The 132,160-nt window shown below is 41.7% G+C and overlaps 2 protein-coding genes across 2 annotated transcripts; both read right to left on the reverse strand.

The window, feature by feature from the left end:
• Positions 1-1,602: 1,602 nt before the first annotated feature.
• On the reverse strand, positions 1,603-64,827 carry CHRNA9 (cholinergic receptor nicotinic alpha 9 subunit). Its single transcript, XM_059924135.1, has 6 exons — positions 64,641-64,827; positions 16,358-16,477; positions 15,926-16,071; positions 14,510-14,664; positions 5,666-6,198; positions 1,603-2,144 (listed from the first exon to the last, which is right to left on the reverse strand). Exons 2-6 carry the CDS (start codon positions 16,419-16,421, stop codon positions 1,603-1,605), a joined length of 1,440 nt encoding a protein of 479 aa, XP_059780118.1. The 5' UTR covers positions 16,422-16,477; positions 64,641-64,827.
• An 18,253-nt stretch (positions 64,828-83,080) lies between these two features.
• Positions 83,081-83,889, reverse strand: RHOH (ras homolog family member H). The gene has a single exon (XM_059924136.1). It carries the CDS (start codon positions 83,840-83,842, stop codon positions 83,267-83,269), a length of 576 nt encoding a protein of 191 aa, XP_059780119.1. The 5' UTR covers positions 83,843-83,889; the 3' UTR covers positions 83,081-83,266.
• Positions 83,890-132,160: the final 48,271 nt, after the last annotated feature.

The following is a 132,160-nucleotide window of genomic DNA, read 5'->3' on the forward strand; positions in this document are numbered from 1 at the left end:
GTCTAGCAAACACCTACTCATCCTTCAAAGCCCAGCTCAGATGTTACACCTGTACAAAGTCTTTCCCAAGCTTTCCCTCAAACAGATTAATCATCATTGTTCCTGTGGCATTTTGTCCATGCTTCTATGATAGCACTTTTACGCTATATTCTTCTATTTTCTTGACTGTCTCCTCTACTGAACTACATATGAGTACCATATGAGAAACCAGAGGGTTGAAAGCATGTTTTGTATTTGTTTCCTTCAAGGCTGACTTAGCACTCAGTATTTAGTAGTACACAATAAATATTTTATGAATAAGTAGACAAAAGAATAAAAAACAATGTCTATATGTTTAAACCAAATATCATCCTCTCTTTTCTAGGTTAACGCTTGTCTTCTCTCCACTTCTGTTCACTTGTTTATTTGTTTATTTGTTTTAATTGGTAAAAGAATAGTTGAGGAGTTGGAAGTTAGGGAATGGGTAGTAGTACTCAGATCATTTTAATCAAGATGGGAGTAAGGGAATTTGAAGACATTTGACTGAAAGTAAGAAAAAAGTGGAGAAGCACAGGAAGAAATTTAGGGCAGAAATTCAGAATTAAGAATGAGAATCCCTCAGTCACAACTATCCTAAATCATGATTTGTCATGGCCAAAAGCAGTGTGGTTTTAGCAGACGTGGCCTGAACTCACAGTGCTAAGGGTTTATTCCCAGCTCTATACGCCGCTTAGTTGGATGTGGAGGTAGGTCACTTACACCCACCTTCCTCTGACACAGCTTCTTCCTCTGAGAAGGATGTGCCCACCTAACAGAATTGTAGTGAAGATCAAAAAGGGTCAGACTTATGCATAAGATTTGCTATGACACCCATTGCAGATGTGAATCATGCAGCTTTATTATATGTAGGAGAAAATAAATGTTTGGTGAGTAATTGAATGAATGAATAAATAAGCCCAGTTTGCTGATGATCTTATTTAAATCCAAGAGTAAATGCCGGCATGACTTCATCTTTAAGGTTTATATAAAATATAACTGACATATATGACATCATCATTACAAAGAAAACTCTCTTCCCCATTAAGTCACCGATCCTTAGACCTTTATATGGGACAAAATTTTTTATTCCATCATTTGAGATATGGCTTGAAATGCACCAAGCCTGAGAAAGGTAACAGTGAGACTTAAATTACCCTAAGGAATATATCACTATTTTCCTTTTTTAAAAAGCATGTTCTAATAGGGAGTAAAGGGAAAATGAGTTTCTTTTGTTTTGCTTTGAATTTTAAATGGAATGTCGTGTGCTTTTTTATCTGTACTGCTAAAGGAGAGAATAATTGTGTGATCTAGAAGCCAGACACCTACCACTCTGGTAGGTTATAAAAGGGGTCCTTCTCTATTTCCTCCGTTTTCCTGCCCTTGAAATTTTGGACCTCCTGCTTGATTTAACCTGACAGATAGCTATAATATTGATCTGAAGTTGAAAACAAAAAGTAAAGACAACATAAATCCTAATTTATATATATTTGTGTATATATAGATATAAGTATTTCTAATTTGGAAGAACATTAGAGTAGATCACAGGGGAATTTTATTGATTTATCCCCACACACCAAATGCTCACTAATCTGCTCTTGCTATGATCAAAATAGTCATCACAAACACCATAATAAAAAAAATCCACATGAAGAATCGGTCTATGACTTTTGCAACCTTTTTCCATTCGCTGCCCTTGGTATTGGTGGCCCTATGGTCTTTGAGGCATTTGGCAATGTATTCGATATTCCTCGTCAGCACTTTGTACTGTGCACAGTCACTGTCAACGTCCTGCGGGTTTTCACCCTGGTACCTCAAGTCATCCTTTAAGAGTTTGTTCATTTCCTTCTTTCTGGGAAGGTCTTTATTTCTGGTCGTCTTCAGATTAGCCTCTGGAAGGTTGCCGTAAACCTTCGTGAGGTGGTCCTGCTCCCTGTCTTGGCGGGGGCTAAGGCAGCTCTCACCCACATCGTAGACAAACAAGATCCTAGACATGTATTTCAGGATGACTACCCTGGCCCAGTGTGGCACTGGCCGGGCCTCAGCCCCGCAGAAGTGGATATTCATCACCATGATGGTCAAGGCAGTGGAGGCTGTGATCAAGGCCATTGTGGCTATGTAGTATTTGCCTGGAAAATAACAACAACCAAGTTAGCGTAAAACTGTCCTTGTGTTTAGCTCAAAAAGAAACAAACACCTTTTCTAAGGAAGCTGTATACACTAATGGTTGCTATTATAGACTTTTGAATAAAACTGGTTTCAAATACCAGCTCTGTCACTCACTAGACTTGTGACCTAGAGCAAGTTATATAATTCTGGTAAGCCTCAGCTTCCTTCTTAATAAAATGACTATAATATTAGTATCTAACTCATAGGATTATGATGAGGCTTAACTAAGAAAATACAGGAAAAGTTTTCAGGACTGTCCCTTGCCCTGAGTTAAAAGGTTTGTAAATTTTTGCTGAGGTCATGTTGTGAAAAACTTCCACTTTCAGCAAACAAATAAATAAACAATGAATGATCTTGGTCAGTTCTCAGAATTGTCTTTGGACCTTGTTAATATGAAAGCTCATTACCACTGGGGAAGAAAGGAGACACTGTGTCACTATCAGTCTTTAACATGTGATTGCATAAAGCAAATATTCATGAAAAAGGAAAATTAAGGAAGGAAACAATAAAGATGAGGGCACAAATTTCTGAAATGTAGAACAAAGAACCTAGAAGATGAACAAAACCAAAAGCAAGCTTTTTGAAAAGTGTAATAAAATTGATAAACCTTTGATGAGGCCACTTATGGAATAGAGGTGGGAGAAAGAAAGAAAAAGGGACGCAAAAGAAAAAAATAAGAGAATAGAAATTTAGAAAACAATAACATAATATTACAAATAGCTGTATGATAATACATTTGAAAACCTAGATGAAATTTCTACGAATATATAAGATGTCAAATTTAGTGTAAGAAGAAAGAACACTTGAATAGAAATAGGAATTAACCAAATACCTCTACCCACCCACCTTCCAAAAAGCTCTAGAGCCAAAAGGTTTTACAGGTGAGTTTCACCGTATTTTTAAGGAACAGATAACTCATATCTTATACAAGTTGTTCCAAAAATAGAAAAGAGGGAAAACTGCCTAGAAAATCTCATTTTATGAAGTAAATTCAGGCTTGGTTCCAAAAGTAGCAAGAAAGGAAATATTAAGGCCATTTCACTTATAGACACATTTGAGAAAGTCATATAAAAATCATTGGCTAACTAAATCCTATGGTGTCTTTAATTGATAATTCATCATGATAAAGAAGAGTTTAGTTCAACATCAGAAAACTGTAATATAATTCACTAACTTAATGGGGGAAAAGAAAAAACTCACACGATCATCTTAACAGTTGAAGGCAATGCATTTGATAATGATTATCATCTGTTTATTATTTGTTAAAAGCTTTGAGTAAACTAAAAATAAATGGACTCTTTCTTAACATTGTCAAGGCCGTGGGCCAAAAGCCTGGATCAAATGTTACACTTGATGCAGGAAACTTAAACACACTTCTATGAGATTGGAACTCTATTTCATAGGTGCTACAAATAACAAACTGTGACTATTAATAAAGTTCTCAAGATCTTTGTGCACCCTTCTGAAAAGGATACATTTCATATTATCACAGAAACAGAAAAAGTAATGCTTGTAAAATTCTTGAGACATGTTCTGAGACATCTTTCTTCAGAAATTGATCCAGCTTGCTTTTGAATCTTACTGCTAAAGAAGAGAGAGGGATCTGTCAATTGATCTTGCCTCAAACAGGGTTATTATTCGATGTTGTCACTGTCAATCATTTCTGCCTCAGAAGAGGTGATAAAAGTACCAATACACGTCTTCCTCCTTATTAGTGGTGGTGAGAAAGGAGAGAACCTTCTGTGTCTATTTATCAAAAAGGTGTACATGAGTGTGTGTGTGTGGGGGGGGGCGGGGGAGGTGTTGCTTGGAGAGACGTAACAAGGAAGAGATCTCCAAACAGAGAAACCAATGTAGTAACGTCTAAATACTGGGTAATACTGGATACAGGAGAGGGTAAAAGGGCAGTACAATATCCCTTTTATATTGCTTTCTAAGTCTCCTGGTGTTCTGAAATTTCTCCTCATTGATTACATTAAAGAACTAAAAATTAGGTCTAGTTTCTGATTCTCATAAGCGTCTATTACAACAGCAAGTCATTGAGATAGACGTATTGATGTGGGTGTTATCCTTGGTGGCAGGAAGTAGGTATTAAAGGTGTTAGGAGGGATCTCAGAGCGAGGGAGGTAAAGGAAAGGGGAAGCAGCGATGGCAGCCACAGTCTACACTCCTTCCCGTAGAGGGAAATTTCATTATTGCAAACTTTTGAAAATGTGTTCTACTGAGAATCACATCAGATTCCCAAATCTTTCCCAAGATTGCTTAAAAAGAAAAACAACCTCTTTGGGTGTAGGAACCTGCATTTTTAACAAGCTCTCCCACGCCTACTCTACCCAGTAAAGGTTGAGAATTATTCTATCAGGGGTAGACGGCAGGCTTAAAAATCCAGCTCATCATTTCCATCATGTTTATCACTCTTCCCAAGAAGAAATCCCTTGTGATGTGATAATAATAGTCACTTTTCTCTCAGTCCTCACCATATGCCAGGCTCTGTGTTAAGCAGTGGCACAATGAGGTAGCAATTACACAAATTTTGCAGATGAAGAAGTAGAGATTCAAAGATTAAGTAACTCGCTTAAGGCTGATCAAAGAATGAGTGAAGTCAGAGTTCAAACGCAGATTTCTTTGACTTCAAAATCAGGGTCTTAATCTATAAGCCAGTGGTTTTTAGACTTAAACAAAAAGCTCATCGAAATCACCTAGAAAGCTTTTTTTTTTTTTTTTTTTTTTGTGGGTATGTTTTTTTTTTTTTTTTTTTTTTTAAACAATGGTTTCATGAGCAGTGATGGGGGGCCTCTGTGTTTTGGTTTGTTTCTTTTTTTAAATTTATTTATTTTTATTTATTTATGGCTGTGTTGGGTTTTCGTTTCTGTGCGAGGGCTTTCTCTAGTTGTGGCAAGCAGGGGCCACTCTTCATCGCGGTGCGCGGGCCTCTCACTATCGCAGCCCCTCCCGTTGCGGAGCACAGGCTCCAGACGCGCAGGCTCAGTAGTTGTGGCTCACGGGCCCAGTTGCTCCGCGGCATGTGGGATCTTCCCAGACCAGGGCTCGAACCCGTGTCCCCTGCATTGGCAGGCAGATTCTCAACCACTGCGCCACCAGGGAAGCCCTAGAAAGCTTTTAAAAACAGTTTGCCAGGCTTTACCCCCAGAGTTTCTAATTAAGTAGGTCTAGGGTGGGCCCTGAGAATTTGCATTTCTAAAATGATGCTAATGCCGTGGGTCCAGAGACCATACTGTGAGAACCACTGCTCTAAACCATATTGCTCTCATTCCTCTTTTGGGTAAACCTGGAGACAGCAAGACCAGCTTTGTTTCCAACAGCCACGTCTCTTTTCAGAGATGCCAACTGAAGACACCAAATGAAGTATGTGACAGCCTGTGCTGAGTCTGAAGTTGACGTCATTGTTAGGAGTTTAAAGATACAGATACAACCCCAGTTACCACAGTGCTGACTCAAAGTGTAAGACACTTGAACTCACCTATCAGAGGGACATTTTCTGAGGCTGGCATGATCTCTGCCACCATGAGCTGAAATACAGTCATGGCCAACAGTATGGTCACTCCCAGGGAGACCTTTTCCCCAGAGGCTGCTGGGAGATAAAAACTCAAGGGAGCCAGAAAAGATATGAGGACACATGGGATGAGGAGGTTGACGATATAGAAAGAGGACCGCCTCTTCAGAAGGAGAGTGAATGTCACATCCGGGTAAGGCTCAGGGCAGCAGCCATAGGAGATCACATTCTTCACAGCAGGCATGCCATGCACCTCCCACTCCACATCTTCGATGAAGTCGGAGAGGTCTCCGCTGTCCAGGGCATTGAATATGTCCACCTGATTGCCATTGTAGGTCCAGGAACCAAAGGTCAGGTTGCACTGCTGATTATCAAAGGGGAAGTAGGTGACATCCACCACACAGGAGCTTTTGGTGATGGCTGGTGCATCCCAGGTGATGAGCCCGTCATACCGCAGGACCACGTTGGTGTTCACAGGCTCAGAAGATTCATCATCAGCCCTGCAGGTCAGAGGAGGAAAATGAGAGCTGCTCGCCAGGACAACTCACCAAACTCCTTACCCCCGATAGCTCACCGCCCTGTGCCCATCACTTCAGTGTCTGGGCAATGGATCACCATTCCTGTTACCCTGGCTTGAAAGTCTGGAATCAACTCTAATTTGCTCTTCTTCTCCATTTCCTGTGAATAGTTAGGGCCGAGTTCTCTTGGATTCTTTCTTTAAAGCATCTCTGCTTTATGCCCCTTCCTCTCCATTCCCAGTGCCACTCTCTTGGTCCAGGTATAATGATTCAAACATCCAGACAAAAAGTAAACGAGGCTAAAATCTAACAAGGGGGGCTCTGCTTACCTGATTTTGTTAACTGTGGGCACAAGAATATTAAAGTAACTTTTTGTTGCTGTTGAAAGAGTTGTACATGTTTACTGTAGAACATTTGAAAAACACAGAGAAAAAATTATTCACCCATAATCTAAGAGATAATAATTTATTCTAGATATAACTTCTTTTTGCTTTATCAACATTTATGCCTGACATCTTGGGGGTACAGAATTTCTATTTCACTTTGGGGAACGACTCTTTCTCCATGACCATTGTAAAGCAGATGAAACAATGATCAAGGTTCCTCAGCCACCCTTGGCCAGGGGCTGGCTGTGTGACCCGAGCTAGATCCAAGTGATTCACTACCCCTGCAATTTAGATCTTAAGCAGAGTGACCCAAAGACCAAAAAGAGTCACACTGGTGATGGCTCCCTATAAAAGTCAATTAAATTTTTTTTTTTTTAAAAAAGCTCAATATTCCCCACTGTCTTGAACTGTAGAGTAGTCCTGGTTTGTCCTTTCCAAGGCCTGGTCATTGATTTTTTTCCCTTTAATTCAGTGAGCTGTACGATATCCTTCCAACAAATTCCTTTTGTCACAAGGTAGACAAAGTCAGTTTCTAATGCTTACAACCTTAACTGATATGTTTCTGTTAATATTTTAACGCACATTTTTCCAAGTGTTCCTTACAATTTTTTCCCTACAAAATATATTATGGCTAAATGTAATGTGGTTTGCTGAATTAGATTCTGGAACAGAAAAAGTACATTAGTGGAAAAACTGGTGAAGTCCAAATAAAGTCTGTAGTTTAGTTAATAGTATTGTATTAGTCTTGACAAATGTACTATGGTTACATAAGATGTAACATTAAGGGAAACTGGGTGAAGAATAAACAAGAACTCTGTACCATCTTTGCAACTTTTCTGTAAAATTATCTCAAAATAAAAAAGTTAATTTACAAAAAAAAATTGAGACAGTTTAAAAACATATATGATCATCTGTTCATATTCTTTTGCAACTTTATTTTTGTGGCTAAATGGTATTCAGTTACATTCCATTATAGAGATGTGCCATAGTTATTTAACCAATTCACCTATTTTCAACATTATGGTTGTTTCCAGTTTTTACATTTACAAACAATGCCACAGTGAACATCTCTGCAGTCAAATTGTCGCGTTTATCCACTGACTCTTTCTTTAGGTTAAATTGCTAGAAGAGGGTGTGTTAGATAGAAGAACTGGCATGTTTTAAAAGTTTTTTTCCTACTTATTAAAATTTAGGTACCACAATGTTAACTGTAATGGTCTGATTAGGTCCACTCTAATCAGAGCATTACAGCTGAATTGTGGCACTCGATTTTTAATGGAGGTCTAGAGAGGGGATCTTTAACGTGGTCTTGTGAAGAGAACAAAATGAATATTTTGAAAATGCCTGAACCCACCCTCTGTAACAATGAGAAATATATATAGTTAGCTATACGAGAAGTGAGAACTGGAGGATGGGAACTCACCCATCCTATCTTCCTTGGTGTAAGAGATCTCGGGGTCAGAGAATCTATCTGGAGCTAGAACAATTGTATTAGTCATGGTCCCTGCAGAAAGTGGATGGCCCACTCAAATTAGATAATTTGAGGAGTGTTTAATGCAGGGACTATTTACAAAGGTATGGATAAGGTGTAGGGCAACCACTCCAGGGCTAGCAACAGCAGAGCTATTACCATTCCTGGGCCCGAAAAGGTGAAGGGAAGGTGCAATTACCAAGACCTGGAAGGAAAGACTTGCATAAGAGGGTCACCTTGATAGGAGTTATACCTTTCTGTCAAGGGACACAGAAAGCCAAAGAAAATAACTCTATAGGAAGAGAGCAAGGGAATACATGCCCTAACCTCACTCCCTTTTCTCCTTCCAATTGCTCACTTGTGCTTCTCATTGGCCCAACCCAACCAGAAGCCAGAGGGCAAAGGAGCCCACTGTCTGAAAACATCACCCCAGCTACTCAGGAGGAGTTTAAAGACATTACTATTTAATTACTTCATGACCAATATCTTGTTTTATCTTCCTGGTTTCTCTGATCACATCTTTTTACAGCTCAGCTCTTGCACTGGTTTCCTATGGCCGACCAAATACTTCCAAACCTCCTAAGCTCAGTGTCCTAGATGTTCCATGATCTACTCCCATCCCACTTTGTAGCCTCCTACTGGTCTCTGATGTCTCCCACTGGTCTCCTTCACTCGCACACCACAAATCAAGGTTGAAACCCTAACAGATCCTGTGAATGTCTCTCCTTTACTCAAACTCTTTCTTCTATCTATAATACCCGCCCCACTTTCTGCAAGTATAAATCTAATACATCCTTCAAGACAGCTCAGATGCCCACACCTCTGAGAAGCCCCGCCTGCCCCTCCAGTCTGATGAAATCCCTTCACCTTTGAAGGGCTCTGGCACTTTATTTCTGTGTTATGAGGGGCTTACATTTTACATTCATTCCTTATTGGACTGTTCATTGAGGTCAGAGACTGAGTCTTAAAATCCTAACCCCTCAACACATGACTGAATGCCTTGCACAGAAGAAGGATTTAACAAAGAAAGGTAAGTGGGTAGGTAAGTGGGTTGATTGAATCAGTATGGCTCATTCTCCTTTAGAAAGTAGCAATGACATCACAGAAATATCACAGAGAGATTTGGGTTAAAATCTTGGTCAGGTTTTGTAACCTTGAGCAAGTAACATTTCTATCACCCACCTGTAAAAGTAGAGGTTATAATACCTTAAAGTTTCTTTTTAAATGTTATATTAAGGAAATAATTAATCTATTAATTTCTTATTGCTGCTGTAAAAAATTACCATAAACCAAGTGTCCTAAAATAATACAAATTTAGCATCTCTACAGTTTTAGAGATCAAAAATCTGAAAATGAAGGTTTAGGCAGGGCTGCATTCTTTCCAGAGGCTCTAAAGGAGAGTCCATTTCCTTGCCTTTTCCAGCTTCTAGAGGCTGCCTGCGTTCTTTGGTTTAGGGCTCCTTCCTTCCATCACTCTGATCTCTGCTTCCTTTGTGGCATCTGACCCTCCCATCTCTCTCTCTTATAAGGACTTGTAAGATTGTTTCCATTGGCCCCAGCAGGGTAATCTCCTCTCAGATCCTTAACTTAATCACACCTGCAAAGTCCCTTTTGCCATGTAAGGTGACATACTCACAGACTTCAGGGATTGGGATGGGGACACTCTGAGGGCAATTATTTTGTCTACCACACTATGTAGAGCCCCAATTCACTGCCTGACACATAGTAAGTGTCTAATACATATGAGTTTCTTCTCTTTCCCTTCCCTCTGTTTCTAACTGGGTTCCATTTTCCCAACTAGAAAATGAAAAAAATTACAGGGACAAAATTTCAAAACGGAGGTCGAGAGGGCAGCGTTCAATAATATGACCCTAAGAGATTATTTAAATTGTTTTCCTCTTATCTTCCCTTTCCTCCAACACTTAGTGCCCTTCAGGCAGTCCCTTCTCCCCTGATCAAAGACTGAGCTGACTTCAGCTTCGCACTTGAGCAGAAAGACCTTTCCCAGCAGGGGCTGTAAGAAGCCAGATCCCCAGAACTGGAGAAGTGTGGGCTGGTGAAGGAGAGAACAGTGAGAATCAGCCAGTTTTTCTGGTACCAGACAGTGCCTGGAACCTCGACATAGGCTTGTCTCTTTACTCAGTCCCACAATCCACCCCTTTTCCCATCTCCAATGTCTCCGTCTTTCATGTGTCCCCCTTATCTTCCCTTCCACGTCAAAAAGAAGTCCCTCTCGGGCTTCCCTGGTGGCGCAGTGGTTAAGAATCCACCTGCCAATGCAGGGGACACGGGTTCGAGCCCTGGTCCAGGAAGATCCCACATGCCACGGAGCAACTAAGCCCGGGCACCACAACTACTGAGCCTGCTCTCTAGAGCCTGTGAGCCACAACTGCTGAGCCCGCATGCCACAACTACTGAAGCCTGTGCGCCTACAGCCCGTGCTCTGCAACAAGAGAAGCCACCGCAATGAAAAGCCCACGCACCACAATGAAGACCCAACGCAGCCAAAAATAAATAAATAAATAAATTTATTAAAAAAAATAAATAAAAGAAGTCTCTCTCTTTCTTTTCAAGGCTAACTTCTCTTCTTGTACTGTGACTTCTTTCCTTCCAAGTCTCTTTCAGGATTTCACCTCTCTTGGTCTCTCTTATTCTCTCTGGCTCCTCTAATCCCTTCCCAACTCTGTTCCCAAGTCTCCCTACCAACTTCCCTTCCTCCCAGGCCCCTCCCACCTCTCTCCTCTCTTTCTGCACACGCTCTCAAGAGTAATTGATGCATGCTGCTTTCACTTCACCATCTTGCTTGTATTCTTGCAATTTGGCTTCTTCCCAACTTTCAAAGTGTGCTCTTTCAAAGGTCACTCATAACTTGCAAATGGGCAAATCTAAAGACTCTTCTAAGAGTCTGTCAACCCTTCCCAAGCACTTCACGCTGTGAGTTGTTCCTAGACATCCTTTCTTCCCTTGGTTTCTATGAGGCAATTCTCTCAGTTCTCCTTCTACCCCTTTAACCATTTCTTCTGAATGTTCTCCGTAAATTTCTTCAATGAAGAAATTCTCCAACTTTATCCTCAGCTATTTTCTTTCCCTCCTTGAGCAGTTCTATAAGGGCTTAAAGGGCTTTTGATAGCTCTAGCCATGACCTTCTTTCCAGGCTTAAAACTTGCCTTTGCAATCTCTTTGTTGTTTGTCTCCTCTGTTCCTTTGGTCTCCCAAACTGAACAGGTCTCACACCAAGCTCATCATCTTTTTCTCCAAACCTGTTCCTCTTCTGCCTCCTTTATATCCAATCTCATCTTTTTTTTTTCTTTTTAAGGAGCTTTATTGATGTATGATTGGCATACAATAAATTACATACATTTAAAGTATACAATTTGATAAAATTTGACATATGTATATCCAATCTCATCTTACAATTTTTCCATCCTTTCAATTCTCTAAGCTACTTAAGCAGAACTTAAAGCTAAATTGTAGACAAATCTTTCTGAGTACAACAGGGTACCCAATTTCTCACTAGGTCTAAAATCCAAGTATTAAACCGGTCCATTAAAATCCAACCATTAAAACTCTCTCATAATCAACACACTTCTGAAATTTCTGTAATCCACTCTTTACCTAATCTAAAAATGTCAGGAATCCTTGCACCCTCTTATACTAACCATTATATTGGCCATATACCTATACTAAACAACCTCACCAGAACTTTGAGCCCCAATTTACTTATTCCTTTACTGACTTGGTAACAGCCAATATCTGCTTGAGTCATTATATTGTTAAAGAGCTCACTACCTCTTGGGAAAATTCATTATTCAAATTATTAGTTATTTTTTTAAAATTGCATTAAAATGCAATTTAAAAACCCTTTAACTTCTACTCATTGTTTTGGGTTTTGTCCTCTGGAGGAATTTTCTCTTTTTTCTCTACCTTATTTTTCCTATGATTGCCTATGACAGCCATCAAGTCTTCCTAAGGACCTCTCTCTTCCAAACTAAGCATCAATAAATTTGACTGCTCCTCCTATGAAATAGCTTCCAGCCCCAGGACCATCCTGATCACTCCTCAGCAAGTCTAACCCATGGATTCAGGCACCAATGGTGAATCTAGATGTTAAGCATCTTCCTGCCCAAACTATCTTTGTCACACATGACTGGATCACCTGCCTTATACCCCTCTTTATTCTCCCTACCACCACTCAGGAAGCCCATTTTGTGGTCTACAAGTTTCTGTACCAGTTTCTGAGAAGTATTTATATTATATCAGGGAGCAGAAGATTCTGCAGGTCCAGGGATTCAGTTAGAAGGACCAGGGTCAGGGTCCTTCCTGGGGACCCCAAAGGACTGGGGTCCCTCCTTTGCCTGATCCTCTAACTCTCTTCTATTCTCATTTCAGTTGTTTAAAGGAATGCAAATGACATCCAACCATAAGTACATTTAGGGTTTCCTCTGAATAGTAAAACTCTGATGTTACTGAGAAGGAGAACACACAGGAAAATAGAGGATCCAAAACAGAACTGTCCATGATAGGAGGGGAAAAAAGACTAAAGAGTCAATCCAGAGGAAAAGAAAAGAGTTGATGAATCAGTGTGGTGAAAAGGGTCTGTGTGTGTAAGAAAAGGGGACCAGAACTCACACTTCTCAAAGCCAGCGATCTGGGGGGGAAAGGACGGAGAACGGGGACAAAATTTACCAAAGCCACAGCAGGTTTGTGTGAGCTCATGAGTGCATAACTGGCTTCTCTGATAAAGCGGGACTGGGGTAGGCTTAACTTAGGTCATGCCAGCTCGGAAAGAAGTGTTTCAGTAAGAGCTGGGCACTGCTTCAGTCAATCAAAGCAGGAGGAAAAGGAGAACCAGCATTCTGTTTTTCTCCATGGAGAATTTTGAATTTATAGAACGCTGTAATTGTTCTATGTAAAGTGTATCCTCTGATTACTCTCCTGCACCCTGTGCGTGGGACAAGGTAACGGACATCCTGGCTCATTCTCTTGCCTGCTATGTACGTGTATGTGTGCGTCTGTGTGTTGAGGGGGGTGTGAACCAGAGGAATAAAGCACCAGCACTTGGATGTGATCTTGCTTGGGAAGGGGTATGGAAGAGTCGCCATTCCAGAGTGGGGAGTGCACAGAAGCATCAGGGCTATGATTCATGAGGTCATGACCCTTGGACAAGCTCTCTGAGACTAAACTCCAGGCTGCAAACTACCAGTTGCTTCTTGAAGGGAAACTCACGTCCAATAGAAGGCTGAGCCCTCAGGAGAGTCCCCCCTGAGCTGCTCCTCATTCATATTGCTCTGCTCAAAGAGGAACCTTTCCCAACCCTGAGAAACTTGAGTTCCAGAATAAGAAGAGAGAGAGGAGCCCCTTTGACAACAGGTGGAGCGCCTGGACCTGAGTTGAGACAGCTATCTGGCTCCTTCTCAAAGTAGGATCCGTGGAACAGCAGCATTACCATCTGGAGCTTATAGAAATGCAGAACGTCAAACGCTACCCCACACCTCCTGAATCAGAATCTGTACTTTAGCAAGTTCCTCAGATGATTCGTGTACACTTTGCAGTTTGAGAAACTTAAACCTTACCTACCCACTCACCAAGGCCCCTTGCTCTCGGACCAGGAAAAGGCCAGCTGGTGATCTTATGATCTAGTTCATCTTCCACTCCATACAAAGTCCAAATTCCATAGGCCAGCTTCTAGCAGGCCCATTCTGATTTAATCTTAATAGTATCATGTATTTTTGATACATGATCTTAGACAAGGGAGCACCACTGTTAAAGGGTGAATTGCATCTGTGAAAATGTCGTATGTTGAAATCCTAGCCCCTGGCACTTCAGAATGTGACCTAATTTGGAACAGGGTCATTGCAGATGTAATTAGTTTAGAAGAGGTCATACTGGTGTGGTGTAAACACCTAATTCAACAAGACTGGTGTCCTTATACAAGGGAAAATATGGACACAGACAACACACAGGGAGAACACCATGTGAAGAAGAAGGCAGAGATTGTGTGATGCTTCTACAAGTCAAGAAACTGAACATTGCCAGCAACCACCCGAGAAGCTAGGGGAGAGACAGGGAACAGTCTTCCTCACAGCCCTCAGAAGGAACCAACCTTACCAGTACCTTTACCTTGCACTTCTAACCTCCAGAACTGTGAGACAATAAATTTCTGTCGTTTAAGCCACCCAGTATGTGCTACTTTGTTACAGTAGCCCTAGAAAACTAACACGGCTTCTAATACAGTTTCTCATCTGAAAAGGGGGCCGTAACTCTAAGATTTTATGACCTATTGTTTTATTATCTGAGGTTTTATGACCTTCACTTCAGGGACTAGGAACATGAATAGACTTAACTTCATGCATGTTTTAAACATTCCTTTTCCATTATGTTTACTTTCTGTTACATCAATAAATTCATTCCTGAGAAACTACTGACTTGCACTTACTTGTTATACAGGACAATATCCGGCCTCCACACCAGGTCGCTGGGGATCCTGATGGAGTCCAGTCCATCATACTGGTCTCGATCCCACGTGAGATATGCATCGTGCCAGATTTGGCGGATCCACAAATAGGCAGTCAGAATTTGATTTCTTTCATCCTGCACAATGAACCCAGATATAACGTTATCCCATCAACACCTCAACCGAATGCACTTATCTCTAGAACACTCATCTTCAAAACAGGAATTCCAAGAGCACTAGTCTATTTCCAATAAGTGAGTGAGAATTTTTCCAGTCTATCCCCTTGATTGACTGCCAGGGTCATGTTTTTTTCTGTGATTTAGTGTTCGGAATGTAAAGTGGACAAATATTTAAATCATCAGATCTCTGCATGGATCAACTGCCCAAATTTCTCTGAAAATGGATCAACCGATGATTCTTTTGAATGAAAAAGTCGGCAAACATCGATAATGTACCAAAGAAAAGTCTTTCAAGTTTCATAACTTCGTGTAATTAAACACATATAAGCATTATATAAGGTAAGTCTCTTAAAACACCAGCTTTTGGGCTCCCCTGGTGGCGCAGTGGTTAAGAATCTGCCTGCCAATGCAGGGGACATGGGTTCGAGCCCTGGCCCGGGAAGGTCCCACATGCCATGGAGCAACTAAGCCCGTGCGCCACAACTACTGAGCCTGCGCTCTAGAGCCCACGAGCCACAACTACTGAAGCCCGCGCGCCTAGAGCCCATGCTCCGCAACAAGAGAAGCCACCGCAATGAGAAGCCTGTGCCCCCGAAAGAAGAGTAGCCCCCGCTCGCGGCAACTAGAGAAAACCCACGCTCAGCAACGAAGACCCAATGCAGCCAAAAATAAATTAATTAATTTTTTTAAAAAACACCACCTTTTAAAAAATGGGGATAAAATTCACATTACATGAAACTCACCACTTTAACCATTTTAAAGTGTATAGTTCAGCGACTTTCAGTTTATTCACAATGTTGTGGAACCATCACCATTCTCTACTTCCAGAACATTTTGTCACCCCGAAAGAGAAAGCCTATGACCGTCAAGCAGTCTATCACTATTCCCCCATCATTCCCACAGCCCCTGGCAATTACTACTCTGCTTTCTGTCTCTATGTTTTTGCTGATTTTGCACATTTCATAGAGATGGAACATGTAATGTGTAACCAACTTTCTTTAGATGATCTAAGACTGTTAGTGTTAATGGCCAGGATTAGGTAATTTAGTGAAATTAATTTTGTAGAAAGCTTTCTTCCCCTGGAGTTCCCTTCTCCCATCAGCTTGCACACAGAGCTCTCTGTTCTCACTTTCTCTCAAATTCCCAGTTCAGACATTCCCTTTGGAAAGCACTGTTAGTTTCATTCTAAACATTTCAGAGTTACCACTATGTTACTCACCATATCCTTAATCTGAGAAAGTGTAATCTGGAGCGTGACATTCAGGACTTTATCTGTATCCTCTACTGGACGCAGAGCATTGGAATAATCTTCAAAAATGTCATTAAACAACTTCTGAGCATATTTTCCATCTGCTGTTTCTCCAGCTGCTCAAAAGAGGGACCTGATCAACCTTCAGTGTCGTGTATATTTCAAGGCAAAGAACAGCAGTCCAAGGACTAGCATTGGGGATAATCTAGCATCAGCTAGGGACAAGCTCTAGGTCAATGGGAGTTATTTTTCTGGCACACCCTACAGGATTAGTATGAGTCAGTAAGAAGACGAAGTACTTCCTTGCAGTTAGAACATTTGTTCTTTTCCCTGGCCCACCCTAAAACCCAAAGAAGTGGCCCCAGATGAGCGACAATGGTTACACGCCCACCAGCCTCTTACCTCTCAGTCTGGAGGCAGCAAAGTAAATCCAGCAAAAGGAGATGCAGAAGTGGGGCCAGTTCATCTTTTTCCTAAGCCTCTGTAAATTCCCAGTCAGGCAGTGAAGTCTTCCAGCTCTCTCTGTGAATGGGAAGGGTCTGGTCACAAAGCACCCACTCTGCCGCTGTCTCTGCACAGCAGAGAGCCCAGGCTTGCAGTGCACGGAGGGCCCTAGGTCCTGAGATCCCTCCCCATTGGTAATCTGAGACTGGCAGCTCCAGTAGCTGAGAAGTCAGGAGCCCCAGGTGGGTTAGGTCAGGCAGTGCTGTTCTGGGGGCGCCACGCTGGTTGAGCATCCCTAGCTACCTTCAGCAGGAATATCCAGACCAAACTTTCAGGGGAAGAGAGGTAGGAGTCCGACACTCCCTGAGATTCCACCTAAGCAGACAGGACACTTTCTACACCTGCAGCAAGAAGATTCAGCTGGGGACTAAGGAAAGCTGAACTGACCCAGCCATGGGACAGCCATCTGGAAAGGCCCTATGCACTTTGAGTGGCTTTTGAAGAGGGAAAGAGAAGCAGTTCCACAGTCTCCAGAATAAACTGGCATTTGGGTTTCTTCTCTGCTTCTCACCACTCATTCAGTTGTCCCACTGAGCACAGATCTTGTACAGGAAGGGGTGTGTGTGTGTGTGTGTGTGTGTGTGTGTGTGTGTATGCCGGTGGATGGGGGGCAGAAGAGCATTCACTTGCTTCAGAAGCAGCAGCACTATGATTTGGATTAGGAGTGGAAGACCTAGGTTTGACTGCCAGCCCAAACCCTCCCTCATAATACAGAGCTTTCCTGAACTAGAAACTGAGAAAATAATATTCCCTGTCTCCCAGAGCTACTGGGATACTGTATAGAGAAGCACTTTGTAAATTGTAAAGCACGATGTAAATGTTAGTAATTTTCACCTCTGATCAGCTTTGCAGATACAGAATTTCTATATTTACCAAGTCACCCAGTGTTTACTAGCTCTTAAAAAAAAAAAAAAAAAAGGTCCAAAGGCTAACCAAATCAGCACGAAAATGATTCATAACTAATGATGATATTACTAAGGATGCTTTGCATTTGAATGCTACTTCTTATAATTTCAGTCATTTCTCATACGTGATCTAATTTTGCTCACACAAAAGAATGTCAGTTTCCAGTTGCCACAGCCTGTCCCTTCTCTTGCCTGGGGAAACTGCCTTGGGAAACCAAATTAAGATCATTCAGTTGCCTGGAATAGGAGCAAGGAAATTGGAGAGCTGTACTTCATCAAGTTACAGCCCTCTGATGAGTCACCATCTCCCTCTTCAGGAATATATCCTCCGAATGGAACAGACACTCAAGCCGTCAGCTAAGTGCGTTTCCTAATCACCTATGCCCTTGTGTTGATTGTGAAGACGTTATTTTTCTGACGCCCTGAGTCTGACTCACTCATCAAATGACACAGTTCCCAGTGCCCACGCACAGGCCTCCCTCCTCCAAAAAGCCATCGGCTCTGGAATCTCAGAGGCTGAAGGTCCTTTTGAAATTGAGTTGAAGGCCTCATTTTCTCCCGAGGAAACTGAAGTCTAGAGATTCGAATGGCTTCCTTCCAGCAGCACTTGGCTGGAGACAGACTCCAAGCCACCCCACCCCAGCCCAGTGTGCTCCCCACGCTAACCCAGCCTCTCCTCCTGCTCATGGTGAGAGACGCTCTGTCTTATGTGTCTTTGATGCCTCATATCACTGAGAACAGCCCCTGGGAATAAGTGCTCAGTGAACACGTGGTGTTAGCTACTGCAGCTGCTGCTTGAAACCTGCCTCGAAAGTAATCATCTCTGGTAGTCTGATTGCTTTTGATTAACTCAGTTCATTCAGTTGGTCACTTGAAATTTAAATAAAAAATGGTAACACTTGATGCTCACCTGTCAATGTTAACACAAACCAAATTAAACCAATACTTTTGAGGGGGATATTCTGCCTTTTAGGGCAAAGATGTTAATGACTAGAAAGCAAACTCCTCTCAAATTCATTCTAAAAACAACCACTAGGTGTTTTCCCTGGGACCTGTGCACTTTTACCCAATCACTGTTTCCCTTAGCTCCAAAACACACCAAAAAACAAAAACAAAAACAAAAACAGAGAGAGAGAGACCTTTAACATAGTGGTCCTGTAGCTTGTAGGAAACTAATGGAAGAAGTAATCCGTTGAGTTCACCACTTAGAGTTCAATAAGGCTAAAAAACAGGCAGATATGCTTTAGACTGATTTTCTAAAATATGGGTTCAGACAATGAAAATAATCTGAATAAACCTCAGCCATCTAGAAATTTGGAACCTCCAGAGTACACCCTATTTCCTGAGAGCCCATTAACAGGAATGGTCATATCTGTTGGCATATTAATTCAGGTTCACAGAGCCCTAAACTATTTAAGTTGGGAAGTTCATGATATTCATGCCAGCAGCTACCTTTCCCCAGCTCGTGGGTAGAAATTCTGAGCAGCATTTCACCACAGTTTGTGTAGTGTCACCATCTGAGGGAATATACTCTGGCCAGAAAAAAGGGACCCACAATTCAGAAAATTTCTAGAGAGCACAATAACCCTTTCAATGTCTGCACCTTTTGAGAAGCAGCCTTCCTTGCCACAATAAAAGATTCCAGCCATTTCAGAGTCGCTGGGAGCCAAATCCTCCTCTGTGGACCAATCTTGAGGGACTTGTCTATTCCCAAAATATAATATTAGGCTATTAGAGACATTCTGTAAGATCTTAATATTTTTTAAACACAATTTTTATTGTATAAGAAATACATGTTTAGTGTAGCAAGATTAGAAAGTATAGAAAAGCACAATGAAGGAAAAGAAAGGTCACCCAGAAGAATCCAACCAGGCAGAGACAGACAGTGTTCATGCGGCAGCCGCCTTTTTCAACGGTCACGGAACTGTGTTGTCATGTCCTGTGAGATCTGGAGGGACCCAGGTCAGTAGCAGAACGCTGCCTCACTCCATGCAGATGATGAGTACAAAGAAGCGCAGAGGGTGCTTCTAAATACTCCTTTCCTGTTCTCATGGTGTTGCATTGTAGTTCACACAGGATCTACCTTGAATGGTCTCCCATGCTTTCCTACCTTCTCCCTCCCTCAGGGTCCCAGCTCAACCCTTTTTGGCTGAAGCTGCTGAGAACCCTTTGCCCATTGAGGTCATGCCTTCTGGGGGCAGCCCTGGCTCCATTCCAGGAGAAGGATGGCAGTGCTTCTGCTGTTTGGAATAGAGCTCCTGCCTGACAGAGAATCCTAGTGAAATTTTTGCCAAAAGACCCTCTCCCCTGGGGCTTCCCTGGTGGCGCAGTGTTTGAGAATCTGCCTGCTAATGCAGGGGACACGGGTTCAAGCCCTGGGCTGGGAGGATCCCACATGCCGCGGAGCAACTGGGCCCATGAGCCACAACTACTGAGCCTGCGCGTCTGGAGCCTGTGCTCCGCAGCAAGAGAGACCGCGATAGTGAGAGGCCCGCGCACCGCGATGAAGAGTGGCCCCCACTTGCCGCAACTGGAGAAAGCCCTCGCACAGAAACGAAGACCCAACACAGCCAAAAATAAATAAATTAAAAAAAAAAAAAAAAAAAGACCCTCTCCCCAGTAGCAGAGGGGGAGGGAGGGGGAAAGACAAAGGAGTGAAGAGCACACATACCTTCATTCTGTTACATGTATTTTTTAGCAAAAGTCAAACATAATGCTTTGTAAAGGATTTCCCCCCTACAAATTAATATGGCATGGATATTTTCTCCATTTCATTAAGTCTAGAATCAGAATATTTTTAACCCTTGAAAAGCTCATGGAGACCATCTAGCTGATCTCCCTCGTTTTACAGATGAAAAGTCTGAGGTCCACCCAGAGAGGGGGTAGACAGGACAGGATGACAACTCCACTGAGAGCCAAGCCAGAGACCCTCAGCCTCCCTAGGAGCCCAAGCTCTTAGCAGAGGAGAGCTGTCCTGGGTGCTCAGAGCTGGGGCACCTGCTAACCAATGCCTCCCAACTCACTGAAATCTCAGGAGGTTCCCCGATGGGCCTCTGAGGCCCTATTTCACGTTACTTTCTAATGGACTCATCCTGGGCATGTGTCTCGAAATTAAAAAATCAGAGCTTTTTTAAAGGAGTAATCTCCAAATTCTTTTACCATGCACCCAGGTTTGGGATAAGGGTTGGTAGCTAAGATGTCAAATCATGCCAGAAGGGCTACTACCCACTGAGGCTATACTCTCTGAACATTTTCCAGTTTGTTTTGTCTTTGTTTTCATAATCAAGAAAAGCAGTATAAAGTAGAATTTAAGAACATAAACTCTGGAGTCAAACTGCTTGGATTCAAGCCTTCCTGCCACTTCCTAGCTGTGTAACTCTGGACAGATTACTTAACCTCTCTGTGCCTCTGTTTCTCCATCTATAAAATGGGAACAATTATAATAGTATCTGCCTCTTAGGGTTGTTTTGAGAACTAAATGAGTTAACATACGTGAAACCCTTGAAACCAAGCGGTACTTTTCAGGGCCTGCCCAGGGATAGACGCTCCCCTGCTATGTCCCTGCCTCTTGTTTGTAGAAAAGCTATAGCCTCCTAGGCCTTCCATGAGTTCCAAAGAGCAAATTTAATGAGAGAAGTGAGAAAATGAGGAAAAAAAGGAAAGAAATCAAGCAAGACAAAGTTTAGCCATAAAACAAAGTCAAGGATCTTTAGTTCCTCCTCAAGGGCTATAGGTAACATCCTGAGCCATATCTCTGAGTTGTTTTGCAGGTACTAAAACCTCTACCAGGAGGAAGACATTAACTGCATGCTGACCACCAGCACATAGACCCCAGACTGGTTGGAAACAGAAGGCTGATGATGTTGACTTCTGAAATACCACCCAGTTACCTCACCACCAACCAATCAGAAAACTGTCCATGAGCTGATTAGGCATCCCACAACCCTCACCCTTCATGCTGCTCTTAAAAACCTTTCCCTGAAAGCCATTGGGGAGTTTAGGTCTTTTGAGCATCAGTTGCCCATTTTCCTTGTTTGACACCTTGCAATAAACGTTATACATTTCTTCAGCACGACCTTGTGTCAGTAGATTGGCTCTGCTTTGAGTTAGGTAAGCAGATACAAACTGGGCTTGGTAACACCCTAAGAACAGTGTTTGACCATAAAAAGTGCTAAACAAGTTGATGATTAAAGGGGGAAAATGCAACCCCAGCATTAAAACTTGAGCATGTAACCTGTAGCCACAATTTACCTATCTATCTATCCATTTCTCTCTCCTACCCCTGCCCCCTGCCCTTCTCTCTCTCTCTCCACCAACTTCTTGACAGAACTGATTAGAGGATATTATTTTATCTGACAAGCAGTTTGTACTATGAGTGGGAGAACATCAGTCCTGCCATTGTCTTGTTGTCTTCTTTTTCACTGCAATATTAATATTATTGTCAATCCGCTGTGGATTTAATTATTTACATATTTTTGTAGCAGTCTTTTAAAATCTTCTCTTCTGCTTTGTGAGAGCTGGCAGATCTAAATCTATTACAGAGGTTGGCAAACTCTTTAGGTAAAAGGCCAGATAGTAAATATTTTCAGCTTTGCAGGCCAAATGGTCTCTGTAGCAACCACTTTTCTGTGCTGTTGTGTTGTGAAAGCAGCCAAAGGCAATATGTGAATGAATAGGCATGGCTGTGTTCCAATAAAACTTTCTTTATAAAACTAGGTGGCTGGCCAGAGTTTGCTGACCCTTGATATATGTCATCAAACCCTTAAATCCACTTAACCAGGCTCAAGCACTGCAATAGGGGTCAGCATCCCAGATGAAGACAGAGCACAGCCTGAAGGGAGAAGAGAGTCACGATGCAAAAGCTTGATGTGGGCAGATGCGTGGGGAGGCCAGGGCCAACACTGAGTGCAGCTCAGCTGGTTCCATTAAATCTCACCTGTCTTCCAGTGCAGGATCCCAGGAACCCCGTACAGATTCCCAGAGAGGGAGCTCTCTCACATAAAAGGAGACTTTCCACTGAAGAACCAGAAACACGTGGGAACTGGAGAGTCCACAGGAGCCCTGTTTGACACCTGGAGGCTGGACAGGTCTCCTCACTTCCACATAGTGACCATTAGAGGACCCTGGGCAGGGGATCAGAGTCCCCAGATAGGGGTGACATATGCAGTGGTGATAGAACCTGTGGCCAATAGCCAGGCTAGGAACTGAGAGCAGTGAACAGCAGGGCAATGTTTCAGAAGTACACGTGAGACCCCCTTGGGTCCCCAGGACTGAGACGGAGAGACCCTGGAGGCAGGGCTCCAGCAACATCACGAAGTAGAGACCCAGAGCCCTGCTCTGCTTCTAGGATGGTGCCCCCATCCCTCAACTGTACCCAACTCCACTTGGCTTGGGGAAATGCAGGTGAAATCAGAACAAAAAGGATTCCAGAAGGGAAGGAAGGAGGACCTCCTGGGAAACAGGAAGAGTGGGTTACATATCTCCATGTGGTGCTGGAGCCACACCCCAGGTGACCATCTTGAATCACATGTCTGACCATGTCACCCCTTTGCTCAGTCCTCTCCACTCCGTAAAAGGAGTCTTTCCATTGAAGAGCCAGAAGCATATGGGAACTGGGGAGTCCACAGCAGCCCTGCTTGATGTCTGGAGGCTGGACAAGTCTCCTCACTTCCCCGTAGTGACAATTAGAGTAAAAGCCCAAATCCTTACCAGCTTTCCATCTCTAACCCTCTCCCCTCACTTACTGCACTCCGGTCAGGCTGGCCTCTGCCATCCCACAAACACGACGCCACTCCTGCTCAGGGCCTTTGTTCCTTCTGTTCCTTCTGCCTGCGGTGCCCTTGGCCATATCCTCTCGGCTCCCTCTCTCTCTTCCTTCTTGGTTCAGTTCAAATGCCGCCTTATCAGAAGTCCCTTGCCAGACAACCCTACATAAAACAACACTCCACTCCAATCTACCCATCTTCCCTGCTTTACTGTCTCATCCCACTATGACCAGCTGAAGTATGTGCATGTCTGTGTGCACTTGCTTGTTTATTGTCTGTCTTCCTACTAGAAATTAAGCTCCCTGAGAGCAGGGACTTGGTCTTGTTCTATGCTGTACTCCTAGACCCAGAGAAGACATTTTTTGATTGAATAAATGAGTAATCTAGAATGAGAAAAGAAATCCAAGGAATTAGAAAGCAGGGAAAACGTCAGCTTTCAGACAAAGGATGGTGGATATATTTCCTATGATTTATAAGCTTACAAGAATCTTTTTAGCACTTGTGTTATTCACAGCCTTACATTGCTAGTCTACTGCTGTATTATATTTTAACCCATGTCAAAGCAAACTCCTTGAGAACATGGATCATAACTTCTTTATATGTAGGCTGTGCCTCGTACCTAATCCTAGATCAGAGGGAACAGCCACCAAGATCATTAGCAGCATCTGCCATGGATGCAGGAGGAGGGCAGGCAGGCATCTCCCCCATGTCTCTGCTGACCTAATGCAACAGAAAGAACATAAAGACACAGAAGGAGTCCTGTGGCCCAGGTTCAAATCTTGGGACCACCACTCACTATTTATGTGAGCTTGAGCAAGTCACAGAATTTCTTTGAGTCTCAGTTTTCTCATTTGTAAAAATGATAATTATAATATTTACTTAAAAGGTTTATTGTGAGGATTAAAGAGAAAACAGATAAAGTGCCAAACACATACTTGGTGTATAGCAGGGTCTTGATAAATGTCAATATGATTCCCCTGCTGAACCACATGGGCTCCAGCAGTCAGCAAAACCTCTACTGGTAAAAAAAAGAGACCCATTACGTTGCCAGCAGAGGAGCCAAGTTCACGAAAAGCCACAAGCAGGTGATAAGGGATGTGCAGTTTTCTGGGTCAGGAGAACAGCTGATACTTGATCTAGGGTATCCGATGTGTCCCGGTGAATGATCTGGGGACTGGGGCTGGCTCTGGTGTCTGTGCTCTGTCAGAGGGCGCATGCTCTTCTCCCTGAAATCCCCCAGGGGGGTATATTTGAAAGCCATAACACTTTACACAATTGTATAAGGTGAGTACCTTCTGGCTTCCTCTTATTTTGGGGGTTCATCTTCACTGTGTGCTGAGGAGCCCCATCCATGAGACCCTTTGAGCCTCCTTGTCAAGGCCACTTGCTTCTCAGAGCTTTTTTGAAGTTCTTCTTTGTTCTTGAGTTTCTGATCCTTTTTCACCCCAATATGTTCTCAGCCCACTGGCTTTATTTCCTCTTTTCACAGCGGCTTGTGTGTTTCCAGTTGCACAATCTTTTCCTGCTATTTGCAGTCACCGTCTATCTGATGACCACGCAGAGTTACGTGAAAGACAAGCGGGGAGGATGCAGGAGGGGGACTCTCTCCTAGCTACCAACATCTCCCACAGACGTGCACCCCTGAGAAGCAACATGGCCCCGAGGTCCCAGATCCTCAACAACCCCACCCCCATGTCCTGCCCTGGTCCTGGTGCATGGGATCTGGTGGGGGCGTGTTAAACCCAAAAAGAGGTGAGAGGGGCTTTCTCACCAGTGCAATGTCCTCCTTCATCTCCATTCCCACCTGCCCTCAGTGTCTGAGTCTCATCGGCTCAGGCCCGCTTAGCAGAGAGCCGCTAGGCGTGAATGAGTAATTTAGGCCCTGTTCCTGAGAAGCAGGTTTTGGAAGAAGCAGATGAAGGAGGGTGCTGAAAAGGAAAACAGGAGAAATGGAAGAGTCCATTCCCAATTTGTTTCCCCAGGGCCACATTTAAGTTTTCTATTCTCTGGTTTTTCTTCTTCTCCATCATTGCCCTTGACCTAGGCTCCTTATCCTTGACCAGGATGAGAGGAGACAGGGAGAGACCCAGGAAGGACAGGGAAACCATGGGTCGGGGTGGGAGTGGTGGCCGTGCATTCATTAAACATGTGTGAGCCCTGTCAGGGGCTAGGCCATCGAGTTCATTGCCTCTTTTCAGGGCCTTTTGGAGCCATACTGGGGCATGGGATCAAAAGGGAAAATCAATAATACTGATCCTGTATTTACGATTTTGATATTTTTGTTTATAATGAATTTTTGGCATTAATTTTGACCTTTTAAATTATTGCATTAGAATGTGATCTATACTCATTACTGACGTTTTTACCACCTCCTTAAATTTGCATCACCCTAGTCCTGGCCTTGGGTAGATCTAGACCAGCTGATGGTACTGGTCAGTTCACCTGGTTGATGGTTTCTTTAGGAAAGAAAGGCTGGAGGCTATAAAAATAATCTAAAAGAATCAAAGTCCATTTTTTAAATATGTAACTGCAATCCTACAAAAAGAATTGGAACCATGAATGAAATTCTCTACCACAAAAATAAACCAAATTTTAGACACAATTTATCCTTTATCCTTTTCTAACAAAGCCAGGGTACTTCACCTTTCCAGCCACCAGGTGTCGCTGTAAACTCCCCGCATGTCCGGACACAGGCCTTGAAGATGACGTCATAAACGAAATCTGGTTTTTAACCAGCTTTAAAGAGATGGCACAAAAAAACAGCTTGAAATGTAAGTGTCAAATGCCAAATCTTTAGCGATCCATCCGTTTATCTAGGATTTCTGACTAATAGCTAAATGCTTATGATAATACACCCTACCAACAGATTTAAGATATGAAATAGATTATTAGAGTTAGTGTGTCCTAATCAATATACTTTCTAGAATGTTCCTGCGTTATTCTGTCCTCATCTCTTAGCCAGATCAATTTCTAACAGAGCACAATCAGGTCTCAGAGGAACCAACTCTTCACGGGGTTTGTAGGACCAGATATCTCACTTCTTTTGGGCAGGGAATTTTGAAAACAGTATTCAAACCATTTGCTTATGTTTTTAAAAAATGCATGAAATGCTATGATCAAGGTCCAGAAAACAAAGTGGTGGAAAAGTCATGCCATTCGTTAAAAATCAGTTTACTTAGAGGTGTTATCATTCTCTCCCTTCACACCACTCACCCTGCCCTCAGAAAGAAATGTAAACACTCCAGTGAACAGACTATTTCCTCCGACCTTAATTTCTTTCTGCGTTTATTCTACAAATCAGCCCTTCTTCATTCAACAGCCTAGAGGGACCATAGATCCTTCCTCAAAGGGTCCAGAAATATTGCTCTTATGGGAAATCTCGGTGATGATGCTTCTTGGTTTTCCCCAGCTTGTCCAACGTAGCCTCTGTTCTTCATTTTTTAATTACTACTACTAATAATCACAACAGGAACAATGTCTGATGTTTATGGAGGGCTTACTATGTGCTCGTCAGTGTGATAAGAGAACCTGACAAATATTATGACCTTGAAAGGCCTTTTCCATGACTCTGTTGGTTTTTTTCCCTAGATTTCTGGGCAACTTGTCCTCATCTCCCCGCTCCTTCAATATTGGATTCCTCAGATTCAGTCCCAGGCCCACTTCTCTTGGTCAATGTAGTAGAAAATCTTAGCAGTTAAAATAAAGTCTCAAACTGTAAGAAAAGAGGGGGAGCAATAGTGGGTTTCAGGAAGATAAATGAATTGCATGACCCAAAGAGGAGTGCCAACTGCAGACTTGATCCATCATCTCCAGGTAGATGAATTCTTTATATTAGGGCTTCTCAATGTTAAAGTGCAACCAAATCACAAGGTAGAAGGAGGTCTTGTTAAAATGCAGATTCTAAGCCTGCTGGTCTGAAGTGAGATTCTTTGTCCACATGATGCTGATGCTGCTGGGCCATGGACCACACTTAAAATAGCAAAAGGTTCTAGATGACGCTATCATTATAATGAGCATCATTATAATGCACATGCTTTAGATATAAAACATGTCTAAGTTGCCAATTACAGCAACAGACCAGATCAATATATTATAATGTCTGAATAATGGGATGGGGAATATTGATTGTGAACATTTTAAAGAATGCCTGCTTCTGGTCTCCAAAACTCAGAATCTCTTTGAACTTAAAAGGGACTTAAAAGTTCTATGACATCAGAAATGAGACTTGATTGTCTTTAAAAGGCTCAACCTAAAGACTAATTGTGAGGGTTTGAATTGAGTCCAGTTTCCTCACTAAGAATCGATCATGTGATAACTCAGAATCTGCAACTTTGGCTCGTCTGAATTTTTTTGGTATTGGTAGGGGAGGGGTGATGTGTATGATTATTGCCACCATAAATTGGTATAGAAATAGAAATTCCAGGAAGGTATAAAATAAAAATAAGAATTAAAATATGGCTAACAATGGAGATGAGAACAAACAACCTTAAATCCTTAATAGTAGCAATTTTTAAATAAATTGTACATGATTATTTCTGTAGCCATTACAATACTTAGTGTGTGTTTTGTCAGTTTTTTAAGGCGTTTCATACATTTATGAAAATCCAGTGTGTCATGTTGTGATTTTAATTAAATGGATGAAAGAATTTAATTTAGGCTTGGAATCATGCTTAAATGTTTAGGGAAAATTATTTTCTTAAAATCATAAGTTTTGCTTTGTTAGTTATATACGTCTTATAGAGAGAGAAATACTGACTGTTGAAGAATTAAAAGAATGCTAATTGCTTAATAAATTTACGAGACAGTCTCATTGATTCGTTCTTTTTTTTTTTTTTCCTCTGGCTGCGTTGGATCTTCGTTGCTGCGCGCAGGCTTTCTCTAGTTGTGGCGAGCGGGGGCTACACTTCGTTGCCGTGCGCGGCCTTCTCATTGCAGTGGCTTCTCTTGTTGCAGAGCACGGGCTCTAGGCATGCGGGGTCAGTAGCTGTGGGGCAAGGGCTTAGTTGCTCCGTGGCATGTGGGATCTTCCTGGACCAGGTATCAAACCTGTGTCCCCTGCATTGGCAGGTGGATTCTTAACCACTGTGCAAGCAGGGAAGTCCCCTTGCTGATTCTTTTAGTGTATCAGCCACTCCAAGTTCCCTGTCAAAGCAAGACTTCTGCAGTTCCTTTTTCCTATAATGTGTGCTTCCCCCATTTCACATGTCTATTTGTGTCTTAGAGCACTTAATGACTCTTACCCTAGATAGGGATCTCCTTACCACACTGTCTGTAATCCTCATAGCCCTACGGAGTTATTAGTATTATCCCATGAACAGACGAGGAAGCAGGCTTGGAGAGTTTTAAGTAACACACCCAAGTGGCAGAGCTGGGATGGCACCAAAGTGTCTCTGACTCGAGAGCCCATGGCCATTATGATTACGTTGAATTTAATAGACAGCGGTCTCTACTGCTGAATGGTAATGCTGCTCAGGGAGCCTGCTGTGGTCTGCAAACACAAAGTCACACAATGACAGGAACCCCTAGAGCTTTCTCTGAAAAGAAGATCTGGGACAAATCATTGAACACTGCTTCCTTGAAGGAACAATTATGGGAGAACACAATGAAAACATTTACCTATGATTTAGGCCTTAATGTAAATTATGCAACTTGCCCTTTACAAAATCCATGCAGTGATAAGAAACTGAAAGCTCTGCAAAGCTCTTTTTTACATGGCAAGGCAGCATAACACAGTAGTTAATTGCCTCTGAAAGGACTCTGGCCCCAGACTGTCTGGGTTCAAATCTTGGAAATGCCACTTTTTAGCTGAGTGGCCTTGGGTAAGTCACTTAAACTCTCTGCGTTCAGTTTACTCATTCCCGAAAGAAACCTAATAAAGGACCTACCATGAGGCTGTTATGAGATTTGAAGGAGCTTAAAACTGTGACTGTATCTCTAAAAGCAGTTAGTAAACATCTACTGCACATCTGATAATTACAGACACCTAACCAGTTAGTTGAGGAATCAGTACTTGAACCTAGGATATTAGACTCTAAGCTCTTTGGCACCAGATCAGATCCCTGCCTTATCCACTGTGGCTGGACCTTGCTAACATGTGTACCCAGTAGGCACGAGATGCTGTCTCTCTGCCCCTCTTTCTCGCTTCCACTGCTGCATTTCTTTTCACTGTGGAATTGAAAACCCCAACTGCAGAAGAAGGTCTATTTATAGCTGGAAAAAATTAGTGTTATTTAGCCTGAGCTTTTCTGCAACCACCCGTCCATTACTGTAAGAGCATCCACATTTACATTGCAACATCGTTCTGTTTTCCCAGTGCCCTGTAATCATTAATTAGTTTCTCAAAACAATGTTTACTGAATGTCTGCAGAGAGAGAAGCCTGATCCAGCCTTCTTCCGTCAGAAACCAGCGTCTTCCTGGAGCTCAGACTCCCACATACCAACCACTTACTAGGCAGCTCTGCTTGGACGTGCCACATGCAATTTTAGACGTGGCCAAAATGTAACTCACCCGCTCCCCTGATCTTCTTCTCCGACCCCAGCCGTGTGTTCCTGATTTTGGTGAATGGGGCCACCATTCCCATCTGCCCATGCCAAAACTGGGAGTGTCCTAGACTCCCCCCCAGCAAACCACCACAGCCCATCTGTCACCAGGCTTCATCAGCCCCATTAGCTAAGGCCACATCGCCTCTCTTATCTCTCCTGGCACAGACAGGGTAGTATGGCCTGGGTTTCTGTGATTGTCAGCCTCGCGCTGGTCCCTCTACTTCAGGCTCTGCCTCCTCTAGTCCTGCCCTCACATTATGTAGATATTTAGAAATCTGTGTTATACCCCCTGTGGTTTGAAATCCTTCCAGGTTCCCCCGTCATCCATAGGACGGAGCCAGAGCCCCACCCTAAGTAGATGAGAACCTTCATATTCTCAGCGCCTTCCCCACCAGACTCATCTCGGGCCATCTCCGTGTAGCGTTCATAATGAGGTGGATTTCCTACACTCCTTCTGCCTCCGTGCTCTTGTACATGCTGTTCCCTGGGCCTGGAACACTCATCCTGTCTTTGCCAACCAGTGAACAGCTTCTCTTTCAAGACATTTTGAGAGTCACCTAATCAATGAAGATTTTTCCAACCTCCTGGGGCAGAATTCTGTACTATTTCCTCTGTGTTCTTGAGGTTTCTCGTAAGCACTTCTATTCTAATATGTATCCAATTGTTTGTTTACATGTTTGTCCCTGCAACCAGACTGAGCACCTCTAAAGTGCCCTATTTGTCACCATATCCCCAGTGTCTGGCATAAAAGAGGTGCCCAGGGCTTCCCTGGTGGCGCAGTGGTTAAGAATCTGCCTGCCAATGCAGGGGACATGGGTTCGAGCCCTGGTCTGGGAAGATCCCACATGCCACGAAGCAACTAAGCCCGTGAGCCACAACTGCTGAGCCTGTGCGTCTGGAGCCTGTGCTCCACAACGGGAGAGGCCGCAACAGTGAGAGGCCCACGCACCGCGATGAAGGGTGGCCCCCGCTCGCCACAGCTGGAGAAAGCCCTCGCACAGCAACGAAGACCCCACACAGACAAAAATAAATAAATAAATAAATTAATTAATTAATTAAAAAAAAAAAAAAGAGGTGCCCAATAAATGTTCATGAAATATATGACAGTTGACATCCTCCCACATCACACTTGCCCCTGGCAGTCTTGGCCTGCTTCCCCTGAGGACTGGCATGGTCTGATGTCACCTGTGGGAGGACAGTGGGAGCTGAGTGCTTTGGGTCTTAATCTTACTGTGCATGTACCTGTACCAGGCATGACTCCCTGGAGGGCAGCCATAGGAGGAAGATGAAACAAAGCTGGGTATATTGCAGTACATAATGCGATAAATACATCTGGCAGGGAAGCCAGCTACTTGTTCCCAGGTCCGTCAGAGTCCCAGCTTGTCAGAGCAGGACCCTGTATTTGTCCTGGGAACCAAAAGATTCCAGTTAGAACAGAAGAGTCTAAGTGAATTTAGATTCCACCTTTGACCCAAATCCAATGTTATAACAGCCCAGCTATGTATGTGCTCAAGATTCTAAGCTCCTAGAGAAAGAGATCTGCATTTAGTTTATCTTAGGTTGCAAGCCCCTCAGTGGGGGGTAAAAAGTCACTTAATTAGGTGTTTTTGATGAGAATAAATGTTTTCAGATAAAAATTTAAATTTTTTGCTAGTTTCCTAGTACAAACAGGCCCTAGGAGGTATATTTTGACCAACACTCTGCTGTTAAATTCACTCTTCCTGCAAACATTTACTGAATGCAGGGCAGAGAGTCTACAGAAAAATTAATATGTTACCCCGTCCTTCAAGATGCTTATGGACTGTTTGGAGAAAAAAGCAAACTTCTAAGGAAAGTTGAATAATAGTAAGAGAGTTAAAGGGGTGACTCACTGACAAATGAGAAGTTCAGAGAAGAAGGAAGACATTGGCCCCCCAGGGTGGACTGACTCAAAGGACAGAGACAGTGGGGCTTTCACCTGACAGGTTGGACCAGCAAGACAGAGGGCATGAGGTGGCAGGAGGGGGCATCTTGGTAGAAAGAAAAGAGCAGATCCCTAGGAACTTGGGGTTTGAGTTTCTATTCTGCCATTTATTAGATAGATATCTTGGGCATATTTGAACCTCTCTGCACTTTAGTTTCCTGATTGGAAAAACAGGGGTAGTATTATCTACCTCATGGGCTACATATAGCATTCAAGACCACAAACATTTCACAAAAATACATGTGCTAAATCCTGGAGTACAAAGACAGAAAGAAAAGGGTCTTGCCCTCAAGGGCTACCACATGAGGAAGGGTAGGTAAATATTAGTCCCCCTCTTCCTTTACCCTCCAGGTATCTGTCACTTTAAAGGAGAGGTGGCCAGACCCAGTGGACCACAACTAGGTGGATTTCAGGACGTGGGTTCACAAGTTTGGAGACAAAATACGCTCTTAACATCCACTGCGGAGGCTTCCTGCCCTCTGGGCCCACCTTCTATTAGGAAGTGGATCTGTACCTCCTGAGGCCAGAGCTTCCGCCTTGAGCTTTGATGAAGTCTAGAGGGAGCCAAGGGCAAAGGCACTAACCCTTAGTCAACTGCTATCATTACCCCAAATGCCTGCTATTTACTTCCTCACTTAATTTTTGTAATTACAAAAGGCAACCACTAGGGGGTGTAGGAGCAAGAAACTGAGCTCTGATCCCATTTAGCAGGCAGAATGCCTTTTGTTTTCTTGCTGAAAAATGTGGTTGAGGTCCACAAAGCATACACTGTGGGCTGAGAACAGTACCTTCTGCATCTTGTACAAACTCTTTGTAAAGAACACAGCTCCCTTAAAGCTAAAAAATCATTCTTGACTCAGCCCATCCTCCATGGCCCATCAGACTGGGCCAAGGGTTTCTTAGCTCTGGTTCCATTTTTCAGTGTTTCCTCCTGATTAAAAGCCCTTTGGCTCAGCAGGATTGTCTATAATGACGGTAAATGGCTCACCGGATGACGAGGCAATCTTTTCACATCTTGCGCTGCAATCCATCTTGTAAAGCCTCACCACTGTCTGAATCCACAGCCCTGGATTCTTAGGAAAGCCATCTACCTGAGGTATTGCTTTGGGCTCCTGTTCCCCACCCCCATCCCCTACCCCAATTTCCCACACCATTTGCAGAGGCTTGAATAGCTATCCTACTCTACCTACCTATGGCAATCCTCATTAAAATCAAGCACTCATTCGTCAGAAAAAAACCCAAAAATATCTCGGGTCCCTATGTGTCTCTGGGGTCACAATAACTCAAGTCTCCATGACAAAGCTTGTTTTTCCTTGCAGGAGACTGCTTTCGCAAGGGTTCATCTCTTACATTTTCTTTGAGACACTCATGCACACTCCAGCAACAATGGAAAGGAACATGATTTCCCAAGCAGGTTGCCTAGAAACCACTCCTGTGTTTCTGAAACTAATTTAAACATGAAAATTCAGCTCCTGACTCATGCCAGGAATGCATGTAATGGTTTTCTCAGTATTTTACTTTCTTTTTCTCTCACATTACAAAATAATGCCTGCTCATTGCACAAAAATTGAAAAGAATATGAAAATATAAAGGTCCAGAAAGAGAAAAATCTCCCATAATCTTACTATCAGAGGCAATCACTATTGTCATTTGGGAATATTTTCTTCCAGGCTATTTTTTTCCTATGCATTTGTAACGTCATTGATACAATACTGAATTTACACAGAGCTTGCTTTTTTCCACTTAACATAGTGTCAGCATTTCCCCATCTGGCTAAAATTTTCAGAAAATTTATTTTTTAAATGACTGCATTATATTACAGTCCATTTTCCATTATTTACTTAACCATTCTCTTCATACTAGACATCTAGGTTATTTCCGGTCTTACACCATTAAAATAAATGTTGTCATGATCACCTTGGTATAAAATATTTACTGTATATTTCCTTAGGATAAAATCATAAAAGGAGTTTCAAGAAGCCTGATCATTTTAAAACCTTTTTTAAAAATGTTGAACCTAAAAAAAAAAATTGAACCTTTTATGGTTATTTATTTATTTATTTATTTTTATAAATTTATTTATTTATTTTTGGCTGCGTTGGGTCTTCGTTGCTGCGTGAGGGCTTTCTCTAGTTGCGGCGAGCGGAGGCTGCTCTTCGTTGTGGTGCGCCGGCTTCTCATTGCGGTGGTTTCTCTTGTTGTGGAGCATGGGCTCTAGGGCACGCGGGGCTTCAGCAGTTGCGTGCTCCGTGGCATGTGGGATCTTCCCAGACCAGGGCTCGAACCTGTGTCTCCTGCATTGGCAGGTGGATTCTTAACCACTGCACCACCAGGGAAGCCCTATTTATTTATTTATTTATTTATTTATTTATTTATTTATTTATTTATTTATTTATTTATTTATTTATTTATTTATTTATTTATTTATTTATTTATTTATTTATTTATTTATTTATTTATTTATTTATTTATTTATTCTCCGCTGTGTGGCCTGCAGGATCCCAGCTCCCCGGACCAGGGATCGAACCCGGACCCTCAGCCATGAAAGTCCCAACCACTGGACCGCCAGGCAGCTCACTATTTATGATTTTTTAAAAAACATTTAAACAGTACATTAAAACATAAATTTCCGTCTCTCTTCTGTCTAGTACCACTTCTAGAGGTAACCGCTGCTACCAGAAATTTTCTATGAATATAGAAGAACATACATATTGTTTGTTTATTTGACACTATACATGGTTCTACCACTTGCTTTTTTCACTTATTGTATCTTGGACATCTTTCTACATCAACCTAAATTGATCTGTTCTTTTTAGGAGTTGATAATATTCCACTAGATGACGTACTATCACTTATTTCTTGCGGACAGAACTTCTTATATATTCAGTGAGCTGGGCTCCCAGTGGTGGGTCTGAATCTACACTGCTGCACTCACAACATACCTTTGCTGGCAGAGGGAACAGATGGTGACAAAAATAACAGCTTTACCCCTGGAATTAGTATTATGGTCTACGGAGATCTCCAGAATTTCTGTTTTTGCTCTTTTTTTTTTTTTAAACCTAAAGTTGCTACTCTTTTACTAATCCCTCCCCTATTTCCCCTACTCCCCAGGCCCTGGCAACCACAATTCTACTCTCTGTTTCTGAGACCTTATTTATTTATTTATTTGATTCCATATATAAGTGATACCATGTTGTCTCTGTCTGGCTTATTTCACTTAGCATAATACCTGGGATGAATCTGGAAATAGCAGAATTTCCTTTTTTTTAAAGGTTGAATAATATTCAATAATAATAATAATAATAATCCATATATATATATACGTATATATCACATTTTCTTTATCCACTCATCCATCAACAGACACTTAGGTTGTTTCCATAACTTGGCTATTGTGAATAATACTGCAATGAACATGGGAGTTCAGATATCTCTTTGAGATAATGATTTCATTTCCTTTGGATATATACCCAGGAGTGGGATTGCTGAATCATATAGTAGTTCTATTTTGAATTTCTTGAGGAACCTCCATGCTGTTTTCCATAGTGGCTGCACCAGTTTATATTCCCACCAACAGTGCCCAAGCGTTCCTTTTTCTCCACATCCACTCCAGCATTTGTTATCTATTGTCTTTTTGAAATAACATCCTAACAGGTGTGAAGTGACATGTCATTGTGGGTTTTTTGTTGTTGTTTATTGTTTGTTTGTTTTTATTTTGGCTGTGCTGGGTCTTTGCTTCGTTGCAGCACACGTGCTCTTTGTTGTGGCACATGGGCTTCTCTAGTAGTGGCGGGCGGGCTTAGTTGCCCCGCGGCATGTGAGATCTTAGTTCCCCGACCAAGGATCAAACCTGCGTGCCCTGCATTGGAAGGTGGATTCTTACCCACTGGACCACCAGGGAAGTCCCTCATTGTGGTTTTGATTTGCATTTCCCTGATGGTTAGTGATGTTGAGCACATTTTCATGTAGCTGTTGGTCATTTGTATGTCTTCTTCGGAAAAATGTCTAGTCTTTTGCCCATTTTTTAACTGGATTCTTTGGTTTTTTGCTGTTGAGTTGTATGAGTTTTTTGTATATTTTGGATGTTAACCTCTTATCAGATACGTGGTTTGCAAATATTTTTTCGCATTCCAAAATTTGCCTTTTAATTTTATTGATGGTTTCCTTTGCTGTGCAGAAGCTTCTTAGTTTGATGCAGTCCCACTTGTTTATTTTTGCTTTTATGTCTCCAACTTTTCTGATCTCTACACATGTTGATTAAAATTTTGAACATGTATCCTCGTCCATTTATGTATATTTGTTTATTTCTAGTTACATACATGTATACTTTATTAATATATTATTATTTACATGATAGAACATACACTAAATATGGACATTTTAATGAGCTAAGTTAAATTTATTTATTTATTTCTATAATAAAATTATATATAATAAATAATAATAAAAGCATTTTACTCTTTTGATAAGAGCAACAAAACATTGCTATGCTTGCAAAATGTTGCTATGCAACATTGACTATGCTTCATTATATTTAAAAATATTAGCTTAACATCTTCTATTACAGTTATTCTGGGGTTCAGCTTATTTCAATGGTTGATTTTAAGGGTTGTCATTGCAGGAAGAGACCCTTCACAAAGATATGTAGATCCAAATGGAAGAGAAGTGTTGCTGGCCCCTCTTCGAGTCCTGCTCACCAAAAATGCAAAGTTGTCTTCCTGACCCTGAGTCTTCATCCTAGTCAAAAGGAAGATGTGATTCCAGATGCTACATGTGGGAGTGCCCGTCCTCCTCATGAGACAGGCCAGTCTCTGGGGAGTTTCTCTCAAGGCAGGAGAAAGGCTCCCTGGGGTTGAGGGCCCAACAGGCATGTAGACTGGTGCCTCATTTCCTGGCTGGATCTCCAATTTTGTCCTCTTCCTGTCACTATGTATAGCTCATCCACTATGTCACATAGAGCTAGAAAAGTAATATCTCATAGCCCTGGTGACCAACCAGTGAACTGGTCCACTTTCTGGCCCCAAGAAGCAGACAACGCGGCATTTTTGTTTGCAGATTAGCCATGTATTAAGGCACAGATGCTAGTGTTGGTTGGTTATGTGTAAGGAAGTTAAGCAATGGCAGCTTATGTTTTTCTCCATCCGGGTGGCGGAGGAGGTGTTTTTTCAAACATAGCATGTCTTAGCAACTGAAAGGAACACTAAAAGGGCCCCTTTCTGGTCTGTGGCTAATCCAGGTGCCTTGAGATCCCCATTTCCTCAAGATCAGCGTGCTTTCAGCAGATACCCTCTTTATCAATTGGCTGCATATGTTTCCTGTCCCAGCGGTTTGAGATGGGCAATTGCAGCCACTACTACCGGATATAAACAGAAACTTTACAACCATGAGTTTCCTTGTCGGTGGCTTTAGCCCTCCAGCTTCCAAAGCTCAATGGAAAATAAAGTGGGTCTCCTGGCCAGCAACTCCATCTCAAGCCAGTTCCTGCAGGAAGGAGTCTTGTGGAAGGATGACAAGTTTAAAAGGATATCTGGGGGCCAACAATTGGTAATCTATCCTTAATTACCCACAGCATTTAATGATCACAGACGAAAGAAAAAAGCATATGTTATTTTCTATTTAACTGCTTGATTACAGACATCAAGACACTGTTACATGAAGTCATAATATTAGAGCAGGAAGGGACCCCGGAGATCAAATTATGTAACCTGATTTTAGAGAAACTGAGGCCCTGGAATGTTAGACTTCTCTCTCAAGGCCATGACATTGGCTAGCAGCAGAGCCGGAACTAGACCCTCAGTGACCTGGCTGTGGTCTAAAGCATTGTCCCTTGCACCAGTGGCATTTTCACAATGGCAGAAGAGAAATATGAGAGCCTAATTTTAGTCCTGGGATCCGTTCCTACTTGGGTCTGAACATTTCTCACAACCCTAGGAATAGGCTTATGGAAGAGATGTTAATTGCCTCCAAAACCCAGTCTCCCATTCTTCAGTAATAAAATACCAAATGTTAGCAGGGCATAGGCTGCTCAGGAAAAAATGTCACATTTACTAGTATGCTTTACAATGAATTCACTTCCAAGTCCTGGCCAGCAAGATGTAAAGGAAGGTGGTGAGTGCTTTAAAGGACTAGAGGGTACACTTCTCTGGACCGTCCTTCCTGACCAGTGACTGGAATGCCGACCCAAGCTCTGGAGCTGGAGCAGCCATCTTGGGCCACAAGGTGGAAGCCACCCACTGAAGAGGGTGAAAAAACAAAACAGAAGGAACCTGGTGTTCAGGGACCCACCATACCAGCCCTGGGTTGCCTCTATTTACATGAGAGAGAAATATTTTAAAATCTTTTTTAAACCAGTGTTATTTTGGGTTGTTAGTCTCAAGCAAAATAATGTAACTTTTACACCAGCAGTAAAACTACTTTGAAAGCTTGTTGTAGAATTTCTTGGAAAGAAATGAAAGGATTTCATTTCCTGGATCTAGATGCCTACTTAAAGAGAAGGGTATGTTTCATAAAGAAAGGTGAGAGCCAAAGAAGGATCCCCATCCCAAAAATACAGCCACTGCACTTCTTGTCAATTTGACTTCATTTAGTCTAAACCAGTTCCTCTTTTAAAACAAATGTCCCCTGGGAAAGCTAAGCTCATTGGTGGTTCACACCTGAGAATCAGAAGGTCCTCTGCTGATTTGTAACGAGTCTGGGGAAGGGCAGTTGTTGTGACTAGCTGGGGGAGACAGTGACACTGAGGAGGGTAGGCCAAGGTGGGGTGGGACTGATGGGGGTGGGGGAGTTCCAGAAGCAGTGTGAGAAGAGGTGAGAAAGGGGCCAGAAAGGGCAGTGCATGGGTGCTGGGTGCTAGATCGCCCTGGGTCAACTTTGACTTGTACTCAGGACACTGGAGCCAGCCCACGACCAAGAGAGGGCAGCAGTAGGAGGTGAAATTCCAGGGACTCCACAGGGCAGCTAACTCCAGGGCCCCAGAGTAACCCAGTCCTCCCATTCAACCTGGGTCTCCCAGGTTTTCTTTGTCCAAAGTAGCCCTCCTTAACCAGGAGGAGTGGGGAAGGAGTCACTTCCCAGCAGCTTTCATACTGGCCCAGGGTTCCCTCCCTACCACGTCTTGCAATCTCCACATCACACATTTAATATTTTATCAAAATAGACTTAAATTGGATTGCTTTTTTTTTTTAACTTAGCCTTGCCCTAAGCAATATGACCTGTGAAATGACATGTTTGGCGTGATAGTTATCTATATGTGGCTTAATTAGTACATTAAAAAATGTATCACCAGAAAAACCATATGCATATCGTGCTTAGAGAAATATTGCATTCAGTCTCCCCAATGACCCAACAAAGAAGATACAAATATTAGCCCATTTTATTTTATTTTGTTTTAAAGTTTATTTATTTATTTATTTTTGGCTGCGTTGGGTCTTTGTTACTGTGTGCAGGTTTTCGTTGCGTCTTTGTTGCTGTGTGTGGGCTTTCTCCAGTTGCGGCGAGTGGGGGCTATTCTTCGCTGTGGTGCGTGGCCTTCTCATTGTGGTGGCTTCTCTTGTTGCAGAGCACAGGCTCTAGGCGCGCGGGCTTTCGTAGTTGTGGCTCGCGGGCTCTAGAGCGCAGGCTCAGCAGTTGTGGCACATGGGCTTAGTTGCTCCGTGGCATGTGGGATCTTCCCAGTCCAGGGCTCAAACCCATGTCCCCTGCACTGGCAGACAGATCCTTAACCACTGAGCCACGAGGGAAGTCCCTAGCCCATTTTATAGATGAGAAAACTGAGGTTAAATAGATTCCTCAAGAGTTTTCACCAGAGCTGAGATTTGAACTGTTAAGAAACAAAATTCAACTGAGTAAATTTGAAGATCAAATAAGCTTTATTCAACAATTCATGAATCAGACAGCATCCCAGCTAGCAAATAAAAAGCGGCTCCAAGGAGCTGTACAAAATGGAAGACTTTTTTTTTTTTTTTAATAAATTTATTTATTTATTTATTTATTTTTGGCTGTGTTGGGTCTTCGTTTCTGTGCAAGGGCTTTCTCTAGTTGCGGCGAGCGGGGCCACTCTTCATCGCGGTGCACAGGCCTCTCACTGTCATGGCCTCTCGTTGAGGAGGACAGGCTCCAGACCCACAGGCTCAGTAGTTGTGGCTCACGGGCCCAGTTGCTCCACGGCATGTGGGATCCTCCCAGACCAGGGCTCGAACCCATGTCCCCTGCATTGGCAGGCAGATTCTCAACCACTGCGCCACCAGGGAAGCCCCAAAATGGAAGACTTTTACAGGCAGGACGGGGAAGGGATAAGGAAAGAGCAATTACCTCATCTTCCTTTGGGGGATGAAAAAGGGTCTACTTGTCAGATTACTTCATTGGTGCTGACCAGAAAATCCCAAACTGGAATTGAGATGACATTCCTGGGGGATATTGAAACTGCAATTCGGTTAGGTATTAAGTTTCGGTTGGGTGACGTGTGCTTAGCACAAGTGATTCCATTTGGGGCCTGTTGTCTCTTTTTTAACAGAACCAAGGTCTGTTTGACTTAAAAGGCAGTGGTCCTTGCTTTCTCCCAGGAGAAGGAAGGCAGAGACCCCCTAAAGCTAAGGAGGAGCAGGAAGAAGAGCCAAGACTCCCGGCCCTACGTGAATATCCTCCCTTCAGCTCTCCCCCACTTCCTCCCTTTTCTTCTTCGTCTTCAATTTCTAAGAATGTCTCCTCACCAAAACAGAACATTCCAATGCATCCCTTATGAATAAAGGCTGCCAACTCCACGTCAGGAATAAAATTCCCTTTGGGAATTTTTATCATATCTAAAGTAATGATAAAGAAATTCAGCTGTCTGTAGTTCTGCCTGCACCAGGAGAGAGGAGGGACTGAAGTTTCCGGGAAGCCTCACAACACACCTGTGGGAAGCAGAGTAACATGTGCTTATCACGTTGAGCCCAGAGGACTGCTGGGAATAGAAACCTTCACACGAAGCAGCTGCTCATACCTGAGAATTATGGTGACAGGTGTGGTAGAAAGAGTAAACCCCAGACTCTGCCACTGACCAGCTTAGTGACTGAGGGCAAACCACTTACCCGCTCTGAGCTTCAATTTCCCCATCCATAAGAGAGGATAACAATCCCCGTTTCAGAGGGTTATCACAGCATTAAATGAGGAACCTATAACCTAGTGCTAAAATGCACTACCATTATTATTATTTTAAATTACTGCCAGAGTAAAGAGGGCCTTCACGTTCAGAACCCAATCAGCATAAAGTAAACTGTAACATTTGGTAAATATTGCCTTTTCTACTTGGAAACTTCACTTTAAAAAAGAAAAGAAAAGGTGAGGTGAAAGAGCAAAAGGAAATGTTTATATTTGAACGATCCCTGACCCCAAAGTCTCTCTTTAGACACTGTTTCCTCTTTCCCTAGTATTCTAGCCCAACATGCAAAACGCTTTGTTTCTACCCCGGGGCCACACAGGAAGAACGGACAGGACAGACAGGACATGTCTTTGCCCAAATTAGTTTCACTTCCTCTCCACTAGGCCAGGGTCACGGTGATGGAGAACTGTTGTCCATGGCCCTGAGGGTTGCATTTCTGTTTTTATCAGTACAAGGCAGGCAAGAGACTTAAGTCAGAGAGCTTGGTGAGGCAATGTATTTTCCAGTTCCCAACTACATACAGTCCCGGACTTACGATGGTTCAAGTTATGATTTTTCAACTTTACGATGTTGCAAAAGTGATACACATCCAGTAGAAACTGTAACTTCAAATTTTGAATTTTGATATTTTCCAGGCTAGCATTATCCTCTTGTGATGCTGGGCATGGGCAGTGAGCCTCAGCTCCCATCAGCCCCTCGATCTCACGGGTAAACAACCGATGCACTTACAACCATTCTGTATCCAGACAGCCATTCTGTTTTTCACTTTCAGTACAGTATTCAATAAATTACATGAGTTATTTAACACTTCATTATCAAATAGGCTTTATGTTAGATGATTTTGCCCAACTGTAGGCTAAAAAAAGTGTTCTGAGCACATTTAAGTTAGGCTAGGCTAAGCTAGGAAGTTCAGTAGGTTAGGTGTATTAAATGCATTTTTCATTTCAATGTTTCTATTTATATCCTTCCCTGCTCCTGTCTGTAGAATGGTATTCGGTCACTTGAGACTCATTCTGTAGAAAGAGCTTGATTGACACAGGGGAGAGGACACCATTCTCCTTACAGCCTGAATGGGACCCCAGGCTGGGACCCCACCACCACTGAAATGTAAACAGCTACACCTTAGACAACTTCTCCATTTCTGAGGATTTTGTCCATCTAACTAATTGACTTAATATTGAGGGAGTTTGGAGCTGTCAGACACCCGTCAGTGGCCTAGAGAGAAGGAAATACATTAGTTTGTTAGTAGTTACTTTGTGCCAAACAGAATTGGCATGTGTCTTATGTCTAAAAAGCTGGTCATTGACTTTGAATGGGGTTTTGCTGATACTGTTAGAAAATATTTTACCACTAAATGTGAATAGAGATGAACCGTTTCTCTGAAGAGGCAGAAGGTAAGAGATCCTTAAACAAAAAGGAAAAATGATACAATTTTGCTTCACGTTTGATGGCACTACTTGTCCCAGAACACTGCTTTGGGAATTATTTCCCCCTTCGACCTTGCAGAACAGTGTGAATGGACACAGAGGCATCCATATAAAAGAATAACCAGGATACATACGTCAAAACAAAAGAATCTGCCAGGTGTGGGAAAAGCATAGTTATTTAAATAAGTAGAAACTTTAACTCCTCTGTCTGGCTAACTATTGAGTTGTAATTCCTTTGCTACTCCATATCATACCAACCAATTAGTCAGCAATATCCTTCAATGTAAAGAGCGTAGTAAAATTTTTTTTTCAGATTTTTCTCATCTTGCTGCCAGGTAATCCCTCCCCATGTATATCTGCCACCTTCCTCTTGCAGAATCCCTCCTCCCTCAGGGACCAGAGAGTTGCACCCATCCTGATCTTCTGTACAGCATGGGGGCCTTAGGATGATCTGATGCAGGTATATAGTCTTTTCAACATGTCTCTCTCCTACTTTCTTATCTTGTTTTCCTGCCTCCATTACAGGCTACCCTCCTTACCCAGATACTTCCATCCCCAGCAGTTTGGTCCATGATCTCGCTTGTCTCCTCCTTTTGATCAGGCCAGCCTTAGAGCATCATAAGGCTGCATGATATGGAATGAACATAGGTCACCAGAGTGTCAAAACTCTGGCTTTTTACTTCCTAACTGTGTGATCTTTGTCAAGTTAACTTTTCTTAGCATTTCTGCTTTAAGAAAAAAAAAATAGTTCTACTACCTCATAGGATTTTTCAGATAATTAAATGAGAAAATGTACATAACATTTATGGCACATTAAGTGCTCATTAATCAGTAGTTTTTTCTTCTCCTGTTCTGTTCCCCAAAATAGTCCCAGTTTGGAGACCTCTGTCACAGGCAAACTAAATAGTTTGGCATTATTATTACCCAAATTTCATTCAGTACTTTCATTCATCATTCTAAAGGACACAATAACATGCCATTTTTGGCACCTGCCTCTGGGGAGTAGTAAGTTCTTTTTTTGTCATACGTCATTTTCATAAGCAGCCCTTTACCCTCACATAATACAGCAGGGTCTGCTCAGATCGAAACTGTGAGGATCCTCGGTGGTTTCACACTTAGCACTAGAAGCCTCTCTTGGACCCCTGGAAGCCAGAACAGTACCAACCAAGAAGTTTCTACTTCTCTTTCACTCAGAGGGCAGTGCCTAGAAAAGGTGGGAGGGCTGCCTGCTCAAGTGTGGCCTTCAAAGACAAGGTGGAGGTGAAGAAGAGATGAGAATGTAGCCTGTGGACCTGAGACATGTAGCTGTGGATATAGTAGCCCCTGAGGAGCCATGTGGACAAATCATCCACAGCCAGAAAATGGCACCACCTGCAAACAGAGCCTGTGAGACATGGCCAGGGCTTTCTAATATTGCTTTAACCATAAAAAAAATTATGTCTCATCTCAGCTGTCAGTGAAATTTGATTTGCAATTAAATGCTGGCCACATAGGTCCCATTTACAAGGAAAAACAACCTGCAGAATCATACATTTTCTTATCCTTTATACCTCAATTCCAATTAAGCCAAGTGCTACAGACTCAATTGCAAACAGGGTTGTATTAGTTAAGATACAGTTGAGGCTGCTGTGAAAAAGAGACATAAGAATGGAAGTTCATTTTCCTGATGTAACAGTCTGAGCATAGGTTTTCCAAAGCTGGTATGTAACTCCTTGATGTTGGAGACCCAGTTTCCTCCTATTTGCTCTGCTTTTCTCAATACGTAGCTTCCATCTTGTGATATCAGATGGATGCTCCAGCTCCCACCATCACGTCCACTTTGCAGCTGGTAAGAAAAAGAAAAGGGGCAAGAGAGAGCATCCTGCTTTTCTTTAAAGGCAGTCTGGAGTTCCAAACATCCATTTCATTTTCATAGTATTGGCCAGAACTTAGTCACATGACCACACCTAACTGCAAGGGAGGCTGGGAAATGTAGTCCTAGATGGGCAGTCATGAGTACAGCTGGAACATCACTATAGAAGAAGGGGAGACTATAATATTGAGGCACAGTTAGCATTCTCTGCACAAAGGATCAGACAGGACCATAAATCAGCGAAGCCTGCTGGGTATAAGGGCATATGCATATTTTATGTGGGTGGTAGGTCCTGAAACAAATAGGAGAGCCCCACTTTGAGGGGCAGCCACTTTCACCCTAGTTAATACTGTCATGCAGAAATTCAGGCTCAGTGTTCCAGATCTGTGGTTTTCAAGAGAAGAAATCAAAGTCAACATTTAAAAACAAATGTATCTCCCAATTTTAAAATGTTGACCCCCAAAATTTTTTTTAAACACTGTGTGAGCCAAACATATCTGTGGACTGACATCTGAGGCCCTTTGTTAGATTCAATTTGCATGAAAGTGTCAATTGTGCTTCGCTCTCTGCCTGAAATGCAAAACTTTTGAAATCCAAAATTAGAGCTAAAAGACAAAACAGTTAATAAAGTTGTGATCAAGATAAACTCTTTAAAGTAAGTAATGTGTTTGGCTTGTTAGTTGAGCATTGAGACAAGAAAATCATTAGTTAGCCAAGTATTATATTTCAGTTTTGGGTGTGAAATAATTTTAATCTCTCTCTGGGTTGCAATGACCGGGTGTTAGTTAACCGGATAAATGAATTGGAGAAAACACTCAGGCTCCTTTTTTATGAGTAAGATGGAGGCGATCTGAACAGCAGTCACAAAATGTGCTGCTCAGATCTCCTGCTACGGGGGGCATAAGTGACCCAGATGCTGCCCTCTGGATTCGCCACCATGTTCACATCAAGACCATACTTCCATGAGCTGCTCCCAGCCAGTGACTGAGCACAGAAGGGGGACTTCTCCAGGGGTCGACTTTGACTCCAGGACTCCTCATCCACCTGGCCAAAGCTTTCTTGTAACTGCACTGAGGTCTGAGACACCTTCAACCCAAGCCACCTTCCTTTCACAGGTGTCAGAACTTCTCTCCACTTTCTCCTGCTCCCTCCTCCTTTATCCTGCACAGACCTTCCCCCTCATAAATCCCTTGCACATCTAATCCCATGTGGACACCTGCTTCAGAGCAGACACAAACTAACACATGATGCTAATGATAAAAACAGCAATTATAGGAGCAGTTACACTTTACTGTGTGCTATGTACCAGGCACTGTGCTTACATAAGCACAGTTTCCTGGCAATAATAATAATAATAATAATAATAATAATAATAAAAATATATATAATGGCTAATTTTCTTGAGTATGTTCCAGGACCATGCATTACAGCCTCTCATTCATTGTCTTCACAAAACCTAAAGTGAATAATGAACTGACATTCTCATGATTTTACAGATGTGGAACTAGATTAAATAGCTGCTCAAGGTCATGCATCTAGTAGGTGGTAGACAGTGATTCAAACCCAAGTTTATCCGACTCCAAAGCCTAGTTGCTCATATGTCAAATATTTGTGTACTCCCTTCCCAATTTCTATCACACCCAAATATCACCACATACTAACCCCATGACTTACACTATTTATGAATAGCACCTGTACAATTATTTACTTAATATTTTTCTTTAAATTAACTGATTTTTAAAACTCGAATACATTTATTTTAAAAAGAAACATAATATGCCTAAGATAAATGGTAAACTGCTATCCCTTACCATAAATTAAAGATAATCCTAAAAATAATCACAATAAAAACAAAAAAATTATCAAATTTTATCTAGGCAATATTATAGCATTTAAGAAGATATAACATCTAACTGAAGACTCCAAATCTGAGGTCTATACTCATTTGGTGTATGTGTGCTTTTAAAGGGAGATTAACAAGTGTTAGATGTTAAAAAAAGAAAGAAAAATATGAGCTTCAAACGATAATTTTTTTTCCTGACAAAACCAGAAAGATTGAAAAAAATTTAAAAAGGGAGTAAGTTTCTCAGTCTGTGACTCAATGCTCTTTAATGCTGTGTCCACGTATCCCTAAAATCCTCCTGGTGGTACGCTTTGAGAAATAATGACTAACAGGAAAGTGAAGAGTGCTCATTTGGATAGAAAAACAATTTTATACAATTGTCCCTTGCCCCCCAAGGAAAGAAAATCAATTTCATTCCTTTTCAGCCTCCACAGGTTCTCAGTGCACACAACTGTACCCTCTGGTTTATCTGGAGGGTGCAATCTTTCAAACAAACCAGAACCTGCAGCATGAGGAAGCGCTGCGTTTTGGGCAGGTGTATCCGGTAGAGAAACAAAACACTTCTCTCTGTGGTTAGGCCGCCTAGTACACTAGAGTTCAGCACATTCACAAATCAACCTGCCTGGGAGGGGGCTGTACCATACACGTCAACAGCTTGGAGCCTGTGTAAAAACTTCCCAGCCTCTTCGGGTTGGGAAGGCAGCGCTGATCGGGAGCTGAGACACACTGATGGGAGAGAGAGGGCCACACCACCCTCCGGGCTCTGCATTGGGCCCTTTCCAGCCAGAGCCTCCAAGTTACTCATAGAGACAGTGGAAGAAATCCTGCTGCAACAGATCTCACAGCTTTCCAACACATTTTAGGAAGTCATAGCCCCACTCTCCAGAGCTTAACCCAAAAAAGAAGAGACCAGAATCTGGCCACTAGGGATTGGAAAGTGCTTGAAACCCAGCAAGGAGGTGGAGAGGGCTTGTCACCAGCCCTCCTTTCTGACTCTGAGTTCCTGAATCAATTTCCATTATGTATGTTTGTATTTGGTTTGGCAAGTGGTTTGCAAACTTAGTTGGACCTGGAAATAGAGAATGGCTTGGGATGCCATAGTGGAGAAACTTGGGATGCCTCCATTTATCATCACAAAGTCTCAGTCTTGTGCCCACTTTGCAGATGGGAACATAGAGTCACAACTGAAATTTCACAACTGAAATGAGGTCTGACAATGGGTCTATGGCTGATTCCTCATTTTGTACTTCCTTAGACCTCTGGATCTTTAGTATATTATCCTTTTGAATGAATCACCATCCTAGCAGATGTAAGTAGTAGAGGAGAAGGGGGACTAGTTAACATTTGTTGAGTGCCAAACACCTTAAATACCTCATCCCATTTAATGTTAAAACCTCAGTGGGGTATATATATCATCCCCTCTCTGCCAATGAGAAAATTGAAATACAAAGAGGTTAATTGTCAAAGATCACCCAAAGTGAGGTTTCAAGCCCAAGCATTAGGGTTCTGACCCCTGGGGTCACACTGATAACCACTATTCTGCCTTTTGAGTCAGACATACCTGAGTTCAAATACAGGCTCTATCTGCTAGTAGCTGTGCAGCTTTGGGCGAGTCACTCAACCACTGTGACAAATGTTTTCTGTAAAGTGAAAATAAAAATAGTGCCTATCACTTAACGCTGGTAAGAAGAGTTGTTAAATGACGTAATGCAGGCAACACACTTTGCACGGAGCCCAGCATACAAGAAAAGCTCAATAAATGCTGAGTATTATTAACAACCTAATCATGGCCCAAAAGACTGATCCACTTCCTCTTTGCTTCTCTGATGGCTGTCCTCCTTATAGTTACTACCTGTTGTTGACTTAAGTAGAGCCTTCCGTTTTACCTCAGTCACCCCATGCAGCTGATCTGGGGAGGGAAAGCCCACAAGACAGAGGAAAACGCATCCAGCCTCCTCATACAGCCTTTCCCACTTGGAGTTGCATGCAGAGAATCATGGCGGACCCCACAAAGCACTTTCAGAACCATCATGTGTTTTTAAAGGCAGTGACAAAATCCAGGAGATAGATGGCATTGTAGAGCTGTTTGTCCTAAAAGGTAATGCACCTAATACGGGGACCTCTGAGAACAAGTCGAAATGTGCTGAAGCTCTACGTGTGCCCCAGCACGTTTCAGAGAATGAGCCCACTGTAAGAGAGAACAGAGGAATGACCATTCTCTGATGAGAACCATAAAGTTTGAAGAGTTTCTATGTATGATGGTTTTAAAACATGTCTGTGAATTCTTTGACGCTCCTCGCATCAAGAGGTAGAATCTAATTCCCTTACCCATGAATATGGGCTGGATTTAAGGACACTGTGTGACTTCTGAGGCTATGTTATAAAAGATGTTTTAGACTGGTTCTCTCTCGGGTTTTTACTCTTCAAACCCAGCTGCCCCGGTATGAGGAAGCCCAAATGGCAATGGAGATGCCAATATATAGATGTTCCAGTTCTCACCTCCAGTCAAAGTCCTAGAGAACAGACAGCCTTCGAGATGTGTCCAGTCCCAGTCACCATCTGCCTGCAACCTCATGAGGGACTCCAAGTGAAAACCACCTCCTGAGCCAGTTAACAATAAATGACTCCTGCATTATCCTGCAGTAAATAATTGGAACGCTACAATATATTTCAGAAAGCTTTGCCTGTGGGTCACTGTTAACTACCATGAGCTTTACTTTTTATTTCTTAGAAACTATTAGTTTAGCACTTATTCTCATGATGCATAATAATTAATTTTTGTTAGGTATTTATCGAATATTTTTATGATCCACAGTAATCATTTTTATCAATTTTAAAAAATACAACTGTAAGAAGAACTGGATACATGTCACTTTATATGAGTTCTCCTGAGGGAAAAGCAACTATTTAGGCTTTCCTTGGAATAAACCTGAGAAGTATTCTTTTTTTTTTTTTTTTTTAAATCTATATGTAGAATTTCATAGTCACTTGAATCTACTGTTTTGTTTTTTTTTAATTTTATAGCTACTTTATTTATTTATTTATTTTTGGCTGTGTTGGGTCTTCGGTTTGTGCGAGGGCTTTCTCTAGTTGCAGCAAGCGGGGGCCACTCTTCATCGCGGTGCGGGGACCGCTCTTCATCGCGGTGCGCGGGCCTTTCACTATCGCGGCCCCTCCCGTTGCGGGGCGCAGGCTCAGTAGTTGTGGCTCACGGGCCCAGCTGCTCCGTGGCATGTGGGATCTTCCCAGACCAGGGCTCGAACCCGTGTCCCCTGCATTAGCAGGCAGATTCTCAACCACTGCGCCACCAGGGAAGCCCGAGAAGTATTCTTTAGCTGCCTAAGCCATCAAAAATGGAGAAGCTTTAGCCTGAATTGACCCTTGAAGTCTTCTTTGAAGCAGGACTGGAGCCAACAGACAAGCAGAGCCTTGATCCTTAGGTAGTACCAGCATGTCAGGCTGTGAAATAATAATGCAGAGGTTGTCTGCAAACCATCAGCCAACTGCTGAGTGTTTTCTAGGAGCTAACTTTTTCATCAACACTTGTGAATGTAAAACTTGCAACCCTTAGCAGCTTCCCCCAAAATGGGTATATATATATAAACATTAATACATATATATACACACACACAAATGTACACACACACACACACACACACACACACAGGGATCCACTATCTTACCTATTGTGTGTCTTGAACAAATTACTTAATCTCTCTGTGTCTCAGGATTTTTGTCTCTAAAATAGAGATAATAAATATTTTCCTCACTGGATTATTGAAAAGTAAATGAGCTTATACTACTTAGAGCCCTGGAGTAGACCATGTTGAATGAATATTAGTTATTATAATAATCCATACATATACATACACACTTAGAAAAGAGACTGGAAGAAATTGCACCAAAGAGTTACTGTGGTTGCCTCTGGGTGATGGGATAACGGATGCTTTTTATTTTCTTCTTTATACTCTTCTATGTTTCCAAAACATTCTATAATGAACCTGTATTTCTTTCATTTATTTTTTAAAAGACATTATTTCAATAGAAACTCTTTAAAAACCTTAAATGGAGGTGTTTACTGCAAAGATGATAGGATTATGGATAACTCTTTTAATGTTTTGAATTTATTTTTTCAGTGCTCTGATTTTCTTAAATTGATCTTATTAGTGGAATTTTTATGTCTAGGAAAATGGAGATGGAGGATGAATTCATATTCAGCCATGTGGTACAGATTCATGATGTCATAGAGTCTCATTAGATGGTTAGATACAGATCACTGAGGACTGTAGCAATCATGGTGGGCTTCTCAGAGGTGGTGGGGCTTAAGGTAGACATGGGAGGATGGGGACCTTTTCCAGAAGACTGGTTTCATTCATGTCTCATACACACACACACACACACACACACACACACACACACACACTATTTTGAGCTCCAACTATACCAGGTGCTGAGGGAATAAAGAAATAATCCCTGTTTTCAAAAGTTTACTGCCTAATGGGGGAAATATACACATAAACAAGTAAGCTTTCAATTTAATGAAGTAAAAAAACATAGCTACATGCACAGGTTTCAGTGGGAACACAGGCAAAACACATTAGCCCACCCTGGGGTTTAGATCAGATTCTTGGAAGTGGAGTTTCTTGAGCTAAGGCTTGAGTAATGTCTTAGTTAGCTCAGGCTGCTATAACAAAATACCATAGATTGGGTGGCTTAAACAACAGAATTTTATGTCTCACCGTTCTGTAAACTGGGAAGTTGAAGATGAAGGTGCCAGCAGATTCAGTGTCCAGTGAGACCCCCTCTTCCTGGCTTGCCCAAGGCTGCCTTCTCAGGGTATCCTCACATGGTGGAGAGAGAGAAGGGGCTCTGGTCTGTTCCACTTCTTATAAGAGCACTAATCCCCTCAACGGGGGCAACACTCCCATGACCTCATCTAAACCTAATTACTTCCCAAAGGCCCCACTTCCAAATACCATCACACTGGGGATTGTGGCCTCGGTATATGGATTTAGGGGAACACAAACGTTCTGTCCACAGTAAAGGAAGAGTCGGTCCCAGGCTTAGAAAAATGGGCATTCCCAGGGTCAGGAGCAGCATAAACAAAGAAGCAGAAGTAGGAAATGGCATGGAGCATGCAGTAAGCGATGAGCAGCTTGGTGTTATCAAACGAGTACTCTTCAAGCTCCCCCTCCCCCACTACACACGCGGACTCCTTTCTCCAAACAAAAACTTTTATGTGGGAACCCAGTAGACAAAATAGATACAAGTAGGGGCTGTAGGGGATACCACTCCCCAGAGGTGGCTGATGGGGCATGTCCTCACAAGGCCTAAGGCTCCAAAGGCAGGGTCGGGGGGTGGCTAGGACTAGAGATCCTAGAGCACTGAGGCCAGGTCTTGGATGGCCTAATGTACTCAGCCTTGTGGGAATGCAATGGAGCACCACTGAGGGGGTTTCATCTAAGGAGCTCAGATCTGTGCTTGGGAAAAGGGAGTGGCAGCACGAGAAAGAAGTGCCTGAACCTAGAGAAAAGGTCATAAAGGCTTGAACTAGGGCAGAGGCCGTAGCAAGAGGGTAGGTCATTGGAGCACTTCACAGATACTACTCAGAAGACGATTTTCCACTAGTAGATTTTGTAGAGGGAGGCCTGGCTGCCTGTATGGTGGATGTCAGCCGCTACAGCCATCCCACAGCCCATCATTCCTACCAACCTCTTTCCATCTGCCATTTACCCATGCAATCCCAATAGCAGAGCTGAATCGATGCCTATTTTAAAGATAAGGGCTAAGATAAGGGTCTGTGGGTGTGGTGCTGAATTTTACATGTCAACTTGGCCAGGCCAGTATCTAGTGGTACCCAGATATTTGGTCAAACACTGGTCTGATGTTGTTATGAAGGTATTTTTAGGGTAGATTAACATTTAAGGGACTTCCCTGGTGGCGCAGTGGTTAAGAATCCGCCTGCCAACGCAGGGGTCACAGGTTCGATCCCTGGTCAAGGAAGATTCCCCATGCTGTGGAGCAGCTAAGCCCGTGCGCCACAACTACTGAGCCCACGTGCCACAACTACTGAAGCCTGTGCGCCTAGAGCCCATGCCCTGCGACAAGAGAAGCCACCGCAATGAGAAGCTCGCGCACTGCAACAAAGAGTAGCCCCCACTCGCCGCAACTAAAGAAAGCCCGCAAACAGCAATGAAGACCCAACGCAGCCAAAAATAAATAAATTATTAAAAAAAAATTAAACCAGTGGACTTGAGTAAAGCAGATTACCCTCCACAATGTGGTGGGCCTCATACAATCAGTTGAAGGCCTTAGAGAAAAAGAAAAAGAATGACTTCCCTGGGGAAGAGAGAATTCTCCTTGCAGTCTGCCCCTCTTCCCTTGGTCTCCAGCCTGCCAGTCTATGCTCCAGATATTAGACTGTGAGTCTCCAAATTGCATGAGCCAATTCCTTAAAATCTATATCTCTCTTTCCATTCTCCATATATATGTATACTACTATTACTCCTATTATCATATATACTATTGGTTTCTCAGGAGAACCCTGACAAATACAGTGGCTTAACCCATTGTCCAGTTACCCTATTGTCCAGATAGAGGCAGGAATAAAATGCCAGTTTGTAACAACTAATTAATTCAACTTCACCGCACCTCCTTCCACAATGGTGAGTTCAGAAGGGGGAGCAGGTCATTCTTTTAATTGGCATTCCTAAGGCATGGCTCTGATAACATCACCAGCCTGCTTAAAATCTTCAGTGATTCTCTGTAGCCTTTCAATAAAGCCCCAATTACATGGTCTAACATTCAGCAGTCTCCGTGCCCAGAATTCAATCTCCATTCCCAATCCTACCTCTTATGACCTGATAAATGGATTATTGTGCACCAGTATCCACGCCCTCCCCCTAAAAAGACTGTCCATCCACATCCTTTGCCTTGCGATCTGTAGTCTCCCTGTGGGAAGAGTGATAGATTCCTGCTCCATTGATTTGGGGCTTGTCCTCATAACTTGCTTTGCCCAGTGAAATGTAGTCAAACATGATATATACCAGTCCTAGCAGAAACTTTAAATGCTTGCGTAGTTTGGCAGAACTGAGGGCAGGTGGCCTCTAGGAAGGTGGGGAAGGAGAGTGTAAAACTCTCTCACAAAGATCATTTTACTTTTCAAGTAACAAGAGTAACAGGTGCCCCTCATGCAACTTTTTCTTGGAAGTCCAGATATTCCGCTCTGTTATAGGGTGAAATTGTTTCCTTTTAAGCAGTGAGCAGCCTCTTCTTCTTGAGGGTTTGTTCAGTCACTTAGGATTTGGGATGTTTACATGACAGGCCAATGGATTTCTTTGGATCTTAACTCAGTGTTTTGGAGGGAAACGTCTTAAAATGGTGCCTTGTTTTATTTTTACCATGTACCAGGTAAGAAAAATAAAAAATCTTAACATCTGGCACCAACTCCCAATTTGAATATAAAATATCTTTGTTTAGGACAATAGCTTTATTGGTCCTTTGGGATGGAAAGTGAGACCCTAAGACATGGGAGAACAGGTGGGGGGAAAATGAGAGCTGGCTAAACTGTTCTGCTTTAGAAATAAATAAGAATGAGGGCAGAATGGGGAGGCAGAGGGAGAGTGCTGAAATTAAAGGAAAGTGGAAAGAGAGAAAGAAGAGAAAGAACAAGTTTAAGCAAAGGGCAAGAGGCTGGTTGGTTGAAGCAGAGACCTCCAGTTATCTTCAAAACCCTGTCCTTCCCTTCTTGCATAGTAACAGAGTTCCAGCTGGGCACCTGACAACCCTGTCAGAGACTACACTTCCCAGGCTCCACTGAAGCCAGCGTGGTCAGATAACTACATTCTTGCCAGTGAAATGAGAATGGAAGTGATGTGTCCAACTACTTGCTGAGGAGGAAATCCTTGGTCGCCATTCCCTCCTCTTCTCCCCTTACAATGGGCTGTTTGTAGATGTGGTTTGACCTGGCTTTGACTGCCCAGATCAGGACACAGTCACTCCCAGGGGATGGCAAAGCACCTAGACAGAAGGAGCTGTGGTTGGAAGTTCCTTCTTCCAACCACAGTGGGAAGCAAAGTGTCCACTCAGCCTAGACTGGGAGAGAGAGATAAAGCCAAGTGTTTTTTCTGTGGGAGAGTCAGGGCGCCAAGGGGAGGATCTCATTGTTTCAGCAGCTTAGCTGAAATCTCATCTGATACAATGGCAAAATCACTATGGGACTTTGGAAAAATGGAGATAACTACTATTCAATTTTTTTTACTTTGCATTTTTCTGTGTTATAAACCCTCCGTCTTTTGACTTTTGGCAAAATGTGTTACAATGTATGAGTAAGTAACTTGGCAGAAATCAGGGAGAGTATCTGGGTCCCGTAGCTGGGCAACAGAGCACAGACAAGGAAGAGAACATGTGCAGTCTGGTCCAGACACTGAAAGAATTCCACAGAAGCAGGAGCTCCAAGCCAGATTGCCATAACAATGCGAGCCCACCTGAATCACAGGGAGGGTCTGGACTTTGCACAGGGTATGGAATGGAGACATGATCCAATTCAATCTAGAACCTAGGGGTCAGGATAACTCCTACAAACACCTGGACCAAAACAGTGATTAATCTAAGAGGGCAGGAATATGTAGTGATTAAGAGTACAGATTCTAGGGAATTCCCTGGTAGTCCAGTAGTTAGGACTCTGCACTTCCACTGCCGGGGCCCAGGTTCAATCCCTGGTCGGGGAACTAAGATCCTGCAAAGCCACATGGTGCAGCCAAAAAAAGAGAAAAGAGTACAGATTCTAGAGTCAGACTGAATGAGCTCCAATTTCTGCTCTACCAACTACAACTATGTGACTTTGGAGAAGTAACTTAAAACCCTAGCCTCAGTTTCCTTATCTGTAAATTGGGTATAATAAAAATATCCGCCTCATAATGTTATCATAGAGAATAAAAAGGAATAATGTACGTAAAACACTCAGCAGAGTGTGTGAGGTATGATGAGGGGTCAATATAGACTGGCTTTTTTTTTTTTTTTTCAGACTGGCTTTTATTAATAATAATGTTAATTAATTTCATCATGATATTAAAATGAGATCCTAGTTATTATTCAAGGTTTAGAGAAACATCATTAACTTTGAGACTCCTCTGGCAAAGTCATAGGCTCAAATGTTTCTGACTTGACAGAAACAAGTGGAAGGGGTGGGAGCAGGGCATTACTCTAGCATGTGAGGTGTCACAGCACAAAGTATCAGTGGCTCCATTGTTCAGCTGAGAAAACAAAGAAGTTGAGAAAGGTGCCTGAGGTAGCAAGTTAGTGGCAGAACTAGGACTAAAATGGGGGTCTCAAACCATCGTTTGAGTTCCAAGGCATTTTAGCAAAGCCAGGATGAACAAAATAAGAACAGTGTTAACCTGCAGTTTCAGGTGCCCTGGGGCCTGTCCCCATACCTCACTCCGCATTCCCACGGTGTCCCCCTCTCAGTAAGCTACCCACCATCACTCAGGAACTCAGGCAGGAAAGCCACAGTGGGGCTGTACTTCCTGTTTTCCCTCACCCCTTACTTCTAATCAGCCCTCAGGTGGTGTCTATTTCATCTCCGAAATCGCTCTCAAATCCATCCACTTCCTTCTACCTCCACTCCCAGCCTACTTCAAACCAGCTACAGTAGCCTCTTAATTGGCATCTATGCTTGCTTTCTTCATTTTCCTCTCCTCTTGGCAGCCATAGGGATTTTTTTAAACCCAAATATCATTATTCCTGTCCTGCCTAATACCTCCTACTGGCCTCCCATGGCCCCAGGATGAAGTTCAGCCAGCTTACCCTGTTAGTGTCGGCTCAAAACCCTCCCCACTGCTGCTCTCGAAGCCCAAACCACACCAGACAGTTTTTCTGTTTCTAGAACAGAGAACAGAGCCCCTGAGCCTTTGAATGCTGTTTCCTCTGCTAGGACACTGTTTCCTTCTCTACCTCCCTTCATCTAACTAATAACTCATTCACTCAGAAACATCTTTATCAAGCTCCTACAATATGCCAAGCCCTGTTCTAGACCACAGATAAATAACTTTTTTGTGCCATGATCTCTATTAGAAGTCTTGTGAAACCTATGGACCACTTTCTCAGGCTAATGCCTCTTTTTTTTTTTTTAGGATGATGAATTCTATATAAATATCACTGTTTATTTCACTTGCACCTCACCACTATGGCTAGATAAGGTAGATATTATTGTACCTCCTCTTTTTCCCAACATATTACAAACAGGGTTGAAAAAACTACAGTGAACATTGATATGGGAGGCAGAATAATGGCCCCCCAAGGAAATGACCAAAGAAATTTTCACATATTGATGTATGGGAAATCATTCTGGCTTATACATGAGTTAACTTGAAGTTTATGCTAACTAGAATAGCTTATTCGTGGCCTAAAACATATATTGTACATCTGCTTTAATTATTAAAGAAAAGGGCACACTGACCAGAAGTAAAGAATATCCATATTAAAAATAAAGATTAAATGCCTTCCTTCCTGGAAAGCCAAAGCTGGTACTCCTTCCATGATAAGATTCCCTTCCTAGGTGCCAAGGCCATACTGACTTGCTGTGTTTGTGCTGACCTGCTGTTTTTTGAAACCTTCAAGGAATGTATCCCTGACTCGTTTGATGTTCTCTGTTCTGAGAGGAAACCATGCTTCTCCAGAGCAGTTCCTCAGCGTTGTCTGAGAGGCTGTCTTTTGGGCCAGAGTCCTCACTTTGGCTCAAATAAAACTCTTTTCTATTCCTAAAAAAAAAAGAATAATGGCCCCCCCAAAGATGTCCATGCTCTAACCCTTGGAACCTGTAAATATGCTATGCTACATGACAAAAAAAAAAACAAAAACAAAAACAAAAAACTTTCCGAATGAAATTAAGGACTTTACTATAGGGAGATTATCCCTATGGAGAGATTATCCTGGATTATTCAAGTGAGTCCAATGTAATCAAATGGGCCCTTAAAAGTGGAAGAGGAAGGAAGGCAGAAGAGTTAAAGAGATAAGATGGAAGGAGAGGTAGGAGAGATGTGAGACTTTAGAGGGACTTGACCTGCCATGGCTAGCTTTGAAGATGGAGGAAGAGGTCTATTATATAGGTTGGATTATGTCCCAGGCTGATGATTTTTACATTCATAGAGCAAACGCAGGGGATCATAAAAGAAACCAAATGTATTGAAGTAGTTAGCAAAATATTTTAAAATTGTGATATAGTAACATATGTGTTTCTTTATCATTGCATTAAATAACAAGATCTAGCGGTGGATCTAAAAAATACTTTAACCTATAAGAGGTCAGTGTAAATGACATTTCAAGATATCTGTAAAACAGTCGTGGGTGACAAAGTCTCAAGCACAGTTCATATGACTGTGGTTTGTTGCCTACGTTCACAGTGAAAGGAAATGCTAAATTTCAGTTAGGGATTAGTGAAAATAAAGATGTAATTTTTGTTCTAGCTAAATTCATAGAATCCAAATGCTAGGCGTAGACTCCTAGCAGAGGAGGGTCCCCAAGTTTAGGTTCAATCCAAGGAATATAGTAAGAAAAATAAAAGCTTACGTTCTAGTCAGAGGAGACTGATAATAAACACAATAACTTTCAGATGGTGATGAACTGTTTAAAGACGATAAACAAAATCATGTCGGGCTATAATGAATCATTTAAAGAAAATAAATAAAGTGATAGAGAATGACTAGTAACTAGGGTCGTTGATTACGGTGATTAGAAAAGGCCTCCCGAGGAGGTGACCTCAGCTGAAACCCAAAGGAGGAGAAGGAGCTGGTCTCGTGAAAACCAGGGGAGAGGGTCACAAAGAGGGGGACAGTAAGAGGCAGGCTGGGCTTGGCAGTGGCGGGAGATGAAGCTGGAACAGGCACACGTAAGTCTCAAAGGCCAGTGGGGGAGGTCCTTGAGCAACTGCTTCAGTCCTCCTCATAAAAATTAGGATGCCATTGGATTTCCCTGGTGGCGCAGTGGTTAAGAATCTGCCTGCCAATGCAGGGGACACGGGTTCGAGCCCTGGTCCGGGAAGACCCCACATGCTGCGGAGCAACTAAGCCTGTGCGCCACAACTACTGAGCCTGCACTCTAGAGCCCACGAGCCACAACTGCTGAGCCCACGTGCCACAACTAGAGAAAGCCCATGCGCAGCAATGAAGACCCAGCACAGCCAAAAATTAATTAATTCATTAATTTAAAAATTAGGATGCCATTGATACGGCATCTAGGGTTATTCTAGGAGCCCTTGAGATACCAGGAGTGAAAGGACCTAATGAACAACACTCCCTGGGAGCTTCTCATGGCTCATGTATCATCTCGTTTAACCCTGCGACTGCACACTGTTGTCCTATGAACTGGGAGGGTCCCCATTTCTCCGAGAGAAAATGCTTAAGGTCATCTGCTTAAAGTCTCATCGATGGTATATGACAAAGCTGGGATTCTGACGAAGCCCTTTCCCTTGATCACCACCTTTTTCTACCTCTTGTCTATGGATAAAGCATAAATTCTCTCAAATCAAAGTCACCTGCCTCCCCAGTGGCTCCCAGGACATGCCTGTCTGCGACCCTTTCCCCTTTGCAGAACAGTGTCTCCCGGGAGGAGAAGTTAAAAATCTAAATGCAGCAGCTAAAAGCTGCAGGGCCTGGGGGAAGCCACTTAGCCCTAAGCTCCTAACTGTTAAAACCGGCATAACCATGGCAACCCATTCCCAGGGCTTTTATTAAAGAATCTGACCGTGAAAATCCGCTTAAATCAATGTAAGGAGTAGAGGTTCTCTCTAAGTGCGCTGGTCCCATTTTGCACAGCACCCTGAGGGGCTAAAAGCATCTCCACCCCGACCCCCCGCAGGGCAGCCCTCCTCCCACTAGGGACCCTCCGTCCTTTTGTAAGACAGAAGCTCCAGTGAGCACTTCTGTGCACTCTTGGGTCCGCCCCCCTCCCGAGAGACAAGCCTCCCACAGTAGATATGTCCACCTTCCTACAATAGCCCCCATGCAGGTAGTGTCTCCTACTCATTTTCAAGGAGGAGAGAAAAAGAGGGAGAATTGGGCAGAGAGTGAGGGTTCAGTCAAACCTTCTCTATTTTCACTCTCACTCTTGTTTTTCTCTCCCTTTTGCCATTTCTCCAACTTGACCTCAGAGCCTTCCCCTAGAGACGGCTCTCAGGATCCCCCTCTGGTTGGCGCTTTGGCCTAAAGTATTTGGCCTACAGGTTCTCCCTGCTTCGTCCACCTGCTGCCTCCGGGATGAGGAAAGACAGCAGCAGCTCTGTGCCTGGTTTGTTCAAGGCCTTTGTCCAATTCACTAAGACCTTACTGGACTGGGAAACATTCCAACTTCCAGTGGTACTGGGGGCATTGGAGGTACATTCCGTGCACTGTGGACAACCTATTTCAGACCAAGTGGTACATCTTCTCACTTCCTTTATTTCTCCGTCACCAGCAAGACTGAGGATGCCCCAGAAATGACAGAGGTGAACTTTTTACTGAGTCTCCGTATGACCCACCCATGCGCTGAGTGCATTACCTCATTTAAATTTAATTACATTATGAGGTGGGTACTATCATTATCTCATCCAATAAAAAATTATTATTTTATAGAACCAGAAACTGATATTAGAAAGTTTAATAACTTCCCTAAAGTCATTTAGGATTTTAATTAGCTCAGGCCACCTGATTCCATGGCTTTTACTTGCCCAGATATTGTCTCCTGGTCAAAGAATGAATCTAGAATGTTACAGTGCTGATTAAATCAAAGTCTACTTTGGGCCCAGAATTGATTTGTCAACATGAGGTGACACGGGTAGTGTCGTGTCATGGGGATTCTTACACGTCTACTGTAAATGGTCAGAGATACCTTTGTGAATGGAAAGTATTAACTGCCCCTGAGCTTGCTGCAGGAGCCTCATGGAAACGAGGGCTCTGACTCATAGGCGCTGCAGATACCCTAATGGTGGCAGCAGCCTCCTTTCTGATGTGGCTTCCTTCTCAAGCTTATCTTGACAAACTGCTAGAGAGAAATAAAATTCCTTCCATGGGACTAATTCCTCCTCATCTTGGCTGCAGCGCATCAGGAGGAGGAAAAACAAAGAGAATCAAAGAGAGTGAGCGGGTGAGCTTCTGGCTGAGGCTCATAAGGAAGACGGGCTTCCCCAGCCTGCGCAACCTGACAGTCTGCACTCACGTTTGACAGATGGAAAATACGTGAAGGGTTGGATGGTCCCCCTCAAACTGTCTTCACAACACAACAGACAATGAGCGTTACCAGGGAAACAGCAAACAGTATGAAAGAAGAAACTTGTCAGAAGAAATGAGAGGGCCATTCGTTCTCAGCCTGTCACTAAATACCCCAGGACCTAAAGCCTTCCTTGGCCCTGGGCCCTAGCACGCTTCGGGGGCTCACTTCCATCTCTTCTTGGCTTCAGGTTTTCCTTGGAGATGGCAGCTCCCCGAGGGTAGGAACGTGGCTCCACGTTCTGTTGTTTCCCCAGCACCCAGCACAGAGTCCACCACGTACTGGGTGCTCAGAACCCCCTTGGTGAATAAACTCATGAAATTCTGAGACCCATAAGGCAACCTAAAGAGTCCTTTGAAATCAAACCCATGTTCTCCTGGGAAACATAGACCCTTGGTAACAACATGGGAACAAAAGCTGGCGTGGGATCAAAGCAGATGCTACCTAGAGAGACTCCTGAAAGGAAAAGTGTATGTCAAACTATAATGGGTAATTTTGTACTGTGATAGGAAGTGCTGCTCCACGTTTTTGATACCAGCTTTTATTTGGATTAAGAACATTCCTGTTTCCTTTGTTTGATTATGAGACTTACATCTCCACTTCGGTACACTCACACTCAAGGTTGAGCTCTGAGAGGCAGCATGGTGAAAGGGCTGAGCCGTCAGGGCCCTCACAGTGCCATGTATGTACCCGTGTACATATGTATAGAAACCTATAGTGTGTGTGTGTGTGTGTGTGTGAATACACATGTATATTATGTAAACATTATTGTAATATTATGTAAACACTGTATATAATATATTATATAAATAAATAAATACATATATATATATATATATATATATATATACTCTAATCATAATCACAGTACCATTGAGGTCTCTGAGGCTGTCCCTCAATAAATAACATGTCTCTTCCTTATCCCGGTTCTGAACAAGTTAAAAAATAAAATAGAAGAGAAAGCCAGAAGCCAAGATGTCACCTTTGTGGTTGATAAAGCTGGGTAGGAAGACAAAGCCTAGTGTGAGAGTTACATGAGCTTGCTTCCTGAGCCCCAGAATCAGGTGGATTTTCCACTCATTCTCAGCAGTACTCACCAGGGGCAGGGGGTGGAGAGAGGCCAGCACAGAGGGACCTGCTCTGGGAGGACTTTCAGCAGGAAGGATCAGAGAACACGCACTCTCCTTGGCCAGGCCCTGGTCTGAGAGTACACAGGGGACTGAGCTGAACATACCCAGGTGTTTTCCCCAAATTTACCAATGAGGTCAATCACTCCACCTTCAGGGTGTGGCATGTATGAAAGGGGAGAGAGAGAGAGAGAGAGAGAGACCCAGAGTTATATTAATCAATCTGTAGCATTTAACCACATGAATTAAATGTATGTTTACAGGTTGTCTCCCACTTTTGACCAGAAGCCCCTTCAGGGAAGGGATTGTGCTTTATTTATCTTTGTTTGTCAATGCCTGTACTTGGAGGCATGCAAATGTTTGCTGAATGAATATGGACCTGGAGTCCAGACAGCCCCAGTTCAAACCTCCTTCTCAGCATTACTGTGGAAACATGAGCACACTATGTACCCAGAGGTTGCAAATGGCTGACAAACCACATCCAACTCAGACATATGTTTGGCCCACAGAGCATTGGGCCACCACTGTCTTAAAAGTTGTAAATTAGCAGGCAATACTTAAAACTCAGGAAATTTCATATAAAGACCTGGATTTCTAACTTCTGCTGAAAACTTGGAAGACTGGATGTGGTTGATTGATTGCAAAAATGGCCTCAATTCTTCACCCCTCCCTTTGTCCACACACTTTGCAATGTCACTTTACAGTTCTTCCCATAAAGGGTTGGAGTCTATGTCCCCACCTTTTTCCTCTGGATCAGCCTCGTGACTTGCCTTGGCCAGTAGAATATGACAAAAATGACAGTGTGCCAGTCTTGAGCCTGGACCTAAGAGGCCTTGGACAGGTCTACTCTCTCTTTCTTGGAAACCTGCCAAGATCCCATGTGAACAAGCTTGGTCTAGCCTACAGGAAAGTGAGAGATCATATAGAACAAAGAAAAGTTATTTCAGTTGTCCCAGCCAAGGCCCAAGACAAGCCAGAGAGCCTGTCCAAGATCAGTAAACCCAACCCACAGATAACCCGCCAGCTGACCACACATGCATGAGTGAATCCAGCCAAGACTAGAAGAACCACCCACATGACCTATAGATTGTGGGTAAATAAAAAATGCTTACTGTTTTTTGGGTTTTTTAAATTTTTGGCTGTGTTGGGTCTTCATTGCTGCACGCGGGCTCCCTCGAGCTGCGGCGAGCGGGGGCCACTCCTCGCCACGGTGCGAGGGCCTCTCATTGCAGTGGCCTCTCCTGTTGAGGAGCATGGGCTCTATGTGCACAGGCTCAGTAGTTGTGGCTCACAGACTCTAGAGTGCAGGCTCAGTAGTTGTGGCACGCAGGCTCAGTGGTTGTGGCTCACGGGCTTAGTTGCTCTGTGGCATGTGGGATCCTCCTGGACCAGGGCTCGAACCCGTGTTCCCCTCGCTGGCAGGCAGACTCTCAACCACTGCGCCACCAGGGAAGCCCAAAATGCTTATTGTTTTAAACCACTGAGTTTGGGGGTAGTTTGTCACGTAGCAATAGCTAACTGATGTACCTGGCCATGCTGGGCCTGCTGTCCTTTATGGCCGTACTTAGCTGGAAGGAGCAGCCCCTTGAGATGAGGCTTGAATGCTGCAGCTCCCCACTGCTCCTGCCACTGTTCCCTCTTGTCTCTCTGACATGGAAGCTGAGTGATAGTTGACATGAATTGTCATTCTTTTAATTTTTTTTTTCTGAGTTATATGCTCCTTTGTAGGTCTATTTTCCGAAAATACAGAACAACGAGAGTCGTGGCATAATAATAATGGTAGTATTAGTAAATTTTATTGTAGGGCACACTTTTTGAGCAGTTACATGTGCTGTAGCGCATGACCTCACTTAATCTCTATACAGTGCTCTGAGGTAGATGTTATTGTCCCCATTTTAAAGATGAAGAAACAGAGGCTGAGAGATTAAGTGACTTAACTGTTTGAGCCACAAGCAGGATTGACAAAGTCATGTCTTAAACCTTCCCTGCAGCCACGCTTTCTTTATCTATGAACTTTAACAAGAATGGTCATTTTAAATTGTTTGTGTTGTCCTAATTGAGAGGCCTTGACTCTCACTAGTAACATTTCATTGTCATTCTTGGGCTGGTTGTTTTTCTCATCACTGAGTTAACGGTAAACCAAAATAAAAGTTCTTATAACCATGACTATCAATAGAGATTGAGAGAGGTATATACTCTAAGCAAAACGAGAGAGTGGAGGGGGAAATGTCATCTTACATCCACTCCCTATATGTACCTCAGTTTAAGCTCTTGATTTAAACCCTCTCAGCTTCCGTTTTTTCTGTAAAATGGGGTTAAATACACTTGCCTTGGAGGATTCTTTAAGAATTGAGTTAGCTTTAGCAAAACAGACAGTGGTTTGGTGCATAAATTCTGGAACTAGATTGACAGGGTTTAAATCCCAGATTTCCCACTTATTAACTAAATCCATGCATAGTGCCTAGGCAGATGCAAACTGTTCCTAATAGATGTTCAATAAAATTACTTTAGTCCATACCCCCTGTAAGAAGTATTTCTAATCTTTACATTGTTCTAGTAAATGATTTACAATCAAAGCTAATTTTAAAGCAGATTATTATTTTAGAAATATCCTAAGAACTGATAGGGACCAAAACAATGTCAATATGTTGAGTATTAAATAACTTTAATAAGAATTATAAAATATTTATACCTTCTGATCAAGGTATAAACACCTGAAGATAGTGCAGAAAAATAACATAAATGCAAAAACACTTAGATATTTACGGCATCTACTCATGCAGTGGAATATTTAGCCGTAAAATAAATATTACTGTGGAAAAACATGAAAATTTGTTCAGAAAATAATGTTAAATGAAAAATATATATATACAAAAGAGTATATACACATTAATTGCAATTCTACAAAAATACAACTACACATTGAAAATGATCGGAAGAGAATATTGAATAATATGAATAGCTGTCATTCCAAGTTTGTAAGATTTTAATAAAATTATCAACAAGTATACTATAATTTTAAAGTTTGGAAAACGCAGATCATTATGCTATACTATCATAAAAAGTGTAAGTATTTGTAGGCCATTACTCAGAGAGAATAACAATATATTTTTTATTGGTATTTATCAATAAATTAAATTGAGCATTGGTATGTTTTATTGGTAAACATAAGAACAAGCTATTGCATAAGCAAAATTTTTTCTTCTCTTAAAACCTGCAATCTGAATGTTTACACTAGGACTCTTTCCCTCACTCCCACTCCCAAACCCACATTCATTCCTCCTTGTTGTTAAAAACGAAACAGAACAAAACAAACTTCCAATACTTCTAGTTATCGATCAGACTATATCAGGGGAAATAAAGGTTTCATACGCACCAGTGACAGCATGTTGTGTTCAGTCCACCAGGAAAACAGCGTAATCCCAGTTCTATGGGTTCCATGTTGTCTGACGGAACATTCGCACACAGGGCATCACAGTCACACTCAGCTTTCGGCATGTCCCCCTCTGGTTGCGTGTGGAAAAGAAGATCTCCCTCCTCCTGCTGAGTAGAAGCCACTCCAACATTCTTCCAAAGGAGGATTTGGGTAATTTGTGGTTTATTTTAACAGGAGGAAGGGAGGTACTGACTAAAGACAGCGTCATTGATGAGCTGGCGGAACTCAGTTCTCTTCCTGAATCTTGCCAGTTGAGTATGGACTCTGGTTTGCTTGTCTGTAAAATGGCTGATTCTTTTTGCCCTTTCCTACTTCACAGGTGATGATGGTGGTGGTGATGGTGGTGAGAGCAGCTAATGAGAACCTACTATGTGCCAGACCCTATGTTAAGCTCTTAACCCTCATTTCTCATTTCATCCCCACAAAAACCCATGAGAAGGGTATTTGTATTATCCCCAATTTTATATTTGAGAAAACGGGAATTTGGAGAAGCTACACAATTTGCCGTTGGTCACACAGCTAACAAAGGGCCATAAAAGAACTTAAACTCAGATCCATCTGATGCTAAATCTTGGCTTTTAACCTTGATATAAATTTATTAAACATCATAAGAAAGCATGTTAAATATCCAAAGAGTCTGGAAGAGACATATTAGAAGATTAATGAAAGGACATTTCATGTTATTATTCTTGGTATGTAGTATAGGTTCCAAAACAAACTTCATTTCTGAAACATTCTTCTCTACTTGGGAAGAAAAACAAACAAAAAAGTTGTTTTTTTTAAAAATTGCTCTCAACCCATGGAACTTGCAGTCATGTGATACCAGCTCAGAGCACCAGAAGGGACCTTCAGGGTTATAGAGACCAGTCACCTCCTTTCATAATTGGAGACACTGCAGCTGGGAGAGCCGAGGGTCATGGCCACACAGAGCTCCAGCCCAAGCTTGATTTTACCAGGCCTTGTTTAATTCCCTCCTGGCCCCTTCCTCAGAGCTTTAATCTCTGTTCAGATGATTCTTGGAAGCATTGAAAAATTCACTTGTCCTCTCCCCGTCTCTGTCTCCCTCCCTCCCCCCCACCCACCAACCACATCCTTGGGCCCTCAGTCATCGTCAAGCTGTCTGTACTTGTTGGGGTGCCTGTTTCCATAGTGCTCCACACGCAGATGCAGGAAGGGCTGCAGGTGTGAGCTTTGATTAGGTGGTGAGAAACTGCCCCAGACCTCAGTTATTCTCAGGTAACCACGTTCCAGGTAGTCTTACCACTCTGCCGCAGACAGTGGGTCCCCGACTCCACCACAAATTTGAAGGTACCTGCAGCTAAGATGTCTGCAGAACTGCATCTCCAATCTTTGCACAGATTCATGCAGTAGCAAAGGAATGAAATATAACTCTACAAAATACAGAGATCTGTAGAAATACAGCTGAAGAAGGCCCATTCTTTAACGTTTCAGTTAGACCCAATCGAAAAATTCTCTATAGAACATACACCAATCAATCTTTTGCCAACAACTTTTGGATGAAACTGCTCTTGACAAGGTCACTACTGTGTTAATAAATCCAATGGCCAATTCTCACTTCTCTTCCACTTGAACCTCAGTAGCATTTGACACAGTTGAAGACAGTGTAAGTGCCCAGATAATAATGTCACTTGGCTGAGAGGTTCATCAATGCCTCAGTGACAAAGTTTTGGTAGTTAACACCAAAGTGGACCAGCAGTCTTTGTAGTTGTTGAACCTATGTTTGTACTGAAGTGAACTGTGGACATGTCCCTCTATTTTATTGTCTTTAGGAAGTACCACATTTGTCAAGTCATATAAATCTCTTAATAGAAATCTGTTAAGCCTAAGAGGATGTAATATTACAACTACTACCCACACCCCTGCCACTTGGTGTCAGTCCGCTATGCATCAGGAATTGCATAGTCAAGTGGTTAAGGTCACAGACTTACTGGAACCTTCTGGAGCCTCACCACCTGGGTTCAAATTCTGGCTCTAAGGCAAACCAGCTTAGAGAACAAGAGAAATGTAAAACAGGTAAGGCTACCACGAGCAGTTGCCTAAGTTGTTCACTGCACAAAAGCACTCCGCCAACAAGTGAGTGGTGGCTAGTTATACCCACAGTCCTCTCACCAAGCCCTGTGTCCAGTGCAAGGTTATGTCCGCCTGAAGGAGGGGGCACTGCTTGCAGAAGTGTGTGCCCATGAGACTTCAGAGGAAGTGATTTTTTCTAATTTACTCTAATTTAACTCTGAAACTGGGGCCTCTCTCATCAATATAATTTTGTTGTGGGATCAGTTACATTTAGAACTTCAATGCCCAGGACACCACCTGGCACACAGCACTCAACAATACTTGTTGAATGAATTAAACAATCTGAGAATTATCTTCATGAAAAAGTTGTAAAAATAATGAACAATAAATCACTGTAGGAACCTCAAAAAATAGTCAAAACTATGTTCATAATAATACTAAGGACTTACTTGTCTGTTTTGCTCATTCTCTACAAGTGTTCAGAGTTCATTGATATGGTTCCAGATTCCACATTGCAACTAACTTTTAAGAAACTATAACATCAATTTTTGGAGTACTTTCAAAGAAAAATATCCACAATGATCTGAAAAGACTATGAAAATACTTCTTTTTGTTCATGTGAAGCTGAATTTTCTTCATATATTTCATCCAAAACCACACATTGCAAATTGCACCAGATTGAATGCAAAGACAGATATGCAATCCAACTATCATCTATTAAGTTAGACATTAAAGCAATTTGCAAAAATATAAAACAATGGTACTCTTCTCATTAAAATTGTTGTTTAGGAAAACATTTTTTATTTAAGAAAGTGTCATTCACAGATGTAGAGAACAAAGGTATGGACACCAAGGGGGGAAAGTGGTGGGGTGGTGGTGGTAGTGGGATGAATTGGGAGGTTGGGATTGACATGTATACTAATATGTATAAAATAGATAACTAATAAGAACCTGCTGTATAAAAAATAAATAAAATAAAATTCAAAAAACAAACAAAAAAGAATGTGTCATTTATGTTAACATTTAATGGATCTATTATTGTTTCTTTAAATGAATTAATATATAAATATTTGTCATTTATCCATTGTAATTTTAGTTTGGTTAACATTAATAACTACAACTCACATCAACAAAAACTCTTTAGATTTTTCAGTGATTTTTAAGAGTGTAAAGTGGCCCCAAGACAAAAAAGTTTGAGAACTGCAGATATAAAGCAAACTAGCTTATCAGAAACATCTAGGGAACTTTGTAAAAATACATATTCTGGTGCCCATCCCTCTAGATTCTGATTCAGTAGAGCTGGCATAGAGCTCTGAGAATTTGTATTTTATAAAATTCTTCCAGTAATTCTGATTATCAGTCCCTGGTAGAAACAATAAATATAATAGAAGTTTGGGGAAATACAGTCCCAGAGGGGGCATGCACTATAATTGTCAGAGAAAACTTCAGTTATCCAATAAATATTTAAGTATCCAAGCACATACTAACTTCCAGGCAATATTGGAACATTGGCCAGACACAACCCCTATCCGGAAGAAACTCACTGACCAGTGGGAGAGATGAAGAGGGCAGGCAAGAGGGTCATGGGGTCTGTGATGGGGAAAATGGGGTGCTGTGGGAACACAGAAGCAGGGCATACCACTTCAGAGAGCTGGCCTTAAATGATGGGAAGGTTCTGGAAAACTGAGGGGAAAGGGGTGACAAAGACCTAGATTAAGGGTAATGACCTGGAGGTCGATGGTCACAATGTCCATGTCGTGAGCAGTACGTTGACCAACCCGGCTGGCATGGAGGGCTGGCTAAAGAACAGAGCAAGATAAGGTCAGGGAGGTTGAGTGGGCCAGACGATGGAGGAGTTTAACACCAATGAGTTGTTGGAGTTTGGTGAAGATATGATGAAAGATACACTTTAGGATTATAACTCTGGTGACATGTGGAGGATGAGGGGCTGAAGAATGGGATGCCCGCTAGTTGGCAATTAGAGTAATGTGATTCTGGGGGCCATCCAAGACAGGCAGGAGACCAAGCAGCAGTGTTCATGCCCGCGGTCTGAAAGAAATTAGATTATCTGCTGAAAATCAGACAGTGGGATAAAATAAATTTAATAAACCCTCCCTGAACTTTCTATGTCCCTTTTGTTTGGATTCTGTGAGTCATTTTATAGCAGCGGCTCTGGAAATTTTAGGCTCGTGAACTCCTTTGACAATCTGATGAAAGCTTTAAACATTCTCTCCACGGGGGAAGAAAATAAATTAAAGCAAAAAACTATGTGTGACTAGGCAGGATTTTCTCCACTCTCATGTTCCTTTACCCTCTTAGCTTTTTCTTCTTCTTCTTTCTAAAAGAGGTGTCATTTGGTAAGAGGAAAAAAATTTAAAAATAAAAAAAGATTCAGCAGAATAAGGCACCAGAGTTTTCCTGTACGTGGTAGTGAATATTAGTAGTAGAAATGTTGGGGGTAGAAATTTCACTCTGAAGTCCAGGAAGCCCCTTCCTGGGGAGCCCAAAAGATGCAATACGGGGGTGGGGGCGGGGAAACAGGGACAGAGTCCAAGTTTGGTGGAAAAGGACGGGGAGAATTAGATTACATAGGGTTTGACTGATGCTTCGTGGAGAAAGTAAAGAGCTGTACTCGATGAGTAGAGGGACTGCCTAGGAGTAAGGCTTTCTTTCCGGAAATGGCCTGTAGCTTTACACCCACCAGACATGGTAGCCATAACCAAGAGCAGGTATTACCTCTCTGCTTCTTATCTCAGTTTCTTGTGGGCCCTCATCTGCCACAGCATTTGGGAGCTGTCTTCCCCCAGTCAGGGCTGCTGGTCACAGTTGTGCAGGCTGTTCACTGAACAAAACTCTAGGCAGAGGGGACAGTGGAGACTGAAAGCCAGCCTGTGCTGGGCTTGCCAAGCTCTGCTGGCTGGTGCGGGGTCAGGTGCACCCAGAGCAGGCGGCATTTCTAATCCTCACAAAGGTGCCCTGCCAGCTGGCATCGCTGTACCACCGCAAACACTCTTTCTCTTCTCCTGCGTCCTCCTTTACCCCTTTACCACTGGGAGCCATGGCAGAGAATGGTCAGTTTGTAAGTCTCCACAATATAAAGTGATCTGGGGACATTGGCTAGCCTCCCATCTCCCTTCCTCTCCCTCCTTTGACTCCTCCTCCGTCTCACCCTCCTGCCTCTTCCAGAGCCTCTTACACAGACGTCATTCTCTCAGGAAAAGCAGATTGAGGTTGAAAGAGGAAAATTATTCACTACATGACACGTGTGCTTCTTCTGTCAAGAGCAGAACCAAGGAAACAGAACCAGCAGAATTCAGCAGCCTCCCTCCTCCCCTCAGCCCCAGCCTCAAGCTAAGAGAAAAGCTGTGAAAAAGGGCAGCCCATAAACAGTGCCTGAGTAACAGCCACAGGACTGAAACCACAGGAGACCCCTGCCTTCTCCCACAGTTGTGGCGTGAGTTAGCTTGGCTGGCTTCCAGATCACACACCTGCTGTAAGTCTTTCAGCCAGAATTGGCCCCAAGGTGACTCGAGCTTAATGCCCTCCCCTCTACCTTAGAGGGAGCTTTCAAAGCGTGGGAAATGTGTTACCCCATATGCAAGCCTGGCTGACTTACCCACTTCAGGCTGTCCCCTCCTCCCCCTGAGGAACTGGGCTTCTGCTGCTCTAGACAGTTCCTTTCCTGAGCCCCGTGGTGGGTCTCTTCCCTCTAGTCATCGTATAGAGCAAGCTAAGGCCCCCCCTGAGCTTGATTTGGAGCAGAGGAGGAACCTGGTACCACAGGGCTTTTGACTCCAAGGAGACCAGGAGTCCACAGTCATCATCATAACAATGGTGACACTTAAGGTGCACTCATTACCTACCAAGCCCTTTCCATTCAATGCCTCACCTAATTCTCACAACCTGAGGTATTAGTCTCTCCATTTCATAGATGAAAAAACTGAGACTCAGAAATATTATAAAGCTTGCTCAAGGCCATGGGTTCCTGCCAGCTCCACCAACCCATGAGAATTGTTGCCTCCATCCTTAGATATGATCATGTGTCAAACTATTGCAGGCTTTCTCCAAGGGAAGAGGTCTCTAGGAGTCCATTTCAAAGATTCACACTTGATAGAGATGGCCAGATAATCAGACTAGAAAAGGAAAGAAAAGTATGTCTGGTTAAAGGTCAACTAGACTGTGTCTGACGGTCAGCTGGGGATGCGGGGAAGGAAGTGCGAGGGTGACTGGTTTCCTGGAACAAGCCTCAATCCCATTACAATTTATCAGAAAATTGCATAGGTGTTTTATCAGGAACATTCATTTTCTTCCCAGAAGGAGGTTTTGAATCATATCACACACAGAAAGGGTCTGTCCCAGACCAGGTCTGGGACAATTTTTCTTTCCAAAACTATTACAGTGAATATCACATTATATTGATATATACTATGACGATTGCAATTTAATTATGTAAAAATAACACAAAATCATGGTGTCACTGTAATCCTGAGAAAGTCAGGATTAACCTATATGCCCCGCTTGTAACAGGTGCTTAACAAATGTTTATTCAGAGAATAAATGAGTGAATGAATGAACTTTTCCGGCAAAGTAATGAGTGAACTAGATCATAGCTGCTCACAGTGTGATCCAAACACCAGGCAGACAGGTCTTCAAACTGTTACTGGACCACAGCAAGATAAGCACAGAAATCAGGAGTTTAGATTAGAAAGTTTTTTAGCAATTGGATAATGTCTATTGAATCTAATAATAGAAAATGGGACTTGCATTTTAAGTCTTTTTTTTTTTTTAATTTATTTTTGGCCGTGTTGGGTCTTCGTTGCTGTGTGAGGGCTTTCTCTAGTTGCGGTGAGCAGGGGCTCCTCTCATTGCGGTGCGCGGGCTTCTCATTGCAGTGGCTTCTCTTGTTGCGGAGCACGGGGTCTAGGCGCACGGGCTTCAGTAGTTGTGGCACATGGGCTCAGTAGTTGTGGCTTGCAAGCTCTAGAGCACAGGCTCAGTAGTTGTGGCGCACGGGCTTAGTTGCTCCCTGGCATGTGGGATCTTCCTGGACCAGGGCTTGAACCTGTGTCCCCTGCATTGGCAGGCGGATTCTTAACCACTGCACCACGAGGGGTGTCCCATATGTCTTTTTTTTACTTCATTTTTTTCCTATTAAATCTTTGTCTTTCTTTCTCCGTCCTCCTCCTCCTCCTCCTCCTTCTTCTTCTTCTTGGAATTTATTGTACTTTTAAGCAGTATTTGTCTGCAATGATTGGAAATAAAGAAAAAGAAAAAGAAAAGGTCTTTCACCACAGTGGTTTAATCAGAAGATCACAGACCCACTGGAAAGGCCATATGACTTTCTCACATGAAAAGTTCCATTCTGAAAACCTCCTGGAAGAGAAGAGACCCTGAGTCCATCCTACACAAACCTCCAGCCATTCAACTCTAACAATAGACTTACCCAAGGTGACTGTCATTCTTTGGAGGGGAGGGAAATAGAGGCGTCCATTCAAGGGTCCTCATCAAACAGCTTCTTAGAGCCATGTCGTTGCTTGGAGGCTCAGTGGCCCTCATGCCCTCCTCCCTACCCCACCCCCAAACTTCAGAACGAACCAGGGAGAATCAGAGACGTTATCATCAAAGTAGAGCAAAATCCGAGGCTCTGTGTTGTGGCAGGATGGGGGTTTTCTTCCCCTCTCACCCCTCCTTCCTTCCTCCCCAAGGCGCCCTCCCAGCCCTTCCTGGGAGGAAGTCTGGTAAAATGGAAGAAAGTGACTGTGAGAGCCTAACACCAAACAGTTCTGTCTGACAGGTGTCAATAGTAACCAAAGAAAAGTGTGTGTGTTTTATAGCTGTTTCACTCTGAAGGGCTTAAGCCTCCACTGGGGACCTTCTACATGGAGCCCAAGGCTGCGGGAAGGGCCGAGAACGTAGAAGAGGATGGGTTTTGTGGGGGGACTGTGGGGGGAAGATGGTCAGAGAAGACCAGAGAAAGAACAGCTGGATGGATGATCGTCAAACTCTGTGATGAACTCACAGGTGACTTGATAGGAAAGTCAAGAACTCTCTGGACTTCACACCTGTCATACGAAGACTTTTCTTTCTAGGACTGGATGTTCCTACAGGCCCTCCAGTTTTGTAACCGAGGAGCTGGAGTGTGGAACCAAATAGGTGGAACCATTCTTGGAAGTGTGGTGTCAGGAGCACAGGCTTGGGCCAGATTGCCTGGGCTGAATCTTGACTCTGACACATGCTAGGTGTCTGACCTTGGGTAAGTTTCCTCATCTGTAAAATGGGGATGATAATATTAACTTCATCTTGAGTGCTTACAAGAAAATAAATTAACATACATAAAGCACATAGTGCCAGATATATCTGTGGTTTTTACTACAGCTTTAAGCAAGGTCTCACACACACACACACACACACACACACACACAAATTTCCCATACACAGTTCAATAGATGTCCATAGATGCAATTAACAAACATGTGGTTACAGGTTCATTGGAAAAATCTGGAATAGTTACCATGCTGCCTTTACACACAACAGCATAAGAGTATGTATATTCCTTAACATGCTAACATAGAAAGCTGTTCACAATATAGTAAATTTTAAAAAGCGGATTGGAAATCAGATTGTACTATATGATCCTATTTTTGCAAAAATACATGCATACGTGTATAAGAAAAATTCTGGAGGGGTAAATACAAAAAATGATGTAACAGTGATAATCAGTGATTTTAATTATTGTCTTTTGCTTTGCTGTTTTTTTCTAATTTTTTAAACAATAAGCATGCAATATTTGTATAATCTGGGGGGACAGATATAGAAATACATATCTATGTAAAGAATCTCTTTCCTTTATGACTCTTTTAACCTGTCACAACCAGGCTGGCTTGCCAATTTCCCTTCTGAGCATTTGGGTGGAAGAAGGGAGAGCCTCTCTCAGATTCCCCCTGAGCCCACGAAGGCCCAGCTCTGAGTTGTTCAGGGCTCATAGCTCTGGCTGTTGAGCTTGTTAATAACACACAAGGCAGAGCTGCTGGCTGGCTGCTGTGCCCTGTGTCTTCCTGCACTTCTACTGTTGCTGGTTTCATGTGCTGGCCTTTCCCTCTGACATTTTCTTTTTTTTTTTTTTTAATCACCTGCCAGTGCCCCTGACGTTTTAAGCAAAGGGTAAACCTTTAAAATTCCATCGCTGAAACCTGAAACAAGGTAGAGGCTGGGAGGTCTGAGGCCTGAGGGAAGATAGAAGAGCCCCTGGGAGCTGAGACCTGGCCCTCAAGTCCCAGCTTTGTCTGCGGCCAGCTGTGTGTCCTTGGGCAACTAGGAGAGTCAGTTTCCTCATCTGCAAAGTGATGAGCTTGTGTTAAATCCTCCCTGAGTTTTATTCCAGCTCCAAAAATGTGAGTCTAATAATAGCACATAATATAATAATAGTAATAATATATAATACAATATAATATATTATATAAACATTGATACTATATAGTATAATAATTATAATAATTTAACAAAAATATTAGAGAAACAGAAGAAACTGTTCCAGCCATGTTGATTTATATATTAGACCCTCAGTGGAAGTATACACACTAACAGAAGGAGAGAAAAAAGTTAGTGTGAGTTTGCAGGCAGTATCCAGAGAATTAATGCAAATACGGTTTGGACCTAGATTAACAGATAATTTCCCTCTTTCAGACTTTTCCATTTGTTGATCAGAGACAACCACATAGCAGTGGGTCCAATTCTTTTTAAACATGTTCTGATAATAAGAATGATAATATTGACGGCCAGGGCTTAGAAACAGAGACCTCTCTTCTGGTCAGTAACTGTGTGCATGGCCTGGACATGTCACATCGCCTTCCTGGGCCTCATCTCTCTCGTTTCTTCTTCACAGGGTCGCCTTGAGCCTCAGATGAAAGCTTAGTGGCATAGAAAAAGGGGAGTTTGGAGGCAAGAGACCTAAGCACGATCCCGAATCTGCCAAGTGTCAGTTAAGTGCACATAGATGAGTCATTTAACCTTCCAGAGCCTTAGCTTCCTTGCCTGTAAAATGGGCCAAATAATAATAACCCACAGCATTGTTGTGAGGTCATGGGAGACAACATACACGAAGTACTTGATTGTTTAGAGAGTGCTAAGCAAATACTGGCAATTAGTACCAGAAGACATGGAAAAGCACTTTGGACAATTTTAAAGTGCTATATGAATGAATGTGTGAGATGGTGATAATAAGGATTGATTTACTCAAGAAATAGAGGTCAGCATCTACTATGGGCACAGCACCATTTCAGATGCTGGAGCAACCAAAGACAGGTGATAGGGGTACCTAGCTGCAGAGAGAAATGATGAAAAGGAGGAGAAAAGGGGGAAAGAGAGATGTATTTGAGAAGTACATACATGCAGTGATTTATTGGGGGCCTTCTGAAAACTTAAAAAAAAAATCATTGTCAATCAAAATCCTCAGTAAATCTTTAGTTCCCTGAGATGACAGCTTTACTACCCAACAACTGCTCTTTGGTTAATTCCAGTGACTCACTCGTAAATTGCACCCCTGCTGTTTCCATCAGGGTGAAACTTCCACAGAGGGAAGACAGATTGGGGCAACTTACTATGTTCTATTCAAACAACACAGCCATAAATGGCAAGCACTCCAACTGCATCAGTAGATGGGCTCTAGCATGCTGTAACCTTGCTGTTTCTCAAGCCTGTGCTACCACGTCCACGCACATTTTCTTAGAATTGCTCCACAAGTCCCAGCAGGCAAGCTCTTGGCTCCACTTTGAGTCCTACCTAGACCCTGAGTTCTAGTCATTTCCTTCCTTGTTTTCAGAATCTGTTGGAAACCACTTGCCTGCATAAACCCCAGCTTCTGTAAATCATGTCACTTTTCTGTGCCAGTCTCTTTGCTAATCCAGCCTTTGGAACAGCCCTAACCCAACAGTCAGGTGGGTTGGAATCCCCCAAGTCAGTCATTTCTGGAGGGAAACGGGTATTGAACACTGATTGTTGTGAAAAGCTGTGTGTCCCTTTTTTGAGGCCAGCAGAGAAAAAGTTAAGCCTGCTTTCTTTTTCAGAGGGGTGGTTTATTTTTAAATGATGCAGTCTGTCTACATCAACCAGGCTTCTCCTCAATTAGGAGGATAAACTACCAAGTGTCCTCTCTCCCTTTTCCTAATTTATTTCCTTATAGTACTGATCACCCATCCATATTTATCAGATTTGTTTACATAATTATTATCTGCACATACACAGCTATCCCTACCTAACTAGATCCTAAACTCCACAAAAGCAGCAGCTTTGGCTATTTGCAGTCTTGTTGCTAAGAAGGTCACGGTCCAATGGGGGGAATGGAAATATGAACACATAATTATGAAACAATATTGTGAATCCAGCGATGGAGAGATGCTCGGATCGATATCTCTTTTAGTGACGTCCTCTACTTTCTTTGAATCACCCCCTGAGAGAACGTAAGAAGCCTAGTATCACCCCCTGAGAGGACAAAAGGAGCCTAGTAAATGCTGAATGAATAAATAAGGCAACGGAATCTCTGTTGATCCCTTCTGTAAGGCACTGAAAGGCACCTGCTTTGTGCTAAGAAAAAATACTGCAAATTATAGAGTACAGGAAATCTGGATTGAAAAGTGAGCTTATAAAAAGCGAACAAGTAAAACAAAACCTCTCTGCTCATGAAGCTTAGAGAAAGAACACCCAAAGGGTGGTAGGGAGAGTGAGGTGGGCTGAGTCTGCCACCAGCTCATAGAGTTTTGGGAAGGTCATTTAACCGTCCCCAGATCTTAATGTCTTCATCCACTAAAGATCAGGATCCTCCCAGCTCTGAGGGAGGATGACAATTGAATGATAGAGCTGCCATTTATTGAAAACTTGCTATGTGCCAGACATAGTGCAGACTTTACCTGTGTTCATTCCTTTCTTTAATCCTCACCACCCTGTGGTATTATTTTCTCCATTTTACAGATGAGGAAATTGATGTACAGCGAGGCTAGTTAACTTGAACAAGGCTGCAAAGCTAGTGAGGGGCAGAGCTGGAATTCTGGAAATTTGACTGTACAACCTGAACTTTAAAAAAAATTTTTTTTTTTTTTTTTTGCCACACCGTGCGGCATGTCGGATCTTAGCTCCCTGACCAGGGATCGAACCTGGGCCCTTGACAGTGAGAGCATGGAGTCCTAACCGCGGACCACCAGGGAAGTCCTAAAAAAACTTTTAAAATTATGAATTATATCAGGCACACAAAAGAGTGTATAAAACACATAGGAATATTTTTGAAGAATAAATAACAGAAAAAATTAAATGATCATTCTTGTACCCACTTCACAAACTTAAGAAATAGAACATTACCAATACCTGTGACATCCCTGGGTGACCCTGCTCAGTTGTATTCCCTTATCTCCCTAGGAGAGGTAACCACTTAATTAAATGCTGTGTTAATCATTCCCATGCTTTAAAATGTTTCTAACCCTAAATATTGTATTGTTAAGCTTTGCTTGCATTTGAACTTCACTTAAATGTGATCATAATACATATATTATTTGACTACTTGCTTTTTTCTCAATATTGTCTACATTAATTTATTGATACATACAGCTACAGTTCATTCATTTTCATTGTTGCATAGTATTCTATGTGAGAATATACCAAAATTTATTTAGCCATTCTCTCTATTTACATTGTGTTGTTTGTAGTTTTTGCTATTATCTACAATGCTACTAAGAACGTTTACATACAGGTCTCCCAGGAAGTCTATGCAAGTATATCTCTAGGGCATGAAATGTCTAGGTCAAGGGTATAGGATATTCAATACTACTAAGAAATGCCAAAATGTTATATCAACTTATATCCCCACAAGAAGCATATAAGGTTTCCTATTGTTTCATACCCTTGCCAATGTTTCATAGTCATACTTTTTAATTCTCTGCCAATACAGTAGTGTGAAAATGATATCTCATTGTGGATTTTGTTTGCATTTCCCTGCTACTGGTGAGATTGAGCACCTTTTCTATTGTTTATTGGTCACGCATATTTCTTCTGAGAAATATGCATTTTTAAAATTGGGCTGTTTTTCTTGATGATTCATAGTAGTTCTTTATATATTATGGATAAAAGCTTCTTAATATAAATATGTCATTAGAAACCCCACAATTCTTGAACTTTGCTCTCCCAGAACTATTCTTTTGCATATTCAGATTAGAATTAATCAGCATACTCCTTTCTCTTCCAAGCAAAATAGAAGTAGAGAGTGATATTTCCTGACTTTTGAGGCTCAGGACAGGGGAGTTAGCCATGCTGCCAAACCCATATCCTTCAGAAGAGTTATGTGTACTCACTTACTGCCAGAACATATAGATGACTTTTAATATTTGGTAAGTATATCAGTCAAAATTCCATAGGAAACCAAATTTATTCCAGATGGTTCAGATGAAGAGATCTGAATGAAGGCACTACTTGTAGAGGTCTGGGTTAAGGGAACACAGGAGGGATGTTGCTGCATCCCAAGACTAGCACCAGCAGGAAGCCATTACTTCCTACAGGACGGAGAGGCAGAGAGAGGAAATACCATCCTGGGGCCCCATGAAAGCTGGTGATGTGGAGGAGAAGCTGCTCAGCAGGTGAGAGGGATTCACAGCTATGGACAGATAAGCATCACCCAAGCAAGAAAGAAGTAGGAAAAAACACCCACCTGTTCTCTCCTCCTACCCTCTGACTTCCAGCCAGAGTCTCCCACCAGCTGCATTCAAGTAGAAGCCAGCCAGGAAGAGATCCTGGGTGATGCAGCCCACAGGGTTGGCCTCCCAGCCACAGGGGAGGGCAGCCAAGGGTGGAAAATGGAAACGGGGAGTGGGAACAGCCAGCAGAGACCACCATGGCAGTGGGATAGGAACCAGCTGAGACTTTTTCATAGGAAAAGTGACAAAAGGAAGCGCATGAAGGAAGGCTGCCAAGCCCTAATCAGCAGCACGTAACAGGGATCATTCTCACCATCTTAGCTAAGTTAGCGAGTGTAATGAACATTAAATATAATTCACCGTATAATTTTTAGCTGGTCAAGTTTAATTAAACCAAAACTACATAGTAAAACTGGGACGTTTTGAAAAGTAACTGTACAAGGGAAATATCTCCATATATCAGTCTGAGCCTCAGTTGCTTATCAACAGAAAGAGAATAATATCTACCTTCTGAGCATGTTCTGAGGATTCAATGACATGGTGCATGTAAAGTGCCTAGCACAAAGCTGGAACCAGTAGGAATCAAATGTAGTTTGTTGCCACTATCATTACGTGTCATTTTACTCATCTTGCTCTATCTAGCATTGCTACAAATGGCACCTGCTTCTGTGTAGGTTTCCCATCGTGTGGCCCACTATCAATAAGTTCTAGAATATTCTGATCTGATCTAGAATGTTCAGCCTATGTATCTGCATAGAGGTCCACCAAAACCGTAACGACACATCCATTTGAACAACAGTTCACAGATATAAAGCTATTATTGTACGAATATTATTGCACGAATTCTTAGAGGAATCCAGGAATTACTGTTTTAAGTTAAGGAAATTGAGGCTGAAAGACACATGACCCAGACTTTGTGACTCCAAAATATGTCTGCCTCTTACTCCCCCATTATTGCTGTCTATCTACCATTAAGGATTGCATCCCATGTCAGGATATATTTTAGAATTGACCAAAATATGAACTTTAGGTTGAATCAAGTACTCTTTAGGAACTTTACGTTACAAATAATTTCTGTGGCTTGTTTTATCTTTTCTGGTGAAAAACTGCTCAGGATCTTGGCTAGTGATTAATGCTTCTTTGCTTTATCAGAAGAGATACAGCCTGAGGGAAAATAGGACCCTACCCTTGAGTTGTTCTGATCTGACTCAACCCATAGAATAGTCTTCTTGGCCCTGGGGATGAACACTTGCAGATGCCCCGTCCCCTCCACCGTAGTGTAACCCTTAGATGTGCCACACTGGAATCCTTTCATCCCATCTCATAATGGGTAAAGTGCCCTTCCTTGGTACCAAATCCTTAAAAGGAAAGAATCAGGCCCTCCTCTCCCCTGTCACTCCCTCATTCAAAGAAGATACCTGAAACCCGAGGGGTGGAAAAGTGAAATAAAAAAGAGAATTTTTTCCAAGGTTTTTGAAGCATCAAATCATGATGTATTTCATTTCTGCCAATTCACATGCAGTCAACCTATAAAATTATACTTAAAAGCCAAGGGTTAAAGCAGACACCTTTGCAAATGATGGTGCTCTGTGACTTAGGTGGGTCCCTTCCTTATTGCCAGAAATGAAAATAAAAGGGGAAGATAAAGATCAGACTGGGAATATTTTATTAAAAATAAGTTGTAAAATACAGGGACTAGTAAGGTTGGGGCCTGCAAGGTTACATGAGACGAGATGTGGCAAAACCATACAGCCGGGCTGCTCTGGGCGGAAGTGGGGCACAGTGGTCTTGAGCACAGCTTTGGAGTCTGACAGACCCACTCGAGACTCCTGCTGCTGCCACTCACCTGCTGCGCCAGGCCTCAGTTTCCCCGTGTGAGGTGGTGCTCACCCCACGTGGTGAGATAACACACGCTCAAGTGCTTAGCACAGGGGTCAGCACGTCCGGAGCCCTCCGCAAACTGTAACCGCTGGGATGCCTTCTACTTTCCTGTCGCTCAGCCTCATTTCATCACACTAGCTTCGGCCGCCCCGTTAGTCAGTACAAAGTAAAACAGAATAGGATGAGTTACCTACTCAAACCAACTCTTTCACGTAAACAAGAGCATATTTAATGTTGCTATTTGGCATGGTTAGAAATCAGCGTACAATAGTCTACAAAAAGGCACTGAAAGTTTTGAAGGGGAAGAAACATAGCCTGAGTCGAGGCAGGAAAAATAGATATACAGCCACGTAGAACATACACTGCATGGATTCTAACGAAATGACCCATTTTCGCTTCTTCCCCACCCCTGCCCCCTACCCCCCAGGGCTGGTGGAGGTCTGCTTCATTCCCATAAGCACTTCGCAGCACATCAGCCCAATTCTTGTCCTTCTCTCCAATTCAGTTCAACACAACTTTGTTTCGCTATGCTTCTTTCCCTGAGCTGGGCCCTGGGAACACTGAGATGAACAGGAGGTGGCCCAGCCTTCAAGAATGATCATCTGGTAGGGGAGACAGACACCAGCGGGCCTCGGTTTCTGCCAGGTCCCATTGCTGGGGAGGGTTTACACATGGATTCCTGTTCTCAGGTGTGAGGGTTCCCAGAGACAGCCTTTAAGCTTGGCTCCAGCCAGCAAGCAGAGGGCTCATCTGTGGCCCAGATGAAGGCAAAGTCATTTGACCATGCCCTCTATCACCTTCCCTTCCTCCACCGCTTCCACCGTGGAATCACCACCTCTTCCCTCACTTAGAATCAGTTACCCAGTTACCTGGGCCCTTCCCATTTTCAGTCCCCACCCTGCCAATCTCCCTTCAACAAGAAAGAAGGAAAAGCTTTGGGACAACCAATTTTAGTCATTAGAAATGTATTCCTGCTATCACGTTAAAGACCACCCACCTTAAAGACTGGCCCTGAAGGAAAATCTGCAGAAGTTATTTAAGACCATTTGCGATTGTTGGAGAAGAGGAGGGTCAACAGGGATATCACAAGGAGATGCACTCCCATCGCCTCCCCTGCCTGGCCAGCTTTGAAGCCCTCCAACCCTCTGGATGCCCAACATAGACAGCTGGATATAGTAGCTCTCAAGTCAAGGGACACAGGTGACACAGAGCCGAGGATGAGCTGTGGGACTGGAGAGCTGGAACTGTCCGGGTGAAGGCAGATATGTCAGCCCCAGAGGACTGAGGGAACCTTGGACGCAGAGACCCAGACCCTGGTCCCAGCCCTTTTCCTGAATGTGGATGGGAGAAGAGGAAAAAGAGAAGGCAGTGTGGAGATGAGCACACATTTGATTTTGACATCGATTATAGCTATAAAGAATTGACCACATAAGGAAACTGAAAAATCAGTTTGGTTATGTCAACATAGGTCTAATCATAGTCATTTATGCCAACTGCCTTACCATTGGTGTGTAATGGCATGTTACACCATAACAATGATGTACGTTCATAAACGTGGTTCAGAGTAGTTATAGGTTTTGATTAGGTGAGTAAATGAAACACGTGGGTTCCAGCCTTCACGATTCCTTAAGTTACATAGTCCTCTGTTCTCAGCTTTAACAGATGGTCAATACCATTGCTTTTAAGCTATTAGACAGAATGGTGGTTGGGGGTTGGAGGGATGTCCCTATTGATTCAGTATTTCCCTTAAGAAATTTTTATTATCTGAGCAATTGCTGTATAGTTTTCCTGTTCCCTGTGCTGGGAATTTGTGATTTTTTTTCCTACTCAGGTGTTTCATATTCATGAAATAGTAAAAGCTATAAATTCCCTTTTTTCCCTTAAATACGTACATATACATGTAGACACCATCCCAATTATTCTGATTAGGTCCTAAAATTAATGAATTATGTTGCCACGCCAGCTCAGTTTAGAGCTCAGATAACAAATTTGCTAAATCACAATTATATAGACTTTGAGCCTGCCCCTTCACAAGACCTACAACCAGCTAGGAACCCTGGTGTCAGAAGAAGCAGGCAAAGTGCAGCGGTCTCTGAAACGAAAGTAAGACTTCCTCGCGTCTGTTGCAAGTTCTGCTGCCATCACTGTGAGCAGTCTGATTCTCTACCTGAAAGGTTTTCCTTCAATCTGTTTTGGTGAATGACAGAAGAATACTTAGTACATAACTGGAGTTCTTTGGGTGAAAGGCAAAACCATAAGAAATGCGCTTTTTAAAAAAAATAATTACAGAGACATATAATGATAGCTGTTTAAAATCATTAGGCAGTATTAAAGTATCTTATGTCATTGAACTGTATTTTATATACAACTCTGAATAACAAGTGGGTGGAAAATTAATTGCAAGGATCAGTTTACAGTAATTTAAAATTTTGATTACCTAATAAAATCTAGCTGGCAAGTGGTTTCAACAAAATTACTACTTCAGACGAAAATACCAACACTACAAACATATGGCAGGGCCCTATGAGGTCGTTTCACTCGTACATCAATTTGTGTTTGTCAGTAGGTAGGAAAAGACTTTCCAAGTGTGAAAACTAATTATATACCAGTGCTATTTATTTTGCTATTATTTAAATAAAATGTGTCTTTAAATATGGAATTCTTTGGAAAACTCACTTCATTATCCAAAATCATGGAGACCACTTTGGTTTTGTAATCGAAGATGGAATATTCATTACAGTTTCCCAAGGGATCTTCTAACTGTACTGGGCAAAGAGTTCTTTGGTAGAGGGTATTTCGTAAAAGCATCCAGTAGGCAAGTCTCATCAACAACTGTATCCGAAAGGTTTCCTGCTGCTGCTCATGCTGTTTCAGGCTGCTCAGGACGTGCCCAGGACGCGCATCGACCCTTGCTGGCTTGCCTGCTCTCCCTGTCCCAGTTAGTCTTTGCCGTAAGTGACTGCTACGTAGAGTCTTTGGGGTTTAGAGGATCTTGCACTCGTTAACGGAGAAGAACCTCCTTCTGTTGCGTCTCCTGGCCTGGTTGATGGCAGTCCGGACGGCACACTCAAATACCTGCTGTACCCCCCGGTTGCTGAGGGCTGAGCACTCCAGGTAACCCTTGGCTCTCACCTCCTGGGCCAGTCTCTTTCCTTCTATGGCGTTGACGCAGGAAGCCCTGTGGGGCCCCACCTCCCGCTGGTCAGTCTGGGTGGCCACCACCAGCACGGGGGTGCAGGGCAGGTTGCTCCTGACTTCACCGATCCACTTGTTCTTCAGGTTCAGGAAGGAGTTATGGTTGGCCACGGAGTAGCACATCAGCACCACGTCTGCCTGCTGGTAGGACAGAGGGCGGATACTCCTGAAGGCATCATTGCCAGCTGTGTCCCAGAGGCCCAGGCTGATCTGGATGCCATCCATGAAGACGTCGACACCTGTATTTTCATACACTGTGGGCTTGTAGGCCTCTGGGAAGGTCTCGGAGGTGAAGCGCACTAACAGAGAGGTTTTCCCCACAGCAGAGTCTCCCACCAACACACACTTGATGGAACTCAGCATCTTCCCAGCTCGGATTCCTAGTTACAAGTTCAGAATCCCGAGGAAAAGAGCCCTCAGTGGGCTGCTGAAGCAAACACCATTCAACAACGAGGAATGGAAACCAGATGGGTTTGTGTTCTTAGCACCTCTGACAGCAATTTGCAGAATGTTACGTCATGCGGTCCATCCAAGGGAGACGCACCATCTACTTTGGAAACCTCCAAAGGCTGGTCTTCAACTGGAAAAAGAAAAAGAAAGGGAGAAGTTGAGTCTTTTTTCCCTTTTTTGCTGATGGGGGAGCTTCCTCATTGGCAAACTGATTAATCAGGGGGTCCACCTCAGTGGAGCTCCCCCCTTGTCTAAGCCACTCTTACCCTCGGCGGGGAAAGCTTGGATCTGTTATACCCCGTACCCACGACCCCACCCAGTCAAGAAGCAGAAGCTGATCTGATCTCTAAAATCAGCCCACGGATAAAAACACAAGCAATTGCTCTGGTGGCAACATGAAAAAGACCACAGTAGCAACCTGATGTGTGGATGAGACGTCTTCAGACTGCTCTCTCTTGGCTTCTGCTCCAAGAAGTTGAGACCACAGCCGACAGTGGTCTCTGCCACTTCAGTCTCTAATGGATCCCAGCCACTTTGGGAACTGCAAGAAAAAGCAATGTGATGAGCCGCACATAACGGAAGCGCTTCCTTTCATTTATTGATTCATCAGCCAGTCCTTGGTTTATGTGGGAATTTGTGCTGAGATCAGAAAGAAGAAATCACCAGAACTCTAAAAATTTGCTGTGGTTTTTCCCTTGAGGTTTTTCCAAGAATTGGCTATAGATGTAATGGAAAAGGCACTGTCCTTGTCATTTTCTGCATCTGAAATCAGACTCCATTACCTATACAACGACATGGCTTTGAGCACTTTGCTTAATCTCCAAGCCTCGGTTTACTCATCCACAAGATTGTGACAGATTTAGGAACCACTTGTCAGAGATGTTGTGAGGATAAAATTGTTTCTTTCTTTTCTGAACAGCTACCTATGTAATCAGGAACTCTGCTAGGCCCCTGGTTAAACAAAATAACTTGCTTAAAAGCAACCGTATTCGGTGCCTGTCACTTAAACCGGGCCACATAAATATGACGGAATCTGAATTTCTTGAAACGGTCAAATAAATTCTCATTCACTGCAGGTGAAAGAGCTCCAGACAATGAGATCAGCCTTGGAGACGGTGTCCCGTCTGCCAAGGGACGTCATCACAGGGCCATCCCAGCTTCAGACAAAGGAAAGGTCTTTTGGACCAAATTTCAAAGTAAAGGTTATTAATACAATCTGGGCTTATAACCTCCTCCATTGGCAATCTTCCTGACAGATCACATGTAAAGTTATGTAAAACAGACCCGTAGGATAGGTCTCCTTCAAAAGGTAATTTTTTAAATCACTCCTCTAAATCCAGACATTCCCCTCCAGGACATTATTATCTTCGTCCACCTACAGTCTCTGTTTAATTAGACATAATAGCCTTTACAAATGAGTTAATCAAATAAATAATTCACTTGATTTTCACAAATTCATTTTTACCACACATAAGCTAGGTGACCTTGGCCAAGTTACTTAACCTCTCTGAGCCTTGGTTTCTTCATAAAAATGAAAATAAGAAAAGCACCTTCTTGATGGAATTATTATAACAATTCAGTATGTGGAGGGTCTGGCTTAGCACAGAACCTGGCACATGGGATCTATGGGCAGGCACCATATTTTTCAACTTCTACTACTATTTATTTAAAATGCCAAATATTGAATGTCCAAGCATGGGGGCTGGGACGTCAAATATTCGCCCAGACTCTATCTGAAGACTCACATCTTCATATGGAAATGATAACACAGCAATAATTTATGCTTGTACTTTTACAAGACGTTGTACATTTGAGAATACTCTCTTGATTGTCTTGTGAGAAAGCCCCTTCAGAATGATAGAGCACAAAATGATAATAATAATAATTTATAAAATAAAAAAACAGAGAATTCCCTGGTGGTCCAGAGGTTAGGGCTTGGCGCTTTCACTGCCAGGGCCCAGGTTCAATCCCTGTTCAGGGAACTAAGATCCCATAAGCTGTGTGGCATGGCCAAAAATAAAAAATAATAAAAATAATAAAAAATAAATTAAAAATGAAAACAATGATAGAGCATAATATAAAACTAAGATGAAATTATGACTTTCATTGACTATTATTATTGCAGATTTTAGGTTATCTGGGCTTCGATTGAATCTGTGGCTTACTTCAAAATGCTGATAAAACCCTGATATTTTTTTTAAAAGATGAACCCATGGCAGCCATCTGCCAGGGATAGCCTGTCAATGATAAAGGATACATCTAAATGTCATCCTTCTTGTAAGAGTTTTGGGCAAAGGACTTATGCTGGCAACAGCCAATTCATTCATTAAGGAAATTGCTTCTGCCGTGAATCTAACACACTTAGACGATTAGGAAATCATTGTGCTTCTCAGCAACTCCCGCCAGCGCCTTCTCTCAACAACACTTTCGCAGCCTAGCAGGGACACGACAGCAAGAGCAGCCCCTGCTCAGGATGGGGGGCTCCACGTATTGGGGGGGCTGGGGTGGTGGTAGGAGAGTGGGTGCTTCACTTCATTTCTTTTTCTTCTGGGGAAAGAGAATCAATTCAAAAAATCTTAAGCAACTTAATAGAGGAAAAGTATAGCCGCTTGTAAGCTTTATCAGTCCAAATTGTCATTGTTTTCTTTCTGTAATAGATATTCACTTGTATATATCTTCTAAATATTTTTTCCAATTTAAAAAACTTTCTATTTCAACATAATCAACATACTTGCCAGGTTTTAGCTAAATAGCTTTCAATGTTTCAACAATTCATAACTGCACAGCTGTTCCCCACTGCTAGCAGTCTTTGAGTTAGTTTCAATATTTCACAATAATTAACAAGTGTTATTTTATATATAAAATATATATTCATTTATAGAAGTTACTTTTACATGGAAAAATATTCTTGGGGAATACATTTACGAATATGGCATTACTGGATCAATGGGTCATTTTGTGACTTTTATTTACATTATTGAGCATCTTCTACATTATTCATTAGTTGTTTTCCTCGTTTTTAAAAAACGGTTGTTTGGGGCTTCCTGTGTGGCAGGCACCGTATCAGGTGCTGAGAGCGTAACAGTGAGCAAGCTGGCTGCTGTCCGCATGGAGATCAACATTTCACAACTGCAGAGACTTCAGTGGGTGGGGAGTCCTGTCACAGTCACACTGTGAGGCAATGGCAGAGGCAAAGTTAGACCTAAACAGAGGGTGACTCCCAAGCTGCAGCAGCTCCACGTGTCACCCACACCCCATAATTCCCATCGCCCTACCCAAGGCACCTCAAGTAAAACCATGCTTCCTAAGCAAACCCAGTTTCGAGGCACTTTTTCCGACCATCCCTTCCAAACAGGTCCCTACTCCCATTCTCCTCCTACAAATAAAGGAGTTCTTGATATTTACAAGAAGTGTGTTGTGTCTTGATTCGGAAACTGGTTCCACAAGTGTGTTCAGTTTGTGAAAATTCTTCAAGCTGCAGACCTATGATGTGTTCACTTTTCTGTATGAAGATTAAACTTCAGGAAAAACTATTTTTAAAATTAAGGTTATCGCCTTTGCGGGGAACATCTTCTCAAGGAATATTTTATCTTAAGTTTTTCATCTTGCAAGAGTTCATTTCACTAATTCTCAACCCTACTTCAGTAATTCCCCTTAGCTCATTTCTAATTGCTACAAATAATGATTAAATTTCTCCTCTGAATCACAAAAAGAAATCACTTTTAAATCAGTTTATTTTTATACACAGATCGTCTGTATTCCAAGTGGATTTAATTCTGAAAGTTTGCTTGCAAGATGCTGGTTTGCAGCTTTTATTACTGTTCTCCAGAGTCAAGGTTTTAAGCAGTATTTACATTCCTAAACCTAAAGCTTATTTAATCCCATTATAATTGAATTTAAATGGAATATCACTAAGCCCTGAGGCCTCTTTGAGCCAGGAGCCCTGCCCCCCGACCCCAGGCCAAGCAGGGACCCTGGCACCCTTCCCCTCCTCTGTCCCACCCACCCTGCCCTGAATGGTCCCTTCCACTCCCAGGAGCACAGTAACTGGATTGTCTCCACAGGTCTAGAGTTCTCAATTTGGTCCAAGTTCAGAGTCAAAAACAAGGCTAGTCAGCCAGGCAACGGCCCAGAGCACCATTAAAGACTCTAGAATCTCATGTCAAAACTAATAAAGTGATGGGAAAATGTACCTCTCTCAAAGTAGTTGGAATTTTCTGGAAAAACTGCTTGGAGCTGAGGGTGGAACCCCATGAGGCATACTCAAGGGAAGGTTACTTGGTCTCTGAACTGCTTTCTAAGGGAATTTCTTTTACTGAAGGACTCATATTTTCTCAGTTGGGTATGCACATTTGGGGCCCAAGCTGAACTGTTCAAGGAAAGAAAGAAAGCAAAGAGGCAAGTACATGCATATCTAACCATTCTAGAATGTAATGACGCTGTAAAGCAAACTTGTCAACTATGGGTCACCTGTGGGCCAAACCCACCGTCTGTTTCTGTATGGCCCACGAATTAAGAATGGTTTTTACAATTTTAATGGTAAAAAAAAATCAAAAGAACCCTATGACATGTGCATATCATATGAAATTCAAATTTGTGTCCATAAATAACATTTTTTTGGATCATAGTCATGATCTTTCATTTACAAATTTTCTATGGCTTCTTTCTTGCTACAACTCAAAGTTGCAACAAAGACTTTATGGCCCACAAAGCCTAAAATATTTACTATCTGGCCTTTTACAGGAAAAGTTTGACAACCCCTGCTAAATAAAAAGAGGCAATTCAGAGTAAGAAGGAGAGCACAGACCCTGGGATCAGGCAAGCTTGGGTTTGGCCCCAACATCTGCTGCTTACTGTGCGATCTTGGGTGAATTACTTAATGTCTCTGAGTTTTGCACCTTTGTCAATAGAGGCAGTATAGCTCAGTGATTAAGAGCCTAGACTCTGAAACCATGCTGCCTCCAAAGTCACTAAGCCTTAGCTTCTTCAACTGTAAATAGGCAATACTGATAGTATCATACAAGGTTGTTGTTTGGGAATAAATGGGTAAGTGAATGTAAAGCACATAGAATGGTACCTGGCACAGAGTAAATACTATAGAAGTATCTGTTATTTATCTAGTTACCTTGAAGGGTTGTTGTAAGATTATTAGAGCTAGAGCTGACATGCAGGCCCAAAGTGAGATGATTGTGAGGCCTGGGGGCCTCGGAGGGAGCCACTGGCAAACAGGAAACAAACACTGGAGGAGAGACAGGTCTCTGAGACAAGGGGACAGTGTGGTATTTCAGATCGGGGTGCCAGAGAGATTCCAGGAGAACCAAGGGGAATCTGGCTACATTATACGGGATGAGAATGAGTGAGAAGGGAAGAAGGATGGCAGCGAGGAGAGTTCTTATTCTTCCACAAACTTTGACATGAAATATTTGGTTACACACATATTCTTGTCTACGCTGTTTATAATGGGAAAAAAATTATTCAAGAACAGGTGGTTCTTGGATAAACTAATTAGTTTATTCCTGTAATCAATACGCTTTAAAATAGCAGAGTACAAGTATATTAACTGACACAGGAAAAGGGTCCCTATGCCGAATGGGATAAAAGCAGTTTTCAAAATATGTACAGTATGATTCCACAGTTATGAAAACATCTAGAGCAGTATATATACCAACATGTTAAGATGAATTGTCTATGGTCCTGAGATTGTAGCTGATTCTCATTTTCTTCTCCTTGCTTCTGTGCATTTTAAAATAAAATTAAAATAAAATAAAACACATTTTAAAAGCATGAATTCTGTGTACAATTTTGAAGCACTTTGTGTGTGTTCCTTTGTTTTTTAAGTTTGACTTGAAAAGGCAGAAAAGGCTGATCTGGGGGCCCTTTAGGCTAGAGAATATCTATGAGCCCCCATCATGTCCGAGACAAGAATTTTCTATATCTGAACGGCTGAATTTGTTTTAAATTCCTAGAAGCACTATCTCTGGCTTCTGGTTCTTTTTTAAGGGACAAGCTAAGCTGAGTAATTATGCCTCCTCTCACAAATGTCCTAAGCCCATCTCTCTTTTTCCTCCTCATGAGAGAGTTTTTGAAGTCTTTTCTATATTTTTTTAGATATTCAAAGAAGTTTGAATACGGCCTGGGTGTTTGATGACATTAAGGAACTATTGCTAATTTTGTTAGGTTATAATCACATCGTAGTCATATACATTTTTAAAATATATTTATTTTTTTAAATTAATTTTGGCTGCGTTGGGTCTTTGTTGCTGCGCGTGGGCTTTCTCTAGTTGCGGCGAACAAAGGCTACTCTTCATTGCGGTACATAGGCTTCTCATTGCGGTGGCTTCTCTTGTTGCAGAGCATGGGCTCTAGGCGTGCAGGCTTCAGTAGTTGTGGCACGCGGGCTACTAGTTGTGGCTCGCGGGCCCTAGAGCACAGACTCAGTAGTTGCGGCGCACGGGCTTAGTTGCTTCGCGGCATGTGGGATCTTCCCAGACCAGGGTTTGAACCCATGTCCCCTGCATTGGCAGGCGGATTCTTAACCACCGTGCCACCAGGGAAGCCCAGTCATATACATTTTTAAAGTCCTTATCAGGCAGCTGAAATGAATATGATGTCTGGGATTTATTTTAGATTACTCCAGAAAAGAAAAAAAAACTAAGGATGATGGATGAAATAAGACTGGGAAAATATTGAGAACTGTTGATGTTGAATGATGGTACATGGGGGTATGTTAATCTATTCTCACTATTTTTATATATATTCAAATTTTTTCATGATAAAAGTCTTAAAGGGTGGGAACTTTTGTTTTCTATAGCATTTTGTCCAAACTGTGGTTTCATTCTCATCTTTAGTTTTAGAGAAAATGCAGAAAAGTATCACTAAAAAATAAAAAGTATACTTTGTGCCTCAGTGACTTGTTCAAGTATTGGAAGGAATGTTGATGCATCAAATAAGTGACATAAAGGTAGACAGTACAAAGGCTTAGAGCCTGCCTCCTGGTGGAAGGGAGATAGAGGAGAAAAAGGTGAGGATTCCCAGCTAAGTCATAAAGAGAAGGCCTTGAGTTTCAAGTACAAGCTCTACCTGCATCTCAATAAGACATCACCATCTGCCCCAGGGAAGTAAGGGCCACCGCTAGAAAATATTCTAGCCAAAGAATACTCTTGAAGTTACTTTGAGATTATGTGAACTTCCTAACTGGTATAACTACATTCACTAACTTCCCTTGGCCCTCCTTGCCCCAATTCTGCAGAATTAGCTCTTTGCAAAAGAGCAAAAAGTAATAATGAAAATCACTTTAAAAAAAAAAAAGAAAGAAAAGAAACTCAAGAGTGAAAATGGACTACCCACATAAAACCAGATCACAAATCAAAGCAACTCTGAGAATGAGGAAGACCCTTGGTCCTGGGGGTCTTTCTTTTTGTCTGAAAAGGTGAAGGGGTAGAGAAGAGTTTCTACTTTCAGATTTTATGTTTTCCCCTTAGACTTAAAGTAGCTCCATCTGATCTTTACTTACTGTGAAAATATGAAATCTACCTGATACCTGGGTAGACCTCCACCAAACCCATGGTACCTCCCAGCTCTAAAGCGCCATCTGTAATGAAGAAAACCATCACATCCCAGGGTTCCCTCATCCCACCACCACCACCACCACCATCATCATTCAACACACACACTCAAACCATTATTGGTGAGCAACATTTTCTCCCTTATTTGCTGATCCAATCAGACTGAAGATGGCCTCCTCACTTTGGCTAACTCTTCCCCTCATTTTGCCTGAATCATCTCTACATACCTTTTTTTCCTGATTATAAAAGTAGTTAATACATGTTATGGAACATTTCAAAAATACTGAACTATCTAAACGACCTAAAGGAGAAATGCAACTACCACCTAAAACCAAAAGCTGCGAGATATTAGTGTACCTTTTCCTGTTTCATTTTTTTCAGTGTGTCATTTTTTTTTCAAAACTAATATCGTACTTTATATATAGTTTGGCATCTTGCTTTTTTTATTTAACATTTACATCATAAATATTTCTTATATCATTGAGATCCTTTGAACATAATTTTAATGACTGTCATATTTCATTATATGAACATAGCATTATTTATGGAACCAACTTATTTAAATTGTTTCTAATTTTTACTATAATAACACTGAGTGAACATTTAAAAAATAAATTTGTACAAATATACAATTATTTCTTTAGTATAAATAGGTATGAGCACAATTACTGGAACAAGAAAGATGAAAAACTTGGACAAATTGGTACTCCATATGTAGTATATGAGAGTGTTCATTTCATCACACTGCCATCATTGGGTATAATATTTGCCAGTTTGATCTGTTTTCATTTGCATTTCATTTTTGACTAGTGAAAATTAAAATTCATCTCTTTGTTGACCACTTACATTTTTTCTTTCATAAGTCACCTACTTTGCCTACTTTTCTAGTAAGGTGGTCATCATTTCTTAAATATTTTTAAAAATCTTTTTAGAGATTAAGGATATTAATCCTCTCTTGGTTAAATAAATATGTAGCTTTTTTTCTTCATATGTTTTGTGTCTGTGAATTCTGATAATTCCCCAAAATCCTGGTACTCCCCCATCATTGAGCAACCACTAAATAGAATGTGAAATAGCATGTCCCCTAATTGTGGAAGGAAATTTAGCATGATTAGATACCTGAAAGGTCATCTAGTTCAACCTACTCATTTTCTCATGAGAAAACCAAGGCCCAGAGAGAAGTGGTTTAGGTAGTGGGGGCTGACTTGAAGCCCAGAAACTGGATCACTGAGTCAGCACTCTTTCCATCTACACAGTACTTTTTCACATATATGTTATCTACATTTTATATCCCATACTTAATTTCCTTAATTTTAAAATGTAAACCCTTATAGATAGCTTAGATATATGTTCCAAATTGGTGGCTTTTTACTCAAAAGATAACTCCCAGTATTAACATAAAACTCTTTTTCAAACAGATGTTCTCTTTTTAATTAACTTCCTTTGAGAGATAGATCATCTCTCTTTAGGGGCAATCATTAAGGCTTCCAACATTCTCTAGAATTAGGGTAAACCCTTAATTTACAGATTGCTCAAACTGTAAAAGAAGTCAAGTTATTTTGTTCAGGATATTTAGCCCAGAGCACTGCATGGAGTGAGATGATCTGGTTTCAGCTTCAAAGTATAAAATTGCTGATATTCCATCATTTGCAGAGCCCAGGTTGTGGAGTTGAGGTCTTGGTGAGATTCTCATCTCTATCACTGACTAGCAGTATAACCTTCGGCAACTCACATAAAAAGAACTGTAAAATGTAGATAATAGTGAATAGTTTGAAGGATTTTTAAGTCAATTAAAAAGATTCTATCTGTCATGCCCAGCGGCATGCCTGACTCTTAGTAAATAAGGATAATAATAAACACATTGGTCAGATACTGTTTAAAGTGCTTTATGAAAATTAGCTCATTAATCATTACAATAATACTATGTGTTTGGGACTTCCCTGGTGGCGCAGTGGTTAAGAATCTGCCTGCCAATGCAGGGGACACAGGTTCGAGCCCTGGTCTGGGAATATCCCACATGCCGTGGAGCAACTAAGCCCATGCACCACAACTACTGAGGCTGCACTCTAGAGCCCGTGAGCCACAACTACTGAGCCCACATGCCACAACTACTGAAGCCCTTGCGCCTAGAGCCCGTGCTCCACAACAAGAGAAGCCACTGCAATGAGAAGCCTGCGCACCGCAACGAAGAGTAGCCCCCGCTCGCTGCAACTAGAGAAAGCCTGCGTGCAGCAACAAAGACCCAACGCAGCCAAAAATAAATAAATAAATAAAATAAAACAATACTATGTGCTCAATACCATTGTTGTTATTTTACAGCTGGGGAAACTAAGGCACAGAGAAGTAAAGTAACTTGCCCAAGAGGACAAACTAGTGAGGAGGGCTTGCCTCCAAACCCATTCAGAGTTGTCTCTATCTCTTCTCCAGCTGTCTCTCATCTGGGGGAAACTTACCTACCTTTGCAACCTTGATGAAACTAAGCAATCTGTTGCTATCTGATGCTTGTGTGCCCCTAAAATTCATATGGTGATGGTATTAGGAGGTGGGGCCTTTGAGAGGTGATTAGGTCTTGAGGGTGGAGCTCTCATCAATGGAATTAGTGCCCTTATAAAGGAGTCCCAGAGAGCTCCTTTGCCCCTTCCACCATATGAGGACACAGTGAGAAGGCACCATCAATGAATCAGGAAGCAAGCTCTCACTAGACACTGAATCTGCCAGGGCCATCATTTTGGACTCCCCAACCTCCAGAACTGTGAGAAATAAATTTCTATTGTTTATAAGCCACCTAGTCTGTGGCATTTTGTTATAACAGCTCGAATAGACTAAGACACAATCCTAAAATAAAGGCAGCAGATGAGGAGGGAGAGCTGGAAAGACATTTTTCAGCTGATGGGTGGTTTCTTTCTTACTATAGGCCTTATTTCTAACAACATTTGAAAGATTTCTCCCTTAAGCAGACTCTCTCAGACACCATTGGAAGATGTACGGAAGAATGCCATCTTTGTAGAAGGCAATATAACAGAATTCCGTGGCACACTTTGTGTTTTTGACACCCGGAGCTGATCATTTTTTAAACTCCCTCATTTTTATGGCAAAATTAGCTTCAGTAATAATGTCTAAGAGTCAGGAACAATCATTATTTCCTTGACTCATTCTGTAGCTTTAAAATAAACAAGTAATAATTTACAAGAAAGATAAATTTCAATTTTTAAAGTATTATTCAAGTGCAATAAAATATTTCCTGTATGAACTAAAACTTGCAATTACCAATCAGAAATATCACACTTTGCAATTTGCACTCTGCTTTACTGTTTTAAATTTAAACACAAAACTCCAAAAAGTCACATAGAATAACAGAATTGAAGTAAGTCAAGTTCTGTTTCATAGTCTCTAAAATCATTGTGCTATCATTCTTTTTTTTTTTTTTTTTTTTTTAATTTTTATTTATTTATTTATTTTTGGCTGTGTTGGGTCTTCGTTTCTGTGCGAGGGCTTTCTCTAGTTGCGGCAAGCGGGGGCCACTCTTCATCGCGGTGCGCGGGCCTCTCACTATCGCGGCCTCTCGTTGCGGAGCACAGGCTCCAGACGCGCAGGCTCAATAGTTGTGGCTCACGGGCCAAGTTGCTCCGCGGCATGTGGGATCTTCCCAGACCAGGGCTCGAACCCGTGTCCCCTGCATTGGCAGGCAGATTCTCAACCACTGCGCCACCAGGGAAGCCCCTGTGCTATCATTCTTTAATTCTAATCTACTGATTAGGAATCAGTAAACAGGAATTAGGAATATGTAGTGCCATAAGGTTGGGGAATCACAATATACCCTCGAAGTCAGCTCTAATGGAATCCATACACACCCCTAAGCATTACTCTAACTTTATCACTGCCAGCACATGGTGATAATAAAAAGCAAACACACACTGATTTTATTATTGTCTTTAAATTCTCAGCAGATGATGTACTCCCTCACTGCCTGTACCTGGGGTGGACCCCTTCTACCCACATGTCCTTGGTATATCCCTGCTAGTAGCTATCAAAATTTTAAATGCATATACCTTTTAATCCAGCAATTCCAATTCTTTAAACCCATTGTCTTGTTGTACCTATACAAGTAGTCAAGAAATATGTGCAAGAATTTCATTGCAGGACTTCCCTGGTGGCACAGTGGTTAAGAATCCGCCTGCCAATGCAGGCGACATGGGTTCAAACCCTGGTCCGGGAAGATCCCACATGCTGCAGAGCAACTAAGCCTGTGTGCCACAACTGCTAAGCCTGCACTCTGGAGCCCGCGAGCCACAACTACTGAGCCCCCGTGCCACAACTACTGAAGCCCACGCGCCTAGAGTCCGTGCTCCACAACAAGAGAAGCCACCGCAACGAGAAGCCCCCGCACCACGACGAAGAGTAGCCCCTGCTCACCGCAACTAGAGAAAGCCCACGAGCAGCAACAAAGACCCAACGCAGCCAAAGATAATTAAATAAAAATAAATAAACCTATTTTAAAAATATTTTTAAAAAAAGAATTTCATTGCGGCATTATTCACAACAGCAAAAAAAAAAAAAAAAAAAAAAAAACTGAGAATAACTAAAAGGTATCAAAAGGCAGTGGTTAAATTAATTCTGTTGTATCCATACAGTGGAATCCGATACAGCGTTAAAAAGAATTAGGATAGGAGTGGGAGAGGGGAATAGGTGAAGGGGATTAAGATGTACAAACCTCTAGTTATAAAATAAATGTCACAGGAATGTAATACAACAGCATAAGGACTATGGTCAATAATATTGTAATAACTTTGTATGGGAATAGATGGTTACCAGACTTATTGTGGTAATCATTTCACAGTGCATGCAAATGTCAAATCACTATGTAGTACACCTGAAATAAACGTAATATTGTACGTCAACTATATTTTGAATACAAAAATAGAATTAGGTTAACCTTGTACGTATTGTGAGGAAAGGTACCCATGATATATTAGTAACTAAAAAAGGAAGCAGTTGAATGATTCATTAAAGAATCTCATTTATGTAGAAAAATAAATGTACAAGCCTGGTCTGATGCCCTTGAATGCCCAGAATGGCCAGAATGGCATGGGTCCAGGCAGAGGACAGGTATCTGTGCAATGGTGGACAAAACCAGACTTGCTGTGAATTCTAGCTCATCCAATACGTGTCTCTCTACAGATAAAACTGTACTAAGGGCACAGCAGTTACTCCCTAAGTTGTCTAAGAGAGAAGAGGAACAAAGAGGAATAATCTAAGAACACAAGTCTGTACAGCCTTTCTTAGGTTTTTAAAATCCCCTTTTGGGATATCAATGTATATACTTTCTATATTGATTATATTGCAGATATAATACACAGCAGTGGTATTAACTATCTCCCTAGATGCATCAACTGTCTCCCTAGATGCTCAACTTCTCCCAGGAAACTGGGAGAAACAAATTCGTAATGACCCTGAAACTATCAAGATACTCCAGAGCAAAATTCTTTTTTTTTTTGCGGTTTAATTCATTGCTTATGCATACATAATGTTCCATGAACATTAAGTTCCAAATCCATAGAAGTCTTAAAAAATGACAGGATGTCTGCCTTTAATTGGCTTTAAACTAGGAATACTTTTAAAGAGCCTAATGGGGACAAAAGATAACAAAGAAAATGTTAATATAGTTTAGACTAGGCTTAGAGGTTTTTTAAAAAAATTTTTTCCTACTTTGTTAATAATGTCTCTAACCCTCACTTTTTTGTTGTGGTTGTTCTCTATAGAAGAAGTGACTTCTTGGGGAGAGGTAATGCGATGGCCATGCAAAGGCAGCTGGTATGGCTGTACTTCATCATACTAAGGCCCCATATAGCTGGGACCTTAGAGAATAAAATCCTAAACTAGAGAGAAAAGAAGCAACCTTCCGCATACAAAAGACCTTACGCTCAGCTTCATCCCAGAAAAAATTAAAATTTAAATGGACAAGTGCCATGATAAAGGTAAGTGCAGAATGCCAAGAGAATGCTGAGGACAGAGTGCTTAAATCTTCAAGGGCAGTGGGGGTGGGAGAGGCAGAAAGGAGAGACATCTGAGATCGGTCTCAGAGGGGAGAGAAAATGCGATTGGTGGACTGCATCCAGACCGAGGAAGCGGCTGGTGCCCAGGTGTGCAGGGGAGAAAGGTCTGTGTATTTGGAGGGTAGAGAGTTGGCTTCTGCGGCTGAAGCGCAGGCGGGAGACGATTTGGAAAGGAACACTGGGGCCAATTTGTGAATGGTAAGTATAAAATAACCTCCTTCCCACCAGCTCTCTCATTACTTTCTCCTCGTCCCCATCCCCACTCCACCTAGCCATTGCTGCCCTGGGACTATGAAACAACCCCCAAACTCTCCCTGCCTTTCCTCACTCAGTAATCTTTTTTTTTTTTTTCTATTTTTTTGAATTTTTGAATTTTATTTTTTATACAGCAGGTTCTTATTAGTTATCTATTTTATACATATTAGTGTATATATGTCAATCCCAATCTCCCAATTCATCACACCACCACCACCACCCCGCCACTTTCCCCCCTTGGTGTCCATACCTTTGTTCTCTACATCTGTGTCTCTATTTCTGCCCTGCAAACTGGTTCATCGGTACCATTTTTCTAGATTCCACATATATGTGTTTATATACGATATTTGTTTTTCTCTTTCTGACTTACTTCACTCCGTATGACAGTCTCTAGATCCATCCACATCTCTACAAATGATCCAATTTCGTTCCTTTTTATGGCTGAGTAATATTCCATTGTATATATGTACCACATCTTCTTTATCCATTCGTCTGTCGATGGGCATTTAGGTTGCTTCCATGACCTGGCTATTGTAAATAGTGCTGCAATGAACATTGTGGTACATGACTCTTTTTGAATTATGGTTTTCTCTGGGTATATGCCCAGTAGTGGGATTGCTGGGTCATATGGTAATTCTATTTTTAGTTTTTTAAGAAACCTCCATACTGTTCTCCATAGTGGCTGTATCAATTTACATTCCCACCAACAGTGCAAGAGGGCTCCCTTTTCTCCACACCCTCTCCAGCATTTGTTGTTTGTAGATTTTCTGATGATGCCCATTCTAACTGGTGTGAGGTGATACCTCATTGTAGTTTTGATTTGCATTTCTCTAATGATTAGTGATGTTGAGCATCCTTTCATGTGCTTCTTGGCCATCTGTATGTCTTCTTTGGAGAAATGTCTATTTAGGTCTTCAGCCCATTTTTGGATTGGGTTGTTTGTTTTTTTAATGTTGCCTCACTTAGTAATCTTAAGTGTGTTGCTCTCATCTCCTAAAGTACAATCGTCTCTGCTCTGACTCTTCCTGGTAAAGTTCTACCTGTTCCAGAGCCCAGCTCAGACACCACCTCCTCCAGGAGGCCTTCCAGAAACTCCTCATAAGCATTATTTTTCTCCCTTATTTGAGCTCACATGTAATCTTTAAATGTTTTTATGTTTACCTTTTTGAATAGTTAATATAATACACACCTATGGTAAAATTCAAAGAGTACAAAAGTGAAAAATATGTCTTCCTCCTCTGCCTGCCCTCCAGGGCCCCAGGCCATTTTCCCAGAGGCAACCATTGTATTAAGTTTTTCATGCATTTTCCCAAAGCTATTACATTATGGCACGTATTCACAAACACATATACGAATGCATATGTGTAATTATCCTAACACACACACTCGCTCTTTTTTTTAGTATACAAACCGCAGCATACTATTCTATACTCCCTGATGCTTTTCTCACTTAATTTTTTCTTTATCACCAGAATATTCAGGCATACCTCAAAGGTACGGCAGGTTCGGGTTCCAGACCACCACAATAAAGCAATATCACAATAAAGTGAGTCACATGAATTTTCTGGTTTCCCAGTGTGTATTAAAGTTATGTTTACACTAGACTGTAGTCTATTAAGCGTGCAATAACATTTTATCTTAAAAATAATGTACATGACTTAATTTAAAAATGCTTTATTGCTAAAAAATGCTAACCATCATCTGAGCCTTCATCAAGTCATAAACTTTTTGCTGATGGAGGGTCTTGCCTCCATGTTGATGCTGGCTGACTGATCAGGGTGATAGTTGCTGAAGGCTGGGAGGCTGTGGTAGTTTCTTAAAATAAGACAACAATGAAGTTTGCCACATCGATGGGCTCTGCATTTTATGAACGATTTCTCTGTAGCATGCAATGCTGTTCGATAACATATTACCCACAGTGGAACTTCTTTCAAAATTGTAGTCAATGCTCTCAAACCCTGCTGCTGCTTTGAGAACAGATATTAACAGAAAAGAGCATGAAGGGGCAGACAGCTCAACCTTCCTGCCGCAGATGCCCTTTCCCTACTCCCGGGCTTTTCTTCTCGCCTTCCCTAGCTTGTCCTTCCTTCTCCACCCCCCAACTTGACCCAGAGGCATGGGTGCTAAAAAGCTCTCAGCCTGGGTGCATGAGCCAAACAAGCACAAGGGGCCCCAGCTGGTGTCGGATTTCAAGACAGTGTTCAGTTGCAACCATCTTAGCTGTACACATAGAAACAGAATCTGTACCTCTTTTCCCGGGAACATGTCCCAGTCCAATTTAGAGTCCACTGGCCTAACTCATGACAGAAAGAACTTGCGAACACTTTGCACTTCAGAGAGTTTTCAGAGGCTGATTGGAGAAAACACCCAGCCCCTTTACAGACCTCAGCAGCAGAACAACTAGGCAGCTAAGGTGGCAGAGAGGCACAAAGGGGAACGTCACGTGGACCCCACAAAATCCCTCAGAGCTCTAAGGCGTCCTCCTGGCTTTCCTCGAGACAGAAAGCAGCCATTGGCCACATCACTCATTTGCCTCCCAAATGTCCACACTGAGAAGTTCTCAGGCCTTGTAAAGCATTCCTCATAACATTAAAATGGCCAGGTCCTAGCAGGGAGAGGGACTGGATAACTATTGAATATCTGCTCTCAGCAGGGTAACTTGCGACTCTCTCTAGATTATCCAGAGCTCCTACCTGGAGTTTGATGTTCACCCTTTATGCCCACTCTCACACCTCCACACAGCTATTATCAACATGTATGAAACCAGGAGGCCGAATTGTAAATGTGTCTCTAGCAGCAGGGGCTTCCAGAAGACACACTCCCTGTGGAACGGACTTGCCACTTCTGTTCATTTTTGCCCTCATTTGTCTTAACTTTTTAAACACAAGACAACTTGCCAGAAAGGATAACTTTTCAAAGGAGAAAAACATACACACACACCTCTTTTATCATTAAACTCCTTATTATTTTAGAAAAATATTTAATAATGTGGAAAAAAAGTATATGACAACATTGTTACATGAAAAAAAGCAAGTTCAAAACAGTATGTGAAACATGATCCTGATTTTTTCAATAAAAATATAGAGAGGGCTTTCCTGGTGGCACAGTGGTTAAGAATCCGCCTGCCAATGCAGGGGACACGGGTTCGAGCCCTGGTCCGGGAAGATCCCACATGCCGCAGAGCAACTAAGCCCGTGCACCACAACTACTGAACCTGTGCTCTAGAGCCCGTGAGCCACAACTACTGAAGTCCGCGTGCCTAGAGTCCATGCTCTGCAACAAGAGAAGCCAACGCAATGAGAAGCCTGCACACTGCAACCAAGAGTAGCCCCCACTTGCTGCAGCTAGAGAAATAGAGAAAGCCTGCGCACAGCAACGAAGACCCAACACAGCCAAAAATAAATAAATTAATTAATTAATTAAAAAAATATAGAGAGGAGTAAGAAGCTAAACCCAGATGCTAGCAACGCTCTGGTGCAATTATGGATTTTTTGTGTGCTTATCTATGTTTTACAAATTTCCTTCAAAAACACATACTGCTTCGGTAACAAAAGGGAGTTGTAAAAGTAAGTAACTCATGACTCTTTGTAAAAGAAAATATAAATGCATCCCGCAGTTTCTTCCTGGATAGAAATAGGATTTGCTAGTATCACCAGATACTGTAGTCACTTTCAAGAAAGTATGACACGGGCTTCCCTGGTAGCGCAGTGGTTAAGAATCCGCCTGCCAATGCAGGGGACACGGGTTCGAGCCCTGGTCCTGGAAGATCCCACATGCCGCGGAGCAGCTGGGCCCGTGAGCCACAATTACTGAGCCTGCGCATCTGGAGCCTGTGCTCCGCAACAAGAGAGGCCGCGATAGTGAGAGGCCCACGCACTGCGATGAAGAGTGGCCCCCACTTGCCACAACTGGAGAAAGCCCTCGCACAGGAACTAAGACCCAACACAGCCATAAATAAATAAATAAATAAAATTTAAAAAAAAAAAAAAGAAAGTATGACACAGGAGACCTGGATCCTGGGTCAGGATCAGCCCCTGACTAACGAAATGACCCTGAACCAGTCCAGGACACCCCTCCCACCACAGGCACCTCATCTGTCAGATGAGCAGGTCTCATTGGGTCTGTAAGTCCCTTTCTTAGTCTGGAACTCCTCATAGCTCTTTCAGATACCACTCATGTAAAAACAAAACAAAAAACACCTTGGAATATTCCAGTGATTTGGATTGTGCCTATACCACCTTGCTCAACATGTTAGAAAAATTCCTGGGGAAACTCAGATCCCAGGAAAAGAGGTTTCTTGCGTAACAGAGATGGTTGCCACAGTTAGGATTTATGAAAATGCCTTTCCTTTTGTCATTGAGTACCAGAAAGTTCAAGGGCATGCTTTAGCCTAAGGCTCACTTCCTCTCTATGGTCTTGTGAATGGGATCAAAATACAGGAAGTCTATTAGCCAAGATTCTCTGGCCATTGACAGTGCATGGATGGGCACTGCCAGAGTACGATTTTCAGACTTGCTTGTTTTCTATGTTTCCATGGATCACCAACCCTCTTTTTTCTGATCAATATCTCTTCATATAAATCCAAATTCTCTCGGGGCTTCCCTGGTGGCGCAGTGGTTGAGAATCTGCCTGCCAATGCAGGGGACACGGGTTCGAGCCCTGGTCCAGGAAGATCCCACATGCCACGGAGCAACTAGGCCTGTGAGCCACAACTACTGAGCCTGCGCGTCTGGAGCCTGTGCTCCGCAACAAGAGAGGCCACAACAGTGAAAGCCCTGCGCACCGCGATGAAGAGGGGCCCCCACTTGCCGCAACTAGAGAAAGCCCTCGCACAGAAATAAAGACCCGGGCTTCCCTGGTGGTGCAGTGGTTGAGAATCTGCCTGCCAATGCAGGGGACACAGGTTCGAGCCCTAGTCTGGGAAGATCCCACATGCCACGGAGCAACTGGGCCCGTGAGCCAGAACTACTGAGCCTGCACGTCTGGAGCCTGTGCTCTGCAACAAGAGAGGCCGCGATAGTGAGAGACCCGCGCACCGCGATGAAGAGTGGCCCCCGCTCGCCGCAACTAGAGAAAAGTCCTCGCACAGAAACAAACACCCAACACAGCTAAAAATAAATAAATAAATAAATAAATAAATCCAACTTCTCAGGAGATGACGCTCAGTCATCTTCATGTACTAGGCCACCCAAGTCTTGCCTTAGTGGTACGAGCCCACCTGAAATTACTTTCAAGAGACAATAGTAAGTTTCCAAAAGAAACCCCAGGACATCAGCATTAGCCAACTTCTCATGTCCATAATTCCAAAGTGAACTGAAATGCATCAGAAGATAATCCCCTAAACTCATTCCACCTTCCTGTAACCACCCCTTTCTTCACTTGTACATTTTGCTTGTGTCTTGTAACACTCACATATCTCATGCAGACTTCCATCAGAACACTTCCTTTGGGTTTATCAACCCCAAAGTGCTTATCTTGTAAGATTAAATTTGAAAACCTCCCAGTGAACTCTTCAGTGTTCCATTTCCCATGAAGCTTTACTAGCCTGGCCCATGAGTATGTGTGTATGTGCACACGGGTGGGAGTAATCAGGAAGTAGAAGAGTGAGACCCACACTTGCTATTTTTTTTTTTTAATTTAATTTTTGGCTGCACCATGCAGCCTGTGGGATTTTAGTTCCCCGACTAGGGATTGAACTCGGGCCGTTGGCAGTGAGAACGTGGAGTCCTAACCACTGGACCACCAGGGAATTCCCCACACTTGCTGTTTTTCTAAAATAAGGTCCCAGGAAACTTTACGATCACAGAGTCAACTATCAGTAGGTAAACTATGTCCTATGTCCCCTCCTTTTTGCATCATGGGGCACAGAAAGAGATAGAGGGCTTCCTTTCTCTATCACATGCAAAATCTGTTATCCTGTCTCCTCATTTTAATGATATTCTCCTGGCTGAATTCCAGTGTCTTCTCCACTATGAGTCATCACTGCTACTTGTGCATAGAATTGAACGTTCAGGGTTCCTCATTTTGAAGCAGGACAGCAGTTCAGAAGCATCTGATAAGATCCCCACAGCACAGTTCTTGATCTGGGATCATCCAGAGGCCCAGCTCAGGGGAGCCCTCCCCACAGGGAGATGGCAAAGGGAGTAGCTTCCCAATCAATCAGCAGTAGCTGCCATCCCTGCCAATAAGGATCCCCTGCAAGAAAGTCTGACGTGTGGGCTTTCCAACCAGCTGGCACAGCAGGCACAGCATGTCCCCTTCAGGGGTCAGCCTTACCAGAAGGTACCCGCCTCCACAGGGGACATCAGGGTAATGGGAAGTCCCGCCCGACTGCGCATTCCTCCCACCACTGAAACAGCCCTTTCTCCAGAGGCTCAGTGCTTTGTTGAAACGCGAATATCCTTGGAAGATAAAGCCCTTTTTACCCTTTCCACGTTTATACGAATGTGCTTCAAGTCTCTTTCTATCCTCAAAGCCAGTTTTGATTGGAGGAGGAGAAAGTTTCACCAAAAATCAAAAACTGTATACAAAGAGAGGTAAGACATTGGGCATTAATCCCATCTAAATCCAGGCCCCTCCTAAACTGGGATAGCACTAGTGGCCTATCAGTCTCCTGTATTGTCTGTGGATTGATAATCTGAAGGGTCATTGATCTGAATTGTCAATAATACCATTCATGTGCTCATTCCTCCAATATGTACTACACTCTGACTACATGCTAGGCACTATACTAAATGTTGCAGGGGGAATAGAGAAAGCTGAAGAATTCTAATCCATCTCAAAGTCAAGTGTCCAGCATGTGGATGAGGATCACCTGGGTTCATAACGCTGATCATGACTAAGGTATTAAGGAGATACTTGGTGTTTATTCACTGCATTTGCTACTCACCCCACAGTGCTGTGATATACCATTAGCCCTGGGAAGTATCATTATTCTCAATTTACAGATAATTTTATTTTTTTTGGCCACTCCACGTGGCTTCCGGGATTTTAGTTCCCCAACCAGGGATGGAACCCAGGGCTATGGCAGTGAAGCGCCAAGTCCTAACCGCTGGACCACCAGGGAATTCCCTCAGTTTACAGATAAATTGATCAATGTCCAGGGGGTAAAGTCCGTGATCTCCAAATTTGAGCATCATCAAAATTAGAGGTTGTTTAAAATGTTTTCCTGGGCCCCTCATGGGGACATTCACATTCAGTAGGTCTCGGAAGAACCAGAGAAGCTATTTTTAAAGTACTAGGATGACTCAGAAGCACAGTTAAATTGGAGAAACAATGTTACACATCTAAGCACAGCTTTCTCAGACAGCTTTTTTTCTGACCTTCGCAATCTGGGTAGTAAGAATTATTATATTATTATCCCCAATTTACATGTGAAGCAGCTTCAGCACAAACACACAAAAAGACAATCGCCCCCCACCCCCCAAAAAAACAAAACAAAACAAATTCTCTCTTTCTCCATTTTCTTTCTTTCTTTTTCATCTGTTGCAAACAAAGCAATGGAACTACCATAATGGATCATCTCATAAACAATCATTTATGACATCACTCTTTGCAAAGTCTCTTCTGGTCTTTGTACAGTACTATTTACAGAAGAGTAATCAAACAACTTGCTATGAATCTAAATAAAACTACCCCCAGACATCAACCAGTGTCTTTTTTCATACTTCATTTTGCCATTAAAAATAATCAACATTAAAGATACTTAAGAGACATAACAACTGTATAATGGACGGACTTTGTTTAAATATTGAATTAAATAAGTCAATTATGAAAAGGTATACTTGAGACAGTCAGGTAGATATGATTATAGATTGGGTATTAGAAGGTTCCAATTACTGCTAATTTTGTTAGGTGGGCTAATGGCCATATGGTAGTGTAAGAAAATATTCTCGATTTCAGAGATGCATAGCATATGTGGGTAAAGTGACATGATGTCTAGAATTTACTTTAAAGTACTTCAGCAAAGGGGGAAAAAGATGAAACAAATATGGCAGTATCTTGACAGTTGCTGGATTTGGGTGATGAGCTTATGGGAATTTTTAGATGTGTTTGAAATTTTTATAATAATACAATTTTTAAAAAAAATCAACACCTTCACTTCTCCAAAGTGCCATTTTCCCCTTGTAAAGGCAAGTTCTCAACTCATTAAAATAGCTTGCCAATAAGCTATTCCCTTCACATCTATTTTTTCTTATTTGTTCTTTGAAAAAGGTTTTTATTTTTTAAACTAATAGCCGTGGAACATACTTATACTGAATATTTCTTTGTTTATCTGAAATTCAATATCTAACTAGTACCCTAGTTTTTTATTTGCTAGATCTGGCAACCCTAGACAATGGGGAAAAGCCCTAATCAGGAGTCAGGATATTTGAGTTCAATTTCATCTCTGTCATTGGCCTCATAACCAGGAGTAACTACTCACATCTAGGTGCTTCTTTCATCATGCATAAGACAGGAGGGTTTCATTCTGGCTCAAAATATTATGAAATGTAGATACTACTCTTATTCCAACTCCTTGGGTAGAAAATACCTTTTAAATAAGTACTGCTAAGTGATTTCTTCTCTTCAGGGGAATGTTGAGAGGAAAATTCAATAAAGCAAAGACATATTGCCCCCAAAACATCAGGCTGATAAACCAAGCCATCGACAGCACAATTTATTGAGTGCCTACACGGTGCCAGATCCTGAAGCAAGCACTTTTATATATAACCTAATTTTATCCTCACAACTATCCCACAAGGTAAATAATACTATCCCCTTTTTGCAGATGTGATGACTGAGATCCAGAGAAATTAATAAATTGACCCTGGTTAACTCCAAAGCCCTGAGCTTTACACAACACCTCCATGCTTCCAATCCTCTCATGCAGAGAGGATCAGGAAATGGAAGGCAGAACTGAGCTAGTGGATGGTTTCTAGCTCCTAAATCAGGCATTTAGGTTTGTCTCTTGTGAGTGAATCCCCACGGTGCTGTGCTGGGTTATTAATGTTAAAACACAAATAGTATACAGTGGGTTTTAGAACTGCAAAGAAAGCAAAATGTCCAACTACTTACTGGCTCTCATTTTATCTATTGATATTTATCGATTTTATCTATTATTTAACCAGCTTTTATTAATTGCTTCCTAGATGCACAGCACTACACTGGTCATTGTGAGAGATTCCCTGCTCTCCTGGAATTTAGCCTATTGTGGAGACAAGATATAAATGCTTGAGTCAGGCAACTAACAACTAAAGACATTAGGTACACTTAATTACTTAATTAGGTACACCAAAGAGTGAAACAGATCAGAAACACAATAGGATTTTAAAAGGATAGGAATCATTAAAAACAAACAAACAAAAACCAAAAAAACAAAAAAGGAAGAAAAAAAAAAGAAAAAAGGATGGAGGTACACATGGGCTGAGGGCACTGAAAAGAACTTGCGAAGAAGTAGGACTTAAACTAGGCTGTGAGGGGAAGGATTTGAAAAGGCTGGAGACAAAGGAAAAGGTGTTCTAGGCAAGTGGAACCACCTAAGGACTCCCAGAGAAAGTGACCTAGAATAGAGTCTCTAGGGGAAAGGAGTTGGAAAGGTAACAAGAGAGGGATTGGCATGTGCAAAAGCACAGAGGACTGTGACCAAAGATGTGTTTAGGGACCAAGTAGATCAGTGTGCCTGGACCCCAGACCAGAGTTGAGGATGTGGTAGGAAATGTGAATGAGAAAGTAGACCTTGTACCTGTAAGGAATTGGAAGCTACTGATGGCTTTTGGGTGGGGAAATATGTTCAAATTAATGTCTGGGGGTAATTGGTCCAGCTGTAAAACAATGTTAGGTAAAACACTGTTTGTTTCATTCAATACACAAAATATATATACTGAGGGCCTAGTGTACTAATATACAAAAATGAATAGAACACGGTTCCTACTCTTAAGAAATTCACAATCCAATGAGAGACCACCAATTACAAGATAATGTAAGTTGTTCGTTAATTTAATTTATGACATTATCTGTGGCAGGCATTGTTAGTTTTCTACTCAATATCCAAGCCTCTCTTTGTCATTAATAATATAATCCAATTTTGTTTGTAGGACTTTGTGCAAAGCCTTAGGCAATGGATCATTCTTGTCCTACGCCACTATTTCTCAATCTTTTTTTCATTATCATCCACCTCAGAGCATTTTTAGACACTTTTTCCCTAATCAACCCCACTCATGAAATTTTAATACCATAAATATACTCTACGTCTGTTTATGTATTGTATGTATACCTGTGCTATATACATAAAAAGAGTAATATCTTTTTTTCTGCCTCTCCTCCCCACCAATAAACAATTCTCCTCATTAGGGATTATCATCACCACCCCATCTACCCTCACCCCATCCCTACCCTAACCGCATTCCCACCACATTCTTCCCTTTGCTTTCCTGTTGGGAATGCATGGCCTAAGGCCATTCTATAACAATTCTACTTCCTGTTTCCTCACCCTCCTCACAGCTGGCCTGGCCACGTAACTCAGTCCTAGCAATGACATGAAAGTTGATATCTGTTTAGGAGATCTCTGGGAAAATTCTTGTTTTCCTAGAAAAAGCAACAGCCATTGCCAAATCAGCTTCCTTTCCACCTCCACCCAATTCTACACCTCTCGATGGAGGCACAAGGCTCAAAGCTGCAGCAGCCATCTTGCAACTATGATGAAAGACACGAGAACTGCAAAGGCAGTATCACTGAGCCACTGAACGAGTGGCAGAACGCAGATCTCCAGACTTCTTATGTGGGAATCCAGATTTTTTGTAAGTTACCATTAGGTATTGTATAAGTTGCAGTTGAAAACATTGCTAACTGATATGTTGTCTGTCTCATGAACCATAGCTTGTCTGACATGACCATGAATTACTGTTAAACCAAAGCCAGAGAGAAACACAAACAAAAGCAAAAAAATGTGATCAGGAATATTACACAAGCAAACAGGAGATTTCACTCATGTTTAAAAGGAAAATGCTTTCCTTCACTAAACTAATCAACTTTTCAAATAATCGTAAAGTATTCCAACTAATATTTAGCATTTGAAACTAACAAACTTTAAGATACTTGATATTACTGTGTAGAAAAACGGTCATGAAAGGCTACGAGATAATTTTCCTACTTTATACCAAATGAATGATTTGCCTAGTAGGTATGTGTTTCAAAATATTTGAAAGTCAGTTATTTCTAAATTAAATATTTAAGATGCATAAGGAATATGTGCTTCTTAAAGGATCCCTTTGGGAATCTTTTCACATGTTAAAATTTTTTAGATAATCCTCTATATTCATCATTCGAATATTTTATATTTTACTTAAATTCTGATACTAGCTAAAGCTAATTCTCTCTTATTTTAAAAATAAACCAACCCTATTTAATAACTCCATCTGTCATTAAAAGTGATTTTCAAGGTTCAAGATAAAAGAAACTCAAAATCCCTTTAAATCTAAAGATCCGCTAAATCTTAAGAGATAAAATTTAATTATAGGCTTAGGGCTTTCAAGCATGAGGTTTTCTTCAAAATATCAAAATAATTCTCACATCAAAATCATTTTACTAGTTTCATTATTAACCTCACACCATAAATTGACTTTCTTTTAATAAGGATTTTTTACCTTTTTTATTATAAAAGTAATATACGCAAATCACAGAAAATACCTGAAAAATAAAAATCATTTTAAAATCATATGTAATCTTATCATACACTAGATGATAACTTTTAACATATTGGTTTATCTACCTTCATATTCCGAACTCATGCATAAAAATATATAGGCCTTTTTAAACAAAAATATGTAATTTTGTACTCAAATTTTTTCTCACGTATTAAACATTCTTCAAAAAATACCTTAATGAATATTTAATAGGCTGAAATATAATTTATTTAATCATGCCTTTCATTTTAAATGATTTTTAGGTTTTTCTATTATAAAAAAAATCATTGTGTTGAAAAGCTTTGCTTTTATAATAAAACACTTATTGTTTTCTTAGGACTAATTCTTAGAAGCAGTCACAGTATATGAACATTTTAAGGCTATTCCTTCATACTGCCCAGTTACTTACAATTTTTCTGAAAAGAAGTCTTTCTATAGCCATCTAAAGTAATTTAAAATAATAATTTAGAACAAAGCTTATTATGTGGTGAGCAGAAAGGATCATTCAACTCTTTTTTCCTGACTGGTGATATTATTTATAAATTGTACTTCAGCCAATATTTTATAGGAAAAGGAAAAACCTGATAATAAGTTAAAAGTTCTTGATCAAACTCTAAAAGACTATGAAGGCAAGTGAATTTGTTATGTTATTTATTCTGCATTTTAGTAATTAATTTGTTAAAGATCTAGCATTTAAGAATCGTTAAGCACTCTCAAAATTGGCAAAAGAAACAAGAAGTAATTATAATTGGTAGGTAAAATAACGAGCTACATACCTGTTGAGAAATAAAACCAGTCATGACCAAATACATAAAGGAAGGCGCACTAACATTTAAACTCCAAATAGCGTGAATGAATGTAGGAAAGAATTTTAAATATGATCACTTCAGCCCTCTAAAGAAAGGAATGGTAAATCAGAGGGAGCTTTAAGATAATATAACTTCTGAAGGTTGGCTGGTCACAGGTCAGAAAAAAAAAATTGAACATGAGCTTAAGCTAAAAATGCTGGTGACTTTTTTTCATGAGTACAATTGCACAATCTAGTTTCTAAACTGAAAACCACAAGAGTCTAGCCCCTGTTGGAAGAGAAACTTTTGTTTTTCCTTCCATATCTGTGTGTGTTGGGTCTTTCCTGGATGACCTGTCAAATGGGTAGCCCTTGGGGAAATCCAAAACTATTGGTTTGGGTTTTGAACTTTTGGTCCAAGTTTTACACAGAACTCCCCTGCCACCATGCCAAAACTGTCCATGTATGTTCATGACTCTAGAATTTAATAGAAACTTTGCCACAATCTACATCTTGAAATCACTTTTCCTGAGATGTAGAGGATGAAAAGGAAAAAAAGATAGCTATGGGACTCAGAAAAGATACCATAGTTGCTTGCCCTTCATTAATTCAAGTGATCCATTTAAGCATCAGCTGTATTTCTCTTATATTAAGAAGCAATGTTTACTTTAAGCTCCTTTCTATAGATTCTGCACATTTTGAAGGGAAAGCACTAGCATGATGGTGTTTTTAATAAAAACTTAAATACTCATAAATAAAATGTACACACGTATATTTAGGTTAAAAGGCATATGCCACATTTTGTTACAATGAACATGCATTACTATTATATTATTAAAGTCAACATTATTACAGATATTTCTCTGATATTACCAGATATTCTGTGTATAGGAAGAGTGACAGTATCATTTTAGTAAACGTAGGAAGTTGTGGTACTGTCAACATGTAAGGTTTTTCTGCCTTTTCCCCTCCTATTTCCTGTATATACGTCCAACACCCTCTTCTACTCCCTTATCACAGTCAGAGAAAGAGAGAGCAAGAAAGACTGTCATTGTAAGTTACAGCAAGTTACTGTCCAAAGTTATTGGAGCTTGAGGAAAATCAGGTTTTATCCCGAAAAAGTATACCAAAGGGGATTTCTAGACCCTTTAAGGGTTTCTGCAGCTGATGACAGTGGTTTGACATCATTTAAATTTGAATCCAAATATATGGCTCTCCTTTTCCTTGTTAGAAGGACTAATCCCAGGCATTCTTACACTTCTCAATCATGGCTGAAATCATTTTCAGCTCAAGATTGGAACAAAGACAGGCAGGATTTTTTGTGGCAACTGAGAAAAAGATTTATGATAAGATATGTGTATTTAGAAGTGCTCAAGAAGGCAGAAGTTAGAATAGCACTGGCGAAAGCAAAGGAAAAGCAGGGATCCTGCCCAAAAGAAAGGAGCCTCTGAAAGAAAGGAAAAGCCTCAAGGAAGAGATACAAGATACATGCCAGTCAGTTCCCCTCAACAGCAACTAGGTTGCTAGACATAATGCCGAAGCAAGGGAAGCAATCTCCAGGAGACAAGGGGGTGGAGAGTTTGCCACTGGTCTTTGGTGTACATGAAATATTTCTGTTTTGTGGGCTGTAACTGAGGATTCTATGATGCAGTGTTATTATTGAAATGCATTAAATGTATTAAAATACACTGAATACATTGAAAAATACATTGAATACATTGAACTGAAATTGGCAGGAGACCTAGTCATGGGTGTACAACAATTTAAATGGTTGTAGAAGGTGAGGCGCACTAATTACTTGAATATATTTGTACAGATTTTCCTTTTCTACCTCAAAGAAAGATGTATAATTTTTACACTGTGCCAGACCAAGAGAAACCTGACTCATATGTCACAATTTTTTTACCCAGTTGCACATACTTTTTCTCTGGAGGGTTGAAGACTGAGTGCATTTCCCCTCCCCATCCTGTATCTCCCCCACTCCATTAACATGACAGATTTGGGACAAATCTTCACACCCTGCCTAAGCCCCCATCACCATCTAAGTGGATAGGAGATTAACAAAGGCATGAGCTTTCAGCCGAAAAAACCCAGTTCCCCAAACTGCAAGTCAAGTACCCACTAACAGAAGATGGCCAACTGGGCTTCTGTGGTCTAAAGGCTACACAGGAAAAGTACTATCTCCAAAGTCATCAGGGCCCAAACAGATGTTCAGTTTCAGATAGGAAAACCAGCATTTTACACTCAGAAGCGATCACGTTACACACAGGTTAATGCCTTTCCCCTCTAAAAGCAGCCTGGCTGGGTATCCAATACTGAATACCACTCACTACACTCTGGGGTTGGCCAGAGTGGTATTTACAATCTGCCTGCGTTTCTTGTGCCAACTAGGTACCACATGACAGTAAATAAGGCATTAAAATAGAATCTTAGAGATGTTTTCCCAAATGGCTACTGATCCTGGCTTCACAGAAGAGAATTCAGAATTAAGGACATAGAACATTAGTCATATATACTCTGAAGAGAACAAGCTCTAGCTCCGCATGTTTACCGAACCTGAGGATCCAGTGCTATAAAATTACACATGTACCTGCCATGTTGTCCTCATTTTAGCCATCAACTGGAGAGTCAACTTTTCCTCTTTAGCAGCTAAATTCAAGATCAACAATAACCAGCACTTTCTCAATTTCTGCAATGCCCTCTCTGCTATACTGACAGCCTCTCAGGCAGGATTTCTTAATATGAGGCCTCTGGACTACTGATTGTCCATGGATACACTCTAGAGGATCCCTGAATCTCCTAAAAGTGTATGACAAATGTGCATGTTCTTGTACGTGTGCTTTCTCTTGGGGGTACGGTCTTTGGTTCTCATCAGATTCTCAAAGGAATTTATGACCAAAAAAGTGATTAGGAAATACTGCTCTAAAGTGTAAGCCAATTATCCATGAAACACCCTGTAAAGTAGGGAAAAGGACAGTCAGCAGGTGCTTGCAGAAGGAGGTCTGACTTCAGGTGCCAGACCCTTGCATATCCAACAGACCCTGAGTTGTGCCTCCAAGGCTAAGAAGGGTTGTTGATTTGTCCTTGTTTTATCATGTCATGTCCCAAGAGACTACTGCCCCTGACGATAGGGAATGTGAAATCTTTTTTAAAGTTAAACAATTTTCAGTATAAAGTTGAAAGAACCCAAGATATTAAAGGCGATTTGAGAGCTTATTACTGTCACTAAAGTTCTAAAGCCAGGTGAAGTCGATAATCTCAGTACCATGGCTTCTGCTACTGCGATGTCATTTACTTTCAATATGTTTATTTTGTGATACATACATTGTTATTATGGCACATGTCTGATTGTTATTACTACTTTGAGTGCTACAGTTCTGTATATAAAGTACTGCATTTCATTAAAAATTAGGCTTTCTTTCCATCTTTAATGTGATATTATCATACACTAAGGCCCAAATGTTTTCTGAACACAGCACCGCATATTCTACTCAGGTTTATTCTTGATTACCACCTCCCAATGATTTGAAATAGAATATTCATGGGTCCTAGACTCTCCCTTTAACCATTTTTCTCTGTGCTTCCCCTTGTAGTTCCCCTGTTCACAGTTACTTTCAGCTGGTCCAAATGCCTGACAAAACTTACTTAACTACAGAAGGGAATTTTATGGCACAAACTATATTCCCCTTTAAGAAGTATCATAAGAACAGTCTCCAGTTTTTAGTTTGTTTCCATAGATTCAACAGAATAACTGGTCCCTTCTGGGCTTTCTCTGTTGTCATACCTCTTTTACATCACAAGCCCTTCGATCCTAAGCCTCAAGGTAACAGGTTCACCCCTGACACACACAGGTAAACACACTGAGATTCGAGAACGCATGAATTAGAAGAATCATTTTCTTTCCGGTTTGAGCCCTATTGTTTTGGGATCTAAATGGAACTATTTTCACATCCATCTGGCTCACCTCTGAGATCAGCATCTCCCTGTCTCTTCCTAAAAAATGTTCTCTCCTCTCTCTCCGGCCTTCGACGGTAGCTTTTCTCTGGGCTCTTTCTCAATCTCCACTGACTGCGTTAGCAAGTCCTCCTTAGGCAGCCAGTCACTTCTTTCTTCCTGAGCTGCCCTAACGAAACCTACTTAGTATTCACCACTCCAGACTGCCTAGATCCTAACTCCCTTTACAATACCCTGCCCTGCCCGGGGTTCACAGTACACATCTGCATGTCAAAAGCAAGCCCCATCTGGTCCACAGATCTTCCCCTTAAATATTAAAACTACTTAAGACCACTTATTTACAGGCTTTCTCCATAGTTTTTAATACACACACACCACTTCTACAATACACGAAGTAAAAAAAAATTCTACTATTTCACCATTCTAACACACCAAATGCTTCATTTTTTTATGCTCACATTTAATCCTCATTCATAACAAAACCAGAATGTAAGTGAAAATTGTAATCCTGATTTTCTAATTTAACACCATATCAAATATATTTTCATAACTACTGTTAATTATGACCTTTAATGACTGTAAAATATTCCACACAGTTAGTGCTGCCAGATCACTTTCGCTTAATATTTAGGTTATTTTCAGATTTTTCTGTTATAATAACAATACAGTGAACATGTTCATGCATGTTATTTTTTTCCCTTCTTTGAATTATTTATTTAGAATAAATTCCCAGAGGTAGACTTAATGGATCAAAGTGTACAAGCATTTCATTATTTTAAAAACTTTTTTGTATTGTGGCCACACTGCGCAGCATGCGGGATGGTTCCCCAACCAGGGATGGAACCCAGGCCTCTGCAGTGAAAGCGCTGAATCCTAACCACTAGGCCACCAGGGAACTCCGCGGTATGAGCATTTTAATGGCTCTTGACACATTTTGCCAAGTTGCCATGATTGTATTTTACACATTTCCTCGGTGTTATGCTGGTAAATGTTTATTCAACAGGCTTTCCTCAAAAAAAAAAAAGTGTGGAGAGCTTGATTGACAGTGTTTGCCAATTTTTGTGGTGTAAATACTCCTGCCATGGCCAGTTTCACTGAATACAAAGTTGGAAAGAGATACTTAATAGCACATCATTGTATAATATTTCTATCACACAGATAAATTGCAGTAGATAACTTCAAAAGCACAGATGACAGTAAAAATGTGGTAAATAATCAGGAGTAATGAGTGTTGAGTATTACCTTTATTTTTAATATAATTTACTTAACTGTGATTTACAGAATTTAATTTTTAATATTGACTGTGTTTAACAACTGGCTTGCAAAATTTCTGGAAATACCACAACCAGCTCTTGTAAGCAAGTGCAGTCTCCCACACACCACAGTGTGTATCTCACTTGATATTTTGCAAAAGCACGTCTTTTTTTTTTTTTTTTCATTGGAGCCCTTGAAAATTCACCTGCTTCTCTCTGTGCCACAAGCAATAACCATGCTTTTAGGTTAGCAGATTATGATAATGCATAATGAATAAAACATAAAACAAAAAAACAAAAAGATGGAGCAGGAGGTCTATCTGGGTCAATTCATTTTGCCCACCCTCCTCCAATATGGGTAATGCTCTCTTCATGCATTCATCTTACTAGTGTCTTTCCATGGGTCACCTATTAAAAACTACTCAATCATTTATTTTCTCAAACGATGACTGAATGGATGATTATACGTAGCTCTCATGGCAAATGTGATGAAAACCATACTGATGTTACTTAACCACTCTCTTCGCTGGTTTTCTTTTCTATGAAATGGGGAAGAGGTCACTGCTGACTTCAGATTTACAAGAAACTAAAGTTTAGTGATAAGAAGACTTCAACTTATGATCTAAGAAACTGAGCATTCTGTAATGCTTTGAAGTTTTCTTCCAAAAGTAATTCATTAGTATTCTGTTTTACTGGAAAAGAGAAATGGGAGAGTAATTTGGCACTTTCTCACGTGAAAGCAAATTCCTTTCTTTGGGCTTTCCCTGAGTGAGACTGAATTGCCTCTACATGTCTATAACACTTTAGAATTTTTTAAGTGGTGCCCTACATTTGCATGTTGAAATATAAATATAGTTGACAAAGACTCTAAACATGCTCATATCCTTGACCAAATCATCCCACTCCCAGAAATTCTCCTAAGAAATAAATTCAAAACAAAGGAAAATGCTTTTGTGTGACGATATTATTCACAATAGAGGGAAGGTCATTTTACCTCATTTCAACACTTACTCAACTTACCATCTCAGTGCTGGGGGCCCTGGTAGGAGAGTTCTGGATCAATGGCTCCCAAAAGCTCACCTACAGAGCAACTGTCTCCAAGTCACCTGGGAGAAAAAAAAATTTGTATTTTTATCACACAGATTCCTGGACCCCACTCCAGGGTTGGAGTGTGAGACATGAGAATTGCTATTTTTGAAAAACTTCCCAAAGGGTTTTGATGTCCAGCCAGCTTGAGGAACTATGATTCCAGGCCAGAACCAGACAAATCAAACTGTCTCTGAACAATGGTCCAAGTCCGGGAACAGTATGACAACTTCTTATGTAAGGCATCAAGAAGTTGCTCGGGGCATTCAAGCAGCTGTTGGAGTCAAATGACTGAAGAGCCTCAGAGGAGGAGCCTTAATTCTAGCACCTTCCATGGCCCTCTATTCACCCTTTCCATCTCTGACCGCCCCACCTCCTTCACTGCCCAGCCCAGCACTCAATACTGCCAGGCTGCCTTCCAGCACAATCCACTTTGGCATCCCATCCTGACTTGTGTCCGCCTGTTTCCATACACAAAGCCCCAAATTTCCTCCCTTAGGATATTAGTGGGGATCTAGAAAGAAAAACAGTATAATGATTTGACCAAAGTAATCTGCATGTATAATTGAGAATCCCCTGCATAACGAACATACCGGCCATATTTGCATTTTTAGAGGGCACTTACTAACCCAAAAGAATCTCTGATCTGGAGAGCGGAACAGGAAAGCAGGATGCTTTTTAATCTTGGCTTTCATCCAGACCCAAGCATCCAGAATTCAAATAAGCACTCTGGGCACTCATTGTCAAAATGGTCCCAATTCCTAAATAGAAGTGGAGTTTTAGCTGTGCATTGTTAGCACTAAAATTAAAAGATATCATAAAATAAATAATTTAACTTAAACTGGCCAAGGAAGAAGAGTCACCCACTCGCCTCTAATTCCAAGTACTCTATAATCCCACCCAATGCATTCAGAGAGCATCAGCCACAGATGCCCACAAATAACACAGCAGTCACTCAGAGAGTTGTAAGTCTGAGAATTTGCTATGGAAAGGCTTAAAAAAATCAGTTTCTAATCTTGTTTCCCTTTTATCATATACATTATCACTATAAAACATCTAACCCTGTGCTTAGTCTATTCTTGGTGCTCAAAAAATATTAATTCCCAGCCTCTACTTATCACCCCCACTTTCCTTTTAAAGGGATACTGGCATTTAAGAAGTTACCTTAGAGAGATCTTGTTCCCGAGCCAGGGACCATACCATCTTCATTCTAGTGTCCCCAGCCTTGATAAGAATCATAATAGCTACATTGACTGAGAGTTTATTTTATTCCAGACACTAGGCTAAATGCTTTACATATTTTTATCTCTTTTATCCCTACAACAACCCTCTGAAGTAGATATTTTCATTTATTGTTAGAGCTACTTTACAGATTTTTTTTTAATATGAGGATTGAAGAAGTTAAATAACATGTCCGAGGTTCTCATGACTCAGAAGCAACAGCACCAGGATTCAAAGTCTGGGTTTGTATTCACCGTACTGTGCTTTTGTGGTTATGTGGATGCAGATATTTCATAGTCCAGGAAAAAAAAGTGCTCGGAATCATTAGGAAAAGAGCAGCAGCATGTCCACAACATCTCATTCAGACATGCAAAGGAAGTAACATATAGTTCACGGGATTTGGGGTCTGACTTCTGAAGAATGGAGACTTGCTTGTAACTGGTCAACCAACTTGTCCTCCCAAGAGGAAGGCCACTTGAATTACCAGATGATTGAAGGGCCTCCTTACCAAGTAGTAACCAGAAATGGAGGTCTTACGGGTACCTTAAACCGTACAAACCTTTCTCTGCATAAATAATGTACTCAGGGAAAACAGTAGAGGGAGGGCAGGTGGAGGATCACAGAGGTGGAGATGCACGAAACAGCTCCAGGCACGAAGGGGCACGGATCTCATGTGGAATTCTGTTAGAGCTGTGAGAGCTGAGAAGGAGGCGCCCAAAGGCATAAGAAGACTAGACAACCACTGAATGGTGTAGTCTTTTCTCTTCAGCAGCCTCTCAAGGTCCCCCATAACCTGTCTACACCTTAATTTTCCAAGCTTATTTCCTGCCAATGTGTAAAACAAACTTTCATCTTTTCTCAGGTCAATTTCCTCAGCTGGGCTGGTCATCTTCTAGTCAGTCTCACTTTTGTGCCTTTGCCCACACAGTCCATCCAGTGTGAATCAACCTTCTCCTTCTCCATCTACTAAAATCTCTTATCTTTCCAAGGCCCATGTCTTTCAGACTACTCCAGCTTACCCACAAATCTCGTTCTCAGAACTCCTATAACTCTTACAGCCTGTGGCCATGCCATCCATCCCTTAATGCCCATCTTGCACTGCTTCCTGAATTTTAGTTCTTACCACGTCTACCGGATCCTTCAAAATAGAGAATTCTTTACATTTCTCTTATATCCTTCATGGCACCAGCTTAGAATCAATAAGTGATTATCAACTACTTGTTGTTTACTTGAATATTTCAATGCCAGCTTTAATTTAATAAAGAACCCAAAACCAGTGATTTCCCAAACTTTATTTAGTTACAACTCAGGCTACCAACTGGTACCTCACAGCATGTCTCCAAATCAAACCACCTCAAAAACTAAATTTAATTTAATTTAATTTAAAAATATGTACTAATACATCAAATATCACTTTTAGAAAAAGAGGACTTTAGCATTGGGAGTAGGTGAAACCCACAAGCTAGGAATTCCAGATACGAATGTACATCATTTGGATTTTTGCTCTGTTTCTTTTTTGAATTAGAAAATTTTAAAACTCATATTTGCACAACTTGGAGGATCTTTGGATTTACTTCATCAAACATTGGGTGATATTTAAACTACCCAAATATTTGAGCTCAGTCACTGCCAATCAAAAGCATATGAATTCTCTAGGAGAATATCTGGAAAACCAAAAAGCCAACTATTATAACTTTTAATGTTTCAAAAACTATATGTATCTTGTTAGACTTGGGCAGGGGTGGGGGGTAGTTGGATATCAGAGCAATTCCCCTTGCCCACGTAACGTTGTTCCATACTTCACAACAGGTAGAACAGGGAAATCACTATGTTGAGCCTATTGTAAAAGCTAAATAAAGTCAGAGAGATTTCTTTTGACACTGAAGAAATATTTTTAAAGAAGCAAAACTCTTACCTGTTGTAGAATGCGGAAGAAATTTCTTGACACCAAAATGACTGACTCCAGAAGTCAAATTTGTTTGGCGCAGGTAAGTAAAAACAAAAGCCGCCCAAGCCCTTTCACTGCTATGATTTCCTTCTAGGATCAATCTTTTCTTCCTCCCCAAGAATATAACTGTTTCACATTGGAAGAGCTAAAATTTTGAGAGTTGGGCTGGTGTAGAATCCAACCCAAGATGGTTGGGTTTAGTGTGCGTGGTGACTGAGGCAGCAGGAACAATCCAAATGTGACAAAAGAGATTAGCAAGTTCCTGTGCATAAGTCAATTTCCTGTAGCTGGTTTCTCCGAAGAGAGGGTTTCATTTGATGTGTGTATGTGTGTGTGCACGTGCATTTCCCTCCATGACAATATGAAAACTTCCCCAGATGAGAGACAGAATAAGGCCTTTGCTGCATGGCTGAATTTGTGTTGAATTTATCAGCTCTCTGGGGACCATTTCCCTCTCCCTTTTCCCCCATTTCTCACCAGCAAATCACCTATGAAAAACTGTGGAAAGGAAGACTGAAAAACCAAGATGATTCTTTAAGGAAGTGAAATAAACCAAGAAAAAACAAAAGGCCACAAGGCCACTCCACAGATTTGTCTTGGTTAATTTAAGCTTAGGAAAAAGCACCTTAGATCTTCATGTCAGCTTGGTGAACATACTGACTATGGAGGGAAAATGGTAAGTGGGCGGTTCACTTTGTTTTATTAATAACTATGAAATAACAATTTGGAAAAGACAGACTCAGCCCTAGCGAGAGCTCAAGCAGCTCCGCCACGCCTTTACCCTTCGATGGACCGGCACCTGTGTTGTGAGATACGTGACTATGAGTTGTTTTCAGACTCCTCAGAGTTTCATTATTTGCCTCCAAACACAAATTTACTCCTTCTGTCCGTCAGTGCAATCCAGGTGTAGAGACCATCTGCACATATTTAGATTACGGCTGAGTTGCCTACACTGATGCATTTAACTTTCATGATGTGGTCACAACCCCCCTTGCCTCAAATCCCTAAGTAATCGTAAATGCTACCTCCCAGGGTGAAATCTCGGTCAAAATACCTACATGCCATAAGGATAAAATCAACTCCATTCAAGTCAACAAGCATTTATAGAGCCCCTATTGTGTGCAAGGTCCAGTGTTGGGGTGGAGGAGGACACATAAAGATGAACAAGATGGAATCTCTCACTCATGAGAGTCAAAATCAAGTGAAGGGGAAAGACATGGACATAAAGGAGATGCTGTGAGTCAGGATCTATTAACAAATCTCACTCAAGGGACTTCCCTGGTGGTCCAGCAGTTAGGACTCCGTACTTCCACTGCAGAGGGCACGGGTTCCCTGGTCAGGGAACTAAGATCCCGCATGCTGCACAGGGGCCAAAAAAAAAAAAAAAAAAAAATCTCACTCAAAAAATCCTGGGACACCAGAGTCAAGTGAAAGGAAAGTGCGTGTACAAACTTTTGGCCGGTTAAGATAGCCATTGAATGTTGACATGGATTCTCTCATAATATTCCAGGGACCCTTGGCTGGCTTCCAGGAGGCCACTCAGAGACCTGCATGCGTCATCTGAGGGCCACCCTCACTCCCTCATCGTTGCAGCCTCAGTATCCTGTTATGCACCTGATACTGTGAACTGAAGAGAAACACAAAGGCTGAGACATATACTCCCTGTGCTCACAGGACCTATGTCCTGGTTGGAGGAGACAAAAAAAACATTCATACAAATGCAATAACTACAAATTGTAATAACTATTGCAAAGGAATCAGAGAAGAAGCTAAACTAGAGAGCAAGACAATATCTACATCCCAGGGGTGGTCAAAGAGGGCCTCTTCATGCATTTAAGGTGACATTTAAGGTGAGACCTGAAGCTGTGACTCTCAGCCCTGGTTGAGAAGCTTTTTAAAAATACCAGTATCTAGGGAATTCCCTGGCGGTCCAGTGTTTAGGACCCTGCACTCCCACTGCAGAGGGCACGGGTTTCATCCCTGGTCCAGGAATACAATCCCACATGGGGAACTAAAATCCCGCATGCAGTGCAGTGCGGCCAGAAAAAAAACCAAACAAACCAGTACATAGATAAGCCCCACCCCCAGAGATTCCAGTTTAATTTGTCTGGGTTGGGGCCTGGGCATCAATATTAACTCCCCCCCACCTCATCATTCTAATGTGATGCTACCGCTCTAATGATGAAAAAGAGGAACCTAAGGGGAGTAGAAGGAAAGACATTCCAAGCAGAGGCAATAGTACGTGCAAAGGCCCTGAGGTGGGAAAGAGCTTGGCGTGTTCAAGGAAGTGAAAGAGGATTGATGTGTCTGGTGTATAGTGATGGCAGGAATAAGTGGTAGAAAATGAGTATTCTCAGAGATGGCCACCCAACTACTAAGGCCATAAGAGACTCTTACATGAACTCAGGCATCAATTTGTTAATGTGCAGGAAGAACTCAATCTGGCAGGTGAGATCCTTGAGCCCTCTGATATGCACATATCTCCTTTGAGAAAATTCTCCTGGGAAAGTCAGATCACCATCATAATGTTATTAGGTAAGCAGAACATATGGCTCGTGGATACTTTACTTATTTACCTCTAGGTTGGGTCATCAAGAAAGATTTAGGGCAGCTTATAAAAACACATACACCTTAGCAAAATAAAGCAAATTAAAAACAAGAAATGGAAAGATGAGACCAAAAGAAATGAAGACAAAAATTAAGCTAAAACCAGGGGTGAGGTTGATAGAGAAAATGAAAATGCCACGTTCTAAGCGTTTAAGCAACTGGTGTGAAGCAGCAAACACTACCACACAGAAAACTGAGCACCCACTGAATAACCGTGAGCGCACTGCTCAGGATGGCGAGGGCTTCCTGGCTCCCCGGTGCTGAGACTAAAGAGAAACTTGGCGCCTGGATTCTAATAGGAGGACATCACAACTGAAGTGAAACACCAGCCTGAGACTAAACACTGCCAGCGGCACATCTTGTGAGATGGTTCCTTACATTTTTCCTCAATGTAGGTTGATTTCATCTCATGAAAGAGTTGACTGAAAGCAGTCCCAGGGTGCACGTAGGGGAGGGTGTGTGGAGGGGTTAGTACAGTGTGTGCTGCCCCAGATCCTGCTTTGATATGCCAGTTTAATGGAGAGATCAAAATAGACTTCAGAAATACTTCTGAAAGTTCAGGATAAAATTGTTTTCTCATCCAAGCTTCCAAAAGCTTTGAGGCAGCAAAGAGGTGAAAATGGATGTAGCTCCAGCAAGAGATCCAGTGGTTTTGTCAGTGCCCCAGTGTCCCTTGAGAAAGCAGAGGCACCGGGCAAGGACAGCTGCCCACGGGGGCAGCCCCCTTCCACCTCCAGGAGAAGGCGAGACTCTGCCTTTTGGGAAACAAAGATAAAGCACCACAAGCATGGTTTGTATGTTCAGGGCCTCAGGCCTTGTGCATTTTCTCCACAAACAGCACACATACTCCAGGGCAGGGTAGATGGGATGTGTCCGCAGGCCCAAGCACTCCCATCCCGCCCTGCAAGGTGCTGGCAAGGGCATAGCCATCTGGCTGCAAGATGCCCCTTTCCTTCTTGGCTCCCGGCTAACACCCATGTTTCTTTTTTTTTTAATTTATTAAGTACCATTTATTTTTAAACTGTGCAATTTTACGTAATTACTTTTTTTTTAACATCTTTATTGGAGTATAATTGCTTTACAATGGTGTGTTAGTTTCTGCTTTATAACAAAGTGAATCAGTTATACATATACATATGCTCCCATATCTCTTCCCTCTTGCATCTCCCTCCCTCCCACCCTCCCTATCCCACCCCTCTAGGTGGTCACAAAGCACCGAGCTGATCTCCTGGTGCTATGCGGCTGCTTCCCACTAGCTATCTATTTTACATTTGGTAGTGTATATATGTCCATGCCACTCTCTCACTTGGTCACAGCTTACCCTTCCCTCTCCCCATATCCTCAAGTCCATTCTCTAGTAGGTCTGTGTCTTTATTCCCATCTTACCACTAGGTTCTTCATGACCTTTTTTTTTTTCCCCTTAGATTCCATATATATGTGTTAGCATACGGTATTTGTTTTTCTCTTTCTGACTTACTTCACTCTGTATGACAGACTCTAACTCCAACCACCTCACTACAAATAACTCAATTTCGTTTCTTTTTATGGCTGAGTAATATTCCATTGTATATATGTGCCACATCTTCTTTATCCATTCATCCGATGATGGACACTTAGGTTGCTTCCATGTCCTGGCTATTGTAAATAGAGCTGCAATGAACATTTTGGTACATGACATATGGAAACACAAAAGACCCCGAATAGCCAAAGCAATCTTGAGAACGAAAAACGGAGCTGGAGGAATCAGGCTCCCTGACTTCAGACTCTACTACAAAGCTACAGTAATCAAGACAGTATGCTACTGGCACAAAAACAGAAATATAGATCAATGGAACAGGATAGAAAGCCCAGAGATAAACCCACGCACATATGGTCACCTTATCTTTGATAAAGGAGGCAAGCATATACAGTGGAGAAAAGACAGCCTCTTCAATAAGTGGTGCTGGGAAAACTGGACAGGTACATGTAAAAGTATGAAATTAGAACACTCCCTAACATCATACACAAAAATAAACTCAAAATGGATTAAAGACCTAAATGTAAGGTCAGACACTATCAAACTCTTAGAGGAAAACATAGGCAGAACACTCTATGAGTGTATAAATCACAGCAAGATCCTTTTTGACCCAGCTCCTAGAGAAATAGAAATAAAAACAAAAATAAACAAATGGGACCTAATGAAACTTAAAAGCTTTTGCACAGCAAAAGAAACCATAAACAAGACCAAAAGACAACCCTCAGAATGGGAGAAAATATTTGCAAATGAAGCAACTGACAAAGGATTAATCTCCAAAATTTACAAGCAGCTCATGCAGCTCAGTAACAAAAAAACAAACAACCCAATCCAAAAATGGGCAGAAGACCTAAATAGACATTTCTCCAAAGAAGATATACAGATTGCCAACAAACACACCCTTGCCTCTTGTGATGGACTTGCTCTCTCTGTGTATGTAAGTTTTAGATGTAGGTGGAGTCAGGCTTTGTGCTGCCTCCTGCCACTGACATTGAGAAATGGTTTTTCCTGTTGCCTTTACACACCTCTAGTCTTCACATATATTTTAATCTAAGAGGGGATTTTCTGGATGAGGGTTGGAGAAGGTTGGGAGACAGCTATCTAACCTTCTCCCTTTTCTGGAAATCTATCTCTCTGTCCCTCTCATTCTTTTAACAGACAGGGGTAGTGGGGACGGAGATGTAGAAAATAACCTAAAATACATGTACACACTACACGCTTTCACACACACACACACACATATGCAAACCTCTGGGTGTGTCAGTTCTGATACTATATAGTCCAGCCTTGGGACAGAAGTGAGGGGAAATCCTGGGGATTCAGTGGTGGGAAGGAAGGAAACGATGGGTGTGGAGCTCCCTGTAGAATCCAGCCCCTTGTTATAAGCCATATTCAGGAAGCCTTCCGTAACAATCTCACAACCCACTGTGAGCCAGGCTAGTGCCCTCCCATGAGCTCCCACAACACCTCCTCTTAACCCTGCCAAGCACTCACCAAACAGCCCTGTCATGTCCAGCTCAGAGGCCCTTGAGGCCCAGGGCCTGGCCTTGCTCACTGGTGCATCTCAGGCACTAACTAGTCAGCTGCGAAAGAACCACTTGCTGACCCATAGATTGATTCTCTCATCTGACCCTCACAACAGCCTTACGTGGTAATCATTCTTAACTATATATTTTACAGCCAAGGAGACCTCAGCTGGCTAAACAAGTTTCATGAAACCACATGGCCCCGAAAGCAGAACAAAGATTCACCCCGTCCATCCGTTGTGACTGTTCACTCTGCTGGTCCCCAAGGGGGAGAGCTGGGCTGCTTTGGGAACAGAGAGGCAGCCTAACCTTAGCCACAGGTCCATTTTCTCTCTCCTGAGCAGCCCTCCTCGGAGGTTCTCCAGCAAACACGATCCGCTAAAGGTCAAGACTTGCTTTCTCAAAAACACCTTCGTTTGAAATGTCCTCTGATACAGCAGACCAGCAGCTTATTTCCTCTTGAACAGTCTCCTAAGAACGAGGACCTCTTCTAGCGAGGGTTTTGAAATAATATAACGACTGTCTGTGTACTCTGAACTCACACGTAAGTGGTATTCTTGCCCATTGCAAAGGTCTCTGCCATCTATACCACAGAGAGCTCTGAATGACAAGGGTAATTGTAATGGATAGTAAACCTTGGAAACCCTGTGATATCAATCATTTACTAAATTATTTTTACCCTGGGTTAGTAAAGATGCCTCCCGCTTCTTCTTACTGTTAGAGTATTTAGTGAAATGATTTCAATTTCGTAAGTAGCTTTTAACGTTTGCACAGACCCTCATTCACAATATGCCACCTAATAAAATAAAATATTTCAGTGGGTTCTGAAGATGGGAGATATGTACTAAAACTCTGTCTGAATGTTTTGAGTTTCAAACCTAGGGCATTAGTCAGACCGTAATTATTTTTACTCAGCTCCCCACTAAGTGATAACTGTATTAAACCGAAACACGCATTCCTTCTGATTGAGAGATTTTATGATGGGGAGTGTAAAATATTAGCTCTTCATAAGAGAAAGAGCTTAACTCTGAAGTATCACTTTCAGTGTAAAAATACACTCATATAAAACACTTTAAAATTCTAAATATTAAAATATCCTAGAAATGCCACAGGCTAGAAATCACATGAATGATTTCCTCCCTATGCATTTTAATTCATTAGAAACAACAGCCTCCCTAACCAGATCAGAGTATCATTTCAAACATCTTCCAGCTTCCCTCTTATAGCCATAGCTATAAAAACATCATTTCCCTGGCTGTGATTCTCATCATCTATTTTCTCTTTAACTGTTTTAATGTAACATAATGTATTGCTTTTTGTTTCAGTGAATGCCAGGTTCTCAGGATTCTCAGCTGCCATTTTAATCCTGGTTTGTTTGCCCTGTATAACTGTGTTTATCGAGCAAACATTTACATCCTGGTTCTTTTTATTGCAGAGCCATAATTCATAATAATGCAGGGTCTTGTTGCAAAAGATGATAGCACCCAACGTAATCATTCAAGCTGTGGTGTAACTTTTTTAAGTGTCAGAGCAGAGCTAATGTTGTCAAACGCCTGTTACCCTTCAAAGCAGTCCCTGGTTAGTTAATGTACTTTTCCAACCCTGCAGACATCAGGCAAAGCACTTTCAGAACATTTTTAGAACCTTCCGAGACAGCTTAATACACTACAAAAGAAAACCAGTAGTGCAGCATTCTATTCACAACTTGTTTTTGACTCAAAATATAATCTGGCTTGGTCACCTACCTTATTCACTGGACGTAGCTCCAAAGGGCTGTCTCCCAAAATCAAATCCACCCCAAAAGGACAAAGACTGGCTATCACTGAAGAAATTTGAAAGACTGTGCCTCAGGCTCTGAGAGCAAATCCAGATGAGGAGTTTGAAATGTAATGTGAATAAGAGTAGCATCTTTGGGTCAAGTGCATGAACTTCCAGGGGACTCCTGCACTGCGTACAAGATCCTCTCTGATGTAGAAATTCTGATTTGTTTAAAAAAGAAGAAAGCCATCACTGCTTCTTCTCGCATCCGTATTTTACTTGTTGCCTTGATAAGGATCTTCGCTTTGGGCACAAACATCACAGGGTAACTGCAACTCAGCACACCTGCTCAGAGGGGGGGTTGCAGACGTTTCAGTTAAAAGGCAGGGCCCAGTGAGTGCTAACTTGCCATCTTTACAAAATAACAGATCTCCAGCACAGTTCTGGAGGGAACGGGTTGAAGCTTGTACCCAAAGACAATCTGAAATTTTGGAGAATTATAAATTTGGATTTGGACAATGCCAAGATTCAAATCCCAGCTCCACTTACTAGCAAGGATGAGGCCTTGATCTTCCAATCTGGGAAATAGGTATAATTACATCTACCTGGGAAGGGTTTTGTAAAACGGCTGCATAGTCCTTGGAATATAGCAGACACTCAATACATGGTGTCTATTAATAGCTACTCCTGTTTTGGACTTTTGCCTTCTGGAGTTTTTTCCCTCCATTCCTACCCCCACTTTAAATAACAACTGTTATATTTCAGAACTTGAGAAGCTTTGCCAGTGCCAAATTCTGGTTGAATAAAGTCATACAAGCTTACACATCATGCATAGGATTCTAAGTCATATGTTGATTGTCTCAACAGTTTTTTGTTTTGTTTTGTTTTTTGTTTTATTTTTTGGCTGCATTGGGTCTTCATTGCTGCGTGTGGGCTTTCTCTAGTTGCGGCGAGCAGGGGCTACTCTTCGTTGCGGTGCGCGGGCTTCTCATTGTGGTGGCTTCTCTCGTTGCAGAGCATGGGCTCTAGGTGCGCGGGCTGCAGTAGTTGTGGCACACAGGCTTAGTTGCTCCGTGGCATGTGGGATCTTCCTGGACCAGGGATCAAACCTGTGTCCCCTGCGTTGGCAGGCAGATTATTACCCACTGCGCCACCAGGGTAGCCCCGAAGATTGATTTTAAACTTCAAAAGCTGTCAGTATTTTCATCCAAAAATTATCTTGTTTCTTTCTTTGCACGTTTTAAGAATAGTTCTTTGCCCCTTTTTTGTCTTTTTTTCCTAAGATGACTCAGTGTATAGGCATGAATTTTAGACAATTTTGGGTTTTGTTTCTTATGGGTTTTTTTGTTTTGTTTTGTTTTTGTTTTTGCCACACTGCGTGGCATGAGGGATCTTAGTTCCCTGACCAGGGATTGAACCTGTGCCCCCTGCAGTGGAAGTGTGGAGTCCTAACCACTGGACCGCCAGGGAATTCAGATATTTTGTTTTTAGATGCACTTTTTGTTAGCTATTGCCACTATACCAATAAGCAAGAGGAATTTCAGGACTTCCCTGGCGGCGCAGTGGTTAAGAATCCGCCTACCAGTGCAGGGGACATGGGTTCGAGCCCTGGTCCGGGAAGATCCCACATGCCACGGAGCAACTAAGCCCGTGCGCCACAACTACTGAGCCCACATGCCACAACTACTGAAGCCCGTGCACCTAGAGCCTGTGCTCCACAACAAGAGAAGCCACTGCAATGAGAAGCCCGTGCACCGCAACAAAGAGTGGCCCCCGCTCGCTGCAACTAGAGAAAGCCCGCGCGCAGCAACGAAGACCCAACACAGCCAAAAATAAATAAAAAGACAAAGAACAAAAAAAAAAAAAAAAGAAAAAAAAAGAATTTCACCCATTACTGAATAGCTGTGCTGACAATTGAAGGACATGTGTAAAAATGGCTTTCATATGCTCTCCTGAATAAAGTTCTGGAAGCTATTACAGACATATACTGATTTATAGAAGAGACGAGGCACTATCTTCTGAAAATCACATGAAACTAGAATTTATATGACTTGTCAGTTCATAATCTGAACAGGTAGCTCTCTTAAATGAATAAAATACATCTTATAGGAATATATAACCAACACAAGGAAGTCAGGGTATGTTCTGAGTCGAAAATAAGATGACCAGTGGTGTTTTACTTTCATATAGCAGTTTTTAAAATTTTTTGCACAAATGCCAGGAATGTGTGTAGATTTTTGTCCTTGGATGCATGTAGTTGTTTTTTGTTGGTTTGTTTTTTAAGGTTCTGTTTACAATATTAAACATGGTTAAGAAAATCAGCTCAGTATCTCTTTAAGCTTACCAGAAAGTAGCATACTTCTTAAGCCGGTGTTTACTTCAATAGAAAATTTATATTTCATCTGTTGGCAAACCTGGAATAATGTGGCCTGAGCTTTGGGAAGCCAGACTCAGAGAAGCATAGCCCTTCTTCCTTACCAGTTAACTTCCTATGTTGGAAATACCCACTTGCTTAAATGATAAATGTTGAGTCCACTAAGTAAAATTATGAATTCCATTCACTTTATTACTGATGCAACCTTCATGGAAAGAACTAGCTTGAAACATCTGTGTGAAAGTTTGTACTTAGAGTATTTATAAATTGCACTTAATCCCATAGATCAAAACAAAACAAAACAAAACAAAACATCATGTCATCCAGCTGAGACTTGACACCAGTTGGCATTGCTTATTAGAAAAATAGTTATGGGTGCAATGAAAGAGAGGCAGGTGTAGGCAGTAGGGGCAACTACTTTCTTCTAGAAGGCACTGATTTCATCTCTTTGCTGATGGTGACTCATTCCTAAGAGGCAGGCAATTTCAACTCACTATAAATCAAAAAATACTTAATGACATGGAAATGTGCACACAATATACCGTTAGGTAAAAAAAAGCAGGACAAAACTTGAATTTGAATTTAACTTGTTATTATATATACATATGCAAATGTTAATAGAGGTAACCTCTAGGTGACAGGACACCAGTAATTTTTACATTTTCATTTTCTGTATTTCCCAAATTTTCTATATTAACACCTATGTAAGCCAGATAGAAAATTATAGGGTTTTTTTTAACTGCATTGAGCAAGTCTACCTGTTTCCTCCATAAACCCTTGTTACTGCTTCAGTAGCAATATGTTTTGCGTAACAACCAGTGATTTTATAGCAGTTGATTCTCAGAATAGAATCACTGAACCATAGCTGAACCTTGCAAAGTCATCTTCATCGTTCAGCCTATACTGGGTCACATTTAGATGATTCCAACCAGATGCAAATTCCACTTCCACACAGACTTCAAAAACAAGAGATTCCAGCAGCTATTGCATTAAACCTCTTAAAAATCCAATCTTAAATTTCCCTTAAAATGGAAATCATAGCTGGGAAAGATCCTAGGCTATCTAGTAGCTTTATCTTCTGGGAAAGATAAAGGAGTACTCAGAAATAAAAGTGAGGTTTCTGGGAAATTTATTCAGTGTCTGAGCTCAAAAAGAAAGAGGTAGTGGGAAATGCTTGGTGCTTATTAGAGGTAAACATGTTTGTGACAAGGGCAGTCAACGATTGCAAGATTTGGTTTCAAATTAAATCTGCTGTTTTCTTATGATTACTATTACCTAAATTATTATAGTTGCGCATTTTTTAATCATTTAGGAGAAAAGGGAGTATTTTTGTAAATTTTCCTTAATTTTCTTTTTTTTTTTTTTTTTTTTAATAGCTACTTTATTATTTATTTATTTATTTTTGTTTGTGTTTGGGTCTTCGGTTCGTGCGAGGGCTTTCTCTAGTTGCGGCAAGCGGGGGCCACTCTTCATCGCGGTGCGGGGACCGCTCTTCATTGCGGTGCGCGGGCCTTTTCACTATCGCGGCCCCTCCCGTTGCGGGGCACAGGCTCCAGACGCGCAGGCTCAGTAGTTGTGGCTCACGGGTCCAGCTGCTCCGTGGCATGTGGGATCTTCCCAGACCAGGGCTCGAACCCGTGTCCCCTGCATTAGCAGGCAGATTCTCAACCACTGCGCCACCAGGGAAGCCCCCTTAATTTTCTTTTAATCTTTCTGTTTAAATGACATTTAATCTTTCTGTTTAAATGACATTTAAAATGATACATAAAACTTCAAGGTTAGTCATAAACAAATGTCTATTCCCTTTACTTTTTTTTATAATATCATCAGTTATTAAAAGTAAGTAAAAAGTTAATAATCAGGATGGGGGTAGTATGAAGAAATGAGGATTGTTATACACTACTCATGTGAATTTAAATTCTATCATGTTTATAGATATAGATATTAATATGTATATGTATAAAAATACCTATGTGTATATGTGTCTATAAATACATACACAAATACATAAACCTATATACCTTCATGCCATTTAAATTCACATGAGTAGTGTATAGTAGTACATAGATACACATATATGAGTATAAATATAAATTATAAATTGTCTCACAAAAACATCCCTTAAATATGGTGAATTCTTTGGTCTCAGCCAATCTCCTTCATGTAATTTATCTTCACAAACAATAAGACACCCATACATAGATTTATTTCCAAGGCTGTTCAGTGCATTTTATTTAATGTAGAGACAAATGAAAACAATTTCAATGTCCAATGACAAAATGTTGGTTACCCTTTACTTTTTTTTAACCACATAAACCTTTTAAAAGACAAAATTTCTATTAAAACATTTTTTCCAAAAAAAAATTTAAGTTCTTAAATATTTATCAGAAACAAAATGTTTTTCTATAATTTTGGACAAAGCTATCTCTATGGTATATTTATTATTCAAAACATAAAGTAAGATTGTTTTGCTCTCTATAATTCCTGCCTTTTAAAGTAATCTTCTAAATATAAAATAATGAGGTTTTTTTTAATGCTTTGGAAGAAAAATATTAAAATACTAAGTTTTCTTCTAACTTTGAATTTTTATGTTTCAGATTCAATTTACAACTTACAAAGTACTTTTATGTATATTAGTGTATTTGGCCCTCACAAGATCACTGTAAAA

Source organism: Balaenoptera ricei, chromosome 5 (assembly GCF_028023285.1).
Source record: "Balaenoptera ricei isolate mBalRic1 chromosome 5, mBalRic1.hap2, whole genome shotgun sequence".
Lineage (NCBI taxonomy): Eukaryota > Metazoa > Chordata > Mammalia > Artiodactyla > Balaenopteridae > Balaenoptera > Balaenoptera ricei.

What these genes read in the sequence shown, in the direction of transcription:
- RHOH (XM_059924136.1), bottom strand. Translation starts at nt 83,842, where the DNA reads ATGCTGAGTTCCATCAAGTGTGTGTTGGTGGGAGACTCTGCTGTGGGG.
- CHRNA9 (XM_059924135.1), bottom strand. Translation starts at nt 16,421, where the DNA reads ATGAACTGGCCCCACTTCTGCATCTCCTTTTGCTGGATTTACTTTGCT. An exon ending in GATATTGTCCTGTATAACAA is followed by an intron (nt 6,199 to 14,509) that starts GTAAGTGCAAGT and finishes TCTGACCTGCAG; the next exon opens with GGCTGATGATGAATCTTCTG. An exon ending in AGAAAATGTCCCTCTGATAG is followed by an intron (nt 2,145 to 5,665) that starts GTGAGTTCAAGT and finishes GTTATTTTCCAG; the next exon opens with GCAAATACTACATAGCCACA.